Source organism: Leptonychotes weddellii, chromosome 8 (genome assembly GCF_054177405.1).
Source record: "Leptonychotes weddellii isolate Sample4059 chromosome 8, ASM5417740v2, whole genome shotgun sequence".
Lineage (NCBI taxonomy): Eukaryota > Metazoa > Chordata > Mammalia > Carnivora > Phocidae > Leptonychotes > Leptonychotes weddellii.
In genome coordinates this window covers 115,498,554-115,621,713 of record NC_138376.1, presented here as the reverse complement: position 1 = coordinate 115,621,713, position 123,160 = coordinate 115,498,554, and the positions used below count along the sequence as shown (strand labels likewise).

Sequence of the window (123,160 nt, the reverse complement as noted above, 5' to 3'; positions counted from 1 at the left end):
CTGATCCGCGGGGGAAGAGGGGCCCAGGGAGGTCATGTGCGTGGGGCCCGGATGATCCCCGCGGCCGCCTCGGGGCCCTCTCCCGCAGCGCCGCGTCGGTTCGCGCACGTCCGCCGCCCGCGGAGAGGAGGTGCGGGTCGCGCCGCCGGGGCCCCCCAACGAAGCCCTGCCGGCGGCGGAGGAGGGAGGCGGCAGCCCTGGTTGCGGCCCCCGCGGCCTCCGCAGGGACGGGCGCCGACCTCGTGCTCGGAGCCAGGGGACGGCGGACTGCGGCGCGCACGGCCGGCCGGGGACGGCGGCAGGCGCTCCGGCCCCTCTGCGCCCCGCCGCCCCGCCGCCCCGTCCGCAGGGACGCTTCCCGCCGCCGCTCTCCGGCCCCCCGGTCTCCCGGCTCCTGAGGCCCAGCCCACGGGGGCGCGGGGCTCCTCGGACGCTCCTCCAGCGGCGGCGGCGGGCGGCGGGCGGCCTCCCGGCGGCCCCGCCTGGAACGTGCGCAGGTCCCCTCCCGGCGCTCCGGGCCCCGGCCTCCCGCAGCCCCGCCGGCCTCCCCGCGCCTAGGAGGCTGGGGGCTAACCCGGGCGCCCCGGGCTGGGAAAGCTCTCCTCTTCGGCCACTTCTCAAGGGGCTGACGGTCTATAAGGAAGTTTATGGATGTTAGAACAAAAAGCAGACTTTGAACCGAAATCGATTTTGCTTTATGCAAATTCAGCACATTGTTCTCGTTTTTTCTCGGTGCTCCGGATCCCTGAAAGAGTCGGTGATGGATTGGGGGGGGGCCGCGGGGCGGTGGCGGGGGAGGAGAGCTCGGAGCTTGGCATCTGGTGCTCCTTGGCCTCTCCTGGGCGGGATGCGGGCCCTCAGCGGGGCTTGCTTTGCTGCAGTTGCTATTGTTCGCGAGGATGGTGGGGAGGGGTCTGACTCAAGTTTAAGGCCCCAGCACAGCTAACATAAGTGGTGGGTGGATGCCCCCCGCCGGAAGGCCTGTATTCGCACGCCGTGGAGGTGATGACTTCACGTGGGTTTTCAAGCAGTCCCTCCTGGGATGGAATTGAGAGGGGCCAATGGGGGGCGGTGGGGGGTATGCTGACGGCTCCGCTGGGGCCCAGGACCCTCCCCCCAACCCCCCAACCAACCGTGGCTTCCTCCGCTCGGCATTCGTGGCCTGTGATCAACATCAGGTGCTTTGGAGCCCACCGGACCATGCTTGTGCCGTCTTTTGGAATTAAAACTTGAATCCTCTGCTCTACTAGTTTCTTTAGAGCAATGGAACTATCAGCCCTGTAAGAGAATAGTTCTGAAGGGAAAACTGAAAACAGCTTAAACTTCTCTCTGTAAAGTTTTTTCCGGGTGAGCAATGTTTTCAACTTAAAAATGTTCCCTTCTAATTATGCCTCTGTTTATTCAGCAGTTAGGAACGGTGCCACAGAGGGCTCAGCTGATGAGAGACGCCCTCATGATGTGCTTAGAAAGCAAGAACGTGGAGCCCAAGGAAAGAAACCACACGTGTGCTTTCCCCAATGCGGCATTAGGTGGGCAGGAATCCACTTTTTGAGATACCCTCCACACTCCCTTCCTTATTAAAGAGAATATTGATTGAAAGAGAGAGAGAAAGAAAAAAAAAACAACTGATGTCAGATTTAGGAATCCATCCAACTTAAAAAAAAGAAAATCAGATGCTGCTCAGCATACCACAAATGCAAGATACAAAGAGTGCACTATTTAGAGGAAAATGTACCAGCTTTTAGGGAACTATAAGGTCAATGCTCCTTACTTGCCCATTTCCCTTTCCCTCCCACTTCACCAATATACCACTAAAACCAGTTCTGAAGTGATTAAAAGCTAATGTTCTGGGCATTTAGTAACATCCCTTGACTGATGAGGTCTCTCTTATATCACAAAAGCAGAAGCCAGAGAGCATTAAAGTGTGTAGTTTTCAATAAAGGTAATGCTTGCTCACTTACACAAATTTATTCTTCTGAATTTCAGCATATGCTATTTAAGTGGGAATCTGAAAACAAAATATAACAAGACCACTCTCAAAACAAGTGGGTAACATACAGAAGGGACATAATGAGGCAGATGGCATGATAGTCCAGAGCCTTGGGAGATCCCAAGGGTAACACTGGGTCTTGTTCACTCTTACATACCAAAACCCAGTATGTTTGGCACATAGGACTGCATTTTTTGAATGAACAAAAAAGAAATTAAATTTCTAAATCAAGGTTTAACTTGAGAAAGTCGGAACGTCTGATAGTTGCTTGGGCTTTGTCCGCATAAGATGCTTCATAGTGAGTGTAAGCAGAGGCATTAACTTTACATATAAGAGAATCACTAGAATTAAGCATATTTTAATGAAAACACACTTAAGACTGGGAAAACTAACGGTGGGTAGCTCCCTGGAGAATTCTATTTGTACTGCAGAATTCAAGCCACAAGAAGGCCTCTTTACGGTACATAAGTGTGCACCAATTTCACACTGAGCTCCCTAGAAGAACAAGATGACAACACAATGCTCCTAAACCCAGGATGACCTCACGCAGTTACCTTAATTCAATAGTATTACAGTTTGAGAAGAAAGCCAACCAGATATACTGGTCACCAGGTATATAGTGGTGATAGAAGAGGAATTGGTATATATACTACTAATAGGAAGTTGTCAAATACTAGTTAGCAACAGTGTGGATAATGGAAATTCCCCAGTAGGATGATGCTTTAGATATAACAAGGTTTTACCTTACACCTGATAATTACTAAGGGAGCATCTAGTTGGTAATTTGTTTTGTGTTTCTGCTTTTCCACTTACTTGCCTTTCTCATGGGTGTTTGTTCATCAGAACGGGGGAAAGGTATTGAAATATGTATCAGATGCTTCCCCTGCTAAAGCTTCTTTTAAAACAAATTTGTTATTTTAATTTACATACAATAAAATACATTAATATAAATTGCATAATTCTTATGTAACAAATGCATCCATTTATTTTTTTTAATTTAAATTTTGTTAGTTAAAATGTAGTGCAATATTGGTTTCCGGAATAGAATTCAGGGATTCATCACTTACATACAACACCCAGTGCTCATCATAACAAGTGCCCTCCTTAATGCCCATCCCCCATCTAGCCCATCCCCCAGCCACCTCCCTCCATCAACCCTCAGTTTGTTCCCTATCATTGGCATTTAAGGTTTGTTTCCCTCTCTTCTTTTTTTCTTTTCCCCCTTCCCATATGTTTATGTTTTCTTCCTCCCTCCCTTCCTTCCTCTTTCTCTGTCTTTTAAGAGATTTATCCATTTCAGAGAGAGAGAGAGAGACTGCACGAGCGAGGGGGGGTTGGGGGGGGAAGGGGAATCCTAGGCAAGCTCCACACTCAGCACAGAGCCCAACGCGGTGTGCGGTGTTCGATCTCACCACCCTGAGATCATGATCTGAGCTGAAATCAAGAGTGGGATGCTTAACAGACTGAGCCACCCAGGCACCCCCAAATGCATCCATTTTTCAAGGTTCTGACAAATGCAGACACCCATGGAGGCTTGCCATAATCAAGATGCAGAACATATGCGTCACCCCAAGAAAGTTGCCTTGTGCCCCTTTTCAGGGAATCCTATCCTACCGCTCCTGGGGGCACTATAGTTTTGCCCGTTCTATAATGTTATGCACATGAGGTCATGCAGATGTTCTCCTGTGTCTCGCTTCTTTCACCCAGCATAAGGCATTGAGAGTCATTGATACCATTGCACAGTGTTTGTTGCTTTTTAATGCTGAGTATTCCCAACATAGAGGCCGTAATCTGTTCATCCCTTCACCTATTCGTGGATATGTGCGTTGTCTCTACTATTGGGCTACTAGGAATACAGCCGCTCTCAGCTTCATGGACTTCCATTTTCATTTCTTTTGGGCCAGTTACTCAAATTATTTTCATGGCTCTTTTTACTTATCAAATTAAGCACACACTTACTCTTGCTTCACGGAATGGTTCAAATGACCCTTCCCTCCTGTACTCCCCTTTCAGCCAAGTGAGCCTGCGGATCTCTGTGGGGCCCCTGTGGTTTCTGGGTTCTGCCAGGGCTCAGACGGTTTTCTGCCCTGTGGAGCATCTTCCCCCCTCTATCGATTCTCACCCGCCATTTGAGACCCCTCTCAAATGCCTCCCTTTCATGAATTGTCCTGGATTCAACCATTGGAAGTCATCTGTCACTCCACGGAGCTTTGACCCTCTGTGTTCAGCCCTTGCCTTATGTTCCATACACCCTATAAAGTCCTGTGAAGTCATCACAGGGAAAAATGCCCCGATAGGTAGAGAAGGATTGGTTCAGGATGGATTGTTAACACTGAGAGAGAAACTAAAGTTTAATCTCAAACATTAGAAAAAATGGTTCTATAAAAACAACTGAATGAGCAAGTCCTAAACCACTGCTCCTAGGGCAAATAGAGGGTGAGGGTCCCACAGCCTCTGGTCACGTTTTCATCAGCCAGTCGATACATGACCTTGCTTTATATGTGTTTCTGTTTAAAAAAGATTATTGATTCACCAACACCGAACTCACAGGCCACGACACTAGGACTTGGGCTGAACAAAGCGCATTTTCCCCGGAAGACACATGGCAGCCCGCTCGCCCTTGGGAGCACTACACAGCACCTCGGCGCTGTGCTTGGCGACCGTTTTAAACAGCAAAATCGCCAACAAGCAGCACACCAATGCGGAAAGCGCGGCACCGACGAGACCGTAAACACGGACCCTTGTTTACGGCAGGAAAAGCTGAAGCAGGAAGGCAGAGCCTTGGCACTTGGTCGGACCTCAGCCCGGAACGTGAGGGGCAGGGGCCCCGGATGTTGCCCGCCCCGCACACGTGCACGAATGGCTATAGTGAGCAGGCAAATTCACAAGCCACAGAATCCGAGAACAGTGAGGACTGACCGTGCGTGCACACCTATTTCCCCTTGCTGAGCTCCAAGGTGGCGGCTTTCCCTCCCTTGTGTGACAGGCCACCTGGCCGGTGGCAGGAATGCGCTCCTGAGAAGCATTTGAGGGAAGTGACAGAAAAATGAAGTTACGCTAGGTCGCTGAACGTATAAGGTGAACTTAAAACTTATTGTGCGTCTGGTGCATGCCACGTCCACGTTGGGAGCAGGCTGCACGGAGGTGAACACGGAGAGGGACCTTGGCCTCACCCGTCCGAATAAGATCAGGAAGACTGGCAAAGGAGGGAGAAAGGTAAAGTGTCTCCTAAAATAGGAAGACGATTCCAGAGACAGAACTCATCGCTCACTGTAGCCACCTTGGAATAAGTAGGAATAAACATCAATTTCGTTGAAAGCAGAACTGGAGTGAGACTGCCCGATGTGGAATTCTGGTCCCGCGTCTTCCCAGCTGTGTGACCCTGGGCAAGTCACTTACTCTCCCTCTGCCTCTCAGGTCCTTGTCTGTGGAATGGGGACACCATAACATCTACCACTTGGGCTCTTCTGAGGATCACACGAGCTCGTATCTGTAAAGCACTGAGGAGCGTGCCTCATGTAGCAGGCGCGTGTTGGTTGTATCTAAGAAGATGCATAGCATCCAATTTATCTGCTGAAGCAGCAGGTCCTGTCAGATCAATTTGACTGTTTGTGAGAGAAACAAAGAAGTGGAAGGTGAGGTAGTTACTTCTGTGTGGCTAGGAAAATGCGGTCTTGGCCACTCAACGGTGTGCCGAGATGTTCTGACCCCACGGCAGTGAACCACGGTTGGTCCTGAGGCGAGAATCAGCACGGCCATTCTGCTCAGCGCTCTGGTGAGTGAGGTACAAACCTACTGGAAAAAATGCCCAGATACGTAGAGAAGGACTGATTTAGGATGGATTGTTAACACTGAAAGAGAAATTAAAGTTAATAAAAGTTTACGTTCATTTAAGTTTTTTATAGAGCCATTACAAAAAATGGTTCTATAAAAACAATGTAAAGTCAACAGTCAGGATACGAGCACTGATGGGTTGAAAACAGACAACAAGAGCAAAGAGCAGAGGGAGTGACTGGTGAGCATCATCCCAAGGTCAGCGAGGTTCCATGGAATCGCTCTGAAATGCGCACGCAGGGTGCTGTGCTGAGTACCACGGTAGGAAACCTCCCGTGTGCCCCCAACACATCCACGAAAGCACAGGACATGCAAGTGCCAGGAGACAAGTGTGAAGCCCGTTCCCTACGTGCATCAGGATGCCAAAGGTCCCATGTCCCACCGGAGTTCATAAAACATGGTTAGAGGAGGCTCGCCGCTATGTGAATGTGTATGAGGAACGAGGAACGGCTGGAGGTAGTTATTCTGTCTAGAGAAGACGAAGCCGAAATGTTACTAAACTGCACTTTTTGAGAATGACAGGGAATTTCTTTCTCAGCGTCATGCCTGTAGAAAACTGAGAACGAAGAATCAGTGAGACTCATTACAGTAACAAAATCCTTTTATTTGTGGATGGAGGAGTCTGTCAAAATGCTATGAAAATGAGAGCCTTGTACAACTCCAAGGGGGTCTCAAGATCTCCGCACTGCAGCAAATGTAGATTCCACAGCACAGATGCTCAGAAAAAAAAAATGACAGTTGGTCTAAAGTTTTCAGCGAGTCCTCCTTATTCTTTATCTCACTTGCCTTAGAATGTGGGGGCCATTTGTTTCATGTAATGTGAACCCATTGCATTTAACTGTAGGTTATTAATGGTTATGAACGGTAGGAGAGAGAGGTTGTGGTGGAGAGAGAAATACAAGTGGCAAGGTTCAGAAACTTAGCTGTATGTTCTTGCCATTTGATATTAAATATACTTTGGGATACTTCACGATCTTAAGAAAGAATACCTATTATTCACTGCAATGAGGTTGCACGGCTTGCTTCTCATTCAGTCGCTTAGTAGAGCTTGGTTGCTTAGGTTAGTGGCCTTCTAAGAATGTCTAGACTGTTCTGTGATATGTATCTGGTTCTTCAGCATGTGGGCTTTGAAATAATTCTATTAAAAGCCCATCATTAGGCTCCAAGCCGAATTGTATAAAATGTATGCTTGTTTCATGGTGTGCATCACACAGGAAGTCTTGGTCTCTGCTATTATTCTTTTAGTCAGAAGGCTGCCTTCTCACCTTTCTTGCTAAAGGGGAGGAGAGGGTTATTACACTGTTTGCATTTAATTTTCTTTTTTCCTTCTTCTCTTGACTTTTTTTTTTTTAAAGATTTTATTTGACAGAGAGAGACACAGTTTAGAGAGGAACACAAGCAGGGGGAGTGGGAGAGGGAGAGGGAGAAGCAGACTCCCCGCTGAGCAGGGAGCCCAATGGGGGGCTCGATCCCAGGACCTGGAGATCATGACCTGAGCCGAAGGCAGATGCTTAGCCGACTGAGCCACCCAGGTGCCCCTCTTGACCAGTTTTCTCAGGAAAAAATATTCTCCCATATCCCTCTGCTTCAACTGGGAGATTAAAAAAAAATTTGAGAGGTGTCTTTGAAGAAATTATTTATTTTCCTGGAGAAATAATTTGTTATACTCCATCATAAAATGTACATTCTTTAGATAGCTGGACATACAACAGAAATATAAACACACCCGATCTTCAGGTCAGCCTTTGATAATTTTATAATCTTTGCAAAGCAACTAACCTTTTGACATTAAAAGGCAAGAATTTAATCGCAGTGACTGAAATACCAAATTCTGATCCACTGAGATGTCCCTAGCCCAATTCAGAGAAATAATTGCAAACTTACCGTTTCATTTACTGATACTGTTGAGAAAAATGCATCAAAGTCCATTCATTCAAAAACATAACCCAGTTTAAGGACAACAAAATTCCTAGTGAGAAGGGGTTGGCTCAGCTAGTTTCACATTCAGTGCCACAGTGAGGTGGGTTAAACATAATTAATATAATTATCTTCATTTAACAAGGCCGAGAAATAAAAGCAAAGAACTAATCTAGGGTTACAGGGTAAATCTAGGGAGATGCCCGAATTGGACTTCAACTGTCCTGATTCTTACGATTTGAGTGGTCTATCTAGGGAACAAGGTGCCATGGTGTTAAAAATGCAAACACATTGAGTATAGAATTGATGAATCACTGTATTATACATCTGAAACTAATATAACACCATATGGTAACTCCACTGGAATTTAAAAAATTAATAAAAAAAATGCAAGTGCTTTCATAAACTTTCTAAATAACTAGGCAAGTCAGTGAACTATTATAATGTAACATGGCAGTTCTATTTTTGAACATATAATATAGGAAAAAATTTATAGTTGCAAAGACAATGCATTACCAAGCATTTTTGTATGATTACACTCCCTTAAAACAAAACAAAACTACCAAAACACACTGGGGTAGGGTGGGGGAATCCCACTTTAACAAATATAAAGCTACAAAATTCTGTTTTCTTTAAAAGTCTTTTCTCTCAAGTTGCCTTATTTTCAGATGGAAGTAATAAAAATTAAAATGCAGCCCTAAACCATTTCATCTTCAAATAATATGGCTATAATAATTGTAGCTTCTAAAAACTGGAGCCAAAAATATGTTCATTTGTCATAGCGAAATATAAGTATTTTGTAATATTATAAGGGAAACTATGCTAATACCCAGCATGAAGATACTAAATCTGGAATGGCCCTTGGTGCCACTACAGATCCAACAGTCTTTTCTAAGGCAATTCAGCCGACTTCAATTACTCCTGGACTGGACATTATTACACCTTACACCACTCACTTCTTAAACCCATCATTGCTCACTGGACGGTCCCATCAACGCTCACTGGACTGTCCCATCAACATTCAGCTGGGATAGAGGTAATTGATGAAATGTCAGTGAAGTCTGCTATTTATAACGCTTCAATTGAAATACGTTTGAAGTTAACAGCTAATGGTTTTGACTGTCCATGGATTTGATTTTCTGCACAATTTCAATTCTCTAATATAAAGTCAATTAATATTAGGCTACAGACTGGTCTAGATCAGTCATTTAAAAAAGTAAGTGGAAATTTTAAAAGAAAAATTAACTTTCGTATTTCCCACAAAAATCTGCAATACAACATGCGTCTTTGTAGGACGTATTAGTTATAATAGCAATACTGGCCACTGTGCTGTGAATATAAAAGTTTTCCTGAGAAGTCCAGGTTCCATGAACTGCTAATTGCCCACCTCACCTTTAAATATAGAGAATGTCAGCACCCAAGGATAATTAGTGATGAGAAACAGAAGTCTATCGTTCTGAGGTTCTTCGTACCTGTAATTCTATTTTAGTGCAATAATTCCTGAAGGTGGTTTCCAGACCACCAGCCTCATATTCCTTGGCAAAGAATATTTCTGTCCCACTAAGTTTAAAAGACCAACGGAGGCAAGGCAGGGCTTTCCACAGTTACAACAAAGAAATCAGTGAATGCTACTTTGCTGTTTTCAAGCTCAGAAAAGCTGAGTGATGTTTTCTGAAAATTCTTAATATAAAGGTTCTCTCCAAGAGAAGCACCACTGAGATCCCCAGCACCTACACATTATGGAATAAAACAGATCTTAACTGAATGACTCCCCAGGCCAAATGGCCCAAGATATCCTGTTTTCAACGAGGTAAACTTTAAAACCCCCAAAAGAAACTAAAGGAAAAGCAGTAACTATGAAAAAGCAACATTCATTATTTTTGGCTCAGTTTGAAACACGGTCGCTCTCTTTCATTAGTTAAAAAGCTTGGGGGAACTGAGAACAATAATCCAAGAAATGCAGCTGAATGCCATGATGTCACGAGAAGACTCTAGAGAAGAATGAATTTTCTCTGATTTCAATTAGCTATCAAATGTGCTGCTGGGGTATAAGTTGTCTTCTATCCCACAAACTTTAAAAACAAGTCACAAAATCCACATTAGAATATAAGTTTTTTAATTTTTATAAATAACTTATCTGTTACAAAGATAGTTTACCCAGCTAAATCACAAAACCATCAACTCAAGATATCCAAATTACGTTTTATTAATAAAACAAGTAAAAACTGATTTATCAATCTTCACATAGAACTGCAGATGAAGCTGAAAAACAAGGCCTAGTTTTAAAACAAAATGCATCAAATGTAAGGGCTTTGGGTCTATGGTCTAATTAACTAGGATTGTCATATTTCTTCCCATATACAAGATGCAAAGCCCGGAAGTCAAGGCTTTGACATTCATATAGATCACCTGTAATAATCCTGCTTATTTAAAAAATATCCATTTGCAGACATTTACAATGGGTGACAGTCAACATTATCTCCTACCTTTTGCTATATTTCAGCACTTCCCTTAGCCCCATTCTAAGCACTGATATATAATTTCATAATTCTGTTTTTTAAATGCATACTGTTATTTCTTTTTCTTGATTTCATTTAGTTATATACATTCCCGATCATCTGAATATTTATTTTCCTTATAAAAATATATCATCAAAATAAAGAGATGCTTGAGGTTGCTTCAGTGTTCAAGTTTGCTTTTCTTTTTTCCAGCTTTCCTTCAGTTGTCCTAAATTTGACTAGCCTCGTTTTATAAATACACATGATACTGCCACCAAGTCAGGTTTAGAAACGGACTGCCCCGACAGTAAAGCAATTACGCTTCTCCCCACACCAGGGCTGTAGGTTCTGCTGCTGTGGCTGGTTTTGAAAACTGTACTTTCCCCATAGTAATCTCTTGTGACAGTTCTGTGGGACACCAGGCAGATGAAGCAAGCTTAACCTTGTTGCTCTGTCAGTGGGTTAAAAATACCTTTCGTTTTAAGCTTCCCTGTGGAAGATCAGTGTGCTGTGTGACCCACTGCTGAAGTCGGCAGACATAGTGTGACTTAGAGAGACGCAAGTCTTGTAGTACATTTCCTGCAAGTCAGTGTGCAGCATCCCCACGTCTTCACAGAACATCGGCACTCATGAGGGCAGAGTAGGGTAAGTAGAGGAAAGTTATTTTGTGCACAGTTTCATTTCATTAATGCTTTTTTATTTTAAGGCATTGCTTCTCTCAGGTAAGGCTTAAAAAGGGACATGATCGTGCTTAATCACTAAAAGGAGAAAAGAAAATTAGTTAACAAAAGACTATTACACTATACATATAGAAATATAAGAAAATAATAAAGAAATCACTGAAAGCAGACTCGAGAGATCTGTACAGTAGGAAAAGCTTTGGGATATCTCACTGCACGTTTGTACAGACAATGCATGCTGCTTTCCTTTTCATCTTTAGGCCCCAGATGCTGGCTTCACAGAGTGGAGACGTTTCAGGGAAGACAAAGACGAGGCCACGAGTACCACAGATTCATGAAGTTCTTCCCCTACTCATTGGCACCGTGCGGCAGCAAACAGTTTTTAAATAGTTACATCTTGTTCCTTTTCTTCATGTTTGTAGTGTTTCACCGAAAGCTTTAAAAAAAAAAGCCATCGTTCTATTCCTTCCTCCTGTCAGAATTCAGTAGTGACATGAGGGGGAAAAGGTCCTGGGCACACCTAGGCATTAGTATATTGAGAGTTATCCACAATGGGCTACTGGTAACACTGTACGTGCTTAGGCAGCAGGCAACCGGCTCTCTCAGCAGATCCCCTTTCATGTGATGAATTTCAACTGCCCATGACATTAGACTGAGGTATCACTAGCTCTGTGGGCTGACATTTAACATTAGCACAACACCATCTCGTCACACCTTCAATTTGACAAAATCCTATGTAGCAGTGAAACTTTTCCCCTGATGACAGACTCGTTTCTTGAACTTCCAATGTGGTTTTAGAGCTACAGGGCCTTTTGGCTCAGAAATGCCTTGGCATCTCACACTGTTCACAGCGGATTAAGGCTGGATGGTTCAAAAAAGTACAGGCGGTACAATTCCACTGAGCCCCCTCATCATCTTCTGTGTCTTGAGTCTTTGGTGTTTTGACGGTGGACCTTTGATCTGTAAGGAAGCAAACGAATTGTCTTAGAAGCAAAAAAAAATGGCAAAGTCATAAATGACTGGCAATGTGAAGCACCATCTGGACTGCACAGCACGGAGCAGCCTGTTAACCAAATGACACGTGCGCTCGGGTCCCCCACCTCTAGCAAGCCGGTGCTTCTCTGCTGGGGAACACCAACACGGACCCGATGGCGTCACCTCACTGTCTCCTTTAGGGGGAGGAGAGCGTCATTTTCTCCAGTTGAGAACCGGAGAAAAGGGAAATCAATTCATAGGGGACCCAACAGCAAAGATTCCCGTAATGTCACCGCAGGACTGTGAAAAGGTGTCCTACCACCATACTGACAGTGAGCCTGTGTCTCATTAAAGTTAGATTTGCGTTCCCCACTGAAGAAGTACTTATATTTCTGTTTTCTACCAGGAATGGACATTTTTGTCAAGTGTTCCCTGTTTGCTAAAAATGTAAGCCGTGAACACCACAAATAAAAACAGAAAGATGAGCTAATTTCTAAAAACCTTAACTATATATCAACAATAGATTTGGAGAAGCAAATCAGTGTAAAGATTCTACCACTCTTTATTTCTCAGTTTATTTTAAAATCATATTTATTACAGAACACTTAGAAAGAACACTAGATTGAGGGCTGCGAGAATGGAGTTCCGGAGCTGGCTCTGCTGCTCACTCATGACTTCTCTGTTCTGTGATCTCAGATAAACCCACATACCCTTCAGGTCTGAACTCTCCTATAAAGTGAAGCCACTGCAGCCTTAAGAGGCCAATGTTCTAGAGTGTTTGAAAGGATTAATGTATGTTAAATATAAGGAATAATTACATTCCTTCAAGGCTGTGTCTAAGATGAAATTACATTTATGAAACTACTTTTTTTTGAGGGGGGATCCCATTAGAAATTTAGGATAATATTCCTACAAATTAGTTTGGGGAGGCTTAAAGTAAAAGGAGCATGCATTGTTGGAGCTCTCTTGTCAAGGTTTACAATATAAAGATTCAAACTATGTTAAAACACTGTATACTAATTTGCAAATTCCACCTACTCTACTGAGTTGGTAACTAAATGGTATCTTTTCTGATAATTTAAAAGATAAACTTACTGTATCTAGTAGGCAAAATAGAGGAAATCAAGCTTTTTTTTTTTTTTTAAGATTTTATTTATTTATTAGAGAGTGAGCGAGAGAGAAACAGCATGAGAGAGGAGAGGGTCAGAGGGAGAAGCAGACTCCCTGCTGAGCTGGGAGCCCGATGTGGGACTCGATCCCAGGACCCTGGGATCATGACCTGAGCCGAAGGCAGTCGCTTAACCAACTGAGCCACCCAGGCGCCCGGAAATCAAGCTTTTATAACAAATCTAAAATAATTAAGTGATGTTTGGTATTCTGCCCTCTTTATTTTTTAAAATATAGATTTTAAAGATTTTATTTGAGAGAAAGAGCACGTGTGCATGTGCACACAACTGGGGGGTGGGAGACAGAGAAGGAGACTCCCCGTTGAGCAGGAAGCCCAACTTGGGGCTCTTGGTGCTCGAACCCAGGACCTGATCCCAGGACCCGGAGATCAATGACCTGAACCGAAGGCAGACGCTTAACCGACAGAGCCACCCAGTCGGTCCTGCCCCCCTTTAGCAGCATCTTATTTACTGATTAGTCTTTTTTTTTTTTTTTTTAATATTTTATTTATTTATTCATGAGAGTCAGAGAGAGAGAGAGAGAGAGGCAGAGGCAGAGGGAGAAACAGGCTCCCCGCCTAGCAGGAAGCCTGATGCGGGACTCGATCCCAGGACCCTGGGATCATGACCTGAGCCGAAGGCAGACGCTTAACCATCTGAGCCACCCAGGCGCCCCATCTTATTTACCGATTAATCTTAAGGAACACTTTATTGCAAAACTATCAACTTTAGGCATTGGTCATAATTTTTAGGCATCATGACACTTTTTGCCACATTCAAGAGCAACTTGAGAATGCTATTTATAGAACAAATACTTTCTTTAATTGGGTAATATAATTGAGTAATAAATTTTCTTTATATTGAGTAATTTAAAAATATCTAAGGCTTATGTAAGTTAAAATATTTGAAAAATCGAGGATCTGACAATACTTAGGTAATATTTCTTAAACCACATTAAAATAAATACTTAAAGGGGCGCCTGGGTGGCTCAGTCGTTAAACGTCTGCCTTCGGCTCGGGTCGTGGTCCCAGTGTCCTGGGATCGAGCCCCGCATCAGGCACCCTGCTCGGCGGGAAGCCTGCTTCTCCCTCTCCCACTCCCCCTGCTTGTGTTCCCTCTCTCGCTGTGTCTCTCTGTCAAATAAACAAAATCTTTAAAAAAAAAAAAAAAGTTAAAATTTTGACTTTTTACCATAGAAAATGATTTTACACTTCATACCTGGGAAACATTTTATCGAATGATTGTTTTAATCTGGGGATCCACCCTACTTAATAGAATTTTGGTCTCACTTAGGTGTTAGAAAACATTCCCACCTGACACATTTAAAAAACTTCGTCTATCCTTTTTAACTACAAACGTTTTTAGGAAAGTGGACTATTTGTACTAACACTTTATTATTAAATACTAGCACCTTCTTCGTTATTTAAGTAGTATCTAAGGTAATCGATAGGGGACCTACATTTTTTTTTTTTAAATGAAAAATCTCCAATGGTTTTCTTATATTTGCACAATTGCATTTGGTACTTAAACTTACAAATCTTTTTATTAGAAGTATTTGGAAACCAGAATTTAAAGAGGAAGTTAGACTGCAAAGGATGGCTTGTGATTTCCACACTAATTTTAGCTGTTAAAAACAAAACAAAACAAAACACTGCAGTGTAAAGCAGAAGTGCAAAATTTTTTCTAACTAAATAAATCTCTATAAATGAAACTAATAATTCTCTATTTTAGCTGAAGGCAAAAATGTTTGATTCTCTATTTCTCCAAAATAGCATAAATAGATAGAAGCACACAAAAGCTTCTATCTTTTGTGAGAAAACTTTTAATAGATTTTTTCTTTTTTCCCTTTTTTTGGGTAATAATTGCCATATTTCATATTTGACATATTATAAACTTTTTAAATTGTAGTATAGTTGACATACAATGTTATATTAGTTTCAGGTGTACTGCAGAGTGATTCAACAATTTTATACATTATACAATGCTCACCACGATGTAGTAGTTACTATCTGTCACCGTACAGAGTTATCATAATATTGACTATATGCCCTACGCTGTACCTTTCATCCCTGTGACTTACCTATTTTATAACTGGAAGTCTGTACTGCTTACTCCCCTTCACCTATTTTGCTCATCTCTTCCCACCCCAGTAGTGACCATTAGTTTGTTCTCTGCGTTTATTAGTTTCCATCTGTTTTGTTGTGTTTGTGTTTTTTGGATTCCACATGTAAGTGAAATCATATGGTATATTCTCTCTCTTATTTCACTTAGCATAATACTGTCTAGGTTCATCCATGCTGTTAAGAATGGCAAGATTTCATTCTTCATTATGGCCGAATAATATTCCATTGCGTGCGCACACACCCCACATCTTCTTTATTCATTCATTTATCAATGGACACTTAGGTTGCTTCCGTGTTTTGGTTATTGTAAATAATGCTGCAATAAACACAGGCATGCATGTATCTTTTCAAGCTAGTGTTTTCATTTTCTTTGGGTAAATACCCAGCAGTGGAATTACTGGACTGTGTGGGATTTCTAATTTTTGAGGAACTTCCATACTGTTTTCCATAGCAGCTACACAAATTTAAATTCCCACAAACAGTACACAAGGATTCCCTTTTTCTCCATATCCTCATCAATACTTGGTATTCCTTGTCTTTTTTTTAATTAAGTTTAAAATTTTTATTTGTCTTTTTGATACTAGCCACTCTGACTGGTGTGAGGTGATCTCATTGTAGTTTTGAGATTGACATTTCCCTCATGATGAGTGATACTGAGCATCTTTTCATGTCGCCATCTGCATGTCTTCGCTGGAAAAATGTCTATTCAGGTCCTCTGCCCATTTAAAAATTGGATTATTTGGGGTTTTTTTTGGTGTTGAGTTGTATGAGTTCTTTATATATTTAAAATATTAATCTCTTATCAGATATATCGTTTGTGAATTATCTTCTCCCATTCAGTAGTTGCCTGTTTGTTTTGTTGATGATTTCCTTGCTGTGCAGAAGCTTTTTAGTTTGATAATTGCTTTTGTTTTCCTTGCCTGAGGAGACATATCTAGAAAAATGTCCCTAAGGCCAATGTCCAAGAGATGACTGCCTGTGTTTTAAGAGTTTTATGGTTTCAGGTCTTACATATAGGTCTTTAATCCATTTTGAGCTTATTTTTGTGTATGATATAAATGGTCTAGTTTCATTCTTTTGCCTGTAGCAGTCTAATATTCTCAATTTATTGAAGAGACCTTTTTTTTTTTCTCCATTGTATATTCTTGCCTTTGCTGTAAATTAATTGATGGGCACTCTATTCTGTTTCATTGGTCTATGTGTCTATTTTTGTGCCAGTACCATATCTTGAAATCTGGGATTGTGATACTTCCAGCTTTGTCCTTTCTCAAAGTTGCTTTGGCTATTTGGGGTCTTTTGGGTTCCATGCAAATTTTAGGCTTATTCTAGTTCTGTGAAAAATACCATTGGTATTTTGGTAGGGACTACATTGAATCTCAATGTAGATTGCTTTGGTAGTACAGACATTTAACAGTATCAATTCTTCCAATTCATGAGCATGGTGTATCTTTCCATTTGTTTATGTTGTCTTCAATTTCTTTCATCAATGTCTTATAGTTTTCAGAGTACAGGTATTTTTCCTCCTTGGTTAAATTTATTCACAGGTATTTTAGTTTTCTTTGATACAACTATGAATGGGATTGTTCTCTTAATTTCTCTTCTGCTACACTGTTGTTAGTGTATAGAAATGCAGCAGACTACTGCATATTAATTTTGTATATATAATAAAATTCAACTTCACTGAATTCATTTATTAGTTCTAATAGTTTTTTTGGTGGAGTCTTCAGGGTTTTCTATATATAGTATCATGTCATCTGCAAATAGTGACCGTTTTACTCTTTATCAATTTGGATACTTTCCTTTTTCTTGTCTGATTGTTGCAGCTAGGAACTACCAGCTGAATAAATGTTGAAGAAAAATGGCAAAAGTGGGCATCCTTGTCTTGCTTCTGATCTTAGAGGAAAAGCTTTCAGTTTTTCACCAATGATTATAATGTTAGCTACTGGTCTGTCATATATGGCCTTTATTTTGTTGAGGTATGTTCCCTACAAACCCACTTTGTTGAGTTTTTATCATGAAGAGATGTTGAGTTTTGTCAAATGCTTTTTCTGCATCACATTGTTAATGTGGTGTATCATGCTGATTGATTTGTAGATATTAAGCCATCCTTGCATCCCTGGAATAAATCCCACTTGATTGTGGCGAATGAGTGTATTGTTGAATTGCATTTGCTAATATTTTGTTGAAGATTTTTTGCATCTATGTTCATTTGGGATACTCGCCTGTAATTTTCTTTTTTTTGTAGTGTCTTTGTCTGGTGTTGTTTATCAGGGTAATGCTGGCCCTATAGAATAAATCTGGAAGTTTTCCTTCCTCTTATTTTTTGGAATAGTTTGAGAAGGATACAAACTCTTCTTTAAATGTTTGGCAGAATTCACCTGTGGAGCCATCTGGTCCTGGACTTTGGTTTGTTAAGAGTTTTTTGATTCTGGATTCAATTTTGTTACTAGTAATCGGTCTGTTCAGATTTTCTGTTTCTTCCTGATTCAGTCCTGGAATAGTGTTTATTTCTAGGAATTTATCCATTTCTTCTAGGTTGTTGAAATCCTGGCATAAAACTTTTCATAATCCTTTGTATTTCTGTAGTGTTGGTTGTTACTTCTCTTTCATTTCTGATTTTATTTATTTGAGCCCTCTCTTTTTTCCTGATGTGTCTGGTTAAAGGTTTATCAATTTTGCTTATGTTTTCAAAGAACTAGATCTTGGTTTCATTGCTCTTTTCTATTTTTCTTAGACTCTATTTTGTTTATTTCTACTCTGATCTTTATTATTTCCTTTCTTCCACTAACTTTGGGATTTGTTCTTTTTCTAGTTCTTGTAGGTGTAAAGTTAGATTATCTGAGATTTTTCTTGTTTCTTGAGGTAGGCCTCTATCACCATAAACTTCCCTCTTAGTACTGCTTTTACTGCATTCAAAAGAATTTGAACCTGTGCTTCCATTTTCATTTGTCTCCAGGTTTTTCCTCTGTGATTTCTTCACTGATGCATTGGGTTGTTTAGTATGTTGTTCAGTCTCCACATATTTGTGTGTTTTCCCAATTGTTCCCTTGTAATGACTTCTAGTTTTATAGCATTGTGGTTGGAAAGATGCTTGACATGATTTCAGTCTTCTTAAGTTCATTGAGACTTGTTCTGTGGCCTAACATGTGATCTATCCTGGAGAATGTCCCATGTGTACTTGACAATATGTATTCTGCTGTTTTTGGATGAAATGTTCTCTATTTATCTGTTAAGTCCATGTATTCTAATGGGTTGCTCATAAGCCACTGTTTCCTTTTTTTTCTGTGTGGAAGATCTCTCCATTGATATAAGTGTACTGTTAAAGTTCCCTACTATTATTGTATTACTGTCAATTTTTCTCTTTATGTCTGTTAATATTTGCTTCATATATTTAGGTCCTCCTTTGTTGGGTGCATAAATATTTACAATTGTAATATCCTTTTGTTGATCTCTTTATCATTACATAATGCCCTTTTTTTGTCTCGTTAGTCTTTGTTTTAAAGTCTCCTTTGTCTGATATAAGTACTACCCAGTTTGTTTGCTTCTATTTGCATGTCTTTTTCCATCCCTTTCTTTTCAGTCAGTATCTTTAGGTCTGAAGTGAGTCTCTCGTAGGGAGCCTATAAATGGGCCTTGCTATTTTACCATCCAGTCACCCTATCTCTTTTGACGGGAGGATTCAGACCATTTACATTTAAATTTTTTTTTTTTTTTTTAAGATTTATTATTTGAGAGAGAGTGAGTGAGGGCGAGCACACAGAGGGAGAGGGAGAGGGAGAAGCAGACTCCCCACTGAGCAGGGAGCCCGATATCTGAGCCGAAGGCAGACGCTTAACCGACTGAGCCACCCAGGCGCCTAGACCATTTACATTTAAAGTAAAGTATCAGTAGATAGGTATGTACTTATTGCCATTTTGTTGTTTTCTGGTTGTTTCTGTAGTTCTTCTGTGTTCCTTTCTTGTGCTGATGACTTTCTTTAATGTTATGCTTAGATTCCTTTCTCTTTATTTTTTGTGTATCTATTATAGGTTTTTGGTTGGTGGTTACCATGAAGTTCATATGTAACACCCTAAGTATATAGCAGTCCATATGAAGTTGATGATCCCTGCAGTAAAAACACATTCTAAAAGCACTACATTTTTACTTTCTCCTCTATGTTTTATGTATATGTCATATTTTATGTCTTTTTATTTTGTGAGTCCCTTAACTAATTTTTTTTTTTTTTAGATATAGCTGATTTTACTACTTTTGTCTTTTAACCTTCATACTAAGCTTTATAAGCAACTGATCAACTATCTTTACCATATGTTTGCTCTCACCTGGGAAATTTTTTCATTTCATTATTTTCTTATTTCTAGTTATGGCCTTTTCTTGTCCCTTTAACATTTCTTATGAGGCTGGATTAGTGGTGATGAACTCTAACTTTTGTTTGTCTGGGAAATTCTAGCTCTCCAATTCTAAATGATAATCTTGCCAAGTAGTATGTTGGTTGTAGGTTTTTTCCTCTCGCACTTTGAATATATCATGCCACTCCCTTCTGGCTGCAGTTTCTGTCCCAAAATCAGCTGACAGTCTCATGGGGTTCTTCCTTATATATAACTAGTTCCTGTTCTCTTACTGCTTTTTAAGATTGTCTATCTTTAATATTTGACATTTTATCTTGGTGTGGTCCTATCTGGGCTCATTTTATTTGGGACTCTCTGTGCTTCCTGAACCTGGATGTATGTTTCCTTTCCCAGGTTAGGAAAGTTTTCAACTATCATCTCTTAAAGTAAGTTTCTGCCCCTTTCTTTCTCTCTCCTCCTTCTGAGACCTCTGTAACGTGAATGTTATTATTCTTAATGTCCCAGAGATCCCTTAACCTATCCTCATTTTTTAACATTCCTTTTTCTTTTTGCTGTTCAGCTCGGGTGCTTTCCATTACCCTGGCTCTAGATGGTTGATCCGTTCTTCTGCATCCTCTAATCTGCTGCTGATTCCCTCTAGTGTATTTTTCATTTCACTAATTGTATTCTTCAGCTCTGATTCTTTTTATATTTTATATCTCTTAAGTTCTCACTGAACTCACCCACTCGTCTCTCAAGTCTGATGAGCATCTTTATGACCATTACTTTGAATTCTTTATCAAGTAGATTGTTTATTTCTGTTTCATTTAGTTCTTTTTCTGAATTTTTTTGTTTGTTTAGAGCACATTTCTGTCTCATTTTGTTTGACTTTCTGTATTTGTTTCTTTTTCTTCTTTTTTTTTTTTAAGATTTTATTTATTTATTTGAGAGAGAGAGAGAATGAGAGAGAGAGAGCATGAGAGGGGGAGGCTCAGAGGGAGAAGCAGACTCCCCGCTGAGCAGGGAGCCTGATGTGGGACTCGATCCCGGGACTCCAGGATCACGACCTGAGCCGAAGGCAGTCGCTTAACCAACTGAGCCACCCAGGCGCCCTTTCTGTATTTGTTTCTATGAATTAGGCAACAGAGCTACCTCTCCCAGTCATGAAGGAGAGGCTCTGTGTAGGAATGTCCCTGTATAGACTACATGTGCCTAGCAGCTCTGGCTGGCTGGTGGTAGCTGTAACAAGTGTGAGCTGAGTCCTAGGGTACGCCATGCAGGGATGCCCTGGTAGGATGGCTGGAGCTGTAGTGGGTATAGGCTGAGCATGCACTAGTGTGCACTGCACTGTGGGCCACCTTGCTGGGATGGCCGGAGCTCAGGTGGGCACAGGTGCAGGGGGCTCTTTTGGAAGAATGGCTGGAGCTGACGGAGGGGAAGAGGTGCAATTCTTGCTGAGAGGGCAGGCTGGCTAGAGTGGCTAGACTCTGCTCCCATTTATGCTAGGTGGGACAAGGTAAACATAGCGCTTTGCACTTCTGACCCCAGAGAGAGTTCCAGCAGTTTTCCCACCATTTGGTAGATGCCCTAGAGTTGGTATATGGGTTTTCTTCACTTATATTCTAGTTGCCCTTTATTTTATTTTTTAAAAAGATTTTTATTTATTTATTTGAGAGAGAGAGTAGGGGTCGGGCAGAGGGAGAGGGAGAAGATGACTCCTCACTGAGCAGGGAGCCCAGTGTGGAGCTTAATCCCAGGACCCCAGGACCATGACCGAACTGAAGGGAGACGCTTAACTGACTGAGCCACCCCGGCACCCCACTAGTTGCCCTTTAAATCACAAATCTGTGCATGGGTCCCTCAATGCTCTCTCTCCCCTCTGCAGTTCACAGTGTAGGGGGTGGGGGTCCCATGGTTACTGTGTCTCCATCTCTCCTTCCAATCTCTATGTGGTCCTTCCATCCTTTGTTGTGCAAAAGCTGTTCAATCAGCCCTCAGTGCTTCAGGAGGAATTGCTCTATATGTAGGTGTAGATATGGTATGTCCATGGGAAGAGGTGAGTTTAGGTTCTTCCTATGACACCATCTTGGATCCCTTCCCTTGACACATTAAATTTAAGGAAAGGCTTCCATCTGCGCGTTCTACTGTTCTACCTTTCCTTACTTTTTATCTCCGTGAAAAATTTCAAATTTATATAGAGAGAATAGTAAAATAAACCCTCATGTTCTTATCCTGCTTCAAATTGTCAAGACCAATCTTATTTCATCTATTCTCCACCTACCCTCCATCTATATACTCCTTCCTACACTCAGCACATAAGTACTGGATTATGCTGAAGTAAAACAGGAACCTTTTTATAAGAAAAATTCTAGTTTTTGAGAGACTGAAAAGGTTATATTAAAGCAACTCATTCAGAGTCTGGAAATACCCACTTCGCTTATTTTAAGGAGCTAGGCTATGCCATTGTTTTCTTTATTCCTTTACTCAATTAACATCCAAATGGCATCCAGTATTTTAACCACTGCTTACTGTGACAAATGCCCTAATCTCACTTTGGCTCTGCTGTAATAATAGTTCACTGCATTCCAGCTAACTATGTTTAGGAACATTTAAATTAAAAAACAAACAAACAAACAAACCCATGAAGATACAGTTAGTCCTAATCACTTTATATTTAAACAAAAATGAAGTGAGGAGAAAAGGATACTGAGACTGTGCAAAGTCTTTTAACGAACCAAAGAGTTAGTAACATACCTATTCTTTCTTGTTCTCATTTCTCTCTTTATTTTAATTCCTAAAGTAAAAGAATCCACACACATATTTTGACATACCTTAGTTTCACGTGCATACAAATCTGATTATCAATGATATAAAATGATAGTAGGTAATAATTTTCAAAAATCATTCGTTTGAAATTCAGAGTATTGTGATTATACAGAATTATGCATAAATTAAACAGAAGGCTCACGAAAAATAAATTTTCCTAAGGTATTGTTCTCATCAGTTACCTAAATTTTAAAGAGTACCAAGTTTTGCACCTGATTATTTTTTCCTAAGACTTGCTATTTTAGGAGTATATAATGAATCCTAAGGATATGCATTTTACTTTTAAAGAGCTAAGTACATTAGACTTTTGCATCCTCCCCCATCCCCAGCTTGTAAGTGAAAATAAGCAACTATCTTCCTAATGAATTCATCCACGAATGCCAAAGTTTGAAGCACTTCTAGAGTGGAAGGTTGCTAAAAACAGAATTTTCTAAAATCTTGCTTTTTAAAATGTAATGGTTTTCACACTTAATGAGTACACTAACCTTTGGGTTTTGGTGGCACAGGACCTACAAATCCAATATTGTCATAAAAGTTATGAATAGCGCTGGGATTAAAATGTGGTCCTGAAATATATAAAAAGTAAATATATCAATGTTTATAGCTCAAAAATATTTAATTTTATTTTTTAAAAAGCTAATATTTTCTTTCTAAAAAAGATCACAGTATAAATAGAAGAAATGCTTTTATTTATTTTGCACCTCTAATCTTAACATATAAAGATTTGACATATAAAGATGTCAAAACAGTTGAGGTAGGTATAATACAGTACTCACAACAGAAGTCTAAGTGGTAAATGGAGGAAGAGGTCAAATTAAACTGTTAGTAACACAGTAACAGAATTACAACTAGACCACTGTTCTATGTGACAAGTTAAAATAACTTAAAATTTAACAATTTAAAATATAATTTCAAATGATCAAACATGGTCTTAAGCAACTAAATACCTTGGCCCCAAATAAGTATTAAAAACCTTGCACTAATTTAATATAATGGTTCAGATGACAAAAGGAACAAGTTCAAGAACTGTAGTTGCTAGACCAATACTTTTAAACTATGGCATCTTCAGTGAATGTTTCAAGATACATGATATATTAAGGTTTTAAAAGAAAATACAACATTATAATCTTTCAGTTTGATGGATTTTCGGCACACACTTAAAAGAGTAATTAAGGACTTCTTTTTTGTTGGCTTCCTTCTCTTATCCTGTCTTTTCTATTTCATATATTTCTATTATTTCCCTAACTTCAGAATTAGGTTTAAGTTATAAAATTTCCTTTTAGTTGTCTGTGGAACTGAATTAAATTGTCAAGATTTTTTGCTACAATAACCAAGTACTGCTTATCACTAATAGCTCAAGCTTCCTAATAAGCTATCATTGTTCTAAAAATGTATAAGCCATATTTTTATTCCCTTCTCTATTTTATCAATTAAGATAGTGCCATTAGGGTGGGGATGTCTTTTTAACTATGATCTTAAAAGCATGATTCTTGAAAGGTAAAAGGAAAGAAGGGAAATAGGAAAAAGACATGAGTACCTATATTTTAACCAATATTAAATATTATACATGCTACTAATATATTACAGCAATACTTTTGACAATACAGCCATACTAATCATTGTCTTTCCTTAACACGAGACTAAAGCAGGTTTGAATAATACAAATTTTATCAAATTATTCATAAACCAAATACATAGTTTCTTCTGGAAGAGGGGGCAGGGAGAAAAACCCAATAGTTTTTTAGTACTTTCTGGCTCCAAAGTCAAATCTGAGACAATAAGATTATAACTGATAAGTTTGTTTTCAGCCACAGGAAAAGAGTTGATAAATTAATACAATGATTTCAGTTGAAAATGCACTGAACTTTACCTCGGGCTTGAAAAAGATCAATTTCTTTGGTTAAGCAGTCAATGTCAATCTGGAGTTGTCTATTACAACTTCTCAACTGCTGCATTTCTTCGAGCTGAAAAATAATTCCGTGTGAGAAGGATCTACGTTGAATTCTCTTGTCATTAGTTAAGAAAGAGTGGAGTTTGGCAGGGGAGGGTAAGGGCAAAGAAACAAGTGTGAATTAAGAGCATTTCTAGAAAACCAGATCAACCTTTTATACTTATGACAGACTGCCTATTCTCATGTTCAAGCACAGAGGTCACAAGAGTTATAGAAAGACTTACTGAAGGTATTTGGGATATGGAATTTGATCTTTTCAGGCGCCTTCTAGTTAGATTATTTTCCATTTCATTGACCTCAGATTTTAGTTTATCCAGCTTTTTCTTTTGAATCTCAAGTTCTCTTTGAAGTCGTTCCATTCTGGCCTTCTGGTGTACCAACAGAGCTGCAACACATATTAGTAAACATGAGGACCCACCCACTTTAGTCAATTAACCTTTAAGCAGCCTTGGTAAAACAAAACAAGTAAATATTTCTGCTACAAACAAGAGCATGTCAAGATACCTTAAAACAAACTATTCTGAGTATAAATGTTTACAGTTTCAAAATTTTTAACTTGAAAATTATTTTAATTATTCAAGCAGACAAATGTTGCTACTTGTTTAAAATATTTTTTAAAAAGTGTTCAGATAAACTCACTTTATGGCTAAGGACAGTATTTTTAGTAGCCTATTACTTCTCTGAAGTAATAGGTAGTAGTCTAGTCAACTAATCTACTAACTATTATTTAATTCACATCTGACCCTCTGAAAGGATAAGAAGCCTGACGTGTTTGGATTCTGCATAAGGTATTCTAATATGGACACTTTATAGACATTTCACAAGGGAATGTGGGTTAAGCTAAATCCATTCTGATGTATGCAACAAATAAAACAGACTGATTTCAATCCACATGAATGTTAACATTAAATTGTTAATTTTTTTTTTAAGAGAGAAAGAATGCAACCATGTGAGCAGGGGTGGGGGAGGAGAGGAGGCAGAGGGAGAGAGAGAATATTAAGTAGGTTCCACACTCAGCACAGAGCCCAATGTGGGGCTCAATCGCAAGACCCCAAGATCATGACCCTAGCCGAAATCAAGCGTTGGACACTTGGGGCACCTGGGTGGCTCAGTCGTTAAGCGTCTGCCTTCGCCTCGGGTCATGATCCCCGGGTCCAGGGATCGAGCCCTGCATAGGGCTCTCTGCTCCGCGGAAGCCTGCTTCTCCCTCTCCCACTCCCCCTGCTTGTGTTCCCTCTCTCGCTGTGTCTCTCTCTGTCAAATAAATAAATAAAATCTTAAAAAAAAAAAAAAAAAGAGTTGGACACTTAACCAACTGAGCTACCCAGGCTCTCCAAATTGTGAAAAATCACAAAGTAAAAATGATACCACTTAGAGAAATCACTTATATTTTATGAAAATATTTTCCTAAGATTTGTTTTTGTTTTTTTTTAGAAAGAGAGAGAGAGCACAGGGTAGGGAGGGGCAGAGGGAGAGGGAGAGAATCTTAAGCAGGCTCCATGCTCAGCGCAGAGCATGACATGGACCTCGATCTCACGACCCTGAGGATCATGATCTGAGCTGAAATCAAGAGTTGGATGCTTAACCGACACCCAGGTGTCCTTATTTTCCTAAGATTTTTAAAGAAAGAAATTATGCAATCAATCTTGTAGCATGAATGATAAACTGCTTGGGAAACCTTATTAAGCCATAAAAATCAGTGTATGCTCTTGTGATTAATCCTTGGACAATGTAGGCCTCTTTTTTAGTATACTGAACTGGAAGTGAAGATACCTGTATCTACTTCTATAAAAAGTCAGCGTGGGATGATTTTACCATGAGAAAACAGGTGGATTTAGAAAAGTACAATTAACAACCTTTAAAAATGAAAACTAGTTATTAAAATGTAAAACTCAAGTAGATTAAACAGATTAGGTTAATGCTGAACAGTCAGATGAATCTAAAAAATAAGAAAAAGGCTATAAGAAAAAGGCTATGGCATATTAAGGTATATTTGGGCCATTCAATCTAGCAATGTATTCTAGAACCAGAATTAGGGTATGGAGTGGGAGAGGCTGTTAGGCTCAAGTACTTAAAAACTAACCTTAAATAGTAGATAATTTTTCCCAACAAAATCTGACACTGTTATAATCCATAGATGCTTCCCTCTGTAATTCTTTCTTATTTATTGGAAAAAATAAATACTAGGGCATAAATTAACCTTTCTCCCATTTTAATATATATTATGTGACTGCAGAGAGGTGTTTTTGGAGATAAACATGTTCCTGGTTGAAAAATTGCTGTGTCTTTGTTACTTTCCTATCAAGCTTGTTTTGTCAAGCTTTAATCAATTTGGCTTATTTATCTGAACTGCAGTTTTATCCCTCTATTTCCAAAATATAAGAATTCTACATTAGGGTTTGTTCATTCTCCTAAAAGAAGATGAGGATGTGGGCTGTTATTTTTTGAGTGGGACACAAAGAGAAGAAAAGCTGGAGGTAGGACTGCAGTAAGAATGAAGGACAAGGCAAAGGAAGATGAAGAATAATATACTTCCCTTCATTTCTAAACTCCAAGCATCTACCAACAATGTGTCTCAAGTGGCATTACTTAGAAATTTGTTCGAATTTGTGATTTTATTTAAAAGTAGCATTTCTTAAAATTAATACTCAAGATTTTCTCCTTAATGACTAAATTCAATATTCTCTAATGACTAAATGATGGTTTATATTTATGCTGAAATTATAAAACAAGATATACATTTGTGGTACTATTCAATATTATATTATGAAGCAGGGATCAGAACAGATTTCCCGAGAAACTGAAATCCAACTTATAACACATCTGAGTGATCAAAATTTATATTGTGAGGGCAGAGAGAGAACCTCAGGGTGAGAAATTATTATGACAATTATCCCAGGCTAGTGATTTCCTTGGAGTGCCTGGCAGAAGCAAATGCAAACTGCTCTGTCACCCCACTTCCACTACCAGGGAGCTATTACTATGGGACCCATACAGAAAAAATCTCAATGAAGAGAAGCTCTCAATAGAAAAGTATGACCAAAAAAGAAAATGATCTACCATGAGAATCAGTGGCCCAGAAAGAGCCCCCCAAACTTAAACTAAAAGGTAGCTTACAGAATAGGAAAAGATATTTGCAAATGGTGTATATGATAAAGGGTTAGTATCTAAAAACTACAATGAACTTATAAAACTCAACACCCAAAAAACAAATAATTCATCCAGTTAAGAAATGGGCAGAAGACATGAATAGACATTTTTCCAAAGAAGACATCCAGATGGCTAACAGACACATGAAAAGATGCTCAACATCACTCATCATCAGGAAAATACAAATCAAACCACATTGAGATACCACCCCCACACCTGTCAGAATGGCTAAAACTAACACAGGAAACAACAGATGTTGGGGAGGATGCAAAGAAAGGGGAACCCTCTTACACTGTTGCTGGGAATGCAAACTGGTGCAGTCACTCTGGAAAACAGAATGGAAGTTCCTCAAAAAGGCAGAACTGCCCTACAATCCAGCAAATTGCACTAGTAGGTATTTACCCAAAGGATACAAAAATACAGATTCGAAGGGGGTACATGCACCCTGATGTTTAAAGCAGCATTATCAACAATAGCCAAACTATGGAAAGAACCCAAGTGTCCATTGACTATTGAATGGATAAAGAAGCTGTGGTATATATATATGTATGTGTACACACACACACACACACGGAATATTACTCAGCCATCAAAAAGAATGAAATCTTGCCTTTTGCAATGATTTGGATGGAGCTAGAGTGGATATGCTAAGCAAAGTAAGTCAGTCAGAGAAAGACAAATACCATATTTCACTTAATGTGGAATTTAGGAAACAAACAGATGAACATATGAGAGAGAAGAGGGTAGTAAAAAAGAGAGAGAAAGAGGGTAGCAAACCATAACAGACCCTTAACTACAGAGAACAAACAGAGAAAGGCTGATGGAGGGAGGTAGGTGGGGGATGGGCTAAGTGGGTGATGGGCATTAAGGAGGGCATTTGTGATGAGCACTGGGTGTTGTATGTAAGTGATGAATCACTAAATTCTACTCCTGAAGCCAATATTACACTATGTATTAAACTAATAGAATTTAAATAAAAATTCGGGAAGAAAAAAAAAAGGAAAAGTACCACAAACAACCTCTAGAAATGAAAAATAGTGAAATGAAAAAGTCAAACAGATTAAGCAGCAGATTAGACATAGTCAAAGACACAGTTAGTGACCTGGAAGATAAATCTAAGATCATTACCCAGACACATAGAGATAAAGCGACAGCAAACATGAAAGGGGTTAAAAAAATCTCACATAAATCTAAAAAGAAGTTCCAAAAGGAGACAACAGAGGCGAAGGAGGAGAGGCGAAATTCAAAGAGATGCTTGCTGAAAATTTTCCAAAACTAAAGAAATAACAGAATCCAGAAGATCATGGCATAATTTGATCTAACTAGATTATCAGAGCATGGATGAATAAATACATTTTTAGATAAAGTTTGGGGGAATCTATCAACCACAGATTGCTGCTGAAAGAACTACTAATGATGTTTTTGGTAAGAAGGAAATTAATACAAAAGGAAAGAATAGATGGATAAATCCAAATAAAGTTCTAACTCTAAAACAAAGGAGAAAGACCACGGCAGTGGGTGGGGTGGCATAAATTGCTTAGAAAAAAGTACAACTAAAACATCAGAAAATAATAAGAAACTGGAAATATGAAGATCAGAGAAGCATTCTTTCTTTTTTTTTTTTTTTTAAAGATTTTATTTATTTATTTGAGAGAGAGAGAATGAGAGAGAACACATGAGAGGGGATAGGGTCAGAGGGCAAAGCAGACTCCCTGCCGAGCAGGGAGCCCGATGCGGGACTCGATCCAGGGACTCCAGGATCATGACCTGAGCCAAAGGCAGTCGCTTAACCAACTGAGCCACCCAGGCGCCCGATCAGAGAAGCATTCTAAGGTCTTAAAAGTATTTAGGAAGAATACTCTCAAATGTTGCTAAACCAAATATACATGTTAGGGGTGCCTGGCTGGCTCAGTCAGTGGGGCATGTGACTCTTGATCTTGGGGTTGTTGAGTTCAAGCCCCATGTTGGGTGTGGAGCCTACTTAAAAAAAAAAATACACACACACACACACACGTTAAATGTTTAGGAATCACTACTAGAGAAAGCTAAATAGAATGCAGTTTCTAAATTAAAAGACCAAACAAAAGGAGAAATAATAAAGATCTGATTAAACTTAGATGGCAGGAAAGGAAGAAAAAAGAAATAGAAAATAAAAAAATTATGACAAGAATAATTCCAAATATATCAGTAATCACAACTGCAATTTAGTTAAATGTATTTGTTTAGATACAAGAGATTTGCACATTAGATTTTTAAAATTTAGCTATATGCTGTTCATAAGAAACACATTTAAAACAATTCACTCACACATGCTTTTAATATATTGAGAGCCTACTTGTGAAATCAATGAACAGGCAAAAATCCTTGCCCTTGTGGAGCTTACATTATAGAGGTAGGAGAGATGGGTATGTATGTGTGTGTGCATGCAAGAACAAGGCTCTAAACAAGTGGTCAGCAAACTATGGACCACTGGACAAAAACGGCCCACTGCCTGTTCTGTGAAATCAGTTTTACTGGAGTACAGCCAAGCTCACTTGTTTACTTATTGTCTGTGGCTGTTTTTGTGTTACAACAGCATAACTGAATAGCTGTGACAGAAATTGCATGGCCTGCAAAATCATACATAGTTTATTTACTATTTGGCCCTCTATCAGATCATGTGGAACTTGATCATATTAGGAAGTTTGAGTAAAAGGGGACCCATCGTAGCACATAAAGGTCAGGAGTAAAGGACTAAAGTAAAATATTTTGCGCTTCGGGTACCACTCTCAGAGACACAAAGTAAGAGCAGCCACCTGCTGGGGATATTCAAAGTTTGTGGTACACACTGAAGGCAGTATCAAAACCTGAACCCAGCTCTGCTCCTGACTAAACAGACTCAGCCCTTTAATAACCCGCAGAAAAGAGATGTGTTCTTGTTTCTGGGTGTAAATACTACTTATCCTAGTCTCTTCTGGGTTTTTTTTTTTTTTACGCACAGTAATTGGCATTCAACAAGAAATTATGAGACACACAGAAAAGCAAGAGAAAAATCCAACTTATCACCAAGAGATATGGCAATCAATAGAACCATACTAAAAGATGACCCAGATGCTAGAACCACCTGACAGGGAATTTAAAAATAACTGTGATCAATACGTTAAAGGATCTAGTTAAAAAGGTGGACAACAGGCAGGAACAAAGAGATAATTTGAGAAATGGAAATTATAAAAAAAAGTCAGATGCTAGAAAGTAAATACGGCATCAGAGATAAAGAATTCCTTCAACAGACTTACCAGCACACTGGACACAGAAGACTCAGTGAACCTGAAAGACAGAAATTACCCAAACCACAAAGATAAAAGTGAAAAAAAGAACAAAGCATCCAAGAGATGCAGGAAATATCAAACAGTCTAATATACATGTATTCAGTGAAAAACAAGTCAGAAGAAATATTTGAAGAGATAATGGGCAAATACCTGATAAAATTAAGGAAAGACAATAAATCACAGATCAAAGAAGCCCAGAGATCTTCAAGTAGTATTAAAACAAAACAAACTAGACATATCATAAACTACTAAAAACCAAAGATACAGAGAAAATCTTGAAGGCCACTAGACAAGTGTTTTTTCTTCTCTCTCTTTTTTTTTTAAAGATTTATTTATTTTAGAAAGAGAGAGAGAGCACATGTATGCGATTTGGAGGGGGACAGAGGAAGAGGGAGAGAGAGAATCCTCAAGTAGACTCCCTGCTGAGTGCAGAGCCTGACAGGGAGTTTGATCCCAGGACCCAGAGATCACGACCTATGCTGAAATCAAAAGCCAGCCGCCCAACTGAGTGACCAGGTGCCCCCACTAGACAAGTCTTGAAAGTGGCATACCAGGTGAATATAAAATTGAAATAAAGCAAGTGTAGTAATACTCATTTCAGGAAAAAAAGTTGACTTTAGGGCAAAATATGTTATGAGATAAAAAGGCTTCTTTACTTAATGAAAAAAGGGTGGGGGGGGGAAGCTAGATCCAACTTAGTTTTGAAAACCATAGAAGAGCATTCAAATTTATTTTCCAATGAAGGCATCTCAGAACATACATTCCAGGACAGGGGCTGAACACTCTCCCAGTCACAGAGAGCTCCATCAGTAATCCCCAATATGATATTTTTAATGTTTCTATCAAAATAGGAAAGTAAACCACAGAGTTGAGAGCTACACAGAAGACCAATATTAGTAGGAGATATCCTTTAACAACAGGCAGAAATCTGATTCAAAAAAGACTTAAGAGAAAAGAAGGAGCCAGAGCTGCTGAAGGTTGTGGGATATTTTGAAGTTAAAGAGTAAATTCTTCAAAATGTTTCTGAAATAAGAAAAATACTACATCCCTGGGAATTTACAAAGAGAGGAGTTTTTACAATGGCTAAAGATATGGCCGGCCTTTGGAAAATGGCAAGATATATCCTATGATTAGACTGAAGCCCTAAAGTAAAATATTGTGAATCCATGGTCTCAGAATTTATGAGAGATTTCTTTCCAGTGAAAACAAAATCTTAGAGCAGAGTTATAATGACTATATTACTTAGAAATGACAAATGTAGTTTACAGACTATTCAGGATTTCTTAAGTATGTCTGTTAATTATAAAATAAAAAGTGCTCTGAAGATAGTAGGAAAGAGATATGACCCTCTATTTCTTAGCAATTCTTTCTTCTAAGTGCCTGGATTTTTATGTGTCTAGTTCACTTTCATTTGTGGCTTGAGATTTTTAGATAGAAATCTGAGAAAGATGAATGACAAAGAAAAGAGGGGTGTCAAGGTGAATCACTATGAAAATACAGCTAGAGCCAATGAACTCTTTTTCTCTAGTTGTGGTCTCCCAATTTTAACCTTTACCATATAAACCATTATACAGTACGTATCCATTAAGAACCATTATTAGACTCAAAATGAAGAAACATAATTACAGTGTTTTTATAAAGACACTTTTGCTCTGAATCAGGCTCCACCTAATGAGTTAGCTTTCAGTCCTTCATTCTTACATATGAACCAATAGCCATGGATCACCATACATTTCAGGAACACCTGACGTGTAAAAGATCTAGATAAAGAGAAAGACTAAAACCAGATTAAGCACAGATAATTCAGGAGATAGACAAAAACTTAAATCCTAATTAGCTTCATTAAGAGATCTGAGATATTCATACACCCATAAAACAATCTGCTCTGAGAAAGGAATTAGAGAACTAGCTCTTAGAAATTAAAAACATTATTGCTGAAATGAAAATTTCATACATGGGTTGGAACAAAAATTAAGGAAGTATACTCAATTACAGAATAAGAACGATAAAGAGGTAGAATATTTGAGGATATAATGATGGGAAATAGAAGGCTGGTCTAGGATGTCAAATAGCTGAATAAGAGAAGTTCTAGAAAGAAACAACGGAGAAACTGGGAATCAGGAGGGGATTTCCAGAACTGAAGGGAGACACTAGCCTTTAAACTGAAGGAGTTCACTGAATGTGGAACAAGGATAATTTAAAGAAAAACCTAAACCTAGATAATAATTGTGTCTATATATAGAAGATACATATATATTTTATATCTGTTATAAAATGTTATGTATTTATTATTTATATATCTGTTATATATAATATATAGATGTTATAAAATATATTTTATAATATACAGATGTTATAAAATATATATAAATGTATGTATATAAGTATGTATTCCTTGATAAAATAATATCATATACGAGTAAACTATAATAAGGCATCGGTAAAGACTGTGCTTTAATTTTATTTGTGATATTTGCCTTGTAACAGTATTTCATTCAGCCAAAAGCACATTAATTAAATTTTTACTATTCTGGAATCCAAGATTTTCTGGATTGGATGTGGAGCCCAGTGCAGGGCTTTAACTTACAACCCTGAGATGAAGACCTGGGCTGAAGAGTCAGATGCTTTAACCAACTGAGCCACCCGGGCACTCCCAAGATAATTGTAATAGTAAAGGAGCTTAAGTTATTTTCTATACTACCTGTTCAAAGGGCATTAAATACCATGAGTAAAGTGTGAAGGAAGGAAACAAAGTTGAACTATTTCAAGAGCTTATATTTTATTACTTTGTATTTATAAATCAGTATCCCACTAAAGGAGAAACTTTGTTAGATGAGTTCGTTTCATTTCACACTTGGAAAAATTCAGCATTTTAGATTTTTCATTAAGTACATCTCTCAACTAAACCTCAAGCTCCTTGAGAGTAAACACTGAATGCAATTTTGTACCACGGGGTATGTAGTATTAAACCCTGACAATTGTAGGCACTTGATAAATATCTGTTAAATGTAAAATAATGACAACAATTTGACTTTTAGTGAATGACAGAGTAAAATACTAATTTTTGGTCCAAGAAATAGAAATATTGATAAAACAAAAACGTGAAATTTATTTTAGAGTCTCCTTGTTTAGTTTTAGTATTTATCACTTAGCACAACTGAATACATTTTGAAATATGGCAAGACTTTTAGGTTGCTCACAATGCAGAAAGGTGGCTTTTTTTAGTATATGTGCTGCCGAGGCGAGCACGAAAGGTGGCTTTTTTTAATATGCTAGTTCTACCAAGGAAATAAAATAACTGATGTATTTAACATCTCGATCACACACTGACTTTGTTTTCTAAACCTACCTATCCACTTTACCTTTGAAATACACAAAAAGGAAGGACGAATAATGGAGAAAAAAAAATTCAGTACCTTTTAAATCCTCTTTCAGTCAAAATTACATTTTAATAGATAAAGGTAATTTAAGCATGCAACTCCCTCTTGTGGTTGTTAAAATAAACATTAGTTAATTCAAATACTAGGGCCCTTAAACCACTCCTCTAGGCATTTTTTTTTAAGCCACAGTTTGAGAAAGCTTAGTCTTTACCCAGCTTTTGTCAACTTCCAGTGAACGATGGAAACAATTTCTTACTCAACTTTATTTGTAATTAGAAAAACACACTTCAAGTTTCAGATGGTGTTAGCTTTACTAATTTTAGGTATTTTATAGTGTAAATAATATCTAATTTCTCCAAAAGTTAAAAAAAAAACGGAGGGTGCTGTGTGCATATTAAAAATACCTTTGCCACTGGAAAATGAACAGTTATTTATGGATACAAAGATCTTGGGCTTATTATAAAAAGAGAGAGAGAGAGAGGAATTTGCCATTGGAAACATAATAGGTATTTATTTCTAATGTCTTTTATACTTTTGTCTGTCGTGACAATTTTATATGCCTAAGTCAGGTACATGCCTAAGTCACTGTACCTAACAAGGTACAATGTTAGCTTCTAAAATAAATCAAGACTTTTCTAGACTGTAACTGTTGACAGCAGGGGTATTTGTTTTAAACGCCAATGTGTAATTATTGTCACTTATTTAGTGATGGAGTCACAAAGGATTCAGAGATGGCAATTACTCATTAAAATAAACATCCTGATGTTTTCATCTATCTTGTCATTTTTAAGGAGAGTTTGAAATCAGATCTTTCAACAGTGCTGCAACTGGGCCTGTAATCTGGGCAACAGAAATAACAAAACTATGAGGAATGATGCTTAACTCCTGTAATTATTTTTAAGAAACTTAAATCATTTATACTTCATATTAATAATAGGTGAGTATGAGGCTTCTGCTAGATAAACACCTTGTTGGCCTAATTTGTATATGAGTAAGATTCTAAATGCAATCTTACAGCATTAAGATATAGATACTGTCTAAAATTTTTGTGTTAGAGAAAAAGAAAACCAGGCCCTAGAGATACCAAAAGAGCCTCCAAGAAATACAACTGGATGAACCATTAAAGGAACTGGGGACATTTATAGCTTAGAAAGGCTTATCCTTTTAAAGGGGGATATGGTAATTATTTTCAAGTTTTTGAAGGGTTGCCAGAGGAAAGAGAAATGAAGGCCAGTTCAATATAGTTTCAAAGAATATCGCTATAATTTAAGAGAAGATATGTGCAAGATTTCTGGTCTTTTGAAAACTTGGAATGTTGTGAAGGGCTAGTTTCTAAATAAGACATAAAACCCAGAAACCAGAAAGAAAAAAAAAGATTGATAAGTCTGAATATATAAAAGTAAAAAAAATTATAAAACAAAAAAATTTATCAAGTTAAAAGTAATTTAAAAAACCCAGATATCCCGCAACAGGCAAGTTCACAAAATACAAACGGCTTAAAAATTAATACATGAAAAGATGCTCAACCTCACTCATATTTAAAGATGCAAATTTTTAAAATCCAAAACAATACATTTTTGCCTACCAGACTGACAAAGATGTATTCTTTTTTTCAATCACCTACATAGTGATGAGTAGGGGAGGGAAGAAGGAAAAGAACATTCTTATAAATGCTGCCAAAAGTGTTCCCTATTTACAAATATGAGAGTATAAACTGGTAGACAAAGAGTCTCAAAACTGGCAACATGTTCTGTGGTAGTCATCGGTGTCCTTCACCAAATATTTCTGGCTCTCTGCCTTCCAGGTATGTATGGTAGAATTATGCCTCCCCATTCTCTAGCAATCAGATGTGGTTAGGTGCGGTTCTGTAACTTGCTTTACTAAAGAGTAACATGTCAGGGTAGAAGCTTAAGGAGTCAGTACTGATTTGCTGTATTTCTTTTGTCTTGCCTGAACAATCATGGAGGCATGGAATGGAGCTTCCCTCAACCTGGGTCCTTAAGTGAGGATGATAAAGAACAAAGCCCACCAGCTATCTATAGTGGCAAGTGAGCTAGAGATAAATCTTGGTTGTTAAAGATAGTTTGTTACTGAAGCATAACCAAGCCTAAATGATGTATCTATCAAAATTAAAAATACACATATCCTTTGACACAGCAGTTCCACTCCTGGTAATCTCTTCTGCATGTCATACTTGGACATGGGCATAAATATGAATGTACAGGATTTTTACTGCAGCAGTTTGTAAAAACAAGAACTTAAGGTCTATCTATCAAGAAAGGCCTGGTTACGGATTATGGTACAAAACACCATGCAGCCATTTTTTAAGAAAAGAGATCTATCTGCACCTGTTGACATGGAATACTCTCAAAGAGATAGAGACAAAAAAAATGATAAAAACAAAAAGCAAAATGCCGTATTTCATTTATAAAAAGAGATGTAAATATATATATATATGCTTGTATATAAATATATGCTTATATATAAATACATATATATATATATACTTGATATACAGTTTCAGTTTTTAGAAGAATAGAAAATGAAATATTTGTGAATAGCTCTTGGTTGTCTCTGGTGAGGGGAACTTTTCACTATACAACCTTTTGTTCCAATTGCTTTTTTTTTTTTTTAAATCAAGTACATGTAGGGGGCGCCTGGGTGGCTCAGATGGTTAAGCATCCGCCTTTGGCTCGGGTCATGATCCCAGGGTCCTGGGATAGAGCCCCATGTCTGGCTCCTGGCTCAGCGGGGAGCCTGCTGCTCCCTCTGCCTCTCCCCCTGCTCGTGCTCGTGCTCTCTCTCTCTCTGTCTCTGTGTCTCGAATGAATAAAATCTTTAAAAAAAAATTAAAAAAAAAATCAAGTATATGTAGAAAAATATTTTAGTGCAATTCCTACCAGAATCCCAGCTGACTTCTCTGTAGAAATTGACAAGTTAATTCTAGAATTTATAAATTATTATTATAAATTTATATGTTCTTGAAAAAGAACAATGTAGAATTTACATGTCTCAATTTCAAAACCTACTACAAAGTAACAATAATCAAGACAGTGTGGAATAAAGGCAGACATACAGATCAATGAAAAATAATTAAGAGTCCAGAAATAAACCCATGTGCTTATCGTCAACTGATTTTCTATGAGGGTGCCAAGACCATTCAATGAGGAAATAAAAGTCTTTTCAACAGATGGTGCTGGGATATCTGGATAAGCCGCACGTGAAAGAATGAAGTTAGGTCCTTACCTCATACTATTATATAGAAATTAACTCAAAATACATCAAAGACCAAAATATGAGCATTAAAACTATAGAACTCTTTGGAGAAAACATAGGAGTAATTCTCATGACCTCTGATTTGGCAACTGATTCTTAGATATGACACCAAAAACATGAGCAATGAAAGGAGAAACAGCAAAATAAGTAAGTTGGACTGCAGCTAAATTAAAAACTTTTGTGCCTCAAAGAGCACCATCAAGAAAATGGAAAGACATGGGGCGCCTGGGTGGCTCAGTAGGTTAAGTGCCTGCCTTCAGCTCAGGTCATGATCCCAGAGTCCTGGGATCGAGCCCCGCATTGGGCTCCCTGCTCAGCGGGGAGTCTGCTTCTCCCTCTCCCTCTGCCTGCTGCTCTACCTACTTGTGCTCTCTATCTCTCTGTCAAATAAATAAATAAAATCTTTAAAAAAAAAAAAAAGAAAATGGAAAGACAGGGGTGCCTGGTTGGCTCAGTTGGTAGAGCATGCAACTCTTGATTGCAGGGGTCATAAGTTCGAGCCCCACACTGGGCGTAGAGCTTACTTAAAAAAAAAAAGAAAAAAAGAAAGTTCACAGAAAAATAGTTACCAATCATATAAGAGACTTACACTTAGAATATACAAAGAATTCATACAACTCAATAATAAAAAGACAAATTACCCAATTTAAAAGGGGCACAGGATATAGACATTTCTCCAAAGAAAATACATAAGTGGCCAATAAACACATGTAGTTACCCTCAATGTCATTAGCCATCAGAGAAATGCAACTCAAAACCACAAAATGAGATACCACTTTATAGTTACTAGGATGGCAAGATTCAAAGTCAAACAATGGCAAATATTGTTGATGATGTAGAGAAATCAAAATCCTCATATACAGCTGGTGGAATCTGCCAAAAGGTGCAGTCACTTTTGAAAACAGTCCGGCAGTTCCTCAATGGTTAAACATAGAATTACTATGTGAATCAGGAATTCCACTCCCAGAGAGCATATGTTCAAGAGAAATAAAAACAAATGTCCACAAAAAAGTGTAATGAATGTTTACAGTAGTATTCATAATAGCCAAAAGATGGAAACAACCAAATGTCCATCAAATGAGGAACAAACAAATAGTATATGTCTATATAATAGCACATTATTCGGCTATAAAAAGGAATGAAGTACTAACACATGCTACAACATGAATGAACTTCTAAAACATTATGCTAGGTGAAAAAAGCCGGTCACAGAAAACTATTATGTAATTCCATTTATATGAAGTGTCTAGAAGATGTAAATCTAGAAGTAGATGAGTGGTTGCTTAGGACTAAGGCTGGGGGTACTGGGATAGGCAGGTGATGGCTAAAGGGTGTGGAGTTTCTGAGGTGACAAAAATGTTTAATATTGTGTTTATGGTGGCATGTAAGTAACTATACCAAAAATCATTGATTTGTACACTGTAAATAAGTGAACTTCATGGGATTAACTCTATTTTATTAATGCTATTAAAATAATGACTAAACTTTTTAATTGACTGAGCCACCGAGGTGCCCCACGACTAAACTTTTTAAAAAAGAATGAAATAGATTTGTACATGCTGAAATGCAATGATCTTAAGATGTTAAGCAAAAACTGTGTATATCTCTCTACAATGTTCATTATATATACCATAGGGTATGTATAGATTATAAAACCCTGCATATGTGTATTTACATATGCCCATATATGGACAGTGTATCTGCATTATAGAAGGGGTGTGTGCATGTGATTATGACGACAAGGAGGATAAAGATGGCTAATGGAGGTTACCTCTGAGAGTTTAGTAGTGGGAGGGTTGGTGGGAAGATATAGGCAGGGGCTGAAAGGAGACACATTTTTATACTATCTTCCTTTTTTGGGGGGTTGAAATTTCTTTCATCATATGCGTATGTTGCATAATACTTTTTAAAGAGATCAGTTTAATACAGGAAATAACTTGCTAGGAGGCAGAGTGTGGAGTGTGCTTCTTCAGGTATGCAAGCATGTACAGAATGGATTTACACTTCCTAGGGACCTTGTAGGACCAAGTGTTGGATGGGCAAATGGCCTGGATAACCTTCGCAGAATTTGAGATCACTTTTAAAGTCTCTTCCAACCCTGAGATTTATTTCAAATTAAAAAAGGTAGTTAGTCTTGAGATTGGGAAGAACCTATGAAAATTCTGTACAGGTTTGATATCAATTAAGCTTAATTTTGATTTAATTACTTAACATAATCTCAAGGTCAACATAGTAAGTCAACATTCTAAAAAAAGGCATTTCCAATCAGCAGATGCATAAAATAAAGGCAAAATGCAAATTTAAAAATTTGAACTAACTGAAGTTATATCTCCTCTTGAAAAGAATATTTAGCCCTCTCAATTTTTGTCATGATTAAGCATTTTTATTAAATCTTGTTAGATAGGAAGGTGTTGTGATTCGGAGAGAAGCATTGGTAAAAAAAAAAAAAAAAAAAAAGACAAGGAATGAGAAACACAAAGTCCAAGAAGCTAATTTTCATGTCGTAAGTTTTCCTATTTATTTTCCTAATTTAGGTTCAAAGTCAAGGCTACTGCTTAACAATACGATAGGACCATAAATATAACTGGAAAAAAAGTACTGAGGTATCATTAAAAATGTTTATGACCTTATGTATGTAATTTTTAACACTGCACAGATGGATTTCTGTAGAAATAACAGAGAAGGAATCATTTTTGGCAGCAGTGGTAGTTTGTAAGAGCTTCTGGCATAGAAAGCAGGCCCTTTCCCTCCCCTGCCATGAAAACTGGTTTAAATGAGTGAAGCATTTGTTCTCCATATCCATAGAAATTGCCAGTGTTACTAAAAGCATACTTCTATGAACAGAAAACACCAGAGAGTCTCAGAATACAGTGAATGATCAGGTATTTACTGGTATTTTCAGAAGTTAGGTAGAGTCAGGTAGTATGACTCAAGGGGGGGGTAGGGGGGAGAGATGTAGCTATTTGGCCACGCAGTAACCTTTACTACTGCTGAGAAATTTTCGCTTCAATATTTGTTCTTCTTAGCAGGTAAAATAAGAGTCTTCTTCATATCCATAGACTATGAAATGGAATTTCTCTCTAACCTGAATTTGTCTTTTCTATTGGGCACTCATTGGTGTCTCTGATTCCTGTGGTAGTTTAAAGACTCAAATGTAATTTATTTCCTTTCGCAGTGGTGGTGGGAGACTTGGTGACGAAATGAGCAGGAGAGTGGTAGAAGTTTCATTAATTTACCTCTTTTTCCTCTGCTCATTCTATAGCAGAGAGCATATCCAACAATGTATCTTTTATAAACATAAATTCTCATTTTTGAAATGTTTTATTGTAGATTTTAAATGTTAGATGAAATATAAATGAAAAATACTGCATTTTGTTTACCAAATTTATTTATGTATGTTCCCTCCTCAGTTTTTGAGAAAAATATTTTCCTAGGATTCTATACCTGGCACAGCTTCTTTTCCTACTCGGAAACAGTATGTTCCAGGAGCTTTGGAAAGATCAATTTCACTGCAGGAGGCAGAGAGATTTCTTTTCTCTTTATTACCCACACCACACAAATCAGAGTTGAGAAAAGATGCTTGCTTAAATATCAGTATTATTTGGGTTGCCATATGAAGTACGGTAGTGAGTGCTATATAAACTGTAGAGCATCACACACATGTAAGGTAACATCATAAAAGATGCATTTTCAGAAAAGAACAATCCTTTGATCTTAATAGAACCAAGTCAAAGAAACACTCCATCAAGACTTTGTCACTGGATATGCATAAATCTGGGTCAACAACAGCAGTTCCGTACGAAACAGAAGGAAACAAGATGAAAGGCTGCAAAACAGGACCTCCCCCAATACAGAGTGCATGCAGAGAGATAATACAAGGATGCACAGCCACATGAAAGTTATGGAATTCCACAGGTATGTAGATATGTTTAAAGAAAGTGAGTGTAGTTGTTTAAACTGTCTGAAGGCTGTTAGTGAAGAGAAGTAATTTGAGTGGCAGATTCTGAGGAACCCTGCTATTTGCTATTTGGGTAGGCTTTGAGCTCTCAAACCAGAGGCTTCACTCATCAGCGGTTTTTTGTTTTTTTTTTCACCTTTAGGTGCCTTTGGAAGGTGCTCCCCATACCACTCCAGGGTATTACTTTATTTTTCAAGTTGTTTTCCTAATTACATCTGTATGTTGTGATTTCTTTCCCTATAGCTGCCTGTTCTTGTTTTACTTTTTATTGAGTGATCTTTTAGCTTCACACTTCTTAAACTGGGGAACATGTGGCCCCCACAATGATGTACCAGGGGTTATGTGAAGCTATAAGACAAACTTAAACATCCTTCCAGAGGGCTTATTTTGCAAATGTGGAAAGATGTTACAGTGCTGCGGTTAAGAGTGTGGGCTCCATTGGCAACTTCCTAGGTTAGAATCTTTGACTCTGCTATTTGTCCTTTGGCAAGGTTCTTACTTACCCAGTCTGTTCATAAGTATTTTATTTATTTATTTATTTGGGTGGGGGGAGAGAGAGTGGGAGAGAGTGCAGGGGGAGGGGCAGAGGGAGAAGAGAATCCTAAGTGGGCTCCATGCTCAGTGTGGAGCCCAGTGTGGGGCTCGATCTCATAACCCCGAGATCATGACCTGAGCTGAAATCAAGAGTTGGATGCTTAACTGACTGAGCCACCCAGGTAGCCCCTGTTCCTAAATATTTTAATCTGAAAATAGTAATAATACTAATGTCTACATTATAGTTGGTTGTGAGGAATAAATGGGCATTCAGAAAATTGCCTAGCACATAGTAAGCTTTCAGTGTATTATGTATTAGTTATTATATGTCTTAATATTAGATTATTCATTTCCCCCCTCTCTAAGCAAATATAAGCAAAAATGGAGATAGGAATGCTGGGTGGAGATTAAGACACGAAGACCAGAGATAATCTCATGGAAAAGGTGAAGGTGACTTTTGAGTAAAGATCTGAAGGGAGTTAATTGTGGATTCTGGGAGAAGAGAATTTCGGACAGAGAAAACAGCAAGTACGAAGATCCTAAGGCATGCCTTCCATGTTTAAGGAATAGCAAGAAGGCCAATAGGGTTGAAGGAAAGCAGAAGGAAAAGAGCTGAGGGATGGGCAGTGGGTCATGCAAGGCTTCACAGCTTTTACTCTGAACGAAAAAGCCATCATATGCAGAGGAATTATATAATCTGACTTATGTTTTTTAACAGTGTCTCTCTGGCTGCTTATTTGAAAGAAGACCATAAGGAAGCAAGAGTGAAAGCAGGTAGGCTACTGCAATAATCCACTTGAGATGATGGTAGCTCAGACCAGAGTGGTGGCCATAGGTGGTAAGGAGAGAACTCTTAATACACCTTGAAGGTTAGAGTTGACAGATTTTACTGTCAAATTAGATGTGAAATATGAAAGAAAGGAGGAGTCAAGGGTGTTTCTGAAGTATCTGGCCTAAGCACTAAAAAAATTAAGTTGTCATTAACTGAGATGGGAGGACTGATCATAGGAAGAGTAAGCTGGGGGAATGTCAGAAGGTATTTCAGATACAGAAAATTCGAGATGCCTAGTAAACATTCAAATGGAGATGTTAAATAAACTGGCTTGAAATTTGGGGAATAAGTCTAGGTTAGAGTTACAAATTTGGGAATCATTAGCACATAATATTTATTTATTTATTTATATTGTTTTTAAAAGATTTTATTTATCTAGAGAGAGAGAGAAAGAGAGCACACGCGCATGTGTGCGCAGGGAAGGGCAGAGGGAGAGGGAGAGAGAGAATCTAGGCAGATTGCGCTGAGCATGGAGCCTGACATGGGGTTTGATCCCATGATCCTGAGAGCATGACCTGAGCAGAAATCAAGAATGGGACGCTTAACTGAGCCACCCATGCACTCTGGCATTAGCATCTAATATTTAGAGTCATGAGGCTGAATGAGATCACCTACAGAATGGTACAGACAGAAAAGAGAAAAGGCCCAAGGATTAAGCTTTGAGGCTTTGATCTCATTTCTTTGAGAAGCGGAAGGATAAAGAGGTAAGAGCTGAGGGAGGGAGAACCAGCTAAGAATAAAAAGAGAGGTGGAAATTCTAGAGTAGTATCCTGAAGTCAAATGAACAAAATGTTTCACAGTGAAGAGGGTGCTTGACTGGTAAATGCTGCTGATACATACATCAAGGAAGATGAAGGCCGAAAGGAGACTGTGGGTTTTTTAACAATGCTGTCACTCATGACCTTGACAAGAGCAGTTCTGGGTGACTATAGTGGATAAAATCCTGACTGGATTAGATTCAAAAGAGAATGAGAGAAACTGGAGATAGCAAGTTTAAGCAACACTTTATATTCACACTCCAGTTAAAGGCGATTATGTCTATTTCAACTGAAAATTCCCTTTATCAAATTATCTTCATACAACAATTTACTCTCCATTTAAGAAACAGCAACTACCTAAATACAGGAAATCTGCTATTTGCTGGAAGGAGAGAAGGAGAAGAGGACTGTGGGAGAAAAACAGGAATTAAGTATCAGTGAAATAAATAATGGTATATTAAAATTCATGTATTGCCTGAAACTAAACAAAAACGGGTCCAGTTTTAGCACAATTTCTAGTGCAATCGGAATCACCCACGGACCTTTAAAACACACATGCACACCTAGACCTCACCATTCAGAGATTCTAACTGAGCAAGTTTGGGATGAGCCCTGGGCATCCTTATTTGAAAGCTCCATAGGTGTTTATGAAATCTGAAAGCATCACAGCCCAGCTTGAGTTGAGAAGCACAAGAATACAGTAGTTTAAACATAACAATCAGGCTCCTCTGAGAAACTCAGCAGTAAAATCACTATTTTAAGAAATTTTTAAAAGAACAAGTGGTACTAGTGGTCGTACAGGGCTGCATGTTGCAAGGGGGTGATAATCTATTCTTCTCCAACCTACAATACTTGGAACAGCTCACTGCGGATACAAAGATGACTACGATATGTTGTTGCTCTAAAGGACTCTCAGCCAATCTACAAACCTGCATCAATATTCAAGAAAACAAACACTTAACCTCCACTTTCATATCTGAAGGAGTTTAATGGTTTCTTACTGAAGATTAAGTAACTTAAGGGACCAAATAAAACACATCTGACAGAAATTATCTCTACTTGAATTAATACAGATATAATTTAGTATTATGCCAATATCAACTAGTCTATTTCAGAAGAGGATAATCAAATGAGATAGACTAACTAATGTTTTTATCCACAATTCCAAATAAAGATAAAGGCTGCATTAACTGATGTTTAAGGGAGGCTGAAAGAAACAAATATTGAGAACAGAACTCAAAATCTCTCTTAGAGGTAAATTATTCTAGGACTTGTAAGAAGTTAGATTTTGATATAAAATAAGACTAACAATGTTATATTAGAAAAACGAAAATACTTGAAAAATAGAGAAATCGCCTAGTCAAAGAAGGCAGATTTACCGACTATACGAGGCCACTAATATCTTACTAAGATGTGTTTTTATGAATTTTTATTCACAAAAATTTTAAAGAGCAAGTCAACATCACCACAGAGAAGAGAATTAACTGAAAAGAAAGGGTTAAAACATTAAGAAAGTAAGCACACCAGGATGGATTATGCTGAAGATGTAATAACCCTATCCTTCAAACTTTTAAGTTATATGATAGTAAAAATGAAATTCACAATTTGTATGAATACTCTGAGGTTTTAAAAGTAGTATGATTTGACACTTAAAAAAAGATGAAATAATAATACTGATAGCCATTTCTACAAGTAAAATCAAATGTACACCAATAAGCCCAGCATGGAAAGTGACCCCACCTTCAGGATTATTACCTTGAGTGTAGGCAGCATCATCAGATCCCATACTCAACTTCCGTGCTTCACTTATTCTATCCACATGTGCTAAAGTAGGGTCCGTGAGGTGCTGAATATTCTCTGTTTCTACATAATGATCAGGATGGTTTAGAAGATTTGTGAGTTCAAAGGTAGGGGACACCACCCCTGGTGAAACTGCAGGGGGTTTATTAGGAGAAACTGTAATTTTGAAAGTATATTTTGTATTGGGTTGAGTGACCACGACTCGAGGAGAAGTTGCAGAGTTATTGCCTATTGCTCGACTTTTGGGAGGGTGGTGATGAATAAAGGCAGGACCCATGCTCACTTGCCCAGACATATTCCTGGAGGCAGCAGATGCTCCAGAGTTTGTGGATATGAAGAGGGTGGGCTGATTCCGCATGATCTGTTCATCTCCTGGGGCGGCATTAGCTGAAATATAGACCTTGGGTTGACTACGGGACATCACCTCATCAGTATTTGGGGGACTGGCAGCTATGTAAACAGTGGGCTGATTTCTATTTAAGGTCTGGCTGTTGACTGAAGAGGAACTGCTGGAGGTTCGAGGTCCAGAAGAACGCAATTTTGAAGAGCTGTTTCTTTGTGGGGGTTCAAGTTTGATTTCAATCTGGTTTTTTCGAGGTCCTGTTGAAATATTCTGAATGTTATATTGGCTATGGGCAGAAGACTGTGAGCTACCAGATGAATGAATTGTTGGTGGCTGTGGAGTAGTAGGTGAACTGATGGGCATGTAGACATGAGAGGTCTGGTGGCCTTGCTGGTTTGGCTGCTGGGCTGAGGTATGTGACATAGGATTAGATGCAGGATAAGTAGTCCAGGGACCAGGTTGTGAAGGTTGATAGACTTGTTGAGGGTTCATAGGATTAAACTGAGATACCCAGCCAGAATGCTGTTGCGTCTGTCGAGCTGTACCACTAGGAGTTGTAATGTAAGGCCTAATATAGATAGAATTTCCCTGTGGACTGTTAAGTACAGGTGGAGGGACACCATGTATGTGCAAAGATGTGGGAGTATTACGACCAGTCTGGATATTTGGGGCTAAAGTTACCATAATGGGATTAAATCTGGGAGTTTGCTGAGAAAGGTTAGATGTTCCTTTGCTGCCTAACTGAAATCCAAGATGTGGTGCTGAATTTGAAGCACCAGATGTACTAGACATTCCAAAAACATTAAAGCCTTGAGGAACTTGAGCTGGTGCTGTCTGTGGCTCCTGCTGAAAGAGTTCATTATTGGACTGACCACCTTGAAGTTGTCCATCACTAATGCTGTGCGTCAGAGTCCTGCTTCCATTCATTCTATTTCCTTCTCTTCCATGGTGGTAAACATTCTGTGAATGCAAGTCCAAGTTGAGAGAAGTCATGTGATTTCGGAGGCCAGAAATTCCAGAGTCATCCGAGAAATTCAAGTCTCCTTCACCATAAAGATACCTTGTACTCTCTTGAGAGAGAACAGCACAGCAAGCATCCAGGTTATTATTATTCTATAAAACAAAATAAAAATAGCTTGATGTTAACCACCTTCTGGTTGTTACACTCTCATCACTACTAAAATAGTATGTGATTAACGAGTGATTAGTTAATACAATTCTAACAGACATATTTGAACCTTTTTATTGAGAAGAACTATTTTTTTGTGCAAATGCTTGAATTACAAATCCTCACTACTAACATAGTGGAAAAGCTCTCTAACTAGCAATAGCTGACAGCAAACCAAGTCACTGTTCCGTTTAAGGAGCTATTTTACAGTAAAATGGATTCATGCAAATATAGTAAAAATTATAACCTAATCAAAAACATGATTTGAATGCTGAACAAAACATAACCATTAAGTATTATATTCATTAGGCATATAATACTATATAATTAAATGTTTTGCACATTCAAGTGCTATATGAATTGTTTTAAATTAATGACCTTTTAAAAAATGATATGTAGGGAGCGCCTGGGTGGCCCAGTCAGTTAAGTGTCCAACTCTTGATTTCAGCTCAGGTCATAATCTCAGGATTGTGAGATCAGGCCCTGTGTCGGGCTCCACACTCGGCACAGCGTCTGTTTAGGATTCTCTCTCCCTCTCTCTCTGCCCCCCCCGCCGTTCGTGAACGCTCTCACTCTCTAAATAAACTCTTTAAAAAATTACGTATGTGGTATTTAAATAGAAAAAGTCCTAAAATAACACAACAAAGTCATCTCAATTCATTATATGCTTCCTCTAAACTCAAGGTAGCACCTAGAGCAACTGAGCTCCTATCTCTGCCTTTAGATAGCACCATATAAATCTACTCCACAGAAATGAAAACAAAAACAAAAAAGCAACCAGATTATTTCTAAAGAATCCTCAAGAGACTGACCAATCACCAGTCATAAATCATCCATAAAAATATTTACTGAACATCTAAATTATGCATAGTACTCTGAGACTGTGGAAGACTCAATGACATATAGAAACAAAATTTTCCCTAGAAAAGTTTTGCAACTCAATTAGACAAACCATGGATTTATGAAAAGGTAACACTATTAAAACATGACTATGTGCCAAATAATAAGTGGTTTCTAAGTTCAACAGAGAGTTAGTATTGTAGACTACCGTACACAGAACTGTGTTAATAAGGGAGGCATAGTCTGATGGGCTTCACACACAGTAGTATATGCAGGACTTGAAGAGGGAAAAAGGACTCCTAGTGAAGGGAACGGCATGAGTAAAGACAGATTTTAGTGTGATAATAAGTAAAAGCATATTCTAAACAAGGTTAACTGGAACAGATTTAGTTGGAGTTAAAGGTTTGTATCGGAGATTTTGTGGAACAAATATTAATAAAGCAGATTGGGATTAAATACAGGTATACCTCATTTTATTGAGCTTTGCAGATACTGTGTTTTTTACAAATTTAAAGTTCGTGGTACCCTGCATTGAGTGAATTTTTTTTTTTTTTTTGCATTGAGCGAATTTATTGGCACCATTTTACCAACAGCATTTGCTCACTTCATGTCTCTGTGCCACATTTTGGTAATGGTTAGAATATTTCAAACCTTTTTTTTTTTTTTTTTTTTTAAAGATTTTACTTATTTATTTGAGACAGAAAGAATGAGAGACAGAGAGCATGAGAGGGAGGAGGGTCAGAGGGAGAAGCAGACTCCCTGCTGAGCAGGGAGCCCGATGCGGGACTCGATCCCGGGACTCCAGGATCATGACCTGAGCCGAAGGCAGTCGCTTAACCAACTGAGCCACCCAGGCGCCCCAAACCTTTTCATTACTATTGTATTTGTTAGGGCAATCCATGGTCCACTGATCTTTTTTTTTTTAAAGGTTTATTTGTTTATATGAGAGAGAGAGAGAGAGCATGCAGGAGAGCACGAGTGGGGGGACGGGCAGAGGGAGACAAAGCCTGACTTGGGGCTCGATCCCATGACTCCGACATCATGACCTGAGCTGAAATCCAAGAGTTGGATGCTCAACTGACTGAGCCATCTAGCCGCCCAATCCAGTGATCTTCGATGTTATTACTCTAATTGTTTTGGGGTGCTATGAACCATATCCATGAAGATGGTGAACTTCATTGATAAATGTTGTGTGTATTCTGACTATTCCACTGACTGTTTCCCCATCTCTTTCCCTCTCCTTGGACTTCCCTATTTTCTGTGACACAACAATACTGAAATGACCCTAATTAATAATAATAATGATGATGATGATAACCCTACAATGGCTTCTAAGTGTTCAAGTGAAAGGAAGAGCTGTACCTATCTCAACTGTCAATCAAAGGCTAGAACTGATTAAACTTAGTGAGGCATGTCAAAATCCAAGATAGGCCAGAGCCTGTTGTAAATGCAAAGGATTTTAGGTTCTTGAAGGAAATTAAAAGCGCTACTCCAGTGAGCACATGAATGATAAGAAAGCAAAGCTGTCTTATTGTTGATAGGAGAAAGTTTTAGTGGTCTGCATAGAAGATCAAACCAGTTTCACCATTCCCTTGAGCCAAAGCCTAATCCAGAGCAAGGCTCTAACCTCTCTTCAATACTGTGAAGGCTGAGAGAGGTGAGGAAGCTGCAGAAGAGAAGTCTAAAGCTAGCAGAGGCTGGTTTATGAGGTTTAAGGAGAGAAGCCATCTCCATAACATCAAGTGCAAGGCGAAGCAGCAAGTGCTGATATAGAAACTGCAGCAAGTTACCCAGAAGATCCAGCTAAGATAATTAGTGAAGGTGGCTACACTAAGTAACAAATTTTCAATGTAGATGCAATAGCCTTATATTGGAAGAAGATTCCATCTATGACTTTCATAGCTACAGAGAAGAAGTCAATGCCTGGCTTCAAAGGATAGGCTCACTCTCTTGTTAGAGGCTAATGCAGCTGGTGACTTTAAATTGAAGCCAGTGCTCATTTACGATTCCAAAAATCATAGGGCCCTTAACAATTATGCTCAATCTACTGTTTTTGCTCTATAAAGGGAACAACAAAGGCTGGATGACAGCACATCTGTTTACAACGTGATTCACTGAATATTTTAAGCCCATTATTGAGACCTACTGCTCAGAAAAAAAGATTCCTTTCAAAATATTACTGCTTACTGACAATGCACCTGATCACCCAGGGAGCTTTGATGGAGATGTACAATGAGATTTATCTTGTTTTCATCCCTGCTAACACAATATCCATTTGACAGCCCATGGATCAAGGGGTCATTTAGACTTTCAAGTCTTGTTATTTAAGAAACAAATTTTGTAAGGTTATAGCTGCCATACACAGTGATTTCTCTGATAGATCCAGGCAAAGTAAACTGAAAACCTTCAGAGCATTTGATTCATGGGAAGAGGTCAAAATAGCAACATTAACAGAAGTGAGGAAGGAGATGATTCCAATCCTCATGGATGACTTTGAGGGGTTCAGGACTTCAGTGGAGGAAGTAACTGCAGATGTGGTGGAAAGAGCAAAAGAATTAGAAGTGGAGCCTGAAGATATGATTGAGTTGTGTAATCTCATGATAAAACTTTAATGAATGAGGAGTTACTTCTCACAAATGAACAAAAAAAAAGTGGTCTTTTTGAGATGGAATCTACTGCTGAAGATGCCGTGAAGATTGTTGAAATGACAATAAAGGATTCAGAATATTACATAAACTTAGTTGAGAAAGCAGTGGCAGGATTTGACTGATTCCCATTTAGAAGTTCTCCTGTGGGTAAGACGCCATCAAATAGCATTGCATGCTACAGAGAAATCGTTTGTGAAAGAGTCAGTTGATGTAGCAAAGTTCACTGTTGTCTTATCTTAAGAAACTGCCACCGCCACCCAACCTTCAGCAACCACCACCCTGATCAGTCAGCAGCCATCAACCTGGAGGCAAGACCCTACACCAGCAAACAGACTGCTACTCACTGAAAGCTCAGATGATGGTTAGCATTTTTTAGCAATAAAGTATTTTTTAATTAAGGTATGTTCATTGTCTTTTTAGACATAATGCTATTGCACTATCAATAGACTATAGTATAGTGTAAACATAATTTTTATATGCACTGGGAAACCAAAAAATTCACTTGACTTGCTTTGTTACGATATTCGTTTTATTATAGTGGTCTGGAACCAAACCCACAATATTTCCAAGGTATGCCTATAATCAAGGATTTTGAAAAATGAGTCACACTAACGTCTGGACTCTGACATAGGCAATGGGGAGAAGCCACTTAACATGAATGAACCGAGAAGTAAAGACACAAGGGCATTTTGGGGAGGCAGTCTGTTGATACTCAAGATGAATGGGAAAGGGAAAATTTCTTGACAAGACCACCACTGGAAGACATGAAATTATGACTGTTTGATAGTGGACACAAATTATGAAAGACTACAAATAAACAATGGATACAATTTGGCTATGAGAGAGAAAGAGCCTTCAAAGAGGGTTGGAAGATTAGAAGTCTGACAGAAAGAGGTCAGTTTTAGACATAAAAAAGATGAATAACCAAGTTAAAATGTCTATAGGTGGTTTGATAGGAGATAAAATCTAATTAAAGGAAACTGAACTACAAAGGGCATCTTGAAGTCTTAAGAAATGATAGTCCGCAGTTCGAATGGGTAATGCAAAAACAAAGTTAGTAAGGTTTGACTTTTTTCCTCCCAACCTAACAGTTCAAATCTCTCATGCTATAAAAATTCTCTTACCCTGTTCCTAACTCTGAATTGATATATATTAGTTTTTGAAATAAAATTTAAAAATTCACCACAATCTTTATCAACCAATTACTGTTATTACAGTTAGACTCTTGCCAAACCTAATTGGTGCTTTTTGCTTCAAGCTAACTTTACTGCTATTTCTGTAAATTCTCCCTACTAAACCAAAGCTCACAAAGACCCCATCTTCTCACCTCCTCCCGGCCAACATCCCCAAATTAAAATGTGTATTGTCTACTTAATCCAATCCCACACTTCCTTTTTAAAAGCAGATACTCATATTTACAAAGTCTTCCTCCTTAATTCTCTTGAGCTCTCAAAAATCCCTTCAATCCTTTATAAAATCTGATTTATAAAATCTAATATGTTCTAGTCCCAGTTATGCTAGTAACTCACATGGCCTTAGGTTATTTACCCTCTACAGACATCACTTTCTTAGCCACAATAGGATAAAAGAAAATGTACTTTTTATTAAATTTATTTAAAAAATTTAAAACATATTCAAAAATAAAGAGTAAACATGATAAACTCACCTATATTCATCATCCAGCTTTAACAATATCAATATATGGCAAATCTTTTTTCATCTAATGGATGTGCCCCAGCTTCTCCCCCCACCAAGCTAGATCAAGTCTCTGACATTATTTCATTTTTATCTGTTAATACTTCAGTATGTATCTTTTAAAAATAGGGACCTATAAAAACATAACCACAATGACAATATCATACCTTAAAATATTCAATACTTAATATCAGCTAATATCGAAATAGTATTGAAATTCCGATTGTGTCATAAATGTCTTTTTAGTTAGTCTGAAAGAGGATCTAAGGAAAGTCCACATATTTAATTTGGCTGATATGTCTCTTAAATTTCCAATAATAATTAATCCTCCCCTCTTCTAAAAACTTTCTGGTCATTTGTTGAAAAACTTGATCACTTGTGCAGCAGAATTTCCCATCTAGACTGGATAGGTGCACTCTGTGGTGTCAATATCGGCTGTATTTCATTGTGAACTAGTAGTTGTAACTCTAAGTGTCAGCAGGTTCATGTATGAATTTTTGGCAAGACTCTTTATAGGGTCTGTTTCTTACTGCATCACACAAGGAGACACAATGTCTGTCTGTCCTTTTGTGATCTTAAAGCTGACGGGCAGATTCTGATGTTATCAGCCTGATCCAGCTAATGATTTCAAGCAGTTACTGATGATCACTTTAGAATCTTTATTTCATTAGGGGTTGCAAAATGGTGATATTGGTGATATCCCAATTATAAGATTCCTTCTTTGTGTATGAGCTGCAGTTCTTCCTCAAAGAACTTGCTCTCTTCAACTATTTAGTACTCTTTGCACAGAAGAAAAAGGATAAATAAATTCTCTCTACTGGTTTTTTAGAATAACGAATTGATGCCCTTAGCAACCTCTAAAGGTTACTAAGATTTATTTTCAGTATCCTCATAAACTCCAGTTATCTTTAACATTTTGATGTGTATCAACTGATTATGGTCATTATATCCTATCTTTAGGCTAGTGGGAATGATTTCAAGTTGGCTCATGTGTACATATGACATGAACCTAGTAGTCTTTCATAGCTTGTTTTCTGATATGACAAGAAGTCCAAAATCATCTTGTACACTTCTTACCCTAGACCTGGAATCATCTATTTCTCAAAGACACCCCAATTACTTTCAGTGAGACTCCCTTTAAGTGTAACAAAAGGCGTGGGATAAGTTTCTAAAAGGTTGAAAATCATTGCTTTTTTGTATATATGCAAATCTGCATTCATTCTCTTCAAAGCTACAAAAGGTCTGACTCATTATTTCCAGTTCCTCTTGCATTTTTCCCCAAGCTTCTTGCACAGACACAGAGATTACAGATAGTATCAAAATATCTCCTAGGATCATCCTTCTCTAACTCTTCATTCACTCCTTCAACCAATTTACTGAGCTTCCATTAGGCAAGTAGGAAGGAATACAACTGCTGCTAAGGATCTCATGGTCTAGTAGAGGACATTAATGTGTTCACAAATAAATATAATACAGACTGACAGGTGTTTTAATAAGAATATGGATAAGGACTATGGGTGGAGGTCATCTGAAAAGGTTTCAACTAAGGATATGGTACTTAAATACTAAGTCTTACAAATACTGAATGCACACAACTAACACATTGCTTTGAAAAGGAATAGCAAATTTTATTTTATTTTTTTTTCTTTTTTATTTATTTATTTGAGAGAGAGAATGAGAGACAGAGAGCATGAGAAGGAGGAAGGTCAGAGGGAGAAGCAGACTCCCTGCTGAGCAGGGAGCCCGATGTGGGACTCGATCCTGGGACTCCAGGATCATGACCTGAGCCGAAGGCAGTCGCTTAACCAACTGAGCCACCCAGGTGCCCCAGGAATAGCAAATTTTAAACTTACAGATTAAATTGTCACTTTAAGAGAATTGAAAAATTCAGTGAAAAAAAAGGAAAAAAGTCAGAGTGTCAACTATGCAATATTTTTACACTATTCTAAGATTCAATTATCAAATATAAATAAAATTTAAAGATATGAGTTACACCTGCTGATATTATTGCCATCTTAGAGAATCCACAGCACAAGGAAATGATATAAGTAGTTCCAAACAAGAATCTGAGCAGTAAATAAAGTCAAGAAGAGAACAGAGGGTAGATACTTCTGTTCTTCTCTCAGGAAGCAAGATATCTAAGAGCAAATATACAAAGTGGCAGCACAGCATGATCCTTTGATGACTAAATTTCTTATATTTTCTATACCACGGTTTTTTCATCTAGAAAAGTTCGGAACCAGTATTTTATAGGGAGGCTCTCTCCAGAGAAAGGACAGAAGCCTACCCAACTGAGGAAGGGAGAGCAGCTCCCAAAAGAAAAGTCTGTCACCAAGTAAGAGATGTTTGGAAGTACATTTAGAGGTAGCTAAATTTACTTTTACTTTAAAAATATCTCCCCAAATTTGGGAAGATGTACACCCTAGCTGTATTCCCAGAGGAGGTTTCCCCATTCCTTTCTTTAACATTTCTTGTTACATCAGCTAAAACCCACATTACTTAGATGCCCAGAATGATTATCAACTCAATTTAAAAGAATGGTAATTTGCAAGCAAAATGGATTTCATTTTAGTTATCACTAGATGCTGGGAAGCATGCCTTAGGGAGGTCTGTCTTTGTAAAACCAGATAAACACGGTGAAAGTGTTACTACCAGGTACCCAAAAGAAATTCAAAATCATTTATTTTCTTTTTTGGTAAAACTGAACACATGCTTACTTATTACATTTTAAAAAAGTAGGTAATTCATTTATACAGATCAAAACAATAGAGAAAGATATATGTTGAGATGTCTCACTTCTATCTCCATCCCCATCTGGCCTTTTCCCTCTTGCTCACTATGGATGACTATCTTTTATTAATTTTGTTTTTAATCCTTCTGGTATTTCTTTATGCAAACAAGGGCAAATATACATGTGAATATTTACTCCCCCATCCTCATTTATTATTTTTTTATTTTTAAAAGATTTTATTTGAAAGAGAGAGAGAATCTGTGTGCGTGCACGCACACGAAGCAGGGGGCAGAGGGAGAGGGAGAGCAGACTCCTCGCCAAGCAGGGAGCCCCTTGTGGGGCTTGATCCCAGGACCCTGAGATCAGGAGCAGACCCTTAACCAACTGAGCCACCCAGGCGCACCCCCATCCTCCTTTATACATACTACCCTGCATTTTAATTTAATACACTCTGAAAACCATACTGCAGCACTCTATTTTTTTGAAAATAATTTAAATAATTATACAAAATGCTCCCAGTTAAGGTTCTTCAAAATCTCTACAGCTGTGCTACTGGGAAAGTGTTCTGGACAGTTCTTTCATATCAAGTCTTATAACATTTTATTGAAGAACTATATTATTTTTCTATTTTTCAGTGACTCACTGAACCCTCTCGGTATAATGTTATTTTAAAGTCTATTTGAAAAGTTAGAAAGAGGTACCTGGGTTCTACGGGGAAAACACCCCCCCCCCCCCAACTATCTCTGCTCCTCCCCATACTTCTGACTCCAGTCATTACTTTTTTTTTTAACTTTTCATTTTTTCTTTTACATACTATATCAACTAATGTGGACTACTGATTCATTCACCAAATATTTATTATAGGTCTTCTACTATTATTATTGTTATTAGTAATGGCTGCTAACATTTACTGAGCACTCATTATGAATCAGGTATCCTACCAGTTGTTTTATCTGCATCATATTTAATTCACTGTGAAGTTTTTTATTCCCACTATACAGATGAGGAAAATGAGGGTCAGAGAGGTTAATTAAATTACTGCTAGTAACTGTTAAAACTTGAACTCCAGTCTGTTTATCACCAAAACATATGCTATTTATTATTTAATTTTTAAATTTTACTTTTACTTATTTATTTCTCCCCAGTTTTACTAAGGTATGATCGACAAAAACGGTATATATTTAGGCTGTACAATGTGATTCTTTAAAGGTAAATACAATGTTACAACTTAATATATTTATACATTGTGAAATGATCACTAAAATCAAGTTAATCAATGCATCCACCACTTTACAGTCTTCCCCCACCCCCAAGTGTTTTTTCAGTGGTGGTGAGAACACTTAAGATCCACTTTTTGTGAATTTCAAGGACACAATACAGTATTATTAACTCAAAACATATTCTCTTAAACACTATACTATAGAAAAAGCCAGGCATATTCAGAGAATTCCAATCAGTTGAGGACGTCTGCAGCACAGGGTGTGAAGAGGAAGGACTAGGCAAGAGACCAGGCTGCAGAAGAAGGCAGGATTCCAGATCACAGACCTAGTATGCCCTAGTCACGATATATGAACTTTATTCTGAAGGGTACGGAAAACAATCATGAGGTTTTTAGGCAGGTAAATACATGACAAAATCTGCATTTAGAAAGATACCTTGGCAGAAGTGAGGTGGATAGACTGGAGAGACCAAAACTGGATTAGACTAAGGGCAGGTAATTAAAATGTACAGATAAAAGGTGATAAGGGTGTGAACAAAATGTAGTCACTTGGCATCAAGTACAGGTGTTGAGCCTTTAAAAATTTCATATAATTTCAAACTTTAAAAACAATTTGTCAAGTAAATATATCTGAGCCCAAATTACCTTTTTATATCTCTATTTTAACAAGCTGAAAGATAGTTTTTGATGGAAAGATTTCTAGTTTATCAAATGAGAAGGCACAACTATCACTAAATATTTAGAATTATGGATTTCTAAAATTGTACAGACAAGAAAAAAGTAAAAATTTATTAGATGGTTAGTGACAGTATTTGGAAAACCTACAGATTAAATTAAAAAATATAAAAACAAACTTTTTTCTTTAGAATTGGGACCTGAGGCATTGTCGAAGTCAAATTCCTCTGTTTTCCAGACAAGCAAACTAGAGTATAAAGAAGGCATATTACTCGCCAAATCAGCTTGGGGTGCTCATTTGGGATTAGAACCCATGTTTCCTGACTCCTTATTTAATGATTTTCTCACTTTCATATGAAGATGTGGAATTTAAAAACATTCTGGCAAAACAGGTGGGGGAAAAGTGAAGCAAGCTCACAGTAAGTATGGACCACGTACCAACACTTTCTATTGGGCTCCTGTTTAGTCCTCATACCTACTTTACAAGGTAGTTTCTGGGAACCATCACTGGATCGGTGGTTCTGAACCCGGTTCTGGCATATTATCTGTATGCCAGAGAGCCGAAATACCTTGTTTAAGTAGGCCACCTAACTATGAGACACCAAAGTTCATTTCTTTTCATCATAGCACACTAATGCCAACAAGAAGATAAAAGAGTTTTCTTCCAATATGAAAAAAACCACCACCCAGGTTTACATGAATGAGTTCAGAAATCGATGCACACTGACCTGTAACATGCACCTGGATACAACAACTTCAGGTACTTCAGGGAATTTTTGTCGCAGGTCATGTAAAACCTGAAAATCAATTTGGTGGCTTCCTTGGGCCATTCGTATATTGCCTGATCAGGACTATTTGTACAGTAGGCAATTCTAGGCCTTAGTGGAAATAGTACTCATCTCTTCTGTCCAAGCATTTTCTGTGAAAGAAAGAAAAAAAATTTTAATGACAACTGATTAGAGAATGAATATTGTTGTGAATTTAAAATTTCAATACATAGGGTACGTGCTTTAGTAACTAACATTTAATATAAGTTATCAAAAAATTATTTAGTCCTATAATGCCTTCCAGATGGTTATGTCTTTTCGATTTATAACTCTTGCTGGCAAGCTTTTAGACTAATTCCTATCTATTTGTATGCTTTATGATGGCTGTTCCAAAAGGCTTTTAAGAAATTATTGTCAAGGATGTCTTCCCTCATTCTTCTAAAAGGGGAAAATGAATAACTTTCTGACATTTTTCTTAATAATCTGAGGACAGCCTGAGGTGCATAATCTTATTTACTCTACTTAACATTTTTAAAGTCTGGATCCTGATAAAGTCTGGTTTTACAAATGACTTTGCATGCTTTGTCTAAAAATGATCTATAACCCAGTATGTTTGATACCTTAACTTTCAGATATACTTAATCCTTAAATATGCAATGAATTCATCCTCAGGAGATTAGTAGCATTTTACTCCCTGTTTTTAATAGAATTAATATTTAAAAAATACTAACGCTTGAGCCTCAACCCCAAAGGTCCTGAATTAATTGGCTGGGGAGTAGCCTGGGCATATGGATTTTTAAAACTTCCCCAAGTAATTCTCATGTGTGGCCAAAGTTGAGACCTACCTAACTTGTTTTTATTCTTAATGCAAACCATGTTTAATCTTGAAAGCCTCTTTGGGATATAAACAGTATGTAAGTATATTAAACCTAAATAACATTAAAATATTTAACTATCATGCTATTTTCTTAATCATTTCAGTTTCTGATAAATTTAACAATAAGACAATCTCTTTCAAACAGATTTCTTATGTGTAGTATTCTAATTTTGCTAACATAAGCTTAAAAAAAACACAGACCTGTAAACTCCATGAATATAGGCATCAGGCCCTCTGTCCCTTCTGGTGTAGCTAGCACTGTATTGGCAGTATTCAGTGCAACAGTATATACGAAAGTATTTTTTACCAAATTTAGTTATGGCGGAACTCCTGAATCCTCAACAGAATAGAAGCTCATTTAGATATGCATAGTAAAGCCTTTCAGCTTTTTATTATTATTTAATTAAATTCCTTGATTCGTTCATCTATGTGACTTCTCATAGGTAAGAGCTACAATGGGTTAGAGGAAAAAAGAGAAGTACTGAAAATTAGTAAATGATACTTAAAAATAACTGAAGGCTGTTCAACTTGAGAAAGCCACCCTTGACTCCACCTCAGCTATCAGCTCATTTCTCTGCCCCTTCCCTCTTCTGGGCTACAACTACTTGAAAGGGTTGTTTATACGTAAGTATCCTCCCTTCCTCCCTTCTAATCTCTTTTAAACCTACCCCAATCAGGCTTTCCCAGTTTTTGTCCACTGAAACTATACTTATCAAAGCTGTCGGAGAACTTCAGGTTGTCAGACCTAACGAGTAGTCCTCAGTCCTCATCCAGTGATAGCTTAGGACTCGGTCAACCAATCCCTCTTTAAACAAGGGCTTCACTTGGCTTCCGAGATTTATACTCTTCTGGTGTTTCTCCCACCCACCGGGAGCTCCTTCTCAGTTCTGTCAGATCTTCCTTTTCTGGACATCTAAATGTTGGCGGACAATGGAGTTCAGATCTAGGGTTTCTTTTCAACTATACCTACATTCCTCTGCAGGGTCAGCTCACCCAAATATACTGCTTTACACAGAGGCTTTGCAAATTTATTTCTGCAAGGCCAAGGGAGCTCTCTCCCTTGAGTTCCACACTAATATAGCCAGTTACCTGCCTGACATCTCAAACTCACTTCAAACTTAGCATGTCCAAAATTAAACTCTTAATTCCCCCCATCCAAACCAATCCCTCCACAGTCTTTCTCATCCCAGTAAATGGTGCCATCATTTATCCCATTGATCCTTCTTTCACATCCCGTATCTAATCCAGCATCAAGTCTCGTTCACTGTATCTGCAAACAATATTCCGAATCTGACCACTTTCTCCCACCTGTTACTGCTCTTGTCTGAGCCAGCACTGTAAGTCACCTAGAATGCCGCTGCAAAGGTCTCTTAACTGGTTTCCTCCCTGCCTTCACTTTCTGCTCCACCCCCGCCCCTCACTCTGTTGAGCGAAGTGATCTCTGTGAAAAGTAAATCAGGGCAAAATCCCCTGCTCAAAATCCTACAAGGCCCCTGGCTAACTCCCACCCCTCAGACTTTTCACTTCTGTCACTCTCCTAGTTCCCTCAGTTCTGGCTAGTTCTCAAAAAAGCCACTCTGTCCTCCCTTAGTGTTTTTACACTTGTTGCTCCTTCTGCCTGGGACATTTTATCCTCAGATACTTGCATGGCCCCCCTCTCTTACTTCATTAAGATCTCTGATCACGTTACTTCCTCAGAAACAGCTTCCTTGACCCATCTCCCTAAAATAATGCCACAATGGTCTCCCCCCATCACATCCTCATACCCTGCTTTTCCTCACAGCAGTTGTCAATACCTGATATGTATTTATTTTTTACCTATCTATCTGTTCCCAAAACGTTAACTCCATAGGATCAAGAACTCTGAAGTTCACTGCTACATCCCCAAGACCTACCTAGGTCAAAGATGCAACATTTGTTGGATGAAAAGAAGGTTTTACTGTTTCTTTACATGGTTTCTTCATATTATTTTGCTTCTAAAACACATTTCAAATGATCTAGATGCAGAAATTTTTACACAATTTGAGGGAGAGGCAAATAAATTTTCACTCTAATTGAGTTAGACCACCTTTACTAGAGGAGGATGAATCATGAATATAAATTTCAACTGATTCCATCATTAAAACAAATTTCCAAGATTCTTTGTTCAAATGTACAACTGTATTTTAGGGATTCCACTTCCTGTAATGGCTGGGTAGCTCCTACTAGATCAGTTCTCTCATAAACAACTATAAACACTAGACAAAGTATAAAAACAACTACTTGAGGGCAGAAAGCATAAACAGCAACAGAGGGATGGTGGGGAGGAGAAGGGAGTCAGTACTTAGAAGGTAACAGCATGGGGTGATTTTCCCTTTTTTAAATGGCATTTAGCCAGAGAGCAGGCCCCAGCTGGTTTGGTAGCTGAAACCTAGACAGAAAACCTACAGCCCTACTTGCTTAATGAACCAAAGGATAGACTTTGGCATAACCACACCAGCTGAAAACCTAGTAAGGTAAATCACAAGAAGAGAGGAGCACCAAATCCTATGTATAAATTCTGCACACATCTCTGATCCCCAAACTACACATATGTGAGATTCCAAGCAGCCCCGCCAAAGCTAAAATAACTGAGATTTCAGAGTTTGCAGTTGGGAGTTCAGCCAAGTTAACTGCCTACCTAAATGCAAGCAAGCAAACCAACCAAACATCAATGCTCACTACTGGAGGAACACAATAGAATCCAGAGTTTCTACACGTCCTTTTCTTAAGAAACACGTAAGGAACGGGAAAAACTGACCCATACTCAAGAGAGAAGGCAACCAAGGGAGAGCAAGTCCAAGATGACCCAGATGGTAGAATGATTAGCACATAAGGATTCTAAAGCAGCTACTTTATGCTTAAAGATGTGAGGGCAAATATGCTTGGATCTCAGATAAAAAAAAGCAAATGAACAGAAACTATATTTTAAAAAAAGAGAGAGAACCAAACTCAAATCAAAAGTGAAAAATAAAATGTCTGAGATAAAAAATTCACTGGATGGATTTAACTGCATATTGGAAATGACAGAATAGTCAGTGAACTTGAAGATAAAGCAATAGAAATTGTTCCAACCTGAAGAATGGAGAAAAAAAAAATGACCGGGGGTGGGGTGGGTGAGGGGAGGAAGAGAATCTCAGGAACCTGTGGGAAAATATCACAAAGTCTAAAGTACTTGTAATTGGAGATCCAGAAGGATAGGGGAGGGACAATGGGGTAGAAAAGAACTATTTGAAGAAATACTGACTAAAAATTTCCCCAAGTTAGTAAAAGATATAAATTTACAGATCAAGAAGATCTTGATCACCTCCCCAGACACCTTGGTGACTGCTTTTGGTTGGGGATCATCCCACACATAAGGCAGAAGATGGTGGCTGCAAAGACAACAAAAAAGTTGCTGGAGTCAATCAACTCTAGGCTCTAACTTCTCATGAAAAGTGGAAAGTCCTTGCTGGGGCAGGAGCAGACTCTAAAGATGATCAGCAAGGCAAAGCAAAACTGGTCGCCATCTGTAACAACTGCCCAAGCCTTGAGGAAATCTGAAATAGTACTAAGCCGCACAGGCCAAAAATGGTGTCCGTCACTACAGTGGCAATACTACCGGATTGGGCATAGCATGTGGAACATTCTGCGAGTATGCGCTGGCTATCACTGATCCAGGTGATTCTGATATCTCTAGAAGCATGTTAGAACACACTGGTGAAAAGTAAATCATGCAAAATGTTTAATAAAACTGGCCAGAGCTTGTTTGAAACAACAACAACAACACAAAAACAAAGAAAGATCCTACTGAAGAATATCAAAACCTAAACAGGTTAGACTCAAACCTTAAACAGGAAAAGCCCAGGAAAACCACACATAGGCATAACTGTCCAACTGCTGAAAATCAAAGAAAATGTTGAAAGCAGCAAAAGAAATGACAGAGGGGAACAATTCCAATGTTGACTTGTCATCAGAAACTGTGGAGGCCAGGAGACAGTCAAATGACAAAATGTAAGTGTTGAAAGAAAAAACATCAACCCACATTCTATATCCAGCAAGGGAAACTTTAAGGACATGGCAAGATAACTGTTTTTAATGTAGCCTTTGTGGTGAGTAAATAAATTTTACAAATAAATTCATTGCTGAAACAAACAAACAGCAGGTGGTATTTAATTTCAAAAGGAAAACCATGCAATATAACTTAATCTGGAAAATTATTTCTAATAATAAATGGAAACATATTTTCTTTTTTTTTTCCTTTAAAGATTTTATTTATTTATTTGACAGAGAGAGAGACAGTGAGAGCAGGAACACAAGCAGGAGGAGTGGGAGAGGGAGAAGCAGGCTTCCTGCCAAGCAGGGAGCCCGATGTGGGACTCGATCCCAGGACCCTGGGACCATGACCTGAGCCAAAGGCAGACGCTTAACGACTGAGCCACCCAGGCGCCCTGAAACATATTTTCTATAGTTAAGATGCAACATGACTGCTCTTTTGAGAAAATAAAGAAATCATATTTGCTAGAAATGTTTCTAGCATCAGGTGCAAACTTTTGGCACCTAAACTGTCACCACCTCAAATGATGTAGGAAGATTAATTTCTTAAGAATTCTAAATAGTAGCAGAATATATACACTACTACAGAATCTAACAGTAAATATACTGGAAAGCCTTATAAAATGTGCCTTATTCTTTCCTTTCTTAAAGAATACGTAAACAATTTATTTCTGACCCCTCAATAATTATCATGACAGTGCAGAGTACCAAATATGGGAACATGGCTCACTGACACCTCAAGCTCTGATAGTTAGCAAGTCTTCACATTCACCATCATTTGTCACGGTGATTTTTTCCAGGACTGTAAGAGTATGTAACACAGCTGTTTAAGTGTACCCAGAGTTTGTAGTTGGGAGTTCCCAATTAAAAAAACAACAAAGAGAAAAGCAACAGGACTTACAGGTCTGATCAAAATTTGGGCATTTATGAGGCAACTAGATATGAAGAGTATTTAAAATCGGACAATCATCCTCTAATTATCCACAACCCATACATTTAAGGAGTGCCTAGAATACAGCAGATAACTGTGCTGAAGATACAAGTAGGAGTCGTGCCCTTGCTCTCCAGGTCACAGAGGTTCCTAGATTAGAGGCACACCGACCCAAGTTTTTAATTCAGATAGCTATTTGAACTTGCGTACTAATTTACCTTCTGTCTGCCTCCTGCTGCTAGCTCAGTCTAGCTTGTTGCTACCGTATTTGTTTCGCCTCTTTCATATTCAGCAAGAGATTGGAAGGGAGCATGGTACATGAGGAAAAATTGTAGAGAGCAGATAGCAAGAAAAATGTGGGGCCCAAGTCATGATGTGCCTTAGAGGCCATTAAAATTTGGAAGTTTTATTTTCAGAGTAATGGGAAGCCACTGCAGATTTAGGCTCAGAGGCAGGGAAGGAGACCTGATCTAGAAATCACGTATGTATGAAGAATGGCTACACTATGGAGAAAAGGGTAAAATATAGGAGAAGCCCCGTTAGAAACCACAGCCGGAGGCTAGCCAGGAAATGCTAATAGCTCATCCCTGTAGAAACAGCAGTGGAGGCTGAGAAGGAAAAACTGAAGGGTTATTTAGGAAGTAAAAATTAATAGAACTTGTTGATGGATTAAATACTGGGGTGAAGAAGTTGGTGTCACGACCGGTTTCTGATGTGTAAATGATAGAACAGGACCAAGAAAACAAAGGGGTAGGTTACAGGTTTGGTTTTGAATGCGTTGAGTCTCGGGCACCTTTAAAATATCCAAATAGATATATCACAGAAGGAGTAGAGATTGATGGGTCTAGGGCTCAGAGAGCAGGTCTGGGCTGCAGATAAACATTTGAGAGGCATCTTTGGTGCTGACATTAATTAAAACCTGAGTGTAGATAATCCTACCATATAATTTAAGAACACTTGAAGAAAAATATTGTTGGTTATATTAAGTATAAAACATTATACAGTCATTAATTTTTCCCTAAAGGCCAACATTCCTTCCAGCCTAAACAACTAAACAGCATATACAAAAAAATGATTTTAAAAAATCTTAATCATCATTTGTCCAGGCAATATTTTAACATGACATATCCTATAATGAAAAATTTAAATAAAATTGTAAAGACAAAAACATGTACACAGTTTAAAAGACAAAGAGTACTACAAAATTTATCAGGGAAACCAGCAACTTCCCTCCGTCATGCCTTCCTACTCTTATTCTACTCTATAGAGTAACCACTGTCAACAATGGGCTGTTTCTCCACATTCCTACACAAGGTGATTATAGGATTATTTCTTGATTTTCCAATTTTACACATTGTCTATGGATTTCCTATTGTGGAAAATGAAGATTTAGCTTTGTAATTCAGTTCCCATATACACACACACAACCGTGCTTCTCGAATCCTATGCCCATCCGCCCAATTACTTATTTCACAATTTTTGCTTAAATCCGTATTTAGTGTTTCTATTACTTTTTTTGGTAAGTAGTGTTAGCCTAGCCACTTGGTCTATTATGGAGAATGAGCTCTATCTCCAAGGTGCTTTCCCACACTAGCATTTGGGGAAGAAAAGTGTGAGAGTTCTTAATGAAAAAACCATAGAATATTAATCATATGTGACCAAAAGCTAGTTTTCCATCAAGTACAATAAACAAAGCTTTTGCAATTCTCACCCCACAGGAAATGAGGAAAAGGGGATGAAATGGGGTGAGGTGGGATGAAGGGGAGACACTACCATTCTACTGAAGTTACAGATTTAGGTGAGATATGTTACTTTCTAGCAAGCAAACTGCCTTGATAAGATAAACAAAAACCCTAAAGCAATGACTATGGAGATATAAAAAAGTGTATCAAAGATTAAGGTTGACTGTTCCTGACCAGGAGGTACCAAAGTAAATGATGGAGCAAACTTTTAAAATGAAAGGAACAAACGATGAGATCCAACTTTTAAAATAAAATGAGTAACTCGTAATGTACCTTGTATAAGCTTGACGATCAAAGTACTGGCTTTTACTATTAAAGTCTTATCAAAAAAAGACATCAGTGAATAAATTAAATGTCACTCTGAGATAGGCTTAAAATTTTCCCAAAAAGTAGAATTTCAAGAAACCGTATTCTACACTTTAGCCATTTGTTTCCAAAATTTTCAGGCAAAAGAGCATGTTAATGGTTAAAGGCAGAGATAACACTGCTAAATATTTCAACCTGAATTCTGTATTAGTGGGCACTGTCCATTTAATGAGATAAACCAATGAGATAATGTACATAAAGTGCACAGCATTTGACACATAGTGGTGGCTGCTTAAGTATAAATTCCAGGATGCTATAATTTGTGCTCACTTACTTATGAAATTGAATCTGCCACTTACGTACAGTGTCTTCTTGGGCAAATCATTTAACTTCTCTGTGTCTCAGTCTCCTCATCTATAAAATGGTGATGATGGAGTAGCTATCTCATATTATTATGAAATTAAATGAATAATACATGTAAAATAATTAAAAATAGCACAGAGTAAGTGCACAATAAAGTAGCCTATGTAAGTGCTAGTCACTAATACTATCATTTCTTCTTTGTAAAATGGGGAAAACAGCTCAAGGAATTTTAAGGATTTCACACAGTGAAAGTAAATTGCACTGCACCTGCCTGACCTGTAGCAAACAATACACACTGGTAGTAATTTTCATTCTAAATACCATGAATTCCCACAAAGTACAAAGGAACAAAACCTCAGCAAAAACACGGCTGCATGCTACCCTGGCTGTAGAATATCGAGAAAGCTGACTGAACCTTTGAAGCCTTCCCCTTCCATGTATATGGACAAATACCTTGTGTAACTAAAACTCAGGCAAAGCTCCCTGAGAAAGCAAACAGTACTAGGCTGTACATGAGTGCCAGATAAGTGGTATAAACTGTGCTGTATGTGTTTAAAGGGCTCTCTGGGCTGAGGGAGAGAATGGGAGGCTCTAGAATCATGGGTACTTAACAAGTTTAAGAACATAAAAAAGAATGAAGTGTTGCCATTTGCAACAACATGGAGGGATCTGGAGGGTATAATACTAAATGAAGTCAGTCAGTCAGAGAAAGACAAACACCAAATGATTTCACTCATATGTGTAAATTAAGAAACCAAAGAACAAAGAAAAAAAGAGAGAAACCAGAAAACTCTTAACAATACAGAACAAACTGGTAATTACCAGAAGGGCAGTGGGGAGGGGGAGGGGTGAAATAGGTGAAGGGGATTAAGAGTACAGTTTTTGTGAGGAGCACCGAGTAATGTACAGAACTGCTGAATCACTATATTGTACACCTAAAACTAATCCAACTGTATGTTAACTAAACGGAAATTAACATTTTTTAAAAAAGTTAAAGTATGAGGCAAGACAACCAAATAGGAGGCAGATCCTGGAGATGGTGAATCAGTCACCTATCTGACTAGAAGAAAGGAGGGATAGAAGGGAAGAAGGGGATTTTGAAGCACGAGTTTGGGGTGGGGAGTGTTACAGGAGAAGATGAGAAAGGCCTTTATTATAGAAGACCTTCCTTGAGAGACAATAACACTAAAGTTTTAATATTATTATATAAAACTATATACATATTTTATCTTTGCCCCATTCTTACATGATTGAGTTTTATTGGAACACATTTAATTATTCTAACAAAGAAGAATGTAGTTCATGTTGAATATCAAAAAGAAATAGAATGAAATATATACAACTACAATTCACTTCTCAATTGCATTAGGATTCTCCTTTAGCTTATGGACCAGAAGGTAAGGAGGTCTTCCCATTTTAACATATGTACCATCTCAAAATTTAATTCTGCTTAATAACCTCGAGAGATGGTAATTTTTTCTGTAAACAACGGAATCTTGAGTGGGACAGGATCCCAGGAAATTATCTTGTAAAAGTATACAATTTAAAAAGTTAGAGGAAAGCCTGTTGCCCAGTAGACTCCTTTATTAGACTTCTCTTTCATCTACCTAATTTTATTTCTTAAAACCAAACCTTGATGACAAACAAAATTCTTTACACAAGTCCCGTTAGTCCCAAAGTGAAAAGACGACCTTGTTCACTGCTGTATCCTAAATACTTAAAAAGTGTAGGCCAAATAGTAGACGCTCAGTAAATATTTGCTGCAATAAATCTCTGTCTATCAGAAAATGCCTAGATTTTGAAGACTACTATAAAAAGTGCATCTGTCTGTCCAAACAAGTGTTTCCCTTACTCTCAGCTGTAAGTTCATGCTGCTGTACTTGTCTGGAAATTCAGAATCTGTTCTAATGCAACTGATATAATAGGGAACAATTTGAGCCTTAAGTGAATTTTGCTGTGATTTCGCAAGAAACACTAGCTGAACACAGAAAAACCACACTCAGCTGAAACAAGTTGTGTGTGAATAAACAAAATGTAAGTATGAACACACTTTAAACATCTGCCAGCCACCTCAGTTCACCCTATCTCCGCATGGTCCCACCTATCCACATCTTGTGTTACAACTTTCCTTCTGATTTCAGAAAACCCTTCCTTGACCACTTCACAATAAAAAGCTGCCACATCTATGCTCATTTCCATAAGCAAACTTCAGAACTTTTTCAAAGTACAACATTTGTTTGTATATTGTATACGAGTACATATTTCTTAATCATTTAACATGTGTAAAACTATTCTGTCATTTTTTTAAGGTTCCTATCCTTTTTAATTGTTCTCTGATAAAGTTTTTGAGTGTTGCATCCCAAAATCTGCTTTTTCCATAAGCCCTGTGGTTTTTTCCCCATGATTTGCATAGCATGGTGATTTTTAGAAACACATATGTTAAATTTTAACAGAACTGTCTGTACTGCAAAGCCCCTCTGACCTCAACAACTGTGAATACTAACTTCCCCAGGATGCCTACTGGAAAGGCAGAATGTTTCAACTTATCTCTTTGTTGTCAAAATGATATTAATAGTTTCTCATAACTAATTACAATTTGTGTGTCTTCTGTGGGTTGGCTGACATTATCAGACTGTGCAGTGAGTTATTCTTAAAGAGTATCTTCATCAGAGAAAGAAGCACTGATAGGCAGTAATAGCTGAAAGATGCTATAATTTTTAAAATCAAAGCAGATTTTGAAACCTTTTAGCCTCAATATGATTTCAGAATTAAACCTTAAAAAAAAAAAATATATATATATATATATTCCCTGCCTAATTACATACACTATTTTAAATATCTTTTACTTTAGTGATAGATTACCTAAGCATCTCATCAAATGCTAGTTAGGTAACAGTTGATGCACTTCACATCTGATTAACCTCAAAAGAATTTGCAAATGCCACTAATTGAACATGAAAAATTAAAAAAAAATGTTAACAGCAAATTATTAGAATTCTATCTCTTGGAACATGATGTTACAACTTTACTAAGGCAAAACAGACCCCACCCCCAACCAAATATATAATATCAAGTTATTTTCCTAATAGTTAAAATGCAGTAACTATAGGGGTGCCTGGGGTGGCTCGGTCGTTAAGCGTCTGCCTTCAGCTCAGGTCATGATCCTTGGGTCCTGGGATCGGGCCCTGCATCGGGCTCCCTGCTCCACGGGAAGCCTGCTTCTCCCTCTCCCACTCCCCCTGCTTGTGTTCCCTCTCTCGCTGTGTCTCTCTCTGTCAAATAAATAAATAAATAAATCTTTAAAAAAAAAAAAACAATAACTATAGCTATGTAATTAAAAATCTAAAATTCAAATACTATCACCATTTAAGCCTAAAAACAAGATAATTATAATCCATCTTTAGCATAAATTTCAGCATGAAACAGTGGTAATATTGAATCACTTTACATAGCCAGTTATTTACAAAAATAAAGTAACAGAAACATACCAAATCAGTCATCTAAATGCTACTACTTTAAATAAGCTATCATGTTCAGCTTTTGTGTTATTTAAAAGCTTGAAAGGAGCAAAGAATCATGTTAGCAGAAAATCGATTCCTCAACTTTATACCCCTGCAATAATTTACTTTGTAAAGGAAAAAATAAACATCAAAGGCTAAAGTACATAATGATCCACACTACCTCCTCCTAAAAAGAAAACTTCCCAGTTTTTTCATTTAATACATTGCATCAAGTCCATGAATGTTGGCCATTTCTTATGGTTAAAAGGCTTACCAGTTATAAGTTCTTCTAAAGGAATGTGAAAGTCAGCCACACTTGGCAATTTATGTATTGTGGTTTTGTGGTGAGTGCTACCATTTTCTAAGGATCAAGAAAAGCACAATAAATCTAAGACAGAATGGTTACAATTCATCAAAACATATTATATAACTAACTACCTTGGGTGTATTTTCCAATTCATATCTAATTTTTTCCCAATACATTAGGGCTTTAAGATGGGAGACACAAAGTTATTTTTCAGTGCCCCCCTTTTACTGTAATTTTTGGATAATCCATCCTGTGCATAAATATCTTTAAAAGAAAACATGATATAAATAAATGATATGACAATAAGTTCCTATTATGGGTAAGAGGGAAAAAGAGAGGATAAAAGAAAATGAAAGCACTTGGAAGGACCGGTTAGCATCTTATATCAACCATAAACATTTGTAATGAACCAGTGAACTCAATGGCATGTGAAGATTATAATAATCTGGTTAAAATATTAATCTAAAATGGCATCTTCATATGAAGATTCAGAGAAAGTCATGAGAAGTTTCATCAACTAATCCCCATGCAGTTCCAAACACTTACTTGGCCCCATGTTTTTGTGGTACATCGCATATAACATCACCCATCTTCCTTCTAATGTCATGGCCCTCAACTGACTTTTCCCCATAGTGGACTCCTGACCAGGTGCTAGATGTCTGTGTGTGTCATAGCACTGGGTGTGTGTCAATTATGTTCATGAATTACACATAGTGTAAATAGATAGGTATCAGTGATCTCTTAATAACAAAAAATTTTAAGAACTAACAATAAGTTAAACTGGCAATTTTAAAATTATACACATACACTTGATTGGTAATACAGCTGTGCTGAATGGAGATTGCTAAGCCTGCTAATGGAGAAAATACATAAAAATTTATTTGTAGGGCGCCTGGGTGGCTCAGTCGTTAAGCGTCTGCCTTCGGCTCAGGTCATGATCCCGGGGTCCTGGGATTGAGGCCCGCATTGGGCTCCCTGCTCCGCGGGAAGCCTGCTTCTCCCTCTCCCACTCCCCCGGCTTGTGTTCCCTCTCTCGCTATCTCTCTGTCAAATAAATAAATTTAAAAAATCTTAAAAAAAAATTTTATTTGTAAAGAACATTTAAATAAAATATTTCATTACTATAACAGTACTCAGAACCTTAAAAAGAAATTACAGAGAATTCAAAATGAGCAAACGTGAAATTGGTAAAACAGTATTAAATTGAATCAAGTCTCTAAAAGACAACACAATGCAGTAATTTTGTTTAGTATATGCCCGTCTTTCAAATCTTACACTTTGAAACTGTTGTATATAGTTGGCTATTAGTCTTGTTATAGTAATGGTGAATGAATTTTTTAATTAGATAGTCAAGAATAATCTCAGGGGGCGCCTGGTGGCTTAGTCGGTTAAGCGTCTGCCTTCGGCTCAGGTCATGATCCCAGGGTCCTGGAATCAAGTCCCACATCAGGCTCCCTGCTGAGTGGGGAGTCTGCTTCTCCCTCTCCCTCTGCCCCTCCCCCCTGCTCATGTGCTCTCTCTCTCTCAAATAAAATCTTTAAAAAAAAAAAGAATAATCTCAGAACTGTACAGAAACTTTTATCAGCAAATTTATTATATATAAATCTATTTCACAATTCTCCAATTTAGATACTCTTAGAGAATATTCAATATTTTAAATTGTATAATGTAATTAAATAAAGAACGAGAAATCTCATCCTACAAATACTTATCCATAAATCAACAAAGACTTTCCTAATAGGAAATTTGAACTGAAAAATTTATAAAAGTGACGATCCACTTAACATTTTTATTTATAACCCATTTTCTAATTTATCATTTTTATATTTTTTCGTATGTACGATATACTTCTTACTTAAGCTTTGTTGAGTGCCTGCTACTTACTCTACACTACAGTGGGTGAAAATATTAAAATTAATAAAAGCACAGTTGCCTATGTTCAAGAAATTTACATTTTAGTAGGGGAAGATAAACATTCAATAAATAAATGTAATAACTGAATGGTTACAGATACAATGTGCAGTAAACAGGGGAGACAAAGGAGGGGCCGGTCAATTTTGAGGGAAGGGGAGGATTTAAGGAAAGGATTCATTAAACAAGGGGATACCTAAGCTGGGTCTTAGAAGATAAAATGTGTTCACTAGGTAGACAGGTGAGAGGGAAAGCTATTTCAGGCATAGGTAGTTGCCTAGGGAAGGATTTAAAGGAGTGAAATGGCGTGGCAAGTTCAGGAAGCCATAGGTAGCTGGCTAACATTGAAGTGCAGGGAGAAAGACTCACAGACCATGTGATGAAAGATGAGGCTGAAGAAGTAGGGTAAGGAGGGGCATATCACACAAGATTTTAATGGCCCTCCTCTGCATCATACACGCTGCATCCCACAAGTCAGCAAAAACAACATGCCTCTCATTTTCTCGATGCAGGTGATTTATCTCTGAAGTTCCAGGCCCTGCCATGCCCCAGGGGCAGGTATGTCTTCAGACAGCAACAAACACTGTGCCATTTACAGGTGTATAAGCTGCAGTGAAGGTTAAGGGGAAGAAGTGCCTAAAACTTAGACACTAAGGAAAGGCAGGAGAAACATCACAAAGAATGTTGTGCTTGAGTTTAGTCATTAGGAATAATGAAGGTCTTACAGGATATCTCTGACAACTGTTTGTGTTGGGGGAAAGGCCATGAAAGAACATGACAAATCTGAAGAATTATGGCTGAGTGGAGCAGAAAAATAAGATAAGGTTGAAAAGGTGGGTAATTTTCAGTGAAAACTGTACAGATTCCTAGTAATGTAGAAAATACATCTAAGAAAATTCTACTGGCCCGAACCACTTTTTGGTCACATTCATGTCTGGGATCCACTCCACAAAAACTGCCCACGACATGCCAGGTACTGTGCTCTAAATATGCAAAGATGAATAAAATACAGCCCCTGCTTTTGAGAAGATTATAATCTAGTAGAATTCAGATTTATACTGGATTTCCCATAAGCACATATCCATTATCTCACTTTATCCTTCCCACATGTGAGGGAGAGAGGACAATTGTTAATACCGTTCCTTTTAACGGAAGAGAATCATGGATATACACACAGTTCCCACTAAGTCAGTTGCAGATCAGTATTCTAAGCCAGCAGTTCACAACTGGGGTGTCACCACCATTGCTACTGCAATCAGCTGTGAGGTGGGCTGAATGAAATCTGTTACAAATAATAAAGTATGTGAGGTCTAGCTCTTTATCTATATAAATTAAAGCATTTAATCTAGAGACAAACGCATGCTTAAAGAGGAGCATACAGTCACCTTAGTGTGTATTACTAAAAACAACCTCTACTGAGGCATGAATAAGTACATTATTGCAGAGCAATATGAAGGAATACCATGCAGCTTTTTTTTTTTTTTTAAAGATTTTATTTATTTGACAGAGAGAGAGACACGGCAAGAGAGGGAACACAAGCAGGGGGAGTGGGAAAGGGAGAAGCAGGCTTCCCGCGGAGCAGGGAGCCCGATGTGGGGCTCGATCCCAGGACCCTGGGATCATGACCTGAGCCGAAGGCAGACGCTTAACGACTGAGCCACCCAGGTGCCCGTGTTTTGGTTTTTTTAAAGTGGAGTAAGATTTCCAAACAATTAAATGGAAAGACCTTTAAGACTTTAATGAATGAAAAAAGAAAGATGCAGAATCCATGTATAGGGATACCCTTTGTGGTTAGGAAAAAAAAAGATATAAAATAGATTAAAAAAGATTATTATATGAATGCATAGGAAAGGTTCTGAAAGAACACACACTAATTGGGGGCGCCTGGTGGCTCAGTTGGTTAAGCGTCTGCCTTTGGCTCAGGTCATGATCCCAGGGTCCTGGGATAAAGTCCCATCCAGGGCTCCCTGCTGAGCGGGGAGTCTGCTTCTCCCTCTCCCTCTGTCCCTCCCCCCTGCTCATGCTCTCTCTCACTCTCTAAATAAATTAATAAAAAAAAGAACACACACTAATTATTTTGGAGAGGGGGCCAGGTAAAGGGACACATGAATGGAAGACGATCCATCACTACTTGTATTCCTACATGGGTAGGAGAGTAAGAGTGAGTAGAATAATTTGAAAGTAACTGTACTTAGCCAACCATATATACTTCCAAATAACTTCGAGCCTATGTTATCTATGCTAAAACTGTTACCGTTATAGTTAACAGCTGCAACAATTATCACTTTTCCAGACGCTTGACAGATGAGATCTACAGTTACATTTTTTTTTTTTAAAGATTTTATTTATTTGACAGAGAGAGACACAGCGAGAGAGGGAACACAAGCAGGGGGAGTGGGAGAGGGAGAAGCAGGGAGCCCGATGTGGGGCTCGATCCCAGGACTCTGGGATCATGACCTGAGCCGAAGGCAGATGCTTAACGACTGAGCCACCCAGGCGCCCCTACAGTTACATTTTGATTTAAACCTTATGTATGGGCTTTATGTTTAGGTGCATGACTATCTCTATGCTCAGTCCTGTTAAAACAAAAAAGTCAGACCCCCCCGCTTTTTTTTTTTTTGACCAAAGGCTAACTCAATGTCAACTAATGCTCAGCTCTCAAACTGGGTAAGAAGTATTCATCCACCAATGGGATACTTTAATTGTTTAAAAGAAAGAGGTAGGGGGTAGTAAAAAAAAAGGTTTATTGTTACTTTTTTAAGAGTCCCTCAATAAACACAACACTCTTGTAGAAAGTTTTTACACATAAAGGTGGACAAGAACACTTTTCTCTGAGTTTATAGTATAATCACTATGGTTTAGCATTACTGGGCCAGGTCCTGTGCTAAATGCCTAGCATGTATTATTTCAGTTACTTCTCACATTCCCGTAATAAGGATTAAATGAGAAATTGCAGGTAAAACTCTTCACACACAGTGTCTGGTACATATAACAATAAATGTTGTCCTTAATTAGGTATTATTACTGCCTAATCTGACTTCATCAAGTCAACCCTTACTCTACCAGTCAGCTTTTCAAAAGACTCACCTACTTAAGTGCACCAATGCTAAGAAATCTTCAATAGATTCCCATTACCTACTACTGAAGTCCCAACTCTTTCACCTGACATTTGAAAGCATGCATGACATAGATCCAACTTCTATCATATCCCGTACACTGTTGTCTAGGCACACTGGACTGCTCACAATTTCTAGAACATGTTATATACTTTCATTTCCATAACTGAGAAATATTCTTGCCATTCTCTCGAAAGAATTCTATCTATTCTTCAAGGCTCGGCAGAAATGTTACCTTCCCCACAAAGTTGATTCTTTCTGGTATTCTCCAGTACATGGTTCATACCACTATTATGGTACTTTTTTGGTATTACTTGTCTGTAAGGTCACTGAAAACCAGGTTTATTCATTTCTGCATACTTACTGTACCTAGTACAGTGTTTTATACAAAAATTGCATTCAGGAATGTAGAAAAATTTCACCATTACTAATAGCCCTAGTGATAACTAATAAGACTTGAAATTCGAATGCAGTTCTCTCTTGAATTTCCCCTCCAATTCCCCTGACAGCAGTAATGATCCTATAGTAACTCTGGCAGTAGCTCCCTTTCCAGTCCTAATTCAACACTCCATGAGATACAATCCTTTCAATACCAAACAAATCATGTGGGACATAATCAGTGACCCAATGCTGAATACACTGGCTGATATTAAATTCATTATACATTAACAATGGAGGAGAGAATTTTTAAAGCACAAGTTAGGATATTAGAATCATCTTTCAAAATCACAGTTGGGATGTAAAATTCCTCTGTTCAATTCCTCTGAATTGAACTTTAAAAACAAAAGATATGGGGGGTCGCCTGGGTGGCTCAGTTGGTTAATCGTCCAACTCTTGGTTTCAGCTGGGTCATGATCTCGTGGGTCATGGGATTGAGCCCCATGTCAGGCTCCATGCTTGGTGGGGAGTCTGCTTGGAGATTCTCTCCCTCTGCCCCCCACCTCAAATAAATCTTTAGAAAAAATTAAAAAAATAAAAACAAAAGGTATGTATGGCTATCCACCCATTTAGTAAATAAAGTCACCTTTTATGGATTAATCCTGTTTCTAAATCTATACAAATGGGTAAAAGCAGTAAAAGCCTTTAAAAGCTAACTGCCCTCTGACCTCTAACCACCCATAAGTAGTTTTTACTCCGTTAAAATCTAAGGGAACAGGAAACCTCAGTTTTTGGTTGTGTTGTTATATTCCAGGACAATTCCAACTACTATGACTTTCTTATCTGGTTAATTTTGAACAATTAAATAAAAATACAGCAAATATTAGTTATATACTTACATTTAAAATTCTTCAGGTAAAAAGTACTATATAATACATTATCTGGTTCTGTTCAGAAATCCTATGATTTCCAATTACTGAAGAATATATTAACTCTCTGTGAAGGTGTTTGTAGTGTAGAATAGTTGAGAGAACTAGGATCATTTATTTAATTCCCTGTACTACTTATACTATATGTGAACCTCTTAAAGGAAGATAGTTTTGTTGTCATTAATGTTTACTTTTCAATGAAGACCAGAGTATTTTTTGTACATTTACAGGGCCTAACTCAATAGCATTTCAAATTTATTTTTCTTAAATCATTTTTTCATTACTTTGCTACTACTAGCAAACAAGTTAAATTAGAAATAGTCAGGCAAAAGGTATGTTAAAGTCAAGAGTAGCTGCATGTTACCTAGATGTTAGGAATGTTACTAAACTTGAAAGCAAGAGGACCACAGATGTTGAAAGTAAAGTTTTGGTTATTATAGATGTCATAGTAAGGCAGTTATGCAGGCTAAGCTTGACTGGTGCCATGGACTTTAGCATACCTGGAAATAGAAAAATTCAAATTGTAGCTGTTCTTGGTTGGCCCATTGCCATTTTTGTAGCTTACAAATTTTTAATTAAGTAACTGCAGTGAGCTCATCTCTACTGGATACTTCTTTTCCAGGGCAGGTCCAGGAACTGGGTCTGGAGCCTTGAAAGCAGAAGAGAAACTAGAGTAAACTAGAGGTAGGCAGAATAAGAAATGTGACCAGATAACATTATGAGATCTAATAGCAGTGAGGTAGTCCCCAGTGTGTCTCACATAAAATATTCTGAGGTGGAAAAAGGATCTCTTAAGTTCCAAGATACCAGAATATGCTATTTACATTAGTTAAGTCACTGTCTTACTTTACCCAATTCTACTCTATAGACTCCCAGTTCAGATACTCAAACAGTGGCCTATATGAAATCTATAATGGCTTTTTGCAACAGACTGTCCAATATGGGACCACAGAGTATAACAGAAAGAGAAAAACAACAAATCCACTTTCACTGGTAAAATTAAAATTGTAAAGTCCTCATTTTCAGGTCATTTTGCTCTTCTCTCACTATCTTATTTCCAATCATCTTCTAACTGCTCCCCTAATTTCCTACAATCAATTCTCAGAGGTTTCTTAAGAAATGCATCCAAGCAATGAACTGAATTTCAGGTTCCAATTTTTAAAAATACTTGGTAATTCTTAAAGTGGGAGGCAAAGAACAGCTCATAAGATGTGGTTTGTAACCACACTGGAAATTCTTTTTTCCATTACCAAAATAGATTCAATTTTTTTTTTCGTCTAAATTCGTTAGGTCCATATTAAAAAAAAAAAAAAGGACACTGTAACTACAAAGATTACAGAAATGGTAAGATATTAGAAATAGTAGACTGTTGTACGAGGGCCTGGAAACGATGTCCTTATGCTTGGTGAATTGGCACCCGTAGGAATTTCTCTAAGAAACAAATGTCATAGCAGTCGAAATAAACTGAATGCCTCTGCTACTGTCAAATGATGGCAGACTGTGAGAACTGTAACAGGACAAAAAAAAAAAAACAGTGAAGAGGAGGATTCAAAGAACTTAACTCCCTGCATTTCTTGTGACTAGCAACACAACAAAGTGAAACAGAATCAAAGTAGTTTTTAAGAAAAATGTAAATTTCCCATCTTTTGTGATGGCGTGTTGTCAGTGAAAACTTCTGGAAGGGACAGATCCAGGTTCAAATCTGGTTTCAGGATGGCCTTGGACTAAACTAAACAAATTTCTTTTCTATTAAGTGAGATACCACACCCTACCTTACTGGACTGTCAAGAGAATTAGCTAAAGTATAGAAATACCTAACAACCCGGCACATAGTGGGTATTCAATACATTTTTCTGCATTACTACAGAATGAAACACATTTTTTTATTCTAAACATATGGGTATACTTAAGTTTTCATTTTTATATATGCTAAAGCAACAGCTATGTAAAACGCTGTACGTTTAAATAACAGCATCACATCCAAAGAGATATAACTGATTTATCAACATTGATTTCAGAACAGCTATAAAGGAGATGTGTGAGAGAGCTCAAGTCAAGAGCTGATGATGAATAAAAATGAAACAATTTACTTTTAGGATATAAACAGAATCAGTGGTAAAGAAGGAGACATGTAATTCTTCTCCCTACAAGTAAAGTAGAAAATATCTTTGTCCACACACTCTTGTTAAAAAGTTACAGATCTAGGGGCGCCTGGGTGGCTCAGTCGGTTAAGCGACTGCCTTCGGCTCAGGTCATGATCCCAGGGTCCTGGGATCGAGCCCCACGTCGGGCTCCCTGCTCCACGGGAAGCCTGCTTCTCCCTCTTCCACTCCCCCTGCTTGTGTTCCCTCTCTCTGTGTCTCTCTCTGTCAAATAAATAAGTAAAATCTTAAAAAAAAAAAAAAAGAAGTTATAGATCTGGAATATGCTATACTTTAAAAAACAAAACGATTTCTATGCATGATATAACTTGGTCTTTAAGTCAGGAAATGCTTTAAGGGCAAAGAAAAGCTTACATCTGGGCAATAATTTTCCTCTTACTGATAGAACTGTGGGTTCCATACAAAATTATTATTTACCAAATATGGCTCAAAGATCAGATTACACCTTCCCTAGCATTACCAAGTAATACAGCAAGTATCAAAGTAACAAGGATTTAAAAAAAGATTTCCTTAAAATCACTCTATTCACTGCTACAACTTTATTTCAAAACAGTTTTTAAAAGTTAACATGGAGGGGCGCCTGGGTGGCTCAGTCAGTTAAGCATCTGCCTTCGGCTCAGGTCACGATCTCCGGGTCCTGGGATCGAGCCCCACATTGGGCTCCCTGCTCAGCAGGAAGTCTGCTTCTCTCTCTCTCTCAAATAAATAAAATCTTTAAAAAAATAGTTAACATGTAAAGTATCTCATTCAAAACACACTACAATCTACTTAAGAGATGATAAGATTAAATTCAGTCTGTGTATTCCCTAGAAGGCAAAAAAAAAAAAAAAGTATTTAAGAATGAGGATTCCCATTCATTAATCCATATAGATGGACTTTCAGTTTAAAGACCATCAAGAAAAATACTTCAAACAATTACTGTTTTTATAACTAGCTGTCATAATGAAATCTCATTACTCACAGTAATGTAAGTAGATTACACAGTAGCGTAAGTAGATTCTTTTTGTCTTTTCCAGATACACAATGTCATCTATAAATAAATTTGCCTCCTCCCTTTCAATATTTATTTTGTTTTTTGGTCTAATTACGCTGGACAGTATTCCAAAGACAATGTTATAGAATAGTTAATGCCGGCCAGATCTTTTTGATTCATGACTTTTAAAAAGGAATTTAGTATTTCATCATTTCTAATAACAAAATGTAGACTTCTGGTCTGAGACATGCAAAACCTTACATCTATTCATTTATTCCTGTTTCACAAAGGATTATTAGGAATAAATGCTGATCTTCCCCTTTTTGTTAACCCTCAAGATATTCATAACCCAGTTCCTCACCTACTAACATATGAAGTTATTAATACAGTTCTACATTTATACATTGAATTCTACTTCATTACAGTATTATTCTGTTAATGTAATGGTAGTTTCTATCTGATAGTTTTATTAAGCATTTTTTGAACCAACTTTTGTGAGATTGGTGTGTAATCTTTTACGCTCATATTTTATTATCATGTTATGCTGGCTTTGTAAAAAGAACTGGGAATCTTACCTTTTTTTCTCTACACTCTGAAATAGTTATCTAGGGCTTGAAGTTTTAAGAATTCAATGGTAAAACCTCCTGGGTCTGGTGCTTTTTGCAGGGAATAGTCCGTTACTAGTAAGACCATCATTTTCATCTATGGCTCCAGATGCTATCCCCCTTCGTTCACATCTTGAGGAAACCCACACCTTTCTTTTCAATCTCTCCCTTCAACCTATGAACGTGTTTAAGTCTTAACCATCTTAAACATACATCCATGTATATACTCATACCACAAAGTATTTCCTTGCCAGTTAAGTCTTGTCCAGCAAGTATTTATTCACAAAGCTATTTATGAAAATAGCTACTTTATTCAAGGCACTGAGGAAAGAGAATGAGCTGTAGTTCCTGCCCTCTGCCTCTTCCTCATCAACTGAGAAACACAAACATACAAAAAACTGCAGTAGCAATGTAAGGAATGAATATGCTATGCTAGGCCATCTGTCTCTTACCATTCATGCCTTGCGAAACTTCTCTATTGAGTAGTTATACTATGGCTTCAATTTTGTTTTAATCTGCCTCCAAGTTTCCTCCCTTGATAATCGTTTTATTCAGATCATCAAATACAATAATCTTTTCAGGATCCTCATCCACCATTTTGCAGTAACTCCATAGAATATCTTAAGTTTTATTGGGTACTTTCTAATTCATCGTATCATTTGATCTTCATGAAAAACCACTGAGAAGGCTAGGTAGTTATTCCTCTTACTCTGCAAGGTTCAGAAAATTAAGTAATACACTAATTACCAAAAACTTCAATCGGTGGCAGAGTGAGGGCCAGAAATGTATTTGGGGCTTTCTAATTTCTGGTCCAGAGTTCCCTCCTCTATGTTGTATTAACCTGATTGATTACTAACCTGAATGATTACTGATCATTGTTTTCTTGAAAATTTTTTCTGGTCAACAGTGTACACATTCTTCTAGTTTCCTAGGATTGTTATTTCTAGGCTTCTTAACGTTTGTCAAAAGGATGCAGGTGCAGTGGGACACTCATCCTCGCTTGTCTTCCTCAGGCATCTCAGCTGCACTCACAGCAGAATCAAAGGACAATCTCCTTTAAGTTCTAGTTTAATCTTTCTCTTCTACTTGATGAAACCTAAACATTCAGAATCGCACTGACAGCAGAATCGAAGGAGAATCTCCTTAAAGTTCTAGTTTAATCTTTCTCTTCTACTTGATGAAACCTAAACATTCAGAATTGTAGAGACTGACATTGAAAGGAGCCTTATGTATCATCTAGTCTGACATCCTTATTTAATAAAAACACGAAGTTCGAATTATCTAAGAGCAGAATCTGAATAAAGGCTGAAGACAAAATTTGCCTTTTAAAACTATGAACCATAAAGTAAATGTATACATTTATACACAATAGATTTAAAGTAATTAAACTAATTTTAAGAGTAATTATTGAACCTTATTTCATTTTTGTTAAGACTTCTGTCCCTATTTCTAAGAGATTTTACTTACATAACAATAATATGAGTCCATTTATCAAAGTAGATTTAAAAAAAATCACAGAATGGCAATAGTTACAACCTACTCAATTCTATATATTCATGAATTATCTATATTCCAGATTTTTAAAGTGAACTGGGAATCAAAATCATACCTCTGCCTATGCTAATGCTTCCCTCCTAGTTGCGGTCATGACCCAGTCTACGAGGAAGGAAGACCCCACTAGGCTGCTTGCTGCAGAGCATTTAGAACAGTGCCAGGCATGCGGAAAGCATTCAAACAAAACACGTCCGCTACCACCGCTGCTGTAACAGTTACTACTACTGTATATAGTCACATCATTAGAAACATGGCCCTACCAATGATTCAACCACATGCGGGACAAGTACCTCACTCTACTTCTTTCGGTCTATTTTCCAGGTTTTGTTTTGGTGAGCAGGGCCACAACCCTTAAATATCTAGGAACACCTCTTCAACCACTCTCAACCTTGAAGTACTTTCATGTCTCAACACCACAGTCATAGGTTGTGAAAATTAAGAGATCATTTTAAAAGGAAATTTTATATTCCACTTGTAAGCTTTGAATACTTGAAAACTAAAAGGGACGTTTAAACTTAAACTCCTCACCAAAATAGTTTCCTTCTTTAACTTCCCATTTTTATCAGAAATAGTAATTCTCTTTTTAGCCTGAAAACTAGTCTAAATTCTTCTCCTGCCTTTCTATACCCCTCTTTCTTTCCAATCTTAACCATTTCATAATCAACATTCCTCAAAACACAACTCCTAAGACTCTCCTCACTGGATGTATTAGTCAATACAGTCTACAATCACTTCCATAGTTCTGAAATCTAAAAAGCTCTTAAAAGATTTTTTTCATGAAACTTCATGTCAAAACTCATCTGGACAGGGTGACTGACGTCGGAGGAACATGTGACTCCTGATCTCGGGGTTGTAAGTTTGAGCCCCAGGTTGGGTGTGGAGATTACTTAAAATCTTAAAAAAACAAACAAACAACAAAACCTCATCTGGTAGTGGCAAAAAACCTGCCTTGAGCTGACTTGGGGCTACTTACAGGCTTTAGTTAGCCTACTGACTGTGACTATTTCCATGTTTCACTGCAGAAATATTAGTGTTTAATTACTGGGCGATGCTTCAGACCTTGCTGGGGGCATGTTACAATAATATACAATATAAATACCATGCTTCCTTTCTAAAATCCAAAAAAATTTTGAATTCCAAAACACAAATGGCCTCGGGTTACAGATAAAGTATTGCGAACCTATACAGTATTATTTCAGGAATCCTGATTTAGGTACTCTATTCTTAACTTTGTTACTTTCCCTTACTCCACTCCATGCATTTCAGCTCCCATGTTTACCACCAAGCCCTTTAAGTTCTTTCTTAATACCTCTTGGTATCGCCAATTCTACTCCACCTTTACCGCTACCCAATCATCCCACATCTAAATGACCAGACCCATAGCTTACCTCCCTGCCACCACAGTCTTCCTGCTTGACCTATCAAGTATAGTACAGCAGATTAAAAATGCTCCTATATAACCACTTTAATAAATATTTCACTCTTTGGCATAACAACTTAATAAACTGGAACAGACACATGAAGAGTATAAGGGTAACGAATGTGGGATTATAGACAAGTTTTTGTTACCTTGTAAACTTTATCAATAGCTGTAAAATAAAGAACTTCCTCTCTTTTTTAAACTTAATGAAATTAAAAAATTTTTCAAGTTAACTTGTATTTATTCTGTAATTAAAACAAATAAATGAAAAACTTATTAGACTCCTTCTCTACTTACCATTTCAACTAAAACTCTTTGGTATGGTTTTCAAGGCCTTTTCCCATTTGGTTTCACTAGATCTGGTGTCACTGACCCCTTTGGCAGTCTGAAGAAGGCTACAGATATCCTCTCAGAATATTTTTAAATGCATTAAATACAGTATACAGGATTACAAAGAAAGTCAATTTTACTAAAAATATATTTTTTAAAAATATGAATGGTTTTAAATGCATAAATGATTACAAAGAAAAGTAATTATACTGAAAATTACCAAGTTTCTTTTAAAACCTGTATTTGTGATACGTTAATATATATGCTGCTTTATTAGCACTCAACAAAATAAAATCTAGCAGGTCTAATAACCATAATTTTGAAGTAGTAATCTACATAAACTATATTCAGAAATATCAACAATTATAAAGTAATATGAAAATATCTGTGCTTTACTATTAGTACATAGGCACTGCTAATACTACTGTGCTTTACTGCTTAAAATCCTAATACAGATCTTCCTTTAGTTATGATGGGGTTGCGTCCCAACCCATTGTAAACTGAAAACATTGTAAGTCAAAAATGCATCGAATGCACTTAACCTACGGAACATCACAGGTTAGCTTAGCCTACCTTGAATGTGCTCAGAACACTTACAAAAGGGCAAAATCATCTAATACAAAGCCTATTTTATAATAAAGTATTGAGTATCTCATGTAATTTATTGAATAGTGTACTGAATTGTGAAAAACAGAACGGCTGTTTGGGAGCAGAATGGTTTCGTAAGCATATTGGTGGTTCACCCTCATGATTTTGTGGCTGACTGGGGGCTGTGGGTCGCTGCCGCTGCCCAGCATACAAGAGTCCGGTACTGCATATTGCTAGCCAAGGAAAAGACCTAAATTCAAAATTTGAAGTATTATTTCTATTGAATGTATATCTCATTTGCACCATCAGAAAGTTGAAAATTTTTAAGTTGAACCATTTTAAATAGGGACTATCAGTAGAAGGAAATGCTAAATTTCAGTTACAGGTTCCTGTTAGTGAAAACATAAAGACGATTTTTTTTTTTCTCATCTAAACAGAGGGATTCCGTTAAATTCTATCCTCAGACCCCTTTAGTTTCATGGAGCCTGGAATAAAACTCATACTAACTGCATCTACTTTCATTTCCCACTAGTCCTCACACCCATAGGAATCCTGTCAGGCTTGTCTGAACATGTTTAACCCAGCTTTCTTTCCTGATTACGCTATTGCCCCGGCTTAGAATGTCATTTCTCCATCTCGATGCTTATCAAAATCTTAACTACTCTCCAAAACCAATTCAAGTTTCATCTCCTTCTTGAATTCTTTTGCTACTGCTTCAGCCCACATGGATTGCTCTATTCCTAGAATTCCCACTGTACCTGTGGGTCAATGCTTCACGATCCAACATTTTTCTCTTACAGTTTCACTTCTATGTCTCTTTATCTAGGTTATAAGATCCCTGGGGACATGGGATATGTCCTTGTAATAGGATATATCCTTGTAAGTAAGACACTGCTTACATATAATAAAGGCACATAGAATGTACTCAGTAAGGAGACTATTCTCAATACATCATTAGATCATTTGTTTGAAAAATTTAAGTATACAAGAAAATACATCAAGAAGGCCAAAAATTCCACTAAGCAGCTAAAAGACAACATAAATTAAGTTTAATAGTTCACTTCAATCAAAACCTAGATACCCCTACTATATTAAAAACTCAGAAGCTTATTTACTAAGTAGTAATGAAGTCCAAGTCATAGATCAGAAAAGGAGTGCTAACGTAGACATAAAACAATGATTTGTTTCAAAAATATTTGCTAAGCACCTACTACATGCCAGGCACTATTCCAGATTCCACAGATTCAATGGTAAAAAAACAAAGTATCTCACGTAGGAATTTACTGTTAGACCTTGGACTAGAACCTAGGGCTCCTGACTCTCATTCTGAAGCTCTGAAACAAAAAGCTACTTCTATCTTTCAGAACAGGTTAAGTGTGGAGCAAGGGGAATGTTCCCTATTTCAGAAGGTAGTAAATCATATAAAACATTATAAAGAAACATATTTAGAGCTATTAAATGTATACACAAACACATATATAAGTAAAACTATGTAGTGTATATATAAGTAATATAAAAATCTCTGTACATAAAATCTATAAAAATATTTTGGGTTAAGTTTCAATTATCTTATGTAGCATATTTATTACCTAATGAAACCAGATGAGGTGTTACTCTACTCATTGATTAATGTTTTATTCACAAACACTTCATAAAGTTTTGTTTTTCTTCAAAGATCTCTACCAAGTTGACTACTTATTTCAAAAAACATAAAAACTTATGTACCAATATCCAAGAGGTTGGGTGGATGTGGGGTAAGGTGGTAGTAGTGATGGTGGTAAATATAATTCTAAGTAATTTTTTCATTGGAGGGAAGGGTCAAAAGATGAGGATAATGGGAATGTGGGTAGGAAACAAGGAATTGCTTTCCACACATTACAAATTCTTTTGTTGATTATAACCAAAAAGAAATTACTTTTCCTAAAGGGAAGGTCTTAGACCAATAGTAGTGGAATGCAGAGTGAGTGAGGGCGAAGGCTAGCAAGAGCCAGGTGCGGAAGGACTGGAACAAGTAAAACTAACAGCCTGACAGTGCCATGCTAGGCACCCAGAGTTATCCCGTCCAAAACTTAGCTCACTGCCTTCCACCCAATAATGTACCTCTATGTCAATTCTTAATAACAGAGCATGATTCTGAAGCTGGCAATTTCAGGGTCTTCAATTGTTTTCCTCCCTGTATACAATCAATAGCAAAGTTCCACTGATTACTCCCACAAATATTTCTTGCATTCATCCCCCTCTCTATATCCACAATGTCCTTGTTCAGGTGTCTGATACCTGGACAATCACAGTAACACAACAGTCTCTTATCTGATGGCTTATTCTATTCTTAGACCTTGCTAAGCTGTATTTCATAGTGGTAACAAACTTTCTAGCTCTTAAAACATAACTGGATTACTCACATTCCTCCCCAAGAGAGGTTAACAGGTTTTGCAGAATTAGACAGTACTGAGTTTCAGTAGAAGGTGGTGACACTGATCTAGGGAATTATGGAAAACGTGCTAACCAGGAAAAGAGACTTGAAGACCAAGAACTTACAACAAAAGAGTCAGAAGAGTTAGATAAAATTCAGGAAGGAGTGGGGTCAAGAAAGCCAAATGAAAATAAGCATAACAATAATGATTATAGAGTTTTAATATTTTTTTGATAATAATTTTTTGGTTAATTTATAATGTAAAAATTTTCTATAAACAGCCAACATTTATTAAGCACTTATTATTGCATCAACAATATCAGAGAAAGCTTCTTCCTATAAACTTTATTAATTTGTTACAAACTAACATGACATATATATGTATATATAGATACATACATACATATATATACACATACGTGTACAAACACACTATGGATCTGGAAATAAAATACATCACTGCAAAAATAAATATCCTCAGGGTACTTAAATCTGTATTGGAACAATAAAGGCTCAGGGTATTTTTGTCTTGTAAAGCTTAAAGGAATAAAAGTATATGAAAATGCTTTTGAAAGTATAATTACTGCTGAAGAGAAAGTTGGCCTATAAATCTACCATCTACCTGGAAATGGGGAGAAGGACTAGTAAAAGACAGATTTTTTAAATGTGTGCAGGGACTTTCCTATGAGACATGCTACTTTGGGTTAAACTCTAAGCTCAGCCTACTGTTCGCAATGTGTGCCCCATTCAATACAAAAAGTCTGGGCCAAAATTGAGATGATTTTGCATAAATCCATTACCACAAGGAAAAGAAGAACAGATAATAACAGGCAAATTTGTGCCTCACTAACTTTAGTTAGTATTGTTGCTATGTGCATTCTGTAGGAGTATCACGTTCGTTTGAAAGCATCAACTCAAAATGTGGTACTCGGATGAGACCTATGACCATAACCCATACTCTGGAAATCAAAAACTCATTTACTTTCAAAAGCAAGCAAGATTACTAGCTCTAAACTTTAGTCGTGTGTATGTGTGTTCACTTATTCATTCACAAATACTTACAGAAAGCTTAAGTGCCAAGGCACTGTACTAATGCTGTAAAAACTTATATTTAGTGGGAGAAACTGAAAAGTAAACAGAATATTATAACACAATATGGTAAATCCTACAATAGAGGAACTAAAACAAAGTGCTAGAAATATATGTTATCGATAAGAAAATATTAAGTTAATTAGTTACAACAGAAAAGACTGTGACATTTAAGAAGTATTTTCTGAAATACCTTTATATGAAGTCAACACATCTGAATGGAACTCAGAAGATCTGTCTTTTTACCAGTTCTGTAAATTGAGGCTCACCCTCTCCCTTTACCGATTTATTTTTGGGTCTAAGTCAGAAATCGAAGTCTCTTCCTTGCTAGCTATTTTGCATCCTTGTTTTCAATTTTTGTTTTTGATCTGTCTCTCTGGCTGTCCTGTTTTTACCTACAAGAGAAATATTGCCACAGAAAGCCTATAAGGCATTTAAATAATAGTGTCAAACCTTTTTCACAATACACATAGACGTATTTCCTTTTATAAAGGTTCAGGACGAACCTCTGAAAATAAGTAAGACACATGTGTCTATACTGCTATTACAGTCATCTTCCTATCAAATAAGCACGGTTAAATACATCATTACAGGAAATAAATAGCCCAATCACATAATAACGTCAGATACACAACAGCAGGCTGATAAATAGAACCAATCCATATTGAAACTTGGTAAAAGTTCTTCATGTGGTAGGAAAATATGGCATTTTGCAAATAAACCTTAGATAACAGACAGTAAAAAGAAAAAGGTTACTGGTACAGTTTTTAATAAATATGACTATAAATTTCTCATACATCAACTCAATTGATAACTCTCAAATTTCTATTTCTAGTCTGCATCTCTTGCTGGAATTCTATTTTATATACCGAATCACTTACTTGATATTTACAAGTCAAAAGGCCTTTCAAGTTAATATGTCCAAAAACAAACTCTTACTGCCCAGCCCAAACCTGCTACTTCACTGTCTCCTCCAAGTCAGTAAACAGCGACTCCACAGTTCCAATTACTTGGGCCAAAAATCTTAGGAGTCATCCTTGACTTCTCTTTTATGCCTCAGATCCAATTCATCACCAATTCCTGCCCACACAAGGTTTGAAACATATCCAAAATCTGACCTCTTCTCACCCTTTCCTGTTACTACTCTGGTCCAAGCCACTATCATCTTTCATCTGGACTACTGTAATAATTTCCAATATGGCTTCCCTGCTTATAACTTTGCCCCACTCCCACAGTTTATTCCACACAGCAGCCTCAGTGAATCTTTAGAAAGAAAAGTTACCATCAGTTTAACAGTTTAATGAAGAAAAATATGATCCTATTAATTGATGTAGAAAGAGCACTTTATAAAATTCAATACCCAGTCATGATAAAAATTCTTGAAATAGAAAGGAAACTTTCTCAATCTGATAAACAGCATCCACAAAAAACCTACAGTTAACATATACTTAATGGTGAAAGAATGAATGCATTACCTCTAAGGTCAGGCACAAGACAAGGTTGTCTGATCTCACTACTCCTATTAAACACAGTACTGGAAGTACTAGCCAAAGCAATAAGACAAGAAAAGCAAATAAAAGGCACACAGATTGGAAAGAAGAAATAAAACTGTCTCTGTTCACAGACACATTAGAAAACCCATGGAATCTACAAAAAAAACCTTCTAAAACTGTTTAGTTTACCAAGGTCTAAGGAAACAAGGTCAACTAACAGAAATCAATCTGTTATAAACTAGCAATGAACAACTAGAAACCAAAATTAAAAACACTATCATTTATAAATGCTCCAAAAAAATGTACATAGGTATAAGTCTAACAAAACATGTACAAGGTTTCAGGTTAATATGTCCAAAAACAAACTCTTGACTGCCCAGCCCAAACCTGCTACTTCACTGTCTCCTCCAATTCAGTAAACAGCGACTCCATAGTTCCAATTGCTTGGGCCAAAAATCTTAGAGGAGTCATCCTTGACTTCTCTTTTATGCCTACACAATGCTGAAATGAAAGAAATCAAAGACCACCTAGATGTAAGGATAGATATACTGTGTTCACAGATTGAAAGACTCAACAAAGTAAAAATGCAAATTTTCTTCAAATTGATCTATAGATTTAATGGAGTTCTGACCAAAATCCCAGGATTTTTGGCAGGATTTTTGTAAAATTTTATAAATTTTACATGGAAAGGAACTGGAATAGCTAAAAAAAATCTGAAAAAAGGCAAATTAAACTGAAGAAATTTTACCATCTGATTTTAAGACTTACTATATATAGTGACAGTAATCAAGGTAATTACTGATGGAGATACAGACACAAAGATCAATGGAACGGAACAGAGAATCCAGAAATAGACCCTTACAAATACAACCATCTGATTTTTGACACAGGTACAAAAGCAATTCAATGGAGGAAGGATATAATTTTTCAACAAATGGTGCTGGAACAACCTGGACATCCATAGACAAAAATGAACCTGAATCTAAACTTCATCTTAGGGGTGCCTAGGTGGCTCAGTTGGTTTGGTTAAGCATCTGCCTTCGGCTCAGGTCATGACCCTTGGGTCCTGGGATCAAGTCCCACACTGGGCTCCCTGCTCAGCAGAGTCTCCTTCTCCCTCTGCCCTTCCCCCTCCCCCTGCTTGTGTGCTCTCTCTCTCAAATAAAATCTTTTGTTAAAAACAAAATTCTTGAAGAAAAAAATCACATCTTAAATAAAAATTAAGTCAAAATGGGTCATAGATCTATATATCCAAAATGTAAAGGTTTCAGAAAACTTAGAGAAGAAAATTTGGGATCTAAGGTTAAGCAATGAGTTCTTAGCCTTGACAACAAATGCACAATCCACAAAAGGAAAAAGGGTAAGTTCGACTTCATCAAGATTAATTTTTTTTTGCTCTGCAAAGGCTAACCAAGAAGATAAAAAAGACCAGGAGAAAGTATTTACACTCATATACTTGACAAAGCATTTGTATCCAGAATATTTAAAGAACTCGCTAGATTAAACAAGAAGAAAAAAAAAAATCCCATTAAAATATGAGCAAAAGACGTAACAGACACTTTACTGCAGAGGATATATAGAGAGCAAAGCACATGAAAATATGTTCAAAATCATTTACCATTACGGAGATGCAAATTGATGCTTTGATAAGCTGCCACTACAAACCTAGTAGAATTTCCGAAATAAAAAATACTGACAATACCAAATACTGATAAGGATGTGGAGAAACTGGATCTTTCATATATTGCTAATGGGAATGTAAAATGGTATAGCCACTGTGGAAAAGTGGCAGTTTCTTATAAAGGTAAACATGTATTTACCACACAAGCCAGCAAATGCATTCCTGGGGACTTACTCTAGAGATGAAAACGTATTTTCACAAAAACCTGTAGAGTTTTATTTTTATAAACTAGAAACTCAAAAGCCCTTCTATCAATCAATGGTTAAACAAATTGTGGTAGATCCATACAATGGTATACTTCTTTGGCATTAAAACAGAATCAACTATTGATACATACATTAACTTGGATGGATCAAGAGCATAATGCTAAGTAAAAAAAAAAAATCTCAAAAGATAATGGATGATTCCATTTATACAACACTCTTGAAGCACCAAAATTATAGTGATTGAGAACAGATGAGTGGTTGCCAGGGGTTAAGGTTGGGGAAAAGGTATAACTATGTAAGGGTAACACAAAGGAGTTTCTTTATGGTGATGGAACAGTTCTAGTTCTATATCCTGACTGCGATGGCTACACGAATCTTACATATGATAAATGATATACAGCCATACATATACAACGTGAACAAATAAACATGTTCTAAAAAATGAGGGTAAAAAAGGCAAATAGATCATGTCTTAAAACCCTTCAGGGCTTCCTATCACATCCTGAATAAAATCTAAACTCTTTATTACAATCTAAAGATACTACATGAAATACATCCTTGGATCTCATCTACCCTTCCCCTCTCTCTCAGCTCCAACTACGGTGGCCGCCTTGCTCTTGGAACTTGGCCAAGTATGCCCCCACCTAAAGGCCTCTGCATTTGCTATTGCCTCTCTTTGGAAAGCTCTTTCCCTTTATCACATCATCAGGTACCTACTCAAATGTCATCTAATCAGAGAAGTCTTCCCAGTCTTTCCCCAATAAAGTGGTATCTTCCTTCTCTTTTCTCTCCACAGGAACCTTGAAACGAACAAAAAGAACTCAAATATGTTCCTCACCTGTTATTGCCCTGGTATGTTATTACGCTGGTAAACGACAGGCATTACACTATGCACTCAGGTACTCAAGCCAGGGCATCTGTGACCATTACCTTGTTTTACTTCACACTCAGTATTCTCTTCTCAAATTCATTACCTACTCCTCTCTTTAATCATTGCCTTAATTCACTAATCCAGTTCCTTATCCAAATACGTAGTTATAAGGCCTGCCCCTCCCTTCCAAGCCTGGCTCTTTTCTAAATATTCTGTACACTACGGCCAGAAAGATCTTTTTAGAATGTTAATTTAAGCACTTGCCTTCCATCATTTTTAGACTAAGGCAAATCTACCTTACAGAGCACACAGTTATTTTCATGCTCTGTCTTCTAATTTTCCACCTCATTTCCAAATAACACCTCATTAGTGCCTATGCATGGTGAAACTACTCAGTTACTAAAGGTGTGGGGACTTTCCTCCCTCCATCCTTCACACATGTTGTTTTCTCTGACAGAAATGGCCTCTCTTCTCCCAGCTCGTATTCCTTGTCTGACATACGCTCAGATTAAGCATCACCTTTCCTATGAAGATTTCATTGTCTTATCCCTTTATCCGTCACTGAGTCAAACACTCCTCCCATAGATTCCTTAAGGGTTTTATGTTTAACACTACCACTGCATTTGTTACAGAACAGCCTATCAGCTTGTATACATGTCTAGTGAAGGCAAGACCTCTATATCTTATTCATCTTTCCATCTCTGTCACCTAGCAAAGTACCTAGCACATAGCAGAAACTCAAAACTATCGGATAAGTGAATTAGGTTGACTAATAAACAATGAAGAGATGAGACACAGTGGGAGAATGAGTCAGGCAAGATTCCCTGGGTTAGCCAACTATTCTGCACAGGTGTGTCATAGAAGGCATCTGAAACAAATTCTGTGGAGTGTCTGTCTTTGATCACGTGACAGCCTATAAAAGTTGGAAGTACTAATCGTGTAGCTTGGTTTGGCTAAGATCACCAGTTCAATTTTCCCATGAACCAGCTACCTTCCTCAAAAGAGTACTTCTTGTTCCACTTGCAGACCTATAGGAATGGCTCTGAACAGCAATCCTGTAAATTCATGCCATTGTTCATGAGGGGAAAATCTCCTGAAGAGAATGAGGATGTCTCACTCAGGCTGACCAATTACTTCACCTACAAAAACCCTGAAAAAGAAAAAAAGAAAAAAACAAAAAAACCAAAAACCCAAAAACCAAACCTCAAAGAAAGAAAGGAAGAAGGAGGGAAAAGGCAAGCTGGCCAGCTTAACCATACATGTGAATACATTTTCCTATGTAAAAAAGCAGAATTGTCCATGTGCAAATGGAAGTTTATTTTTCCACTTCCTTAGAAAATCATCATAAAGTGGCAAACAGTACTTAGTTAAGTACCATTTAGGTAAATGCTAGTTATAAGGTAAACAGTAAGTTGCTCTTAGTATCTGTATTTCCACCAACTTTTGTTCGACAATGATATCTTAGGTTATCTCCTTAAGTACTTTTTCTCTTCAATTCTAGCAACTACTTAACTGTGATGCCTACATACATCTGCTTCAGTTCATGTTTATCAGGTCACTAATTGCAACTATACAATCTGTGCTCAATGGATTAAAATGGAACATACACTGTGTTCTGAATTCCTTTCAAAAAACAAGTGGTTTTTTTGCCTATATTACTGTCTTCTCTAGAACTATTTTCTAGGGATGACTTAGCACCAGTAAAAACCTATGATCAGGAAATGCTAGTATGAGAGACAGAACCGTCCATAGAAAGTCGAGAATATATATGGAAGCAAGTGTCTTATCTTTATACCATAGATTTGAATGTAATTTTTAAAGGTAGACTTCTTCAATTTAAAATCTTATGGAATTATTGATCTGCTACATGTAAGATGAACTCTGTTGCAAAGGGCAAAAAAGCAAAATTAATTTGCTGACCTAATTATTACTGGCATTAGGTGACCCACCTGAAAGGTTCTGAAAATGTTAAATTTTTAAAATAATGGTATTTGAGCAAAACAAAAATGGTCTTTGAGGAAAACAAAAAGTATATAAATAATCCTACACACTACATATTGACTTTGCTAAAAGAAAAACTATTTAGCTATACTAAACAATACTGAAAAGACCTATACTTCATAATCCTCTCTGCAATAATGTTATTTATCTAATGATTAATGGTTAGGTTTCCATTATTCTTTGTGCTTCTGGCTTTATTATACAGACTGCACAAAAACTACATGTGTGTAAGAGTAAAGTGTATTTATTACCTCTAGGGTTAGAGATTTCATATACACACTACAAAATGTTCTAAACATACTTTTTATTCATTCATTCATTCATTCATTCATTCATACTGTTTAACTGTAACCACAGCAGCTGGATTTACATTTTAGTAATAAGTTATTTGTATTACTTATAATACCAGGAAAAGTTCTGAAGTTTACTGGGTGATTGATAAACAAATGGTATTTATTAGTATGTTAAAATATTATTTATGCAGATAGCACTTAATACTAATTAGGAGAGCAAAATATTCTACAACATTCACATTAATTCACTCAATAGATTAAGATAAAAAACTTTTAGGAAAAATCAGCAAAAAGTCACAGTTAATCCAGTAATAAACATCAGGAAAATTAGCACTATATTCCTTTTGAATGTGAAATACAGACACAGAAAAGTATTATCAAAGTAACTAAAAAAAATATTAACTAGGAACTTAAAACAGAAAAGGTACAAAGATCATTTTACGTAAAGTAGCATCAGTTTTATGGTATTATATTTAACCTCATATTTAAGGTGTTTTCAAATATGATCCATGCCAATTTTCTAATTAGAAAGAACTTAATTATGAGCACGGACTACTTTCAAATAGAAAATGTAGGCTTCTTCAGAGGAAAGGGTAAGGAAAATACAAAGAAATCACATATTTACTTTGTGATTAAAAATGATGATGCTTTGTTTATTTCATCCTTGGTCTAAAGAGGAATAGTAAATTAAACAGTAGAGAAATTATTTCCTTTTCATTCTATTTGTTGAGGAAAAATAAAGTAAGTACCCCCAAGGAAAAACCTAACAAAGCAAAATTCCAAATGTAAAATTACTACCAATTATTTAAGCTATATGTCTAATGTAACTACAACAAGAATTTGCCTTGTTCTATTTGAAAGATTAATACTTCAAAAAATTAAACTTGACTAAAGAGAAGGTGCTCAATATGAAGCTAACATGAAAAAGTTACAGGGAAGAAAAGCTACCTTGAAAAGCACAGGATATCATAGGATATATTTTGCATTTTGACTATTTATTGACGCCTACTAGGTTCCATGTCGGTACAGTACTAACATAAGAAATACAGATAATGTAGTTAAAACTACCATTCAAGACACGTATTAGTATACGTTATTTTTCTAAAGAAAAGTCCTAGGCTCAAAGAGTTTGAGTGATTAATCTAAGGCCGCATACTTATAGCCAGCAATACAACCCAGCAGTTGAACTTGGGCTCATCTGACTTTAAAGCCCAGGTCTTTTCTTATTAAGCCTCAGTGAACCTCACCATGGTAATCTTAAGATATTTAGTTAAAGGGGTAGAGATTGACAAGTAGACAAGTTAAGAGAGACCAACTCAAAATCAAAAGTAATATTTTCTTCAGTTGCTGACAGAATTAAAACTAAGTAAACTCCCCTCATCTCCTCTTTCTCCAGTTCATATCAGAATTACTGTTTTTGTTGATTTGTCTGACTAAGCCAAACTTGCCTGGTGTGAGAACCATGTTCTCTGCAAGGTCAAGTTGCTGATTTCAAGTTTTTGTTTGTATTGGCAAGTATTTTCTCTCATTGATAGGGAATGGAAAATCATTCACTGAACTGCCATTGGCTCTACACTGATGAAACAGGCGGTATCTCCGGCCTGCCCAGCTGGCAAAATGACAAGAAGCAAACCTGTGACGTGCTCAGTTTTGCTAACACCTAAAAGGTTAACATTAAGATAGGCCAAAAGAAATTTTCCTTAATATAAGTGTTAAGAGTAAAACTTTAAGCTAAAACTCAAAATAATATTTTCTATTAATTCAGATAGAAGTATGGTTAATAAACCAGGGAATAAGTAGAATTTAGTAATCAAAAGGACTCCTTCACACACTTATTTTGGGGAGGGGGCAATAATTTGCTGTCATTCTCCCAGAACCTGTCTTCTGCACCAGCCAAACAGGCAGGTTAAATGGTCCGAATTACCCCCCCAGAAATGTTCAAGACTTTCCTGGTAGCACTAATCTCTGTAATATATCTAGGAATGTGGCATTGCTTTGACTTACTGTTTTAGCAAGATTGGGTGGGGGGACCGGATGCAGGCATCATACACTTTGATGGATTAATTCTTTTGAATAATTTATTAGTTACAACCAGCATTCATATATTTCCACCAAAATCTTTGTTAAAGTCTACATTACTCTTACTTCTCTCCTGTCTCTTTCTCTGCAGGACTTTCCCAACCTCTATTATTTGACTTCTGTGACTTAACTAGGACTGTTTTTGTTTTTCTTAAGTGAAACAACGATGCCACTTTCTTTAACAACACAATTAAAATACTATAAATTCTTACAATGCCCTCATCTATGTTCTCCCTGTTTCTGGATAAATCAGACTTTCTTTCTGAAGCCAAACAGACACTTTGTAGGAATATTCCTTTTTAGTGGTAGGTTGTTACAGTTCAAAACAAGCAAACAAAAAACCACAAGAATATCGAAAGACTCAATTGTATGTATTTCTAAAACAGTATTGTAACACATCAAATTTGAATATAAAGCAATTTGCTCCTATATATCTTTGAAGAACATTTTTTAAAAAGCCAAGAAATATTTTATATAAATGACTGCATGTCTTAGAACTTGAGGAAATCTTAGGTTTTAAGAAAGCTAAAATTACTATTCATTAGGCAGAGGATAACTTGCCACAGAACAGGAAAAAGCTGGCTGATGCTAAGATTTAAACATGAAAAATGGTTACTGTTAAAGTAGGGTGGGGTGGGATGTTTTTTCTGTGAAAACACCGATATTCCCCACATCATAAGAATGTAACAATGTGACTGAGCCATTTAATTCATAAAGCCAGTATAATTCTATAGTTTCATTGAAAGTGCCTTAAAGAGAAAGATAAACTTGTCTTTTAACAGTTAAGGGCATATAATTATGCGTGAATTTTTTCTATTCTTTTTATAAACAGTGCTGTTCACTTTTTCACTTGAATGTCAACAACTTCAAAGGAATAGGTTAATAAATGCCAATCTAGCTGCAAATAACGGATTTCTTCCTTTCAATTTCTATGGTATTTTTCTAATTTCTGGTTAGATTCAAAAAAATGGCATTCAGGAGACTTTGCCTGACACCTCAGTCTCTGCCTAAACTAGAGATTCAAAGACTTAAGCCCAGTAGTCACTTTTCAAACTCAGAAGTGGCTTACCACCAAAATGAGTTGTGATACACAGAAAAACTAAGAACCATTCAACAATTAACACACAATATTTTTTGAGCTCTTAAGCAGAGACCAACCACTGAAGATATGGTGAAGTCAAGACTGAAATGAAAATAAGCCATGGTCTGTCCCTGAGAAGCTCAGTTAGTAATCTTCCAGAATAAAAATGAAAAACAAATACTTCAATTTGATTGGCTACTCTCCCCTCAAAAAAACTCATCAACAATTTGCACTTTTATCTTTGTAAAAGTTTTCCTTAATACTTTGTGAATTCTTTGGATTATCCCCTTCACACAACAAGAGAGTAATAAATAATGAAAAGAGCATTTATCGAATGCTTACAATATGCCAGGCTGTACTAAATGTTTCACAACCATTTGCATAAATTGGAATCTTAATACACTATTGTATTTGTCAAGATGCTGAGATCCAGCTCAACCTTAATAAGCTATGTCACAATGTTGTCACCAGAAAAACACTGTAGATTTACACCTGATATCACATTGACTAGGCAAGTGTACCAATTTCCCAGACAGTACTAGTGACTCTAAGTTACAGGTGCATTTTAATTAACCTTATGCTATCAGACAAGAATGTTTCAGTTTAAGTGAAATATATATTAAACAATGACCCACAGTGTTAGGAGAGCTTCTTGGAAGGGTCACCAACTTTAACTATGTTTGTTTGACAGAACTTTCTGAGAAGCAGTAAACAAAAATGTTACAACTTACCCAAACCCTTCTATATAGCAGATAATTGATACAAAATGTATAACTTGTAATCACATCAACCTTCTTGATATTACACTCCTTTTAGAGAGAAGAAAACAAGTTCAGAGAGGCTACAAAATTGTAATCCTCTGCAAATCACAAAGCTAGTCAGTGGCAAAACCAGGATAGTGGACTCGATTTTCTATTGAGGGACAAAGCAGTTTTCTGAAGTACTAACAATAGGAAACTGCTATCATTGGAAACTATAACTCTAAAGTACAAACACAGTTGTGTTCCCAAGTTATAAAGTATATTCTTAAAGAAAACACTTATGTAAGTTTTTGTTTTTGAAATCAAGGATAGTATCAGTCAGTTCTGAAAACAGCAAATAAACAATGTCCATTCTCCAACCCACTTTTCTGTTTTTCTCCACAGTACTTTTTCATCCCAGACATACTACATTTTACTCATTTGTTTTTCACTACTAAATGTAAACTAAACAAAGGACAGAAATTTTGTCTATGTCAGTCACTGCTGCCATCTCCAACATCGCAAAGGTCCCTGGCACATAGTAAGTGCTCAATAAATATTTGTGAAGTGAATGAAAGCTTGGCACCCAGTAGGCATCTGGTACATATTAGTGTCTTTTTCTTTCCTTTACTATGAAAGAAACACTAAAAAGATATTATGTTCTTGAAGGTCAAAAAAAATTCATCGCTCCCTTGATAACCAAATTTTGAACTAAAACAGGTGATTAGAAATACAATAGATTAAAATTTTACATTAAAAATATTAAGAAGCAAATAGAAAAGACACTCAGCAATTTATCAAGCATCAAGAGATAAGGGGGGGTCTACATAAATTGTATTTTGAAAAAATGCACTTTTAAGTGTCTAGACTTTAATCTATTTTCATAGGTATGTTTTGTTGATATTAACATCTATGATTTTAGTTTGTGGCAATTCTGACGTGGATCTCCTGAAATATCAACTTGTCAGCTGACACTTTTTACTGTGCTTTTAACAGTAGCTCATTCCTTTTTTGAGGATTAAGAAATTAGAAACTAAGCATATTCTGTAAAGTGACTCAGTAAAAATCAGAGTGAAAAGTGTAAATGAAATGCTTAAATTTAATGCTAGAAGGTCAGTAGTATTACTTGATATTAAACACTGTGTTTTGAGGAATGGAATATTTAGAAAACAAAGAAAAAGAAAGCCATTCTTAATCTATGACTCCATCAAGATCACAGTCAGGTTTAGTGGTCAACAAAAGAGAATGCTGAAAGTACAATACTAGCTACCCTAAGAGTACTTTCTCAGGTTTTTTAGCTTTCTGATTAAGCAAGTGTCCTTGATTTTAAAGGACCAGAATCATAAGAAATGAAATATTAAACTACTGTAAAGTGTTTTCAAAATATGAGCCAGAGGTAAATAATATGAACATACATACATTTAAATTTCACATAATTTCCTTACCACTTTGATACAGGTTTATTTCATTTTTTAATAAAGATTTTATTTGTTTGTCAGAGAAAGAGAGAGAGCACAAGCAGGGGGAGCAGCAGGCAGAGGGAGAAGCGGGCTCCCTGCGGCATTCAACCCCAGGACCCTGGGATCATGACCTGAGCCACAGGCAGGCGCTTAACCAACTGAGCCACCAGGCATCCCTTGATACAGAAGGCTTCAAATAAGATGACATACATATGGTCAGAGTCTTTCAAAAGATTCAGAGCAAATCTCCTTAGTACAGTTCAGCATGATCACTTTCCTATGCTTGGCAGCCACCACTACCCACATCTACATATTTCTAGCTACCTAAAACTGTTCATCTAATAATCCCTTATCTTCTCATTACTATTTTGCCCCAATCTTCACATTTGCCTCTGTAATTACCTCAAAATCCTTCTATTACAGATAGTCCCAATCTCAGATGGATCAAATAAAGATGACATAAGTGAAACAAAGGAAAAGTGCTACCACTGTTCTCTGGGTCATGGGAGGCTGGCCAGGTAGAGATATAATAGAATTGAAGCCTTTCTGAATTACAGTTTAATTTACAAACTTTACATACTGGAAAGATTATCAGATACTTTTTTCTAAACGATCTATAAAAGACAAAAATTCCCGCTTAAAGTTATGTTGATGATTTTTAAAAAAATAAACTTTTAGTCTTAATCAGTTTATGTATCTTAAAAAATGTTTAGAAAATTCAGACATCCCTCAAGGAATTTTTGGCATGAAATGCTTAGTTTCATGTAAATGATCTACATTATACCTATTTTTCAAAATGCACTGTGTTCACAGATATATGTCTACATTTCATCCTGAACAGTATTTTGAGAAAAGAATTTTCCTTACAGACAAAATGACAAATAGAATAAACTTTCATTTGTATCATGTTAAGACAATTACCCATGTTACTAATACTAACGAAGGAATACTCATTAACATAATTGGGGATCTGGTTAGTGTCTACCTAACTCTGCAGAGTTTAAAAGCCTCATTTCATTAGATGTAATAATTGTATGCAAGTCTTAAAACAATCCTTAGTTGAAGGCAAATCCTTCTTTCCACTACAGAGAGGACCAAATATAGATGTTATTTCAATCAAACAGGATTAAGTCAAAATGTATTTTTCAGGAAACTGGTTATCAGATGAGACTCCCATCATTTACTTTTTTTTTTTTTTTTTAAAGATTTTATTTATTTGACAGAGAACACAAGCAGGCAGAGTGGCAGGCAGAGGGAGAGGGAGAAGCAGACTCTCCACTGAGCAGAGAGCCTGATGCGGGACTTGATCCCAAGACCCTGGGATCATGACCTGAGCCAAGGCAGCCACTTAACCGACTGAGCTACCCAGGTGCCCCTTACCCACTTCGAAATGAGTTACAAAAGCACAAGCTCTACTACTTGACAGTTCACTAAAGAGGGGTGAATAACTGCAGTTCATCAGTGTCCTCTGAGAATATTTTTAAACTCAGAAAGTTATTCCATGTACCCAAGAGAAGAAATGAAATAATGGTGTATATTCAGTGAATGACTTACTCATCTAATGAACACATTCAACTTTCAGTTGATTCTTTAAAGATTTAAATCATAAGACCCTATATTAGAAACTGATTAGATTAAAAATAAAAAAAAAACCCCAACAGAAGTTCTGAATCACTGGAATTTTTGTTCTATTTCCTGTTAACACACTGATGGTACCATCACTCAATATATTTGTTCCATACACGTTTTTAAATGCTTCAGGATCCCTTTTAAACTAACTTGGCCCTAATTTAATTTGTAGCTCATTTATCTGACAATTCCTTCCATTGTTTCTAATTTAAGTGCTCAGCCAAAACGTACAATAAGATGAAAAGCATGTCTTCCTTTATTAGAAAATGCAATGCTTTCAAACTAAAGTTTCAAACTGCAGGGTTTATTAAAACCAATCACTCACTGTCACAAAAAAAGGGTGCCAATACTCTGCTACTGTACGAAGAAAAGTGTGGCAACCAGTTAATACTGTAAAAACTGAAAGCAAAAATTCTATTCCATGCCCACCAAAATTCCCAGCCAAATCTGATATTGCATAATGAGCAACATTCTCTTCTGAGTGAGCTAAAGCACAGACCAGTTCCTTTTATAAAAAGTGAATCAATCTGACCCTAAAATTTGACACTTTACAAACTTACCTAAAACGGACAAAATGGATGCAAAATTATACTACCTCACTGTTGCCTCGAATAGGACCTTAGCGTTCAAGAACTTTCCAGTGAATAAAAAGCTCTTAAAAACAGCCTCGCACTGGGGACCTGAATTTCATGAACTACTCAGAAACCGCTGTGAAGCTGCAAATTCCCTCCGCTCTCCTGGAAACCCCTCTTATCAGAAACATTTGAAGAATTTCTCCACAACAATTAAGCGGACTTGAAGAATGGAAACCTAACATCTCAAATATACTATATATGGAATGAAACGTGGCCAAACACATAAATACAAACTCACACGGTCTCTGAGACTTTGGTATACAACTCTGCCCGGGCAATCCGACAGCATCAGCAACAGAAAGATACACCTGTCACCTGTTCAGCAATATCCAGACCCTTTCAGCCTCCCTGCTACAACCACAATCTTAGGGTTGGAGGTCGTATGGACAGAACACTAGAATTATCCAGTGAAATCGAGGGGGCCACATAATCACAGCGGGGCTTGCTCCCCATTTCAAGAAGGCTGCAGAAAACCAACACTGCAAAGGGAGCGAAGTTCTCCCCTCGTCCCCGCACAACTCTTTCAGTCTCTCCCCCCAACACCCTCGCTAAGTCATCTTTATCTGGACCACGGCTCCCCAAAAAGGAGTTTTCCTTTCCCCCACCCCCATCTCACACATGCCTGAGGGGCGGGCCGGGGGCACCGGTGCAGGCAGGGGCCCTCCCCACCCGCTGGCACCCTCCCCTACCCGGGGCTCTCCCCAGCTCCCGACTCCAATGAATGCCCCCCTCCCCCTACACACATACTCCCCGGAGCCCAGGCCCGGCCCGAGGCTCCCCACCCCCACCCCGTCGGGAGGACTTGGGGGGCCTCCCACTCTGCCTCGCCACTGGGGGAGGAAGGAGGCGGAGGGAGGAAGAGTGAGAGGAAGAAGCGGACGCCCCGCAAGGGCCCTGCGAGTCAGCAGAGCCCCTTCCAGACGAAGGGGGGGGTGCGGGGAGCTGAGGGGAGAGCCGGGACTGGGGATCCCGCCGAGGCCCGGCAGTGCTGTCCGTTTACCCTTCGCCGCCGCCGCTTCCCCCTCCTCCTCCTCGGCCGCCGCCGCCGCCTCTCCCACTAGGGCAGCCGTCTCCACCGTCGCCGCTGCCGCCTCCACCACCACGGCTGCCGCCAGCGCCGCCGCCGCCTCCGATTCCACCCGGCAGGGGGGACACCTCAGCCCTCCCTCCCTCCCCGCTCAGCCCCTCCGATCGGCCGCCGCCGCCAACTCCCTCCGGCCGCTGCCGCCGCTGCTCGTGGCTGAGGGGGAGGGGAGGAGAGGGGGTCGGGCTGGGTCGCCCCGCCGGCGGCTGCTGCAGATCAAAAACGCTGGCTGGGTGGCGTCGCCGCTCCCCGCTCCTCGGCTCCGGCTCGCTCGGCCTCCCTACCTCCCTCTGCCCCCACCCCCCTCGCGCTCGCCTGCCCTCCCCCCACCCCCCCAGCTCTCGCTCGCTCTCGCCGCGGCTCCGCCAGCCCAGTGCAAATCAAAATACTGTCACACAATATGGCGGCACAGCCGCAGGCAAACACCGCGAGATCTGTGGCCGCTGCTGAGGCGGCGGCTGTGACGAGGCCTCCCCCAGCCGGCCGGCGGTGGCGGCAGCGGCGGCGCGGGGATGCTCTTTCTCCGCCCTGCACCCCTCCCCCGACACTCGCAGACTCCACGCCCGCCTAGGGAAGGCCGGAGGGAGAACCCTGCTCCGCGACGCGAATTGGCGCTGGCCGCCGCCGGGGCAGTGCAAGAGGGGCCGCTGGCTCAAAGAGCTCGGGGAGGGCCCGGGATCCTACGTTTTTAAATCCCGACCTCCCATACTTTGGAGGGCTGTGTGTGTGTGTGTGTGTGTGTGTGTGTGTGTGCGCGCGCGGAGAAAGTGCAAATTCCCCCACTCCACGGGGGCCGGTAGCAGTTCGCGCTGAAAGGCGAAAGGAGCTCCAGTTCCGCCTGCACGGCGCGTCCGGAAGCGGGCGGCGGGGCTGGCGCCCGCCGGGAGCCTTATGCTCGGGGCCGCGGGCGACCCCGGCGCAACGGTCGCTCCGCGCCTCCCGTGGGCCCGGGCCGCCGGGGCAGCAGGTGGGCCCGCGGCGGAGGCGGCGTCCGGCCGCCGTTGTGCCGGGACACACCCCCTTGGAGCCCGGCGGCGCCGAGGCTGCCGGCTGACTGGGGTGACTGGGGCCGGAGCCCCGAGTCTCTAGAGTATGTGGGAGAAGTCCTGGAAGCCTCGGCACTCCCACCGTCGAGACTTGAAAAGAGTCGGACTTTAAATTTTCTAGAGCGCTTAAAAAAAAAAAAAAATCTAAATGCTGCAAGGGTTTTGTTGTTTCGATTTTATTTTAATTGCACTTTCCTAGAAGTCCTAGAAGCAGAGCCAAAGACACTTTAACTTGGGGGGAGAAGGGGAGACTTGTTTCTATCTTCTTAAAGAAATATTTGTTTAATTTCCCCTAGGGGGGGGGAAACGTGTTTAACACTCAGACATTTCTCACAATGTAAAATATTTATTTAAAGATTCTAGTGCTTTCATGGTGTCCAAAACACTACGGCATTTTTGTGTCCCTGTCCAAAATGTCCACATCCCTGCCAGTTTCTTCCTTGAAACAATTCTTACTTATTCCCCAGAAAAATCCTGAAGGACCATTTTTATTTTTGTTTCCAGAATGAGCGCTATAGCTGGAGTGAATTTTTTTTTTTTAATATTTTTTAAGAAGTACAGGTTTCTATACAGTTAAGGGACTTTTCCCAGTTCCTTTTCCCCCCACTCATCATTTAAAAATACCTGTAATCTTGGAATAAAGAACCAACTCAAAACCTTTACCATGTCAAAAGCCAAAAGTACTTGTTATTTACAATATCAGAATTCAAGTATTTTCTCTCCTGTTGATATCATTAAGAGATGTAGAAATAAAAAGTGGAAATACTATAGGTTTAATTTATTCACTGGTGGGTAATAAAAAATCACCAGACCTTGATACTTTTAGTAGTCCTGTCTGATGAATTATTTCCATACTTAATGTTAAAGTAATTGAATAAATGAGTTTAGAGAAATTGGATCTATTATTAAGTAAATTTCACTTGAAACCACTAAAAAGCACAAAGCCAACAACTTCTTTTTTTTTATTATTATTTATTTATTTTTTTATTCTTATGTTAATCCCCATACATTACATCATTAGTTCTAGATGAAGTGTTCCATGATTGAGTGTTCGTGCACAACACCCAGTGCTCCATGCAGAACGTGCCCTCCTCAATACCCACCACCAGGCCAACCCATCCTTCCACCCCAAAGCCAACAACTTCTTGAAATAGAATTGTGTGTTTTATACAAAAATATTTTTAGAAACTTACTTAATGAAATAAATGTGTATTTTAATAGAAACAGAATGCTTTATAAACTTATGAGTATGGTAGGTGTGAACATACATTGAAGAGCTTTAACCTGGATCTAATTATGAGGAAGCATCAGACAAACCCCAAAAGAAGAAAGTTTTATAAAATAACTGGCCTGTATCCTTAAAACATTGTCAATGTCGTAAAAGACAAAACAAAATAAGGCCGCAGATTAAATGAAACTAAAGAAACATGGCAATTAAATGCAAAATGTGACCCCGAACTGGATCCTCTCCTGGAGCAGAAAATTGCTATAAAAGAATTATTGGGATAATTGGTGCAGTTGGAATATGGACTGCAGAGTAGATAAAACTACTGTATCAATGTTAAATTTCCTGAATATGGTATGTCCGAGAATATCCTTATTCCTAAGAAAACACACTGAAATATTAAAGGGTAAGTGGACATTATGTATGGGATTTTCTCCCAACTGGTTCAGAAAAAAGAAATTACACACACACACAAACACACACATGCACACAGACACATCTCTCATGTCTCCCATACACATACACAATCTTTAAAAAAAAATTTAAAGATTGGTGAATCTAGGTCATTATTTTTATTAAAGAATCAATTGTATTTCTATTGAGGTTGGAATATGATGAAAAAGGGGTTCCCTTATAAAATAAGGAATTTAAAATGAGCCATAGGGAATTTGAAAATACAAGGATTTGAAAACACAAAACAGATTGATTTCTGGAGGATAAAAGAAAAGATATTTTCTTTCTTGGGGTCTATAATAGAATTATAACTTATTTTTCAAAGATGGTTTAACTGTTCTCGTGCTTGAAGGTGGTGGAGTGTATTGTCTGTGTGTGTGGTAAAAACACCATATAACATAAAACTTACCATCTTAACCATTTTTAAGTGTGTAGTTCAATAGTGTTAAGTATATTCACATTATTGTACAACAGAGTTGTAAAACTTTTTCATCTTGCAACATTGAAACTCTATACCCAACTAAACACTAAATCCCTCTCCCCTCCCCCAGCCCTTGGCAACTGCAGGAGTATTTTTAAATTCTAAGAAATGTTTAAATATTTTAAAAACCTGGTGAATATGGAGATTTATGTGCTGTTCTTGGAAATTTCTCACTAAGTTTGAAATTACTGCAAAATTAAAAGTTTTCAAAAACAAAGAGCTTTAAACTACAGAGTTCTGCTTGACGAAGAGAGTAAAGTTGGAAGGTAGACAGGTCAATAGAAACAGATCCTTTTAGTATGGGCTAGCCATTGTATCTCAGTAACAGGTGAGAGTTTTGTCCATTCAGCTTACCCTTCTCCCCCATTTAATCTACTTGAATTTAGAACAAGAATAGTTCGGAACCCTTACTTATATACTGTATTTGGTAAATGTGATTTCCAAATTTAACGATCTAATAAATATTCAGTGTCTATTGGCCACAAAGCTCTGTGGAGAAAATAAGAGAGAATAAAATATACTGTGCCTTTCCAATGCTCTTTGTAGTGATTAGAGAGAAAAGAGACAAAATCCCTGTGCTACATTCAAGAGCCTTTTAGTCTAGGACTATGCTGTCTGATACAGTGGCCACTACGTACTTGTAGCTATTTATATTCAAAGTAATTAATTGAAACAAAATGAAAAATTCAGGCCATCAGTTGCACTAACCACATTGCAAGTGCTCATTAACCATCTTCACAGAAAATTCCATGGAACAGTACTGGTAGTAGAAGAGATTATGCTAGATAAATAATACCAATTCAAGGTAGTAATAAAGACCATAGAAGTTTAGGGGAAGGAGAGATTACTTTTCAGGGGGTGGAAATAGGGAAGGGATAGCTTCAAGAAGAAAATTGTATATGGACAGGAGTAGGTGGAACAAGAGTATTCCAGGGAAAGAAAAGCAGGAAGAAAGCAGGAAAGGGAGAGGTACATTTGAGGGATAGTACTTAATTCTGTGTATCTGTTACACGAGGTATGGAAAGCATAAAACCACAAATGCTGAGCTGCTGAGTCTGAACTATTCTCTAGGCAATAGGAAGTTACTAAAGGTCTTTGGAGAAAACCAAGGACACGATCAAATAGTTCATTAGGAAGGATCATCTAGCAGCAGGTGTATGAAATAGATTAGGTTTGAAGGCATAAAGATCACATAGCACTGCAATAGCCCAAATTAGAGATAATGACGAATTGATATAAAGTGGTCTATCAGTAAGGATGTTCTCACTGGCATGTAACAAATCTCAAAATGGATTTAAAATGGATTAAGCAATAAGGAAATTAGGTCTTGTAAATTTGGATATTGTAAACTAGAGTAGACTTCAGGTTTAAAAGATCCAGAAGCTTGATAATATCACCAAAGACCAAGTTCTTTCCACCTCTGCTCTGATGTCTTGGGTGTTGTTGGCATCATTGTCTGGCTGATGGCAAGATGGTAATGGCGGTCCCAATGATCATATCTCGAAGTCATAATGTCCAGAGGAAGAGGAGAGGTCTTCTTAAGAAAGGGAAAATGTTTCCCAGAACCACTTTCCCATGCATACCCCATCTTTTAGGCCATAATTGAATCCCATGCCCATTCATGAAACAGTTCCTGGTTTATATGATGGAACAAGTATTGAGGAGTCAAAGACAGAGAGATGAGAGTCAAAGACGACTCAGGGTTTAAGCCTAAATGACTACGTACATAGGAAGAGGAAAAGTTGTGGAAGGAAAGATGATGATCTTCGCGATAGTCCTTCTAATTTGAGATGCTAAAGAGATATCTAGATGGAGATGATCAGCATCTGAAAACATGAGACTGGAGTTCAAAAAGAAGATCAGAGTTGGGGATATACACTGGATGTCATCTGCAGAGAGAAAATAAATGAAGCCATGAGATTGTCAAAGGAGAGGAGGAGTGGAGAGGGTCTACAACACAGCCCTGGAGGATGAGGTAGAAACAGGGAAAGCAAGAGAAGTAGGCAAAATTGGACTATATATAGTACAGAAATTAAGGAGAATGGATGGAGTTTCAAAACGGCCAAAAGTGTTTAGTGCTATGAAGAGATTCAGGATGATGTAGACTTAGAGGCATTGGGTTGCTGACTAGAAGGTCATTGTGACCTTTAAGAGAGGTTTTTTGTTTTTTTTTTTTTTTTAATAGTAATGTAGGAGCAGGTAGATTTCAGGAGTCAAGGAATAAGCAGATAGGTAGGTTAGAAGTATGAAATACAGACTATTCTTTCCAAAGGCTTGGTAGTCATGAAAGGGAAAGCTACATGAATGAAGATGTTTATAGCAATATTTACTTACATGAATAAAAATTGGAAGGAACAAAAATTTCTGAATATACTATAAAGAATCAGGATTTGTGTAATCAATTGTGTGTGATGCAGTTATTTAAAGTAATTATTATGATTATGGAACAGTATGGAAAAATTTTTATAATATTAAGTGAAGGAAGAAGATAGAAGACTTTTAAAAAACACACATAGATTACAACACCCAAAAGCATACATGCATATGTATATAAAGATACTATGAAATAATCATAATTGTCTTGGAGTGGTTGAACAATGAGTTTTCCAGATTTTGTATAATGTTACAGCGTTTTATAATTAAAGCTGTATATGCATATATTTAAAAATATTAGATGGCAAAGACAGTACAGTAAATGGGGGAAATGTAAGGTTGAAAAACATTTGTTTTTGCTTGTTTGTTTTGCTTTGGTAGGAAATAAGAGACATTTAACTGTGTTTATCTGCTGAAGGGAACAATTCAAAGAACAGTGAAAGACTGAAGATGGAAGAATGAGGTGATGATGCTTGAGCATGCAAGAGAAGCCTAGGAGATTAACACTGAAGGCACAAAAGGAGAGTGTGAACTTTTTAGGAGAAGGGATATTTTCTGAGACAAAAATAAACAAGAAAGGAAGAAAATTTCCCCCAATGTGTGTGTATGTGTGTGTGTGCATGCAAATTGAAAGTTGATTCTAACATTGATATGGAAATATAAGGGCCTAGAATAACCAAGATAAATTTCAAACAAGAACTAAGTTAAAAGACTTATACTACCAAATTTAAAGACTTATTAAAAGACTCAGTAATTAAGACAGTGTGGTATTGGCACCAGGATACATGAATACACCAAAGGAACATAATAGAGAATCCAGAAATAGAACTTGATTTATGACAAAGGCGCTGCTGCAATTCAGTGAAGAAAGGATAATATTTTCAACAAATGGTGCTGGAGCAATTGGCTACTCATATGGAATAAAAAGATACTTGATTCCTACCTCACACCATATATAAAAATAAATTCAAGATGGGTCATAGACCTAAATGGGAAATTAAAAACAAAAAAGCTTCTATTAATCAAAGGACACTATCAAGAGAGTGGTAAGAAAGAGAGAATATGTTTCAGTACATATATTGACAATGGACTCACATTCAGAATATGCAAAAAAAACCCCCAAACTTCTGGGTAAATCAATAAGAAAAACCAAACAATGTAATTTTTTAAATGAGGAAAAGCTCCTGAAGAAGTATACTACAAAGATGACTTCCAAATGGCCAATAGGGAGGAAAGTGTTTAATATAATTTCTTATAGGGGAAATGCAAATTACAAATCACTACCTGCCTACCAGAATGGCTAAAATTTAGGACTGACAGTGCCCAAGTGTTGACAAAGAAAGATAGAGAGCAACCTGAACTCTCATGCATACAGATGGGAGTGTAAATTGGTTTATCCATGTCGGAAAACTCTTTGGCAGTATCTACTAAAGCTAAACATATGCCCTCTCTATGACCCAACTGTGTTAGTTTATTTTATGTGTCACTTGTCTGGGTCAAACATTATTCTGAGTGTTTCTGGGAGGGTGTTTTTGTATGAGATTAACATTTAAATTGGTGGACTTTAAGTAAAGCAGATTGCCCTCCATAATGTGGATGGGCCTCATCCAATCATTGAACGCTTGAATAGAATAAAAGACCAACTCTCCCCCAAGTAGGAGAAATTCTCCAGCAGATGGCTTTCTGACTTGAACTGGAACATCAGCTCTTTCTGGTTCTCCAGCCTAATGGCTTTTGAACTAAAACTGTGGCATTGGCTCTTCCTGGGTCTTCAGCCTGCCAGCTCATCCTATAGAATTTTGAACTTGACAGCCTCCATAATTACTATTATTTCTTTTGTCACTTATAAAAACAGGTAAATTGGACTTCATAAAAATTAGAAACTTAAGAATATATTCAAGAGAAATGAGAATATATGTCCACACAAAAATGTGTACATAAATATTTATAGCAGCATTATTCATAATAGCCAAAAAGTAGAAACAACTCCAAAGCCCGTAAAAGGATAAACATAATGTGGTATTTCCATCAATGGAATAGCATTTGGCAATAAAAAGGAATGAAGTACTGATACATACTACAACATGGATTAACCTTGAACATGTTATGCTAACTGACAGAAGCCACTCACAAAAGACTGCATACTGTATGATCCTGTTTATATGAACGGTCCACAATAGGCAAATCCATAGACAGAAAGTAGATTAATGGTTACCAGGAGCTGGAGAAAGGGGAGGAATTTGGAGTGACTTAATTGGTATAAGGTTTCTTGTGGGGATGATAAAGATGTTCTAAAATTATATATTGTGATGGTTTCATAACTCTAAATATACCAAAACCCACTGAATTTTGTACTTTGAAAGGGGGAATTTTATGGCATATGAATTATATTTAATAAAGCTGTTGCATATGTAAAAAGAATGAATTACTGATTAACAAAATAGGTATCATAGATATTCTGGGAAGAGAAAACAGCTAGACACAAGAGTACACATTGTATGATTCCATACACGTGAAGTTTAAGAACAGGCAAAACTAATTGATGGTGATATAAGTCAGACTAGTGGTTACCTCTAGAGGACACTGGGTAAGGAGTTTGATTATGGGGAGTCATGAGGAAGCTTACTGGAGTACAAGAAATGTTCCACATCTTGATCTGGGTTTTTTAACTGGTGATTGTTTGGATTCAAACATATGCAAAAATCTATTGAGCTATACAACTAAAATTAAGTGTGAGTTTGTCACTTTACTGAATATATTTTTTACTTCAATAAAAACATTTACAACAATGAAGAAATATGGATGACAATGTAGAGAACTTAAGCTCAGAAAGAGAGAGACAGGGGAGCCTGGGTGGCAGAGTCGGTTAAGTGTCCGACTCTTGGTTTCTGCTCAGGTTGTGCTCTCAGGGTCGTGAGATCAAGCCCTGTGTTGGGCTCTGTGCTCAGTGTGAAGGTCGCTTCGGATTCTCTCTCCCTCTCCCACTACCCCTCCCGCTCATGCTCTCTCTTTCTAAAATAAATAAATAAATCTTAAAAAAAGAGAGAGAGAGAGAGGGACAGTAGAAAGGTTGTGGGGCTCTCCAACCTTTCAGATATGCGGAAAGCAAGGTCTTTTGCTCCGAGTCAGAGTGTTGGATAAGGGATTACAAATTCATGCAAAGAAGATAGTGATATGAAGGAAGAGAATCACTCATCCATTTTTGTCTTATCTCTTTTAGGATAAATAAGGTGGCTTTATGTGCACATGCTCTTATGTGTATGAAATACGGTATGTATGTGTTGTGTGATGCCACCGTGGGGAGAAGCACCAGACACTGTTACTATGAACAATTTAAAAATTTATTTCAGGAAAATAATAACAATGAAGTCCTGGGAAATCAACAGTCTTCTTCATTTACTCAGCTATTCTTTGCCTCAGGACTAGACCTGAAAACAGGAGTTAGAACGGCTAATCTCATCTTTATCTCTCCCTGTCATCATGTATCATAGACTCTTTAATAGAAATATGTGTCATTCAGAAAGATTTCTGTCAGCATGATTAGCAATTGTTTACAATCTGTAACAACAGTCACCTATCTTTAACGTGGGCATGGGTGCTCAGTATTTTTAAGGCTCTTCTTTACCTTTAATAAAACCAGTGTTTAAAAAGTCTGTTATTTTCTCAACCACTTAATAATGACAGTTTCTATTTTTGAGACTAGATTGTGATGCAAAATCTTATTACAAATTATTCCTACTATCTTATATGGAATATGGCACCTTGATACATTGCGTGATGTGCAAACGGGTAGGAACTCAAGGCACACTAAATGTATCAATTCTAAGCCAATATTTATTATACAGTGCTTTACAATTTACAGTTTTTTTCACATACATTATCTTCTTTGTTCTTCACAGCTTCTTTTGTTATATACATTATTAGTACCACCACCAATTCACAACTAAAGATCTTAAGGTAAGAGTTAAATGACGTACCCCATCTAAAACAATTAGTAAGTGAATAGTGAGGCTTTCAACAGATCCTCTGACCACATATCCCAGGATTTTTTTCATCATACCATCATATAAGACATATTCTCTTTGCTTAAACAATTTATAGTGGTGATAATAATAGGGTGAGTAGTTTAAGAGAAACAAAGTTACTCTGGGAGTTCAGAGGAGTTGGAGATCACAGGAAAGGTTCTTGGAGATGATGTTTCAGAGCCTTGAGGAAACAATGGGTTTGCAAAAAAAAAAAAAAAAAGGAGAGCATTTCCGTGCATGTGATGGCAGAAGAAAAAGTATAGTCAGAAAATCATAGAGAATATTTTGGGAATACTAGGTAGTTTGGTTTTGCTGAGCTGTAGGAAAAAAGTAGGATAGTGGTAGGAGACAAATACAGGAGGCAGTGGTATACCATTCAAATTTTATGAACAACGGAATATAATTGGTCTGCACTTTGTCTATTCTCTCAGGTACCGGAAGGGGAGAGGGAGGTGGGGAGACCAGAAAGCTGACTATTTCTGGGTAAAGGGATAGAGAACATGAAGAAACCTGTGGCAATGAAAAGGAAGAGTCAGAAGCAAGAGAAATTGCAACAGTAGATTTTTAAAAATCACTTTAGGCAAATGAGATAAGATGGGGGTGAAGAGGAACAAAGTTATCAAAGAAGGTGATGTGATTCTGAGCCTGAATAACGGAGAATTATCATCCTATTAACAGAAACAGAGAAACAAGGTGGAGAAATTGCATTGTGGGAATGGTGAATTAGATTTTTAATGTGTTGAACAATTATTTTAGTTGTCCTGGGGACCCTCTCAAGCTTTCTCTATAATTCAGATGTATAAGGATGAGAAGTTCAACTTACAGAGACTATAATGATCAATAAATGTATGAAAATGTATTACCTCATTGGTAATAACGTAAATACAAGTTAAGAAAAAACAAAGGAGACATTTTTTTTCGGCCTATCAGATAAAGAAAGATTGAAAAGACCAACTATTCAGAAATAAATGTAAGAAATATATAGGATTTATAAGAAGAAAATTAAAAACTACTGAAGGACACAAAAGAAAATCAGAAAAAACCAGAAATAATATATTCTTGAGTGGGAAGACAATATTTTAAAGATGAAAATTGTCCCCAAGCTTATAAATTTAACTCAATCACGATCAAAAGTTGACAAAGTGATTTTATTTTTTTTTTTTTGGTTTCTTTATTATTTTTAGTAATCTCTTCACCCAACATGGGGCTCAAACTCATGACCCCGAGATTAAGAGTTGCATGTTCTTCCAAAGGAGCCAGTTAGGTGCCCTGACAAAGTGATTTTAAAGAGCATTTGGATATTTTACTAAGTGAATCAAATAACCAGGATGCAGAATAGTGTGTATATCATGCTACAATTTGTGTAAAGGAAAGGGAAAATCACACACAAGCACTGGGGAGGAAAATGAGGGCAGTTGAAGTAAAGGGGAGTGAGCAAGAAATCTCCTTTTGTCCCTCCTCCTCTTTCTTATTTAGAAAAATGTGAAAGCATTGCTTACTAAAATTAATGAGATCAATTGAGAAGAATAGCTAGAATAGTTTTTAAAAGGATGAGTAATTAGGTGGGGAGCAGATTGGGACATACTCTACTGGACAAAAGACTTGTTCCAAGGATTAAATGAATGAGCATATGTAAAGTGTTTGCAACAGTTCTTAACACATGTAGTGTGTATGTAAATGTTTGTTGTTATTTTTATAATTTTCATATGGGAAATACATGACTCAAATATTCATCTATCATAAGGAATATATCGATAGATTTTTACTATATAAAGCTTAAAGACTTTCGGATAGAAAAAACATTCTTAAGAAAATATGAAGAGAAACATGAACTGGGAGAATTTACTTACAACATATATGATGGGCAGGGTCTGCCCTGCATCAGGCATCACACTAAAATGCTGGCTGTGTGGTATTGAAGATGGTCTTGGCCCTCACAGAATTTAGAGTCTCTACAGACTAATGTTACTATCCCTAACATACAAAAGGTTATTAGGAATCATAAGGAGAAAACCCCACAGGCCAGCAGGAAATGGACAAAGGTCATAAACAGATTATTTTTAGAAGTATTGCTAATGGTCAATAAATATAAGAAAATAAATTCATTTTCCATAGCCAATTGCACTCAAAAACAATGAGATTTAATTTTTTGTTGTTGATTAATGCTACAGTTTAAAAAAAAGAGAAACCCCAGCCTTGGCACAGTGGAGACAGAGGTATTTTTATAGCCTAGGAGTGGGAGTAGAATTGGTATAAGCATCCCATAAGGCTGTTTAACAACATGTATTGGAATTTTAAATACAAAAACTGCTTGACCTAACAATTCTGCTCCTAGGAAGAAATAATTGGACATATATTTGAAGAGGTATGTTCAAGGATGTTTACTTCAACCTTCTTTATGATAGTAAAAAAATAGAAAACAACCTTGGTATATGTTAATAAGTAATGAGCTGGTGCTTTGACACAATAGAATATAATGCAATGATTAAAAAGGATAATGTAGATCTATATACCTTGAAACCAAAAGATGCCACAATATTATAAATAGTGAAAAAGGTAGATAGACTGCATGCCAGATTATGAAAAATACTCTGATCACATTTAAAACTGTGGGCACATGCCTGAATGTGGGTATGTTTAGAAAAAAATCTGGAAAGATAGACTTCAAAATATAACATTGGGTGGTGACATTAGATACAATCTTCATTTTATTTTTTATACTTTTTTTGGTGGTATTTTTCTAAATTTTAAACAATGAATATGTTACTTATACACATACAAACAAAATAAAACTCTTCAATAAAAACAAACACATTAAACCATGTTTCCTAAATATTTTCCTTCAAAAGTCCTTCAGGAATAATCTTTGCTTAACTAAAGCCATGACAATTGAAATTTTTATTATTGGGACTCTCAGGGTTTGCACATTCATATTTTTTCCTGTCCTAAGTCAGTAGGGAAATCTTTTGTAAATAATAAAATATTTCAAGAATTTGGAACGAAATGACAATCACAGAGTACTGACCTCATTCCACGATGGTGAAAAAGAATTGAAGAAAAAGGAATCTTGACAGGGCAGCAGACAAAAAGTCTGAGCAGCATTGGCCTTAATTTGCAGTAGGTTCTTTGGCAGGGCTGGGGGTGTAGTGGAATGGGAGAGAGGTGGAGAGTTTGCCTCTTCCTTGGTTTGCCATCCTGCCTTAATCTTGCCCAATGTGTGTAAATTTCCACATAAATCAGGATTTAGGGTGCCATAGAATTCCTCCCCTTGCCCCTGACACTCTTCTCCCATCCTTGCTGAACCTGATCTTATTTGCACTAGCATCTGGACATTAAGTCCTCTCCACTCTGCCGCCATTATTGTACTAAGGTGGCTGAAAATCCTTAATTCAACCCACTCTTTTCTGAGACTCAGGGCCCTAATGCTTATCATATTTGCAACAGAATCGCTCGGTGACTCACAATGCTTTTCATCAATGAACAGAAAAGACCTGTGTCTCAGCCTCAGAGTTTGGGGCAGGAGGAGGGGATGTCCTCTGGGGACTGTGGGGTGATTGTAAAGAGTCAGTGATTTCACAAAGGTCCCAAGTATGGTCTGAAAATGAAACAGACAAAAGTATAATTGCTGTTGTGTAGAGGGCCACCTTTTAAGACACTTCGATTAAAAAGGAGTTCTTATTCTCAAAAAGTTTACAAATGACAAAATTCAGATAATAAACTTTGTGTGGTCTCTCCGGGCTTCATATGTCTGTGTACGCAGAGTGCGGGCATTCCCTCTCTGCTTCCTTGCCCTGGAGAAGCCCAGCAGAAATGTGACGCCAAGCACATAGTAAGTTTTCAGTAAGACAATTTCGTCCGAATTTTATAGACCTATAGAAGAATACCCCCTCTTGTTTCCCTTCCTCTTACCTTCTCATCAAGCAAAATTCCTATATAAATTCAAAAACAGAAAGAAAACTAACTTTTGACATTTCGGGGGGGGGTGGTTGTGGGTGAGGAGAGGCCCTAGATGGATACTCTGCATGTTCCTAGACCTAATGATTGGTTTACTTACTAGAAAAATTCACGACATTTTCTAAGCATTTTTTCCAAAATAAACGTTGAAATGCTTGCTATTATAAAATGGAAAACCTTATGAATGCCGAAGAACTTTATAATAATAAGTTTATGTATCTGAATCGGGGGAAAAATGACATGTTAAGGAAATACTTGTAGACTCCAGTTTCAGCTACTATAGCAGTTCTTTAAATAAAATCTAAAAGAATGTTACCTCAGATTTATGAATAACTGCTTTGTCTATGTTACACTCAAAGTCAGCATTTCACTGAACTTTGTGTTCTATTGTTTTTTTCTTCGAACTACTTTCCTTTCCACGTGATGTCAAGATTCTTAGTTTCTAACAGCTCATCTATTAACAACAAAGAACAGGCAGGACGTTGGAGATAAGGAAGTGATTAGGAGGTGCTTTTATACGTTTACTGGTTCCGAGTCTGGACGGTCTTGTGAGATTTGGATAGAACTCTTAGAAAAAGGAAATACAGGGGCGCCTGGGTGGCTCAGATGGTTGGGCATCTGCCTTCGGCTCGGGTCATGGTCTCGGGGTCCTGGGATCGAGTCCCGCATCGTGCTCCCTGCTCCTTGGGAGCCTGTTTCTCCTTCTGCCTTTCTCTCTCGCTCTGTCTCTCATGAATTTAAAAAAAAAAAAGGAAATACATTCAAGGCCACAAGCGATTGCAGTATGTGAATTGCAAACTTGTGGTGAGCCAAAGGGACATTGTGGGCTCAGGTAGCAGAACTTGACGTTGGATGATGTTAGTAATGTACACTCCTGCCCCAACTCCACCCCACTTATACTAATCATCAACATTTCAGAACTATACTTGAACAGGAAGAAAGATGTTCTGTTCGTGACAAAATAATTTTCAACATTTTCACGGGTGTTTCCGAATCTGGAAAGACTACCATACTAAGCCACTTTGAAACAAATGAGTCTAGGCCTTTAGGTGAAATGATGAGAAATCTGGTGAGCTCCTGATCATGGTAAAGCTGTGCTGTTTTCCACAGAGAAACCAGGTGCATGTTATTAATTTGTAAAGTCGACTGCTTCCATGAGCTGAAGGTAGAGCACTGGGACCTAGCCTTTTGCTCTTGTGCCTACCATTTTTTCCCCATTTTTACTTATCAAAAAGGGACCTGTTTTTATAACATCTGCCTCTGATGCAACAGGATATGCCCAACATTTGAAGCTCCAAAAAGAGAGTTGATCCAACTGAAACAGATACTTGAAGATTGGATTCTCAGACTTCTGTTACTGAAGGAATAGGAAAAGCCAGCAAGAAACTAGGCTGTCTGGTAAAACCCACTGTGCCCATTGGTTCAAATGGAGATGTGATCACTTTTTTATAAAAACCAAAAGCATCTTTCGAATTAATGAGATCTTGGGGCACCTGGGTGGCTCAGTTGGTGAAGCGTCTGACTCTTGATCTCAGTTCAGGTCTTGATCTCAGGGTCGTGAGTTCAAGCCCCATGTTTCGCTCCACCCTGGGCGTGGAGCCTACTTAAAAAATTAAATTAAATTGAATTAATGAGATTTTCTTTAAGCTGAGAGAAGAATTTGAAGAAACCACACTAGCTGAGAGTACAGTAACCTTAGATAATGACTCCTTGATTCAGGTGCAGGCCTGGGCTGGCAAGGAGACCCCTAGAAGGAGAAAGTTGGTGGATGGGAAAACTGGGGGTGGAAAGTACCATGAACAATGTTACCTGCACCAGGACGTATGAGAGAGTACAAAAAACTGGGGCTCAAACTTTAAAGCACTCCCAAACTGTGATCCAAACAGTTGAGACTGTTTTAATAAAATTCCAAAGTAAAAGAAAAAAAAATTGCCTGTTCTTTCAGGGTCTAGATGAAATGCCACCTCTGTACCAACCTCCCTGGTCCTCCAGACAGGTGTCCTTTCTTCACCATCCTAACACTTGCTTTGTGCCTTTCTCAGGGCACTTCCCAAGGTCCACTCCTCTCCATTCAGATTCCTGCTTCCTTCATTTCGCTGATTCCTCTTTACCCTTGTACCTGCCATGGACCCTAGCACAGGGCTTACACAGAGCAGGCATAGCAAATGTTTCTGTGAAGAAATGAACAAACGGATGGATTCTTTAACCAATCTGGTAAAGTGTAAAATTAGGTATAAATGACTCTGTCACTGATTCAACTGAATTAGTAACAGGTAAAGGTTTACGTTTTTATATTACACAGTAATACCTACTTATTGTAGAAATTTAAGAAAATACAGACAAGCCAAAAATTGCCTATATATACTTGTTCTATCCCGAGAGAGCCACTCGTCTTACTTTTTTTTATTATAAATACACCTAGATATATGTGTATATATGTAATGTATACACACGTGCACACACATACACATATGCACATGTGTATTTTTTCTCCAACCAAAATATAATAATGTGCTATATTGTTTTGTAGCCTGTGTTATTTCTGGTTCTGCTAGAAGTAGACACCTAGATAAGATTTTTTTAAAAGATTTTATTTATTTATTTGAGAGAGAGAGAGAGAGAGAGAGCAAGCACAAGTAGGTGGAGGGGCAGAGGTAGAAGCAGACTCCCTGCTGAGCAGGGAGCCCGACACCGGGGCTTGGTCCCAGGACCCTAAGATCATGACCTGAGCCGAAAGCAGATGCTTAACTGACTGAGTCACCTAGGTGCCCCCAGACACCAAGATAGGATTAAATACACATGAATTTCACAGGAAAACACCTCTAAGAGAAAATGGGGAGGGAGCTGGGAGGAACTGGGCAAGGCATCAGACCGTGGTGTCCAGTGAAGGAGAGAGGGACAGGAGGTTGGGTATGCCATGCCATGTAGTCTAGGGAAAGTTCAGTAAGTGTCTGAGGGAGTCCTTGCATAAAAATTGGCCAGCAGAGGAGTCCCATGTCTTAGTCACCCTGTCAGGTTGTCACTGGCTGGGAGCAGACACGGAGAGAGTGGCCTTGGGACAAATGTTATGATATTTCAGAGCACAGCAGGCGAGACCCTTCATCGATTATACTTCCTGAAGTTGAAAGTTTGCTGTCAGAATAGTCACCCTTCATTATGAACATGTTTCCAAACCACAAAATATTCATCTAGAGTGTTTTAATAAATATTTCTATTTCACAAGTAGTACCTGGCCATTTTGGAACACTGGAAAATAAGCTGAAAAAACATAAAATTTACTGAATAATTCTAAACCTAGAATTAGCCACGATTAACATTTTGATGTATGCCTTTTCAGATTAAAAAATGTGTCTTCTTATTTATATGTATATATATAATATATGCCTATATATTTGTGTGTATAATGTATATGTATACACACACATACACACATAAAATATGCACATATACATATGATCATAATTTGCCAGCATTTGTGGGAATGATGGTATCTGCTCTGGAGCCTGTCTTGGGCAGATCTTTGAGTGACTGTATGAAACAGAATAGGCTGCAAATTCAGAGAAGCTGATGGGTTAGCAACATACACAACTTTAAGACATGATATGTGCCAAAATGATTTCCTTCTTGGATTTGAAAATAAGTTCCCTTTTATACGTCTTAGTCAAAACTGTTTTACAAATGGCACTTACAGCTTTGTATTAAATTATGTATGAATATAATGGGAAAATATGCCTTAATCCTTGAAAGTTTCTTTCCGTTTTCCCAAATAGTGGCTCAGTGACTACTTCATGTAATAGCTTTATAAAAGTGATTTGTTTTGAGATCGTAAAAATAAGATTTCAAAGAATGTTAATATGTTCAGTATAGTGTTTGCTGACAAGTATTCCTTGAATACATAACACTCTTTTTAGTCACAATGTACATGACTGAAGTTGGAATATTATATGGAAACATTCAAATAAAGATACAGTTCTTATGACACAGAACGACTTTCAGGTGATAAGGCAAATAAATAAAAGGAGATTTTACAATGTGGACTGGCATTCATTGAGTTAGGGTTCTTGTAAGAACATGGGTTCTTATTTCTCCTGACCATGTTTTCTTGATGAATATTTAAGGGTAATATGCAGAAATGACCATTCATCCTCTTATTAACTTCCTGCTGGCCTTCGTTGTAAGAAATTTCAAAAGTTGAAAACATAATCTATGTAGAGCAGCCTTCAACAACCTCAATGTATAAATAAGATTACAATTACCTTAATACTCTAAATTATAATGGTCCCAAGAACCTGGAACTTCATTAGCAGCCTTCCCCCACTGCCCACGCCCCACCCCCAGATTATTGTAGTTTCCCTGTTACTGTCCACTAGAGGAGAGAGAACTCAAATGCCCTTTGGGGTTAAACTGTAACTGTTGGCTTCTTGCCATGCCTTCTGGTTTTGGTTGTCTCAAATGCCAGAGATTTTTCCACTGGTGTCTTTGGTGATTTTCTATGGTTGCTGACCACCCTGTCAAGAGCCCCCACTGTCCCACAGAGATGTGGCTCTGGCCAACCCCACTGTGGACCTTTGCCAGTTAACCCTACTCATGATGAGTTCGGGAGTGAGGGGAAGGTGGCCTCTTGTCTTCACTCAGTCTCTACCCTGGTTAGCTCATGGCAAAACTTCCCAAGCATGGGTTCATTTTTGCCAAGGTGCATCCAATGTACTTGGGTGACTAAGTCAGGATCTTTCCTTTTCATGCAGCAGGATGCAAAGTCTGGAACATTCCACCCCAATGACATAGGCCTTGAAGCTAAGGATCCTGGGTCTTGACTCCTTCCACCCTCTTTCAGCCTTCCACCCACTTCTCCCTGTCATTGTCTCCTTAATTCCCTGCCAGAGCCCCTGGTCTGACATTGGGTCTGACTTTTAACCCAAGTCAGTGGAGGGGGTGGAGTGGGATGGGGTGAGGTGGGGTGAATGTGGTAGTGGGGGGTGACGTGGTTTCAGACCTGAGACTGACAAACAGTTCTGTTGCATAACAAGAAACTATTCTCAAGGATTAACATTCAGTCAGGAAGAGGTTGAAGGAAAGAGAATGATCCTAAAAAGAGTCACTTTCAGTCCTGTATTGAATTTTAGAATAATCCACCGAACTGCAGAATTTTATAACTGGAAGGGATTTTAAAAACCATTTCATACAACTTCTTCATTTTACCTGTGCAGAAACTAAGCAATTTGCTCAAGGTCAGAGTTATTGGTAGAACCAGCTCTAAAATCAAGATTATCTGACTCTAGGCAATCTTGTGTCAATGATTCAGCCAACATGGCTTACTGATCAAAGCTATTCTGTCTGATTTTTCCTAACATGTGAGGGAAATAGTGCATTTTAGTTCCCTCAAGTCAAACATACAGATAAGGGCTTAAAAATTTAATCGGAGTAATTATTAGCACATAGACATTTTAGAATGAATTCCTCTTCCTTGATTCACTCACAAATTATCAGAATTACAGGATCTATCCTCAATTTATTCTCTTCCTAGTTCTATACAAGATACTATTCCTATAATGTTAATACTTACAGACCAAAATTTTTCAGCAGTTAAAAAAAAAAAAAATCTTTCATCTTCATCCAGAAGCTTCATCTTTATCTAGCAAAGACATTATCTAGTTTACCCATCTTCATTTTTATCTAGCAAAAACCTGGGTATAGGAGATATAATTTCCCTTTAATTTGCACTGCATCATCAGTCTTATTAACTTCCTTTCTGATGTGAATTATAATGGCAGCTGACAATAGACACCAGTGTAATTACTATTTTCTCTTGACCAGAATTAAATATTTCAAACCAATATTATATTCATAGATGAGAATTTCCACTAAAATCAGACAGTCTTAACATAGTTTCTTCCTTCCATTGTGATACTTTTCATTTTCTCTTTTGTGTGAAATACATAAAAATGTCTGGTTTGCTGTTCAGTCAAGGAAAAAAAATCCCTATATTCATTTAGCATGAATTTAGCATGAAAAAAATTCTTTAAGCAAATCCCTAAGGAAAAGTTCTGATTGATAGTAATAATGGAGCTAAGCATATTTTTTTAAATTAAAAAACAACATAAGTAGAAGGAGTGTATTTAGCCAGTTATGGAATTAATCCTTCTAGCTGAGATTATCTTCAAAATTCTCAAACAGGCTCTGTCAGGTGGGAAAATATAATATCATTTTATGGGATTTGCTCCTGAAATGAGAACAATTAGTGCTTTCCTGTGTGTTTGTGTGTGTCCTAGATTTTGTAAAATGTCTTTCACATTTGAATTCTTCCCTAGAATAACCTTGAAGAGTAAATACCATAATCTCCAATTGATAAATAAGAAACATTAAGTTCAAAGAGCTTAAATGACTGTTTCAAGGTTGTACATGTAGTAAGTAGTAGAATCTTGACTTAAAATGATGTCTTTGATTTTAAAACTACATGTCTTACCCCTAAAGAAAATGCATTTCCAAGGAATAACATGCATAATCTCAGAGATATATGGAACAGTGGCTACTTTAGCACAAAATATTAGAGCAGCTATGGACATAATCTCCTGAAGCCCCCTAAAATTGTTTAATTTTGTCTTTCAAATAAATTGTGACTTAGTACCAATGGTTTCTTTGGGTGTTTTAAAAGTTGGTGGCCCTAGTTTTTAGAAAAAACAAAGTAAATTGATAATCATATTGTGAAAGATAAAATAACTGTTTTCAGAATTTCCATTGTCCAATGTATTGCCACAAAAAGCCACATATGTTTAACTAAATAGGGAATATGTAGTATAGTAAGAAAAAATATTAAGCAGAAGTATCATGAATTTCATGAACATCATTAATTATTTAAAAGTGTAGTCCTTCATTAAAAAATATCTTGGTTTAAAAATTATGTAAGTTGTACATGCTCACTGAAAAAAATTAAAACAATGCAGCAGAATATGAACTAAAAAGTTTACGTTCCTATTCACACTCCAAATCATTGTTTGTATGTCTGTATCTGGTCAGATCTTCTCAGAGTCATTCGTTTTTAAAATAGAAAGGAACAGACATGACAACCAAATATAATGCATGATCCTTGATTAGATTCTGGATAAGAGAAAAGGATAGCAAGTCTATAAAAAAAAGCTATAAAGGGTATTATTGGGATGATTAGGAATTTAAAATTGATTCTATATCGATTATGGTATTATATCAGTATTAACTTTCTTCAGAGTGATAATTGTTTTGGATGTGGAAGAAAGTCCTTGTTTTGGGGCACTTGCTTCTCCCTCTCCCACTTCCTCTGCTTGTGTTCCCTCTCCAGCTATCTCTCTGTCTCTGTCAAATAAATAAATAAAATCTTAAAAAAAAAGTCCTTGTTTTTAGGGGACACATGATGAAGTGTTAGGTGTGAACTGTCAAAATGTCTACAAACTCCCAGCTGAAAA

At 37.6% G+C, this 123,160-nt stretch overlaps 1 protein-coding gene across 5 annotated transcripts; it reads right to left on the bottom strand.

Moving 5' to 3' along the window:
- Window positions 1-9,840: 9,840 nt before the first annotated feature.
- TAB2 (TGF-beta activated kinase 1 (MAP3K7) binding protein 2) lies at window positions 9,841-102,460 on the bottom strand. 5 transcript variants are annotated; one of them, XM_081829129.1, is made up of 8 exons: window positions 102,084-102,460; window positions 76,281-76,429; window positions 57,329-57,519; window positions 45,237-46,737; window positions 24,510-24,670; window positions 24,205-24,298; window positions 22,820-22,900; window positions 9,841-11,879 (listed from the first exon to the last, which is right to left on the bottom strand). In XM_081829129.1, the coding sequence occupies exons 3-8, from the start codon at window positions 57,428-57,430 to the stop codon at window positions 11,737-11,739; spliced, it is 2,082 nt and encodes a 693-aa protein (XP_081685255.1). In that variant the 5' UTR covers window positions 57,431-57,519; window positions 76,281-76,429; window positions 102,084-102,460; the 3' UTR covers window positions 9,841-11,736. The 5 variants fall into 5 exon arrangements, with proteins under 5 accessions (XP_081685255.1, XP_030877503.1, XP_081685256.1 ...); XM_031021643.2 differs by lacking the exon at window positions 102,084-102,460 and adding an exon at window positions 69,414-69,500 and having other exon boundaries at window positions 76,281-77,096; XM_081829130.1 differs by lacking the exon at window positions 76,281-76,429.
- Between the last annotated feature and the right edge of the window lie 20,700 nt (window positions 102,461-123,160).

Coding starts and splice junctions, on each gene's coding strand:
- TAB2 (XM_081829129.1), bottom strand. CDS start 57,430: ATGGCCCAAGGAAGCCACCAAATTGATTTTCAGGTTTTACATGACCTG. Junction 24,671..45,236: donor TGATGCTGCCTACACTCAAG/GTAATAATCCTG, acceptor TATGTGTTGCAG/CTCTGTTGGTACACCAGAAG. Junction 22,901..24,204: donor TGATCTTTTTCAAGCCCGAG/GTAAAGTTCAGT, acceptor TATATATTTCAG/GACCACATTTTAATCCCAGC.